General features: G+C 37.5%; 12 protein-coding genes, 1 long non-coding RNA gene, 3 other non-coding genes and 9 pseudogenes across 22 annotated transcripts in view; 17 read left to right on the plus strand and 8 right to left on the minus strand.

Moving 5' to 3' along the window:
* The window catches only part of LOC104724434 (cystinosin homolog), a 2,386-nt gene extending 1,931 nt beyond the window's left edge, over positions 1-455 (plus strand). Inside the window, 3 exon segments of the mRNA XM_087475892.1 lie at positions 1-44; positions 135-245; positions 247-455. The exon segment at positions 1-44 is cut by the window's left edge and continues 6 nt beyond it. Coding sequence (XP_087332018.1) covers positions 1-44; positions 135-245; positions 247-321 — 230 coding nt within the window. The 3' untranslated portion in view covers positions 322-455.
* Positions 456-2,493: 2,038 nt separating this feature from the next.
* LOC104728412 (F-box/kelch-repeat protein At3g27150 pseudogene) lies at positions 2,494-4,170 on the plus strand (annotated as a pseudogene). Of its 2 annotated transcripts, none has more exons than XR_015572800.1 (2): positions 2,494-2,627; positions 2,817-4,170. The product of XR_015572800.1 is annotated as an F-box/kelch-repeat protein At3g27150 pseudogene, transcript variant X1 (transcript). The 2 variants fall into 2 exon arrangements; XR_015572801.1 differs by having other exon boundaries at positions 2,550-2,627; positions 2,824-4,170.
* Positions 4,171-4,984: 814 nt separating this feature from the next.
* On the plus strand, positions 4,985-6,197 carry LOC104724435 (uncharacterized). The gene has a single exon (XM_010442925.3). The coding sequence runs from the start codon at positions 5,353-5,355 to the stop codon at positions 6,001-6,003; it is 651 nt and encodes a 216-aa protein (XP_010441227.1). The 5' UTR covers positions 4,985-5,352; the 3' UTR covers positions 6,004-6,197.
* A 198-nt stretch (positions 6,198-6,395) lies between these two features.
* On the minus strand, positions 6,396-8,761 carry LOC104724436 (uncharacterized; annotated as a pseudogene). The gene is made up of 5 exons (XR_015572802.1): positions 8,141-8,761; positions 7,146-7,798; positions 6,997-7,068; positions 6,861-6,909; positions 6,396-6,764 (listed from the first exon to the last, which is right to left on the minus strand). The product of XR_015572802.1 is annotated as an uncharacterized LOC104724436 (transcript).
* Positions 8,762-27,164: 18,403 nt separating this feature from the next.
* LOC147934611 (uncharacterized) lies at positions 27,165-27,665 on the minus strand. The gene is made up of 2 exons (XM_087472700.1): positions 27,581-27,665; positions 27,165-27,508 (listed from the first exon to the last, which is right to left on the minus strand). Exons 1-2 carry the CDS (start codon positions 27,663-27,665, stop codon positions 27,165-27,167), a joined length of 429 nt encoding a protein of 142 aa, XP_087328826.1.
* Positions 27,666-39,922: 12,257 nt separating this feature from the next.
* On the plus strand, positions 39,923-41,453 carry LOC104728413 (GDSL esterase/lipase At2g40250-like; annotated as a pseudogene). The gene is made up of 3 exons (XR_015572884.1): positions 39,923-40,589; positions 40,771-41,041; positions 41,137-41,453. The product of XR_015572884.1 is annotated as a GDSL esterase/lipase At2g40250-like (transcript).
* A 1,179-nt stretch (positions 41,454-42,632) lies between these two features.
* LOC104728414 (uncharacterized) lies at positions 42,633-43,450 on the minus strand (the record flags this gene model as incomplete). The annotated part of the gene is made up of 1 exon (XM_010447392.2): positions 42,633-43,450. A coding segment is annotated over one exon (669 nt), but the record flags the coding sequence as incomplete, so codon positions are not given.
* An 848-nt stretch (positions 43,451-44,298) lies between these two features.
* LOC104724438 (uncharacterized) lies at positions 44,299-46,380 on the plus strand (annotated as a pseudogene). Its single transcript, XR_015570562.1, has 9 exons — positions 44,299-44,537; positions 44,711-44,736; positions 44,838-44,910; positions 44,999-45,208; positions 45,328-45,450; positions 45,683-45,740; positions 45,864-45,937; positions 46,037-46,122; positions 46,220-46,380. The product of XR_015570562.1 is annotated as an uncharacterized LOC104724438 (transcript).
* A 284-nt stretch (positions 46,381-46,664) lies between these two features.
* Positions 46,665-47,171, plus strand: LOC147934612 (uncharacterized). The gene has a single exon (XM_087472701.1). The coding sequence runs from the start codon at positions 46,665-46,667 to the stop codon at positions 47,169-47,171; it is 507 nt and encodes a 168-aa protein (XP_087328827.1).
* Positions 47,172-50,211: 3,040 nt separating this feature from the next.
* Positions 50,212-50,952, plus strand: LOC147934613 (uncharacterized). Its single transcript, XR_015573145.1, has 2 exons — positions 50,212-50,620; positions 50,725-50,952. It is a non-coding gene; the product is annotated as an uncharacterized LOC147934613 (long non-coding RNA).
* A 3,196-nt stretch (positions 50,953-54,148) lies between these two features.
* Positions 54,149-56,323, plus strand: LOC104724439 (glycosyltransferase family 92 protein RCOM_0530710 pseudogene; annotated as a pseudogene). The gene has a single exon (XR_015572803.1). The product of XR_015572803.1 is annotated as a glycosyltransferase family 92 protein RCOM_0530710 pseudogene (transcript).
* A 1,131-nt stretch (positions 56,324-57,454) lies between these two features.
* Positions 57,455-57,918, plus strand: LOC109127523 (arabinogalactan protein 24). The gene has a single exon (XM_019232438.2). The coding sequence runs from the start codon at positions 57,545-57,547 to the stop codon at positions 57,749-57,751; it is 207 nt and encodes a 68-aa protein (XP_019087983.1). The 5' UTR covers positions 57,455-57,544; the 3' UTR covers positions 57,752-57,918.
* Positions 57,919-58,196: 278 nt separating this feature from the next.
* On the minus strand, positions 58,197-62,952 carry LOC104724440 (AUGMIN subunit 6). The gene is made up of 13 exons (XM_087475893.1): positions 62,520-62,952; positions 62,314-62,370; positions 62,097-62,191; positions 61,715-61,865; positions 61,474-61,599; positions 61,226-61,382; positions 61,043-61,103; positions 60,641-60,962; positions 60,345-60,470; positions 59,782-59,943; positions 59,449-59,698; positions 58,734-59,198; positions 58,197-58,621 (listed from the first exon to the last, which is right to left on the minus strand). The coding sequence occupies exons 1-13, from the start codon at positions 62,733-62,735 to the stop codon at positions 58,581-58,583; spliced, it is 2,229 nt and encodes a 742-aa protein (XP_087332019.1). The 5' UTR covers positions 62,736-62,952; the 3' UTR covers positions 58,197-58,580.
* A 4,961-nt stretch (positions 62,953-67,913) lies between these two features.
* Positions 67,914-68,856, minus strand: LOC147934614 (uncharacterized; annotated as a pseudogene).
* Positions 68,857-86,845: 17,989 nt separating this feature from the next.
* On the plus strand, positions 86,846-88,192 carry LOC104728415 (putative F-box/FBD/LRR-repeat protein At1g22000). Its single transcript, XM_087472702.1, has 4 exons — positions 86,846-86,873; positions 86,974-87,095; positions 87,201-87,612; positions 87,900-88,192. The coding sequence occupies exons 1-4, from the start codon at positions 86,846-86,848 to the stop codon at positions 88,190-88,192; spliced, it is 855 nt and encodes a 284-aa protein (XP_087328828.1).
* A 1,015-nt stretch (positions 88,193-89,207) lies between these two features.
* Positions 89,208-90,122, plus strand: LOC147934615 (uncharacterized). Its single transcript, XM_087472703.1, has 2 exons — positions 89,208-89,352; positions 89,449-90,122. Exons 1-2 carry the CDS (start codon positions 89,208-89,210, stop codon positions 90,120-90,122), a joined length of 819 nt encoding a protein of 272 aa, XP_087328829.1.
* Positions 90,123-100,845: 10,723 nt separating this feature from the next.
* On the minus strand, positions 100,846-103,963 carry LOC147934616 (uncharacterized; annotated as a pseudogene).
* LOC147934617 (small nucleolar RNA R71) lies at positions 103,308-103,414 on the plus strand. Its single transcript, XR_015573346.1, has one exon. It is a non-coding gene; the product is annotated as a small nucleolar RNA R71 (small nucleolar RNA).
* Positions 103,964-104,128: 165 nt separating the features above from the next.
* Positions 104,129-104,200, plus strand: TRNAD-AUC (transfer RNA aspartic acid (anticodon AUC)). Its single transcript has one exon. It is a non-coding gene; the product is annotated as a tRNA-Asp (tRNA).
* A 5,866-nt stretch (positions 104,201-110,066) lies between these two features.
* On the plus strand, positions 110,067-110,750 carry LOC147934618 (uncharacterized). The gene has a single exon (XM_087472704.1). It carries the CDS (start codon positions 110,067-110,069, stop codon positions 110,748-110,750), a length of 684 nt encoding a protein of 227 aa, XP_087328830.1.
* A 400-nt stretch (positions 110,751-111,150) lies between these two features.
* On the minus strand, positions 111,151-112,159 carry LOC147934619 (uncharacterized). Its single transcript, XM_087472705.1, has 3 exons — positions 111,512-112,159; positions 111,262-111,418; positions 111,151-111,179 (listed from the first exon to the last, which is right to left on the minus strand). Exons 1-3 carry the CDS (start codon positions 112,157-112,159, stop codon positions 111,151-111,153), a joined length of 834 nt encoding a protein of 277 aa, XP_087328831.1.
* Positions 112,160-116,630: 4,471 nt separating this feature from the next.
* Positions 116,631-117,852, plus strand: LOC147934620 (putative FBD-associated F-box protein At1g05080 pseudogene; annotated as a pseudogene).
* Positions 117,853-119,868: 2,016 nt separating this feature from the next.
* LOC109127363 (putative F-box/FBD/LRR-repeat protein At1g22000 pseudogene) lies at positions 119,869-121,436 on the plus strand (annotated as a pseudogene).
* Positions 121,437-129,548: 8,112 nt separating this feature from the next.
* LOC147934621 (small nucleolar RNA R71) lies at positions 129,549-129,655 on the minus strand. Its single transcript, XR_015573444.1, has one exon. It is a non-coding gene; the product is annotated as a small nucleolar RNA R71 (small nucleolar RNA).
* A 7,227-nt stretch (positions 129,656-136,882) lies between these two features.
* Positions 136,883-141,338, plus strand: LOC104724441 (glucose-6-phosphate 1-dehydrogenase 6, cytoplasmic). The gene is made up of 16 exons (XM_010442932.3): positions 136,883-137,306; positions 137,724-137,899; positions 138,005-138,090; positions 138,161-138,221; positions 138,317-138,503; positions 138,638-138,795; positions 138,884-138,952; positions 139,037-139,095; positions 139,195-139,231; positions 139,361-139,432; positions 139,637-139,784; positions 140,162-140,257; positions 140,355-140,425; positions 140,519-140,634; positions 140,750-140,795; positions 140,974-141,338. The coding sequence occupies exons 2-16, from the start codon at positions 137,726-137,728 to the stop codon at positions 141,139-141,141; spliced, it is 1,548 nt and encodes a 515-aa protein (XP_010441234.2). The 5' UTR covers positions 136,883-137,306; positions 137,724-137,725; the 3' UTR covers positions 141,142-141,338.
* The last annotated feature ends 1,026 nt before the right edge of the window (positions 141,339-142,364 follow it).

The raw sequence follows: 142,364 nt of genomic DNA on the forward strand, positions 1-142,364 counted from the left end.
GGGTGAATTTTTATGGGAACCTTGGAAAGACTCTTCTATCACTTGTATGAACAATGTTTTGGTTTTCTTTTTGCAATTCTATTTCTGAATGTATACTCTGTTTCTAATATTCTCAATATTTTTTTTTTCTGCAGATCACAATATTTTTTGATCTCATCTTCATGCTTCAACACTATGTGTTATACCCAGAGAAGGAAGCCTCAAAATCTCTGGAAAGTGGTCAGGAATCAAACGAACCTCTCATTTGACTCTTCTCATGAACATTTAAAAGATCAGAGAATCGAAGTCATTAGTTTCAGCCTTCCCTCTGTATATGTTTAATTCACAAGGAAGAACACCTGAAACTCGTAGTCTATTTATCCCATGTATTTGTCTTAGTATCATTTTCATGTATCATTATCATATAAACAAGGAATGTAAACAATACGACAATGGTAAATCTTGGTTTTTCTTTATGGACGAGCCAATCTGGCACCCAGTTGCTTAGAGCACAAATGTACAATTCATAACCCATAACAGTGTATCTAGTATCTACTAATAGTTTTAGGCATGGTATACAGGAGTTATCTATCTATGCAAGATCTAACTTAAGCCTCTACTGTTCCGAGAGGTAACAACGTAAAGTTCATTGATAATGATTGGTTATTACCTGATACACTTAACGCAGGACAGTATATATGAGGTGGAATGCACAAGGGTACATTAAAGATCTGAGAGACTTGTAAATAGCTAAAGCATACGAATATTTGTTGGTTTTCAGGATTTTAAATAAGAATGCAAAGAAAACAAACTATTAAACTTATAGAGTAAGATCAAAACATTGAGACATAGGGTATTTAAGAGATCAATGACTAATGAAAAAACGAAATTTGGAATTCACTAATTAAAGACCGTTCTAGAACATGAACAGAAGAATATACTAGTCCTCTTTCAAGGTATTAGAAACTAAACTTGACTATAGTTTGCTAAACTTTCATTTGTAACCTCCTAGCCAAATTTGTATTACAATCAAGTTCATTATGTTCACAATGCGTCCCAACATTAACTTTCGGAGGCTAGAAATACATTGCTCAATTCACAATCATTCAGGCATTCTATCAAACACTTTTGAGTTTTGATTCATAGAAAAACCTAAAATCTAGAACAAGGTGATCAGTCCTATTCTAGCATTAAGATCATGAGAATCAAAGACCCCAAAGATTAAGAATTCCAAACAACAATTAAAATATCAATTCATTAAATCTCCTAATTAGAATCCTAAAATCCAGTAAAGAGACTAGTGACACATATTGAATTGAACAACACAAAGAGATGAAGAAGACAAAATGATTAATGAAATAAAAAGCAAAAAGGATCAATCTCCAAATACCCCAAATGTGGCTTACAAAAGATCTCAAGAAACTCCAAAAACTAAGAAAAAAAATAGAATGTGTCCTGCTAAATAGGTTTTTGGAGAATTTGTACTTTTATTAAAATAAAATAAATAAAATAAAAATAAAAATAGAAAATTTAAGGAAAAAAAAAGGTGTTTGGATCGTAGGCAAAAGGACATTAGATTTCACCAGACTTCTCCAAACTTCAGCAGATTTGTCTATAGACTTCACCAGATTCACCAGAGTTCAACAGACTTGTCTACAACCTTCACCATACTTCAGCAGACTTGTCTACAAACTTTAATAGACTTGTCTACAAACTTCACCAGACTTCAGTAGACTTTTCCACATACTTCACCAGACTTTTCCACAATTTTCCAGACTTTAGGAGACTTGTCTACATACTTCACCAGATTTCTCCAAACTTCATGATTTAGTTCAACTGTGGAGATGTCTAAAAGTCACTTCTTGTTTCTTTACTCCGGTTAAGCTCGAATCCAACCAAAAGACTCCAAATCCAGCACATCGTATCCACACCTAATCACAACTCAAGAAAAAACCGAAAAGACACAAAAAACAAACAAAAATGCGAAAAATGACTCAAAATGAATACTAGACGAAGGACAAAAGACACCAAAAACACAATATATCATATAGAACATGGAAATATTTTAAAAGTAAGCAACTTAGGTGAAATTGAAAATAAAAACATAGTATAACTTTTTTAAAGCTTATGTCAACTCAATAACTTGACAAAAAAATACCAGTCAATACTGTAAATTTGACTATGGTAGAGAGTTTAATAAAAATGTATCAAAGCAGACTAAGCAGTTAAAGTTATAAAAGTATTTATCAATTGTGTTGTATGGAAGATGGTTAATTAGATCATTTGACTAAAAATAACAATTCACTAAAAATTACCAAAAAAAAAAATGAAAAGTAATTCTTCATTACAAATTACCAAAAAATATCAGTCAAACTGTAAATTGACTAATATTTTATGGTAGAAATTAATTTAAATAAAAACCTAACAAAATAGTCAAAGTTATATAAAGTATCTACCAATATTGTTTTATAGAAGATGGTTAATTAGATCATTGACTACATTGTAGATTACAAGCAGGATTATACTATATATATCTTAGTAACTTTCTAGTAATTGTATTACTGCTCTGCCGCATCTTTCTAAATAACTTAGTCAAACCAAGATTTGAGTGATAGACCCAATAGAAGTCTTCTCTTTTAACTTTCAAGGTATAATTAACGTAGTAACTACTTATGTGAAACATACTCTAAATACTTAATCATCAATATCTATCTTCGCCATTGGTGCTTTCCTATTAGAATACTAATAAAATATCTTATATAATAATGCATTCATTTTCATATTATTAATTGACAATTTTATTTATGTATATGTTTTTTTCTTTTTGTGACTTGGAGTCTACAGCACAAGATGTCAAAAGACGAAGCTAAAATCCCTGAGCCGAGGAGGAGTCTGATCGTTAGCATTGAGTCCAAAATCCCTGACCTGAATATAAATTCTTGCTGTGATCTGGAAGACGAAGAAAAAGGAGAAATTCTAAATACAGTGGAGAATCAAACAAGTCTCAACGCTCAAGATGCATGCTACGGTCTTTCTAAGCTTTTGTTCGAGCTTGAGGTCGAGATCTTTGCCCGTATTTCATGTTTTCAATATTGGAAACTAAATTTTCTCAACAAGCAGTTTTCACAATTGCTACAAAGTCGTGAGATTTTTAGAGTGAGGCGAGAACGCCGATTTGTGCAACCGTGCGTGTTCATGCTTTCGAGCGGTGAAACTTGTTGGACAATGTTTGATAAAGATTTCAAAAATTTCCGACAGCTTCCAGAAGTTCCTTCTGACGATTGCTTCTTGTATGGAGATAAGGAAACCATCAGTGCAGGTACGCATTTGATAGTCACCGGAAGGGAGGTGGAGCATATTGTGGTGTGGCGATACGAGTTAGAGATAAACAAGTGGATCAAAGATACTGAAATGATCACACCGCGTGTGATGTATGCTTCTGCGAGACATGGGACCGATGCTTTTTTTGCTGGAGGGATTAAGGCAAGCGACAAGGGGAATTCTGAAGTTCTCAACGTTGCCGAAAGATACAATTCTGACACAAAAACGTGGAAAGCTATGCATATAATGAATAAGCGAAGAAAAGTCAGCTCTGGATGTTTCTTGCGTGGTAAGTTTTACGTTCTTGGTGGTCGGGACGAAAATGATGTACATCTAACTTGTGGAGAAAGTTACGATGAGATGACGGATTCATGGAAGTTGATTCCAGACATGCTCAAAGGCATGGCGTTCATGACTCCCCAATCTCCACCCCTTATTGCGGTGGCTAACGACAACCTCTACTTGCTGGAAACATGGTTGAACGAGCTATGGGTTTATGATATAGACGCAAATGCTTGGCAATATCTTGGAGTTGTGCCTGTGAAAGCAAATGCCGCTTTAGGTTGGGGAGTGGCATTTAAGTCACTTGACGATATGCTTTTGGTGATTGGAGGTTCATCTGCTCAACCGTGGAACAATACAATGTCGGTTTACACATGTCGTCCATCTCCAAAGATGGGAAAGATGGTTTGGGAGGAAAATAAACATTGTTGTGATGGTGTTCAGCTTAATCATTTTATCCGTAACTGTTGTGTGATGATTGCTTAGCAACATCTTTTGTTTCTATTCGCTTTTTTTATGTTTATGTTTTAATATTAAGTTTTGGCGATCATGACGCCAAAACATATATAAAATGATTGTTTTTTTTTTTTCTTGTTTTTTTTTTTTTTTTTTAATTTAAACATTTATGTTTATGTGGAAAAAATATATATTATTTTTTGGTTTTATAAGGTTCTTTGCATCTTATAGATTTGTTGTTCTCCTATTTGACCATAAATTGAAGTTGTTAATTTGTTAAGGAATAGTCAGTGCCAGGCTAAAGGTTAGAAGGCTCCTTAGCTTGTATATTTGGAACATTTACTTCATGCAAAACAGAGATGTTATATTGAACAACCTATTCCTGGTTTATTGTGGGAACTTAAAGGCTCGAAATAGTTTTGCTTACCAAGTAAAATTCGAAAAAAATTAACCTTCATATAATTTTTATAAAAGGCATCATTTTGAAGATCTTCAAGTATGAAAAGGAGAACACTGACATAGCCATTGTGTTATCAACTATATATCCCACAGAAGGCCGCAAGTAGAATGGAGTGTTATAGACATTAATTCTTTGATGGCTTTTTGTTTTGTAGTTTTTTTTTCTGCTCATGTCGATCTTTGTAACCTTATGTTAAAAAAAAATACGGTATGAACTTACCATTGATACAAGGAGAAAAAGAAGAACAAGAAACTCTTAAAATTTATTTTCATCCTCTTTTAAAGTATCCACACTATTTCACCGCTATTCTAGACATTTTACATTTTTACAGATTTTTTCCTAAAAATTTATATCGAAACATTAAAAACAACTGTTATTGTGTTTAATTATTTTAATTAATAAACTTAAAATCCACTAACCACTATTATAATTTGTTAACAGTTTTGAGTGGCCTAATTAAGTTTTATTTAATAGTGTCGGTTAGACAAAGAAGTATCAAATTATTTTAAAGAAGGTTTACTAAAATAAAAGATGAAACATATAAAAAGAATTTGCGTGTGGTTTGGTTCTTTCCTAATTTCTTTTTCTGCAAGAATAAGAAGATAGAAAATTTCCAATAATTGAACAGTTGAAGTTATCTCTACACAACTCATTTTGATGTGGTCCACAGCTTAATTCACTTTTAGGGATTTTGTCTTGACTTTTGACTATTCCTTGTCCCGCAAGTATATTCCTCTTCTTGTTATATCCTTCAAGCAACCTTTTTTTTTTTTTTTTTATCATTTCACATTTTCACATCTTTCCTTCTTCTTCTTCTCTTTTGTTGTAAAAGGTTTCATCAATCAACGGCAGAGATGAAGCGAGAAGGCAAGCAGCACGGCATGGTGAGGACTTACAGGGTTCTTCCTCCGTCGCTGAATCCTAGACCCGAATCGAAGCTGGTCAACCCTTTGACTTCACGCCCAACCGCTGGATTGTTTACCAAAGTGTCATCAAAGCCGACCAATCACTCCAAATTCACCGGAAAATGTGGTCAAGCAAGGTGCCTTGAGTGCCATATGCATCCCATCACCAAATCCAAAGCCAAGACTAAAGGCTCTTCTAAGGTGAGATCAAATGATGTCACCTACAAGATGCTGACTTGGCAGGTCGCTGCGGGCCGGGAGGCCAGATCCGGTTTGAAGCTTTCCGGTTTCTCGGCGACCGGAATCCTTGATCTTATGTCTGATGATTACGGTTATGATCATGATTATGACTATGATGAAGAAGATGAAGAAGATGAAGAAGAAGATGATGAAAACAGAGGAGGTGTTGTAGAAGAAATTGTGAAAATACAGAGTGATGATAATGATGATGATGGTGAAACAGAAGAAGATGGATCACATGATGATGATGAAGAAGGAAGGATGAGTTTTTGTGATGTGGGGATGATGATGATGATGATGGAACATGTGGAAGAATTTGATGACGAAGGATGGTGTTTGGTTGAAGAAATGATGACTTGACTGATGATCTCTTTGATTGATTATCCCCCAATGATTGTCTTTGCTTTTGCTTTTGTAAATTTTATCATTTTTAATAACTTTGGGGATGAATGATTGATGATTCTATCTATGTAAATGTGATTTGGTTTCTTTAAATCAAAAACTTTGATTTATAATTGTAATTTATGTAAAGTTGAAACCTTTTTTCTCAACAACTCATTTCCACTCCAAATCAGACCAAAGGCTCCAGCAACTATAATTTCTTTATCATAATTTTATAACCATAATTTATGTAAAGTTCATACCTTTGCTGAAGAACTCATCCCATTGTAAATCAGAATTAAGGTTCCTGCAGTCACATCTCATTGAACAGCAATATAAACTAAACATATCGAATCAATTAGCATATAAGATAATGAAAGGAGAAAGTTTTGTCATTGAAGATGAAGACATACATACATACAACAAAAGGTTCAAAAAGATACAATAATAGAAAAAAAAAATAATAAAAAAAAACAAACCTTCTTCAGCTATTCGGTTTTATTTGCTACTGTGCACTCAAAGATTCTTTTCTTTTTTCTTACCATACACGAATCCGAGGACAGATCTTTCTAAAAGATTTGAAAGCCAACAGAGAAGGTTCAATCTTTCTATTTGCAAAGTGTTCTCAGATGTTCCTCTTCTTTGTTTTTGGTGTTTTTACCTTTTTCTTGCTACTTCTGTTTCCTCACCATCTCAGGTTTAAAGCAAAGCCATAGAAACGGTTTCTTACCTGTCTTTCTCTGAAAAAAAATAACGCAGCTAATGTTAGTCTTTACATGAGTAATAGAAATGAGAAATGTCTTCTTCTCACAACTTGTTGAAATCGAAGTCTTTACCTTCTTCTTAGTCGGGGTTTGATCTTCAGTTTTAGCTCCCATCAAACAGCTACATCATGACAACAGTATACATTAGGACAAGAACATCAAACCAAATGCACATTGATTCAAGAAGAAAAAAACAAATCAGTCTTACCTCAAGAAACCAAATCTGGGACTAACTGGTTTTTCGTTTTTCTTTGGCGAACTACGAGTTATCGGTTTTTCACTGCGAAATTACACAATATAAAGCAATCAGATGGATGACAAGTTTCTAAAGAAAACAATCAAAGCTCCTTTTGTTACCTTATTTCCTGTGAGAAAACAATCTCCATTGCTTTATCCGTAGTTTCTGATGTCTCCATAGAAAATCTAAACACCGATGAGTTCTTGGTTACGGATCTTCTCTCTTCTGCTTTCTCTCCAACCAAACTGCTATTTTTCAACAACTCTGCATCATTCTCTTTCTCTTTATCATCATGAACAACTTGCAAACCATCTGCAACCACTGGTTTAACTAACAAGTTATCCATTTCAGCGTCTTCTTGTTCTAAAACCGCAACACTTTTTCTTTCGGGCTCGTCATCTTTCTCAACACTCAACACCAACTCTTCTTCACTAATCATGACTAACTCAGTTGCATCACTCTCTTCTCCCTTAACCTCATCCTTAGTCAAAGTCTCCAAAGTGTTAAGCAACACCACAACACTTTCTGGTTCTTGTTTAGGGTCAGATTCAAATGATTCATCCGCAGCTTTTGCTTTCTTTGCTTCGGCTATTCTCTTGTAATGAGCTTCAAAGAAAGCTTTCTTCTGAGCAACAGATCCAGGCTGAGAGAACTTCTCGGCTTCATCAACATACTTCTTATGCGAAAAACTTGACCATCTCCCCCATTCAAGATTCTCAGTCACAAACCTTCCAAATGAAACTGATTGACTAAGCGCATGAATTGGATTATCCTGCAAAATCCAACAAAAACAAAAGTCAGAATCTTAACAAACTCAAACCAAAGTTATAAACTTTCTGGTAAAATCCAACTGTTCCTAATCAAATCATTAGCTCAAAACTCAAACCAAAGTTAGAAACTTTCTGGTGAATCCAACTGTTTCTAATCAAAATCATTAGCTCAAAACTCAAACCCAATTCAGATGCTTTTAACAAAATCAACCCCAAGATTCATATCCATCATTCCAACCTTAAAGTTTAAAACTTTACAATCTGGATCGCCCAATAGAAACCATGAAACATTCGAAATTGGGAGGAATCAAATTGATGATAGAAACAAATGGGAAACTACAAACCTCATGAGATTCATGACGAGAAGGAGGAGCAGCGAACGAGTAGGAATGTTGAAATAGAACAGCAGATTCACCCATTATTGCCCCCACAAACCTCAATATCGAAACTTTCTTCTTTGGAAAGAAAAAAAAAAAAAAATCTCTCTCAAGTCTCAACCAAAGGAAGAAATAAATAAAAATTGAAGCTTTGTTTTTTGTTTTGGGGTTTCTCACCTAAACGGCTATACAAAGAATTTTTCGAAATTTAAAAACAAAATTTTTGTTTTTATTTGTCAGCCTTTGTAAACAACACAACACATGTTTTAGGGGAATTTTGTTGAGATCTGGGTCCCACAAAATTATAAAAGTTTGAAACACAAAAATTATAAAAGTTTGAAACGTTAGTACTCAGAATTTTTTTTAAATTTATTTGGAAACTTTGATAGAAAATTTTGAGAAAATTGAGGATAAATTATATGTAACAAAGGAGTCTAACAAGAATGAATTATTTTTTCTGTTTTAGTTGTTGATATGAAGTGGCTGAGAATTGAAACGAAAAAAAAAAAAAACGAAATTTTTGTGGTGATAAATTATTAAATTGCGAAATGTGTTTTGGAGAAAAGAAAAAGAAAAACTCTGTAATCTAAACTGAAGTCTGAGTAGTTTTTAGATATATCTACGCGTTTTACAACTAATTTAGTTTTCTTTACTAAAAAAATATGTGATGTTCTAGAAATATATATATATTTTTTAATTCTTAGATGCTTAGATTTGATTTTTCTTCAAAATAATTTAAATCTGATTTTTTTTTTTTTTTTTCATTTGACAACCATGATATGTCATGATATGTAATTTACACTTTAGGGTGAGAATCAAATAAAGTTAAAAGAAATAGTTATAAAATAAAAATAAAAAAAAGAGACAAAAGATGATTGATTAGTAACTGAGTAGTAGTAAGTGAATGTGATTAACGTTGGTGTGCTTTTGTAACTCCAAATAAAACAGCTTTGAATTACACAAACAAGTGAAGTTGTTAGAACACATTATTACACTTTCTCAACCATCACACAGAAAGCAACTACTTTTCTTCCTTTGCATCCGACAGTAATTAAACATATAGATAAAATTTCCAGATTGAAAACTTGGAATTAAGTTATATATACATTATAGAGCTTCTGCAATGTTTCTACTTACATTGTTAAAACGAAGAGACCAAAGGTAATAAAATAATTTGTTCTATACCATGAAACCATTTATATATAGAGAATTTATGGAAAGCCTTTCACCGAGGTCGCACAACATCTAACACTTTCCCTCATAATTCAGAGAATTTATGGGTCGCGGTTATCATTCATACATATAGCATAAAAAGAAGACCAATTGACTTTGGCTCATCTTTCTTCCCTTCCAAGACGTTTTCTCCTTAGAGATTCATCATTCTTGGTTCATATATGTATCCATTACTTGTTAGAATGAACCCTAATGGGTCGATGATTACAGGGCCGGCTCAAAAATTTATTGGGTCTGGTGCTAAAATAATTTTTTTAAAAAAATTTGTAGGCTAAATATGTAACATTTTAAAGATTTGGACCCTTTTTGATAATTATTCGATACTTTAGGACCTTCAAATGCAAAGAAAAAATTGTTAAAAAGTTGGGACCCGGTGCGGTTGCACACCCCGCACACCTCAAGAGTCGGGCCTGGATGATTATGAAACTATGGGAAGATGCATGAGCTTATGTGAAGTCATTCTTATTATATACTAGCTTAGATCTTCAAGTTTTTCCGATGTGGGATTCGTTAAAGTTAACTAGTGACAGACCCGCACGTACATTATTTTGAATTTTTTTCATATTTGTTTTTCTTAAACTATTACTTGTTTAATTTTATATTTTTGTAATTGTATGATTATTACAGGTTTTTATTAAGTTTAGTAGTAATTTTTATAAAAAAATGGTTTTAGTGATATTAGTGGATTAGTTGGTAACGAATACCCACAAAATGGTAATCGGTCTTTATGATTTCAATTTTAGGTGGCAGTAATTTCGTTGAAAATGTTCCATTTCTGATTTGTGAATATTTTTTTTTTTCAAAAAAGGAAACAGAAAGGAAACGGAAAAATTGGGTCTTCTTCTCCACTCCTCTTCGAATCATATTCTCAACATAACAAATACGATTACAACTGAATCTAAATCGATATTCTTTTTTTTTCTTATATCCAAATACTTCATCAATCTATTTTCGTGGTTAAAAAATTGATTGTCTGAACGAGTAAGTTAACAGTTGGAACACTCGTTTTCAATTTCGTTTAACAATTGAATTTGTTGTTGAAAGTTGGATAAACTCCCCTGAGTGATTCATTGATAGACATGGCTTAATATAGCCGAATAGGTTACAGAGATCTCCCAATATACATGGGATACATATAACAAAACATATACAATCTTAGCTAAGTTGTTTAGAGAATATTCCTATATTCTATCACCCTCCCGCAGTTGAAGCATCGGGTTTTCTAATGGTTAAACTGGTTCGAAACTCATTGAAGAGGCATGATGGGAGTCCCTTCGTGAAGATATCAGCATATTGAAGGGAGCATGGAACATGAATCACCCTGACTTCACCTATTGCTATCTTCTCGCGAACAAAGTGGATATCCAGTTCAATATGTTTGGTGCGTTGATGTTGCACCGGATTTTTTGCTAAGTAGACAGAGCCTATGTTATGCAAAGTAGACAAGAGAAGCTTTATAAATAGGGAGATGAAGTTACCGCATTAAATTACACAGCCAAGTGAGCTCAGCTACAACGTTGGCTACACCTTTGTACTCAGCTTCAGAACTTGAACATGACACTGTCGGTTGTCGCTTTGCTGACCAAGACACCAGATTCGAACCAAGGAACACGCAATAGCCTGATGTCGATCGACGTGGATCAGGACAGCCAGCCAGTCTGCATCGGTATATGCAGTTAGTGTTGTTATGTGTCCTCTTACTAGTTGCAGGCCTAGCGTGGTTGTTCCTTTTAAGTAGCGTATGATGCGTTTGATAGCTGTCATATGTGGTAGTCGTGGGTCATGCATGTAGAGACATATTTGGTGAACATCATAAGCTATATCCGGTCGAGTGAAGGTTAGGTATTGCAATGCTCCAGCTAGACTTCTGTAAGTTTTGGGATCTGGAACCGGATTACCTTCTATAGCTGAAACTTTGGACTGTAAATCAACGGGTGTTGCACACGGCTTGCATTCCTCCATGCCTGCTCGCTTGATGATGTCTTGAGCATATGTAGGCTGACTCAAGAAAAAACCTTGTGATAACATGATTTTCACCCAGGGTATCAATTCCCTATGCAGTTGTAGTACAAATGGTTATCAATCCAAATGGTTGTGATGTTAGCAGATACGATATGATCAGAACAATGCAAGTCAAGCCAAACAATAATATGGGTGTTTCTTTTGACTATCAACCTAGAGTAAATAAAAAGGGAATGAAACAAGAGCCACACGATGCAAGCATTCAAGTATAGGATCGAGTAGGTAGTCGGATAACAGAAAAATCAAGAGCATAAAGATGAACAACTTGAGGGTATACAAGAGACTGGTGATCGAGTAACAGTTAGGGTAATGGGTCGAGTTATGGATAAAAGCTTAAACAATCAAATACGAAAGCTCCTAGGGATAGGGTAATCGACTCATAAGTGCTCCTGATCAATTTGGGATGTCTCACATGCCTCAAACAAAATATTCCCTAGACAATGAATCTCTAAACCTTGCAGATCCACTCTCGTGGTAGAAACAATCAGCCTTAATCACTCTCTTACCCAACTCTCATTGGAGAAATATGACTAAGCAGGCATTAAGATCCGATTCATTATTGTCAATGAACTCCTTACACATCTAATCTCTTAGGCTAAGTGAGTAAATCTCTAGCATTAGTTGGTTCAAGCATTTCAACTAACATCTCTCGATGGTGAAACACCCTAGATCTAATCTCAAACTCTCGGTCTGAAGCTAGCATTAAGCGTACTAATCTAGAAAGAAATTTTCATAAAAACAATCAAGCTAAGGCTCAAGAGCACATACTCGCCTATCCCATCCCTAGAAAATTTGATTCACTACTCAGATCTCATGGCAAACAATATGAAAACACAAACGAATGAGAATTGCATTGAATTAAAAAGGGAAACTGAAGTAATAAAAATACAGAATTACAAGTGAAAGAGTAGTTAAAAGAAGTGAAAATTGAATCCTAACAAAACTTGAAAAGTTTAAATCGCTCTCTCTCTCTCTCTCTCTCTCTCTCTCTCTCAGTAGCTCTCGCTTGCTGGTTCGTGAGTGCCTGCGGCTTCCTCTGGCGAGAAAATAAGGAGGGGGTTTATATATGGAAACCCCTTTGACCTAGCTGCCCAGCTATGCCTGAAGGTCTACACGAGGTTCTGGTTGGGTAGACCCTCGGGTAGAGCTTCGGGTTGTTCTTCCTGCACTCAGATCCTCTTTGAACGGGTTACGGTTCGAACTGTTCTTCCCGCACGATCACTCCATCGGGTACATGTTCGGGTTTCACCTCATTCTTGCCCTTTTTAGGCTCCGAAGCACATGTTTTCATCCAAATGCACAAATGCAACAATGCAGCACCGTAAACGGCCTGAATGCAAATTCCTAAGGTTAGGGTATTTATAATGCAAAAAATGGATGAAAAGGGTGCCTAAAACATGTAAATTAGAGATTTATCACCTTGATTGTTGTAGTCAACTTTTATGCCCAAAAAGTGGCGGAGCTTGCCTTCATCGGACATTGGAAACTCACTCTTGAGCTTCTCGATGATCCTCTACAGGAGATCATTTGAAGATGCAGTCAATAGAATATCATCAACATAAAGCAAGAGATAGGCCGATTGGGAACCCTTCTTAAAGATAAAGAGTAAGTTGTCAGCTTTGCTCATGACGAAACCAATGTGAGACAGAAACTCGTCAACCATAAATTTCAAGCACGAGGAGCTTGCTTTAAACCATAAATGGCTTTATTGAGCTTGCAAACATGGTTTGGGAAGTCTTTGCTTACAAATCCTTGTGGCTGATGCATATAGACTGTTTGTTTCAATTCACCTTGTAGGAAAGCATTTTTAACATCCAACTGATGCATTGGCCAGTTTAGAGCTAAACCAACATCACGGATAGTAGCAGGTTTTACCACTGGACAAAAAGTTTCTGTGAAGTCTACCCCCTGTTCTTGTGACTTTCTATTTGCAATGAGTATTGCTTTGTGGTGAGTAAGAACTTCATCTGCATCATATTTGTGCCTGAAAAGCCACATAGATTTCACAATATTGACATTAGGTGGCCTAGGACCCAAATTCCAACTCTTAGTCTTAATCATAGCACCATGCTCATTAGTCATAGCTGGATTCCAATTAGGATCCAATAAGGCTTGATTGTGACCTTTGGGTAGAGGTGATTGGTTTGTGGTGAGAAGGGAAATCACTTTTTTGGTTTAGTGATCCATGCTTTTTAACGAGTGGTCATGGTGTGATTAGGGACAGGAGGCACATTCGATGTGGTGGTTGTTTCAGGTGGAATGGGTGCAATAGGGACAAGCACAGGTTGTTGACTAGCTGGTGTTTGCAGGATGCCTCTGAATACCGGAGAAGGATCATCATTAACATCAAGAAAGGTGTATTTGGAGTGATGATGAAGCATCAGATATGCTGCTGGGAACTTATCCTCCACAAAATTGACATGTCGTGAGATGATTATTTTGTTGGTCTTTAAGTCCAAGCAGCGATATCCTATATGTTGTGTGGGATAACCAAAAAACAAGCAAGGAGTTTTTCTAGGCAAGAGATTTAAAAGATTCAAATGGTTCAAGCTGGGAAAGCATAAGCACCCAAATACTCTACGGTGATTATATGATGGACTTTTGTTGAATAGGAGAGTGAATGAGATTTTATTTTGAATAGCTGTAGAAGGAAGGATGTTTAAGATATGAACAACTACATTTAAAGCTTCTACCCAATATGAAAGAGAAAGATGAGCCTGAAAAAGCAAAGCTCTAATGGCATTGTTTGTAGTTCTGATCATACGTTCAGATTTGCCATTTTGCTGGGAGGTATGTAACACCCCAATTTCATTATTGGGCCAGTTTTGTATTAAGTTGCAGTCCATTATGGGCCGAACAAAGAGAAGTCACAAATCGACAAAAGGGTTTTCTCTTTGTTGGTTAATGCTCGTGTAAACATATCGCCGCTTTAATGTTTACGACAAAGGAGAGAATTTGTGAACCCTAGTCATACGCCTCTCTCTACGTCGGAACTCACCGTTATCATTGTCGCTGGCAAGTTGTTGTCACCACTGTGTTGTTCCTCCGTCGTGGTGTTGTAGTTGTCGTCTCATGCCGGAGCCGTCGTCGAGTCCACCATTATTGATTTTGGAGCACACCACTTTGATCACCTTTGTTGCCGTCAACGCCAGCCGTTCACCGACAACGGTCATCACCGTTGGTCAGACCACCGTGTGTCACCGGAGATGTCCCCCGCTGTCACCGGAACAGCCGTAGCCATTGTCAAGGCCATTAAGGATTGTGGAGCCATAAGGACGTAACAACCGCTGGATTAAACCGTCTTAGTTCCACATCGTTAAGACGTCATGAATCACCAAGAGTAAACACCAAGGAAGGTAAACGGCAAAGCATTCTCTCGTGTTTGTTGTTGTAATGTTGCTGTGTTGTTTTGATTATTGAACCAAGTGACTAAACTGATCTAAACCACTGTAACCAAGGGATCCTACGTATGTTTATGTCCTTCAATCTAAAGCTTAGTGGTTGAGAATGTGGTTTGAATTGTGACGTATGCAAGTGGTCACGTGTGGGGAGTGTGTTGTGTTGGTCGTAGAATTATTAAGTTATTGGATTCTCATCTAATTAATTTAATTGGGAAGCACCAAGTAACAATTAAATGGAGATTTTGGGTTGGATTGGATTGGTCTAATAGATTATTGTCATCTAAACCGTTGCACATTGAAGATTGTTGCTAGAGCAGGGTTCTGTTGTTGCTATTTCTGAACCAAGGATTAAATCAAATGGCTAAGGTGAGGGTGGTATTTGCGGATAACAGTAACCTGTTTCCTTATGTACTCTTCGATAGTTGTTGAGTATAGACTCAAGAATTGTTTGTTGATTGAAAGTGTTTGTGTGGATTTGTCTGCATGGTAAAATAAGTTGTTAGTAACATGATATATGTGAAGCACATTAGCTACATAATTTGATGTTATGAATTAACTTATATATTATTATTATAAATATAACTATGAACATACATGAGAATGAGATGAGATGAGAAAGGAAAATATACTTGAGGATGTTGGACTGTAATTGACCGACGGGTTCATTGCAGGTCATAAACCGCTGACGAGCAGGGAAGAATCGAGCTATTGGCCGTGGTCTTCTAAGAAAGGGGGTTTGGGAGCCAGAAAAAGTGTTAATGGCCAAACCTATAAGAAACGTAAAACTTCTAAAATAATATAAAGAAAACAGAAATGTTTTAGTGTAGTAGTTGCCACAAAAGTATATAAAATAAAATCGAAGTTATTGATGAAAAATAAGATGTTCGCTTGTTTGTTTGATTGATAAACATTTTGAATCTATGCTAAGTAATAATTGTTGATTATATTTGGAATGTTATAACTGTATGTCCAGTGGGCATAGTTTGATCTCCTCACTGAGTAAATTTGTTTACTCACCCCACTCCCCCTTTTTCCCTTTTTCCCAGGTTAGTAAGTCTCAAGATTTGCATCTTGAAGTTTGTTCGTTGGTGAATTTTAAAGAAAGAAACGTTTTTGGCCAGACGGATGGATTACATGTTGTTCCGTCTTTTAAGACGGTACGGGTGTGACAAGGTATGTGGACAGGAGAATCGTACATTTATCCCATTCTTAGCAAAGAATTCATGGAATTGATGATTATTGTACTCTCCTCCATTGTCACATTGAAAGGCTTGAATATGTACATTAAACTACGTTTTTATCATATTTTTGAAGCAAATGAATTTTCAAAACACATCACTTTTACGACGTAGAGGGTTTACCCAAAGATAATGTGCATTAGCATCTAGAAAATCATAGTATTTGATTCTGCTGATACTTGGAACCGGTGAGGTCCAAACATCAGAGTGGATAAGCGCAAAAGCTTTGGAAACAGAAGAAGGAGCTTTATTGAAAGGAAGTTTTATTTGTTTGCCCAAATAACATGGTTCGCAAGACTTAGAAAGCTTGTCTTTATTACAAATGCCTAAAGACTTATGAAAAAAAGATAGTCGAGATTAGCATCATGAGTGTGAGCTAGTCGCTTATGCCAAAGTGAAGGAGTGGAAGCAAGAAGAGATGTTGAAGGAGGTTATGGTTTATTGAACGAAGCAGGAAGAGTGTAAAGGTCCCACAAACTATCACATCGGAGCAGGATTGTCCGTGTTGGAAGGTCCTACACAGAAAAGCAAAAGGATTAAATTCAACGGTACACCAATTGTCCGTCGTAAATTATGAACAGAGATCAAAATTTTTACTATTTGTGGTGTAACAAGGACATTTTGAAGATTAAGAGGACGAGAGAGACTTTTTATGGAGGAGGATCCAACACAAGTCACTAGGATTTTGGAACCATTACCAACTATGACCGATTGATTGACACTACGACTAAGCTTAGAGTGGAGGTTTCCTGCATTGGATGACAAGTGAGCTGTTTATCCGGAGTCCATTATCAAAGGATACGCATTGGGATCTGTCAGTGATTCTGTCATGGGACTCACAGGTTGAAGCTCCATCAGATGAGCTTGTTGGTATGTGGGAGATTGCTGGTACGTCAGAGAGTTGTGGTAAGCCAGACCTTGAGTCGAATAAGTGGGGCGAAATTGCGGTTGTTGCCATTGACCAAAGCAGTTGGGCAAGGACGGGAACGAGCCTTGCCAGAACGGAGGCGAGGCCCAATTAGGATAATTAGATCTGTACTGATTATTGCCTCGACCTCCTCCTCTTGAATGGTTGTTGTTGCAGCGATTGCCTCGATTGTTGTTGTTGAACTGTTGTGTTCAAGGATGTTGGCGAGTTGCAGGGCTTCCAGGAGGGGTCCCTGTGTGTGGCAGGTTAGGGTACTGATACCGTAGGCGCTGATGGATTCGGTATGGGCGGTGTCGATGCCGGTTTGGCCGGTGATGCTAGGGTTCTAGGTGTGGGAGTCCCAGCAGATGGAGCCCCTGGAGGAGGTGTTAATCTTGCAGGCTTGTTGATACAGCTGTTGTAGCGGTTATCGGGAGTGGTACTGGCTTAAGCACATGTAGTACCACCAGTTGCAGCAGAGGTGCAGCAGCGAGTGGCTGCGGATGTAGGAGCTCATTCTCGTTATGTTAGTATGCTGGGAGAGATGAGCAACATTGGTACTAAGCGGTTTTTGGGTGGTTCAGACCCTACCGCTGCAGATGCGTGGTGGACGAGAGTGGATCGTAACTTCCAGTCTCTCAGATGTTCTTAGGAGTTTTGGGTGGACATAGGGGTCCACAACTTGATTGGTAATGCTTATTTGTGGTGGAGATCAGTGGGTGCTAGGAGGGTGAAGAGGGAGATGACTTGGGCTGACTTCGTAGAGGAGTTCAACCGCAAGTACTTTCCTAGAGAGGCATTAGACGAGTTGGAGGTGCAGTTCCTTCAGTTATCTCAGGGGACCCGGTCAGTGCGAGAGTTGGACATGGAGTTCAGTCGACTTCTGATGTATGGGGGTCGGGCTATGGAGTCTGAGGCAGCTCATATCAGGAGGTTTACGCGGGCCCTTCGTGAGGACTTGAGGATTCATTGTAGGGGGCGAAGCTATGCTACACGTGCAAAGCTGGTGGAGACTGCAGCTAAGATTGAGGAGGACATTTGGGCATAGTCAGTGACGGTTAGCTAAGCAGTTCAGCCTAGGAAGGCTCAACATTCTGGAGGTTCTGGCAAGGGCGGCAAACCTGCGTAGGGAACCAAGAGGAAGTGGGAGGTTACACAGAGACCGAGTGGTGCAGGGTGCTTCGGGTGTGGGAGCATGAATCACAAGGTGGCTAGCTATCCCCAGAGGGGTGATCCGACGGCAGCGGTTCGTGTATACTATCATTGTAGGGAGCCTGGGCACATCAAGCCCAAGTGTCCCAAGTTGCAGCATATGTCTATGGTAGCAGTGCAGCATGTAGTGCAGCAGGTGGCACAGATTGAGCAGGCGCCACGTGTGTGCACGACTGTAGAGACTGGTGGAACCAGTGCCGGGGCGATCACATGTATAATTTTTGGTACGCTGTCGTAGTGATTTTCAGTAGGTTCAGATTTTATGTTTTGCCTGTGATAAAGTGTTAGGTTTCTCAAGACATGGAGTTTGTGTAGGGACCTTGTTGGTGGGCAAGCTTAGGTCCCACGTTATGTTCGATTCTGGAGCTACTCATAGCTTCATTACTCCAGAGTGTTTAGATAGTGCAGATTCATAGGCGATCCCGGAGAGCGAGCGGGAGTTGTGGGAGGTAAGTTTCTGAGAGTCATTGGACGGGCGAGGGGAGTTGAAATTTAGATCGTAGAGGAGTCGTGGCAAGCGGATTTGCTTATGAGCCCAGTGGAGTTGTATGATGTTATCCTAGGGATGGATTGGTTGCATTGTCATATGGTTCATCTTGATTGTCATCGGGGTAGAGTGGAGTTTGAGCGTCCAGGAGGGAAGTTGGTTTCTGAGGGAGTTAGACCGACTTCGGGGAGTCTTGTGATCTCGTCCATGCACGTTAGGAAGATGATCGAGAAGGGACGAGAGGCTTATATGGTTACTATATCGATTCCAGAATCAGTGGGGCAGTCTACGGTTAGTTGTATTCAGGTTGTTGAGGAGTTTGAGGATGTGTTCCAGTTGTTGCAGGGGTTAAATCCATCTCGGTCTGATCCTTTCACGATTGAACTGGAACCAGGTACGACGCCGTTATCCAAGGCTCCTTACAGGATGGCTCCAGCAGAGATGGCACAACTGAGCTGAAGAAGCAGTTAGAGGATCTGTTGAACAGGGGATTCATTCGTCATAGTGTATCACCGTGGGAGCGCCGGTGTTATTCGTTAAGAAGAAGGACGGGAGTTTTCGCTTGTGCATTGGTTATAGGGGTCTGAACTGGGTCATTGTGAAGAACAAGTACCCTCTTCCCAGGATCGATGAGTTGTTCGATCAGTTGAGAGGTGCTACTTGGTTCTCCAAAATAGATATGGCGTCGGGTTATCATCATATTCTGGTAGATGAGGCAGATGTGAGGAAGACTGCAATTAGGATGAGGTATGGGCATTATGAGTTTGTGGTGATGCCGTTTGGGTTGACTAACGTACCATCAACGTTTATGAGATTGATGAACAACGTGTTCCGGGAGTTTCTGGACGTGTCTGTCATCATTTTTATCGACGATATCCTTGTTTATTCTAAGAGTTCTGAGGAGCATACAATGTATTTGAGAGCAGTTCTGGAGAAGCTGCGGGAACAGAGGTTGTTTCTGGCAATGTGAGATGGGTTTTCTGTTAGTGTGAGATGGTTTTTTTTGGGTCACATTGTGTCTGCAGAGAGGGTTTCTATAGATCCGGAGAAAATTCAGGCCATTAGGGATTGGCCTAGACCGCAAAATACCACAAAGATCAAGATTTTCCTTCGATTGGCAGGTTATTACAAGAGATTTGTGCAGGGCTTTGCAAGCAAGGCACGTCCGATGACTAAGTTGACAGGGAATGATGTTCCTTTTGTTTGGCCACATGAGTGCGAGAAGGGCTTTGCAAGCCAGAAGGAGATGCTGACTACTACGCCAGTGTTGGCATTACCACAGCAGGGAGAACCCTATGTGGTTTATACAGATGCATCCAGAGTTACTTTGGATGTGTGTTGATGCAGCATGGGAAGGTGATTGCCTACGCTTTGTGGCAGTTGCGGAAGCATGAGGACAACTATCCTACTTATGATTTGGAGATGGTGGCTGTAGTTTTTGCCCTGAAGATTTGGAGACCTTATCTTTATGGTGCAAAAGTGCTAGTGTTTACAGATCATAAAAGCCTGAAGTATATATTCACTTAGCCTGAGCTGAATTTGAGACAAAAGCGGTGGATGAAGCTGGTGGCAGATTATGATCTGGAGATAGCCTACCACCTTAGTACGGCTAACTTGGTTGCAGATGCTCTAAGTCGGAAGTGGGCGCCTTCGGCTCAAGAGCAGGATATGGAGTCTTTGGTAGGAGAGATCAGTGTATTGAGTTTATGTGCGGTTTCACAGGAGTCGTTGGGTTTGGAGGCGGCTGATAGAGCAGATCTTCTGAGTAGGGTGCGGTTGGCATGGGAGAAGGATTTGGGGCTGGTGAATGCCTCTAGGGATGTTGATTCATAGTATCAGATCTCAGCTAATGGTACCATATTGGTGCATGGGCAGATTTGCGTGCCCAAGGATGAGGAGTTGAGGCAGGAGATCTTGAGGGAGGCTCATGCGAGTATGTTCTGTATTCACCCATGAGCGACTAAGATGTACCATGACCTCAAGAAGTACTATCATTGGGTCGGAATGAAGAAGGATGTAGCTAGTTGGATTGCGAGATGCAATGTTTGCCAGCTACTGAAGGTTATGCATCAGGTTCCAGGCGGTTTGCTGAAGAGCCTTCCCATTCTAGAGTGGAAGTGGGACATGATCATGATGGACTTCGTGGTAGGGTTGCCGGTGTCTCGGAATTTTGATTCCATTGGGGTCATTGTGGACCGGTTGACTAAGTCGACACATTTTCTAGCCATTAAGAAGAATGATGGTACCATTATGTGAAAGAGATAGTAAGATTGCATAGGGTGTCAGCGTGTATTGTGTCTGATATGGATTCCAAGTTCGCATCTGTGTTCTGGAGGGCGATTTAGCCAGAGATGGGCACTAAGGTGCATATGAGAACAACTTATCATCTCCAGACAGATGGGCAGTCAGAGAGGACGATCCAGACGCTAGAAGATTTGCTGAGGATGTGTGTGTTGGATTGGGGTGGCCATTGGGCAGATCACCTGAGCTTGATAGAGTTTGCTTACAACAACTATTACCAGGTGAGTATTGGGATGGCTCCTTATGAGGCATTGTATGGGACGTCATCTCATACACTCTTATGATGGACTCAGGTGGGGGAGAGGAACATGTACGGGGAGAGTTTTGTTCAGGAGACATCGCAGAAGATTCAAGTTCTAATGCTGAACATAAAGGAAGCTCAGGATCGGCAGAGGAGTTATATTGAAAAGAGGAGGTGAGATCTTAAGTTTCAGGTGGGAGACAGAGTGTACCTCAAGATGGCCATGTTGCGGAGTCCAAACAGGTCATTGACAAACACTAAGTTGAGTCTGAGGTATATGGGTCCATTCAGGGTTATTGAGCGGGTGGGACCGGTAGCATATAGGCTGGAGTTGCATGAGGTTATACGTACATTCCACGAGGTTTTTCATGTGTCGATGTTGCGGAAGTGTCCCTGCGAGGATGATCAGTTGTTGGCTAAGATTCCTGAGGATCTTCAGCCTAACATGACTTTAGAGGCGAGACTAGTGAGGGTTCTCGAGAGAAGGATCAAGAAACTTCGGAAGAAAAAGATTCCTTTGATTAGAGTCCTTTGGGATTGTGATGGTATTGAGGAGCAGACTTGAGAAGCAGGTCGCGACTTGAGCTTGTCTAGCCTGGTCCCAGCTGTAGCCCGTGGCTTGAGCGGGAATGGACTATTCCAGCCCATCTCTCTTGTTACTTGGTCGCTTAGGAGTGGTTGGTTGTGCCACTAAGTAACAAGATGAGGTGATAATTGGAATATGAAATTCTGCGAGGCTGTTGTGAAAAGGGAAAGTTTCATGAATTGGAAGTTGCTAAAAGAGGAAAGTTTCCAAAAGTGGAAAGTTCTAAAAATGGAAGTTTTTATGGGAGTTAGAATTGTCTATTTTTAGTGGTTGTGAGCCTTGGAGGGTATTGTGTGGCCTTCATGGCGGACTATGGAGTCATTGTGTGTTCTGTGTGGCGGTCTTTCAAGATATAGTGTGGCCTTTGTGGCGGGCTGTTTAGCCATTGTGTGGCATTTATGGCGGGCTGTTTAGCCATTGTGTGGCCTTTGTGGCGGGTTGTTTAGCCAATGTTGTCTGTTTAGGCGGTCCTTCGGGACGTGTGGTCTTTGTGACGGTCCTTCGGGACGTGTGGTCTTTGTGACGGTCCTTCGGGACATTTGGCATGTTTAGGCGATCTTTCAGGATGTGTGGTCTTTGTGACGGTCCTTCGAGATGTATGGTCTTTGTGACTGCCCTTCAGGACAAGTGGTTTATGTGACGGTCCTTCGGGACGAGTGGTATTCGTGACGGTCCTTCGGGACAAGTGGTCTTTCTCACAGTTCTGTTTATGAAATTGTTTGGCTTTGGTGGCGTTCATGTTTAGGACATTTGTTTGGCCTTTGTGGCGGTCCTGTTTAGGACATTTGTTGGGCTTTGTGGCATTAGATGATCCTTGTGTGGTCATGAGGTATTCCAGTGAGGCGATATATGGTTGGTAAGACATTGTGTTGTCTTACGCGTACAACGGGAAGGAAACCTGGATAGGGATAAGACTCAGACGTGCTCAAAATTGTTTGTTGTAAGGACAATTGGTCCTAAACGACTCTTGGGGGACTTTAGTTCTCCTTGTACCGCCATATTCTGAGACTTTGTGGTTTGAGAGTACAGTTGGTATATCGACTTTGGATGACGATCTGGGGGTGCGCTGTAGGGTGGCAACCCGAGTGACGAATATTGGACTTCCTTTTATATTATGTCATGCAGGCTTAGTCCCGATGAAGAGCCAATATTGTGGCATGCAGGTTTCGGGCGGATGAGGAGCCCAAAGTCGAGAGCAAATAATGCCTGAAACATGAGTTTATCGCCTAGACGTGACCTTCATAAATCAGTGGAGGAGTGAGGGCCATGGAGACGGTTGCACGTGAGTCCTTGGCTGATGGTAGTTTGAGAATCGAGGACGAATCCCAAATCTACATTGGTGAGGGAGAATTGTAACATCCGTAAACCATAATCCCGGTTTAGGGGATGCATCGGACGATGCAAGGTTGGTTCTCGTGAGCGAGTTTAAGTGAAACGTTGCATTTTGGGGTTAGGAGAAAACCCTGGAATTGCTTAAAAAAGTAGAAACTCGAGGGATTGGTCGAGTTTGGCCATTTCTAGTAAAAAGAAAGAGAGAAAGAGGTTTGTCAGTGTACTTGAGAGTTCTTGGCAATTTGGGGCTGTTCCTCTGGAGATCTGTAGCTGAGTTCGTTGTAGGAACGTGTTAAGAGCGTAGATCTATTGTTTTAGGGTCAGAATCTTCTTGGCAAAGGTGAGTGGATGACCATGGCTTATCTAAGCTTGAGATTTTCTCTGATCTGCTTGTTTATGTGTTTATCTGGCTTGTTAAAATGTTGTTGAGTTGCAAGAGGCTTCAGGAAGCTTTTTTGTGGCATTGGTTTTGTGTTCTTGGTGGTTTAGAAACGGAGATCCGGCGAGAAGTTTCAGGGAAAAATGATTCTCGGCATATACATCGGTCGATGCACTTGTTGTGTTGGCCGATGCAATGCGAGGACGTTGGGTTTGACCTAGGAGCATCGGTCGATGCATTGTGAGTGTCGGTCGATGCAAGTCAACCTTGTGTCGTTCGATGCAAGCTTGTGTCGGTAGATGCGACCTCAGTTGGTGTCGGTCGATGCAAGGGTTGGTGTCGGTCTATGCAGTTGTCTGGTTTGTTGATTGGTTATTGGTTATTTAATTATTGGTATTGGATTAATGGTATTGTTTTGGTTTTTTTCCGCTGTTGGTAGTTCGTCGTTAGGTGGCTAGTAGGTATGAAATCACTAGTTAATTAGTTATTTATTATTATTAAAAAAATACGATCTTTCATAGTTTGTTGGGGGAGCAGTCATTGAAAACAATCAAAGAGAATATATATGAAAAGAAGGAAGAATAAAGAAAGAAAAAAGAAACGGAAGACTAAAAATATCAAGAACGATATAGGTGGCTCTGATACCATGAAAGTTAGATAAACTCCCCTGAGTGATTCACTGATAAACATGGCTTAATATAGTCGAATAAGTTACAGAGATCTCCCTATATACATGGGATACATATAACAAAACATATACAATCTTAGCTAAGTTGTTTAGAGAATATTCCTATATTCTATCAGTTCTTTTCCTTGGAACCTTATATTTTGTCAATCGTTTAAATTGATTTACGGTGTTGGATTTGTATTTTTACAGATTGTTTTATACCTGGATTTTGTTGTTTATGAAGATATTAATTTTCTTTTTTTTTTCTTCTACAAAAGTAGCTTTCTAAACAGTGTTCTTGATATTTCATCAATCATGTCAAACGATTTCCCTAGGACAAACTCAGATCCACCGTTACAATAACTGCTTTTTGATGTTCTTGGAAATCGATTGAACTGATAAGTTAATGGTTTGCTCTATTTCTTAATTTAAACCAAAACTTTAATTTGTTATTTGATTTGTAAACTAATTGATATATTTTGTTTGAATATAGCCTTAATGTGGAATTTGTCCAATATAAATCAGGTATAAGTGTGACACCCCGGTTTCAGAGACTTGCGGAGAGGTTTAACAGAATTGATTTGGCCACCTATGTCAAAAAAGTGCATTTATCTTTTCGGTCAAGAGTGCTGAGAGAACTCCACAGTTACGCGTGCTTATGCTGGACTAGTTTCAGGATGGGTGACCTTCCGGGAAGTGACTATCGGAACTGTGCGAGTGAGGACAAAACACAGAGAAAGATCATGTGGTGATTTGTAGGCATGGTAACAAGTCTTTAAATCCTCCCGGTCGTAGCAAACCGACCGTCGAATATGGATGGGCTCACGGGCCTAGAGAGAGGACGTGAGGCCCATTAAGGAAAGTGGGCCCATGGACTGGGAGTAGACATGGGGCCCACTAAAAGGTGGCGGTCAGGGCATTACAATGAGACTTTTTTATCCTTTAGAAATTAGTTTGCTTCATATTATGTTACAAAAGTCTTATGAAATTACATTGTTTACTTGTCAATTCTTCTTTTAAAATCTGTGTTTTATTGATCTTCTCGGGATATGAAACAGTTGAGTACTACGATTAAACGAAAGATAAGTATTGAAATCAATGTTAATTTTAAACAATAGGGTTTTTAAGTTTACAAAACACTAATACGAATTTGTTTTTTTTTAAGGCTGATTCTTTTTTTAGATAATGATGAGTACACTTACAAACGGGCAGCTGTGTAAAGAATACATCATCACTTGATACTTGTAATTTTTTCAAGTTCCATATTCATCTCAATTTTTTGATTGTTTACGATTAACAAAGAATAATTAAAAAAATTAATTTTAATTTGAGATTTTTAAAAATCAAACAAAGGAAACAAATATTTATTTATAAAAAACAAAAGTTTGTAATAGTATGGAAAAAAAATTGAAATAAACCACACGGTAGATACAGTAGGTATACTTCAAACAGAAAAAACCACACTAACTTATTACAACATAATCTTAACAATAAAGATAAATCATCTGTCGGTAAAACATAATTACTTTCAAAGACATTCCTTCAAAAGAAACATTTCTTTGTAACAGAAACCATACTCCTCTACACCATCGTCGACAGTCTTTCCATCCATTGTAATAATCCTTTTCAAATATCAAAAGTGTTGATAGGTTATATATTAAAAAATACGTAGAAATGTAAATCTTTAAAATAATTAAATCAAAAAATACTAAAGAAATATTCTTACCTTGATGAACGCTTTCTAAGCAAGTTATTTCAAATACTTAGGTTCTGAACCTTTGTATTCACTCCCTTCTCTCTCAAACAATAAGAATGTTCTATCTAATATTTTATTTAAAAAATAAATCAAAATTAAATTAAAAAGCAAAACTAATTAAGGAAACAAATTCTGTATGTTTTTATTAAAGAAAGTTAAATATTAGTTTGGTTTAGATTTTACAATTAAACGAGGTTATATATTGGTTTGAGTTTATAAATAAGAATTAAGGTTTAGATTTTATAATTAAAACGAAATTATATGTTGGTTTGGGTTTACAAATGAAGTGATTAGGGTTTAGAGTTTACAATTAGAACAAAATTATATATCGGTTTGGGTTTACAAATTAGATAGTTAGGGTTTAGATTTTACAATTAGAACGAAATTATATGTCGGTTTGGGTTTACAAATGAGATGGTTAGGGTTTAGATTTTACAATTAGAACGAAATTATATGTCGGTTTGGGTTTACAAATAAGATGGTTAGAGTTTAGATTTTACAATTAAAACGAAATTATATATCAGCTTGGGTTCACCCCTTCATTCACCCCTTTTTAAAATAAGGAAATAAAATCTGTATATATTATTATAAACTTAAAAACTTAAACTGTTCTTTTATAAACCCAAACCGATATAAAATTTCATTCTAATTATAAAATCTAAACCCTAACCACCTCATTTGTAAACCCAAACTGACATATAATTTTGTTCTAATTGTAAAATCTAAACCCTAACTACCTTATTCGTAAACCCAAATCGACATATAGTTTCGTTTTAATTGTAAAATCTCAACCTTAATTCTCATTTATAAACTCAAACCAATATATAACTTCGTTTAATTGTAAAATCTAAAACAATTCAATATTTAATTTTCCTTAAATAAAAGTATACATAATTTGTTTCCTTAATTTGTTTTGCTTTTTAATTTATTTTTTAAATGAAATATTAGATAAAACATTCTGATTGGTTGAGAGGGAAGGGGGTGAATACAAAGGTTCACCCCTAGGGGTGAACCTAAGTATTTTCCGAATTTGAATACAACATTCATAGTTTCCTTCTGAGGGTTTTCGTCTTTATCCACAATCAAAATCTTCAGTCCCTTTTTAGAAATCACTCTTGACACTGCAACATAGATCTGGCCATGTGAAAAACATGGTCTAGGCAAATAGACTCCAACAAAATCCAAAAACTGTCTCTGACTTTTATTAATAGTCATTGCGAAAGCAACAACTAAGGTAACTGTCTTTGACGCATTTTGAATGGTAGTTTAGTATCAGAAGGAGTGAGCAATATCCTTGAAATTAAAACTTTGGCACCGACTCTAATCACAATAGCTTCCAAAACAAACTCAACCATTTGTGTTATCTGCAACCTCTTACCATTCATCAACCTTCCTCTTGGATCTATATTCCTTAACAACATTACTGGACAACCAACCTTCAATCTTATTCGATGATTAGGGACTCCAGATACATTAAAACTATTTAAGAAATCAGTTGTAAGCACTGAATTGTTTTCATACCATTTGTCACCTGGATCTATAGAATATGAACTTAAGTATGTTCTTTCCTCACCTACAGACATGTAAAAACGGGTCATCATTGCAAGTATAGTAGATATTGTAAAAGCCTAAACCGTATTTAAACCTTCTAGCTGATCAAGCATATACTCATTGATAATACCAACATCCTCGTTGGTCGGACATAAGATTGCTCTTTCTTGAAAGAACATAGGATCTTTTTATCTTTCAAACACGTAGGATCTCCATAAATCTCTCTGCTTATTACTTCAATAGGGTTGTCTGCGGATGTGATTAAAAACTGTCTGCTAGCTCATCAAGATTTTCGGCAACTACTAATCCTAAACCCTACAATCTATACCAATATAAATAGGACTCTTACTTGCACAATCTACTTTCACCAAATATGAAATCCACTTCCTCTCTACCAAAAAGCTAGCAAAGTTTAATTGCTATTATGGCTGCCCCATTTACCTTCCCAGGAGATGGTCGTCATATAAAACCTACAAAGGTATTATTTTATTCCTTTCCTCATGCATTATTTAATAAAAAAATACGAATATGGGTAAGGTTATTTTAAAAAAGTCAACTTTCTCAGGGATACAATGTTTGCTAAACTCATTTGATGCTTTTTCTCAAAGCATAAGTTTTCGAAATACTTTTTGGGAATTTAGTGAAAAATACCACTTTTGAAACTAAAGTTATGAAGAATGCCATTTTTAGTTTTTCCTTTTTAGAATTGCCACTTTCTAATTTTATGCCATATGATAAAAAGACGTTTATACCCTTGAACTAAAGAATGAGATGATTTAAGAAGAAAAAATTGGAGGAGTGGTGAATTTTGCGGCACAAAAAGTCACATATGCTGAACTTATGGTGGACTAGATCCAATTCTCAATCATGTTTAGTCCATCTCCAATTTGTCCTTCGACCTCTAAAGTGGAACATATCTGCTTGGTTTGACTCTACTTGTCCATCACCAGGTCTGATTACGCATGTACCAATCTTATTCTGCCTCTAGTGGACCAGATTTAATGCCCGAAAAGTTTTTGTCCACCACATTTATGTCCTTCGTTCTTCTAGTAGACAATATATGCTTGGTTGACAACACTTGTTTATCCCATTTATGAAATTTGCTCTCATAATTGACCATACCTGCTTGGTTGACGACACTTGTCCATCAGTAACATGAAACCATTTTCTCCACCCTGCAGGCTTTCTGCCGCAAACCAATCTTATTGTGCCTCCGGTGGACCAGATTAAATGTCTGAACAGGTTAGTGGACCACATTATATCCTTCGGTCTCCTTAGTGGATCAGATCTGCTTGGTTGACAATATTTGTCCGTCAATAACTTTAACTTGGTCCACCTCTGCAGGTGAGGCACAAACAGAATCTTACGACCAACCAGCAGATAAACAAGTTATTCACCAATGCAAGCTGTCATCCTCAACCAAGTGAGGTGAATATCATAGAACACTGAGGAGGTTCACAACACCGCCGTACAGAGCGACTGAGATGGAAGAAGATGAGTATAGAGGTTCATAGCACCAACATAGAGAGCGACTAAGATGGAAGAAGATGAGAATGGAGGATCTCAACACAGTTGTGTATGGCAACTGAGATGGAAGAAGATGAGAAGTCTTGAGCTAGAATAAGAGATCTGGGACTTGACAAAAAACTGAAAAATAAAAGTTTGCGTTTCAACTCTCAGAAAAAAAACTAAAATAAATTAATTAGTTTTAGGTTAAAAGAGATAAGGTTATAATAGTCTTTTAGATGTAGGCTTGTGGCAGGCGGGAAAAGGCTTTAGGAGAAATGGCATTGGGAAAAACCTTTGGTACTGTGTATGGTAGAACTAATAATTGCTTAGAACTATTTTGAGATGAAGGTTTATTCTGTTTTACAGACTTCCAAAGGATGGTCTTACTTTCACACTCCGTGAGAATATCCTAGAAAAACCATTGTTGAACTTCTGGACTCTATAGAAGTGGGTATATTCTTAATTTTTACTTATTAATACTATGTACATATATATTACTCAACCATTATTTGTTTATTTAGATTGGTAAAGCTAGATTGATGTGCACCATCTATGCTATTGATACATATTGGACATGGAACTACTTTAGATGTCAGAATTGTAATTTAAAGGTGACACATATCTATTCTTGAGTTAATGGTATGAGCTCAGATGAAAAAAAAAAAAAAAAAAAAAAAAAGATGAAGAAAAATATAATGTATATAAGCTGGATTTCAAATTTTTTTGCAAGTTCCATTCATATTGACCTAGAGTCAAGAGACTGATGAGTCAACTACCCTATCATCTAAGCGAGTCTATGCATCTGAACAGTCATCCACACCCAAGAAGTTGTCTATGCAAACAATAGATTTGGAGAAATGTGAAGAAGAAAATGGTGAGCATACAGATGATGTGGATTTGACTGACAAGAAGATCGAGACACTAAAGCTGAAGGTTGAGACGAAGAAGTGATTTGTTGCCTTTTTCTAGCAGTTTTGATTTTTGTATAAACCTATTTTTCCAGCTATAAACATTTCTATGAAGAAAATAGAGAAATGCGATGAATTTCTAGGACGAACAGAAATGTTTCTTGGATTAACTAACCTTTAGAATCTTTCTAAGTTGTATTCACCATACTTAGCTCCTTTATATTGAAAAAAAATATTCATCATGTGTACTGCATATAAAAAAGATGGTGAATTGCACTCCCATTGACTTAATGTAAAGAAGATATAACAACACTTAAAGCTGGTTTTAAAATAAATACTTCAAATATGCAACAAGGTTTGAAAGTATATAAAAACGTACCAGGATCTGTATGAGGATATAGTAGATGAAAACATGAAAGAAAGTCCAGTAAATCTGTGCAATCAAGAAAATATAAATATATAGACCACGAGAATTCATATTCAAGATATAAATATGTAGACCACGAGAATTCATACACTCAGATATAACTTTGATATAGCCAGAGCATATCTTTATTTCGGTTAACTGAAAAGGCCTGGAATCAAATACATATTATGATCCTCAATGGTAAATAACGTCAAAACCCAATTGGGACTGCTGCTTATTCAAAAAAAAAACAACTTATTGTACCTAATTAATTAAGCTTTGTGCTTAGAGTGAGAGAGAGAGAGAGGGGATCGTAACTCCAAAATAAATACTAGTCGCATCAAAGCTGAAGCAAATTCAGCAAATTGAGACAAACTAATAAAAGAGCTTCAAGTCTTAAACTTAAATTGTACCAACAATAGCAAATTTGAGCATTTTATGAGTAATCCGGATCAGAAAACAGAAAGAAAAAAAATCGCAATATGAGTAATTCAAGACTCAAATCTAAAACGTACAGAATAATATGAACATGGAGCAAAGGAGAAAAAAAAAACCAATATGAAAGAGAGGTGATTAGATTTACCTATGATGGTCATAGGATTAAGCTCAGAAGATCTAGAGATTCATAAGAAATAGGGATAGATGGTAGAAATGAGAAGAATGAAGGAAAAGGAAAAAGTACCAAGGAAGAGATCCATTGGATAACAAGTACAGTAAAAAATTGTTTTCTCAGGCGGAACTGAAACCGGAGACGGCAAGGATGATATCAGAGACATCAAATTTGATGGAACTTTAATCGAGTGAATTATCAGACTTTGGTGGTGTCGATTTCCTTCGGTGAAGAGCTTTCAATTATCATTCTAAAGAGGATCAGATGCGTGAAAGGTTTTCTGTATATTCATTATCGAAGGATTGAGATTACATATATAGCACCTAGTGAACAAGAATCTGAAATCTAGGAGTATCTACATGTTGTTACAAAATACACTTGCGGAGTCTGTTATAGAATTACTCCCAATACCCCCTTAAGCTGGAGCATATAAATTGTGTATGTCCAGCTTGGATCTATACTTACAAAAACCATTTCTGCCTATGGGTTTTGTTAAAATATCAGTGAGTTGGGAATGTGTACCAACATGTTGCAGTTGAATGTTTCTCGTCACCACCTCATTGCATACGAAGTGACAATCGTTTTCTATGTGTTTGGTCCTCTCATGAAAGACCGGATTTGTAGAGATGTGTATAGCACTCTTACTATCACAGTGCACACCCATCGGTTGAACATGCATAACCCCCAAGGTTCCCAACATCCTCTTTAGCCATTTTAACTCTTGAACCAGATCTGCCATTGCTTTGTATTCGGATTCTGCAGATGACTGACTGACTGTCCGTTGCTTCTTAGCCTTCCATGATATTGGTGAGTCACCCAATTGGAAAAAGTACCCCGTGACCGACCTCCTTGACATTGGACACCTCGACCAATCCGCATCACACCAGCCCATGAGGTGAAAGGTTGTATCCGATCGAAGCAGAATACCTTGGCCTGGATCAAACTTCAAATATTTCACAACAGGAACAGCTGCATTCCAATGATCCTTTCTTGGTTCTTTCATACATTTAACTAGCACATGAACTGAGTAAGCAAAGTCCGGACGCGTTACCCCCAAGTAAATCAATCTTCCTAGCAATCTGCGGTACGGTTTTGGGTCAGACAAGAAGGGTGACTCTGAGAAAGCTAACTTGTGGTGTTCTTCCAAGGGAAACTCTACTGGTTTGGCTCCTAACAACCCCGTCTCCGTTATGATGTTTAGAGCATATGTCCTCTGGCATAGATAGATACCATAATTGTTCCGAGCTACCTCTATACCTAAGAAGTTTTTCAATGCTCCCAAATCCTTCATCTTAAAACACAAAGCTAAATAGGCTTTGAACTCACTTGTAGCCGAAACACAACTCCCCGCTATAATCAAATCATCAACATATATGAGAATGTGAATTCGAGTAGTACCTTTCTCATAAGTAAACAAACAATAATCACCCAGAGCTTGTTCAAACCCATATGACAACAGCTCCGATGTAAGTTTAGCAAACCAACACCTTGGAGCTTGTTTCAGCCCATAAAGTGACTTCTTTAACCGATAGACCTTGTTCTTATCTTGTAACTAGTAACCTGGAGGTAACCGCATATACACTTCTTCTTCTAAGTCTCCATGGAGGAAAGCGTTGTGTACATCCATTTGATGCACCATCCAACCATACTTCAATGTTGTATCAAGAAATAACCGCACCGTGCCTATTTTAGCTACAAGAGAAAATGTTTCGATTGTGGATATAACAGCAACCACATAAGCAATATGCTCTGCCGAAAATCGATGGACATCATCATGTTGGTGAATTGGATAGACACTGTTACACGTCTCTCGTGAGCTTGATACAACTGGAGTGACGACGTAATCTTTCAGCCTGACGGAAGTCATTTTCTGGCGTTGTCCCTTTCCTAATCTTGGTTCTGCAATTTCAGTCTCGATTTGGGGTGATGTGGACGAAGAAGCAGGAACGTCAGAACGATGTAGTTCTGCTTCTTGAGTTTCAGTGTTGGGTCTGTCATCATCAACCGTTAAGTGGGCCGAATCGGGTTCCAATACATTATTCTTTGTTGACTGTTGGATCGTCGACCCTGCAGTATGACCAGATCGATTGCAGGGTTTGCATAACATCCCCTTTATGTCATCAAGTTTGAATCACGGTTTGGTATTCACTGCAAAGGATACCATTTCAGCTCGCTCCTCACCGCTCACACGAAGATCCTCTTCTTGTCTCACGATGTTGTACACTTCCTCCAAAGGTTGCACCGGTACTCTTGCTACAAGGCTTGAGCGAACAACTTGAAACTGATCATCAAGACCACATAAGAATTGATGCACGTTGTCCCCTTCTCGATCTGTTTCTTGTGCCATCCCAAGATCGCACGTACATAACCCACACTGACATCTTCTTACAGGGCGATAAGCAACAAGGCTATCCCAGATCCTATTCAGTTTACCGTAGTAAGCCTCAATGGCAAGACCCCTTTGCTTGCAACAAGCCAATTCAGCTTTTATTTTCTGAATGCGAGATCCGTTCATCACAGCAAATCATTTCTTCAGATAATCTCACAGATCTTTAGCCACTTCTCTGTGTGATATTGTTGACCGCAACACCGGATCAATAGTCATCCTGATCCAAGAGACCAACAAATCTTGGATCTTCCACCAATCCTCCCAATATGGAGATCCTTCTTGCGGTTTGGCAATTGTTCCTTCCAAGAAACCAAAATTTTTGTGTGACGTTAACGTCGTCTTCATGCTACATGCCCACTCATCATAATTGGTTCCCTTGAGAAGCAGATGCGAAATCACAGCACCGAGATTGTCCGCCGAGGTTAGGTCGTAAGGTGAGATAGTTCTTCTCACCTCCACAGTCGTCATCGTTGTGGGTGCTGCAGTTTTAGCATTCGGGTTCGGGGTCGGGTTCGTTGACTTATCGTTTTCGAAAAAAAATTTAGAGAATGAATAATCCAGGCTCTGATACCATAAAAAGGATCAGATGCGTGAAAGGTTTTATGTATATTCATTATCGAAGGATTGAGATTACATATATAGCACCTAGTGAACAAGAATCTGAAATCTAGGAGTATTTACATGTTGTTACAAAACTGTATACTACACTTGCGGAGTATGTTATAGAATATACTCCCAATACATTCTCTAATAAAATTAGAAACCACAAAATAAAAGACTTTAGCATTCGGGTTTAGAAAAATAGAATCTATACAATTTTATGATATATGGGTTTCGTTTGGTTCATATACTATCAGATTCGGGTTAGTTTGGATTACAAATTTCAGAATCCAATTAGTATCCGAACTACCGGGTACAAAAAAAAACTTAAAAAACTCGCACGTATGTGCAGGTCGATCACTAGGATTGTGCTCGGCGCGTGTAGGGCGGGGAAAGTTGAAGCGGAAATTGCGATATTGAGGAGGATGGAGGAGAAAGTTGTGACTGTGTTGTACTCGACGCATGCGCACATTATAGCGGGGTTGGTAGAGGGAGGCAAATATGCGCTTGGTTTGGAGTTTGTGATAGCGTACGCCAGGAAATATGTGAGGTTGGATGCTAAGAATTTTGGGTGTTTAGCTGGTAAGCTTGTGAAGAGGAAGAGGTTTGAAGAAGCGAAGGTTGTTTTGTAAGAGATGGTTTTGGAGGATTGAGAATGGGTGATGAATTGAGACAATTATATGAAAGACATGTGAGAATCTATGATGATGATGATTGAGTTGGAAAGAATTTTTTTGAGCAGAAGCTTAAGATTATAAACAAAGATGAATGAGAGAATACAGATTGAAGTATTGGATCCATCAGCTTTGATAGGGTTATGCCATTGAAACGAAGAGGATGTGGAATGTGAAGATATAGCAAATTCGTATATGCTCTGTTTGTGACATTGATGTCTTTAATTTGAAGCATTTTCACTGCAAATACTGAAATGAACCATGAGTTTAAGGTTGTTGAATTCAACCCCGAGTGTTGTAAACCCATATGCTCTGTAGTGTTGCAAACCCAAGAGACTCGTCCAAAGATAACGGAATTAGAATGACTAAAAGTGATACATTTTTGGACAAAACACACACACACTTTTATTATATGTTACTAGTTTAATTCCTTTCTCAAAGTCTAACTTTGCTTTGAAGTTATAATTATAAAGTGTTGAGAATCGCAGACCCCAATTCACCTCTGTAGTGAACTGCATACCGCGACTCTGCCCCTACTCCTCGTCTACTTCACAGATCAGTTTTCATAACATAAACATAACACAGAGATTTAACGAGTTCCCCTCATGCATAGGGTACATCTCGTGTGAGAACCTTGTCCCACAAAAATCCACTATCAATCAACCAAAGTTTTCACACAGTGTTACATATACAAAGCTTAAAGAGTAACTACAAAGAAACCTGAAGAAGAAAACACATAGTAGATGCTTTTCTTCTTCCACTCTCTCTGTCTTTGGTTCAGCTCTCTGTTCCATGTATAACCCTGAAACACCTCCAGAACCCCAAAGAAGCAGCTCCACCTTTGTCTCTCATCAGAGTGTTATGAAGACACCTTAAACCTAGACATGGTTATGCCCGACTCTCATCCATTTGACCCCAGTCAAGCTTCTGCTCCTTTATTATGGTTTTGCGCACAGCTTCAAGCTCCATGTACGATGCCCTGCGAATGTTCTTTGCACTGCACCCTGCGTCTCTGCATCTGCCCTGCACAGCGCCCTACGCTGTGCCCTACAGCCGCCACCAATGTACCACCAGCTTCTTTAGTGCGTATTATTGCTTACTACGTTCTTCTTCAACCCTAGCTTCCCTTATATAGTGAAACCCTAGAGCTTATGTCGGTTTAGTCCTGCAGGCCACACAACCCGGATCTTGTATGGGCTTCACATCAATATAGGCCCAGTTCATGGTTTAGATCAAATAAGCCCATATGAAGCAAACATTTACAACAAAATCCACATTTTGCTTCATTTGGTCCAACTCACAAAATCCCCTTTGTGTTGATTCTTTCTTAAGAAGAATAAACAAAACTTTCCTTATCTGTAGAACCTGCAACTTCCAATGATCCCTATCTTCGTCAACCTTAGGAATTTTCAACTTCATCTTCAGAAACTTCAAGTGATTCGCGACTCTCCCTCAAGCTTCATTCTCCTGATGACTGTAATCCCCCTTGTAGACGAACTCTGACAACTGAATCCGACATCTCAGAAGAAACCCTTAACAACCTTGTTCCTTGATAATCAATACATAACACAACCAACATTGACTGTTCTTTTGTGTCATCCTCTGACATTGCTACTAAATTCCCATCACCTATCGAATCCTTAGACTATCTCATGACTGTCACTATATTTGAACTTTCTGAAATTTCAGTCGCTTACGATGCTCTTCAGCTGTCCCAACAAGTTTGTGTAACTCCTTACATGAATTATCTTCTTCAACCTTGTTTCTCCTGGTCTTAGAAACACTTATGAAGACCTTTACTTGATTCTCATGTTCCTCACAACAACTCCACCTAGAACCAGAACTTCTAATTCACCCATAGGTAACACCTCACTTGCTTGTGGAACTTTGATCTTGAAAACCTTTAGAACAAGTAAAGCCTGAGATATGAACCTCTCAGCACAAATCATCACAACCTTTTCCATGGCTTCTGATAAACGCCACAGACCTGTTATCATCATTGTATATCATTTGTACCCGTCTGCAACCTGATTCACTTGGTCGACCTTTGATTCCCCTCATGTGCACTGAGCTTGAACCAAACTCTCCTGAATCCTATGCAGAACACATGAATCATACATGCTTCAAACCTGAAACAATCCCTGATTCATCATGTAAACAATCTCAACTCAATGCATTACTCCTGAGATTGAGTTTACATCCCATCTGTTTAACCATCTGCTTATGAACCCAGCCTGTATGATCTGACAATACAAACTCTTGCTCAACCTCATGTTAAAACAGATGTCCGACCAACAGCTTTTGAACCTCTGCTAGTCTCCCTAGCCTTTAGTGCTTCAATCTAGAATCCTTGAAGCCACACCTGCTGTAACATAACCCTGCAATAGTTCTTCATAATTGCAGACCTTACCAAGAAGAAACTTGGTACCAGCATCATACCTTTTCTCACCATTCATCAATCAATTTGACATGTATTCACCATTGATGAATCCTCACTTAACCTCCATGTAAGTGACTTTTCTGAGAAACTTAATGATGCTACTAGACCCACTAGCCTTCTATTAGTCTTGTTTATCATAACATGCATCTTTAACCAATAGAGATCTACTTTAATCTTCCCCTTATACTCACATGCTTCCTTATCAAGTGTTATTTACAGAACACTTAAACTTCCTACAAGTGATACCTTCAGAAGATTCATCCACCAGATCATCTGTGTAGATGCAAACAGACGAACCAGAACTTTTTTGTTTCTAATTCTCTTCTCAATGCAAAACCTAACCCCAGTCATCTTGCGCCAGTCTTGTAAATTCTTGCACTTACTTGCAAACTCTTGCACAGTCCTGCAACGTCTACAACAGTCTTCTAAAGATTTTAAGTTACCTTGAAGAGAAAACTCCACCTTGACAAAGAAATTCTCATTGACTGCAACTTCGACTCTTGGTACTCTTCTGCATTCTCATTCACTGTAAACCTACCTAGATTATTGTCCTATCAAATCTCTGACAACCTGATCCATTCCTGAGACTTAATCATTCACCCAACACCTCCCAATTCTGACCACTTCAACATAAATTGCCTGGTCCATCTTCATACTCATCTGAATCTTCGACACAACTTGTTGACCTAACAACCATCTTACACACAGATTCACCTCTGAAGGCGTCCCTTTAGTAAATTCGTGACTCCTATAGTTGTACCTTCAACCAATTCCCGAACACCACTACACAGAATTTCAACAGCCGAAAACTGACTTTTCAATAGTTGAAGACGTCTACATCCTTGTGATCTTCTAGTGTCTATTCCCTAAACTGAAACAGTTTTGAGTATTCAGAAGCTTCAAAACAGAACATCACATTTACCTTGTGATCATAGCGGAAACTGAATTCTTGTTTTGACAAGTTTGAGCCTTTAGGATGATGATTTGATTCTCTCTTCACAGCCATGTGCAAATCACCTTCACACATCCATCCATTAACCTGAATCAAATACTGCAGATAACTCCACCTTAAACCAACCCCATAATTGATTCAACCTTCGAGTCTTCTACAACAGTCTCTCGATCCTTCTTGTATGTTTACACCGCCATGCCTGAGTTTGTGAATTCCTGAGCCCGAGCTCTGATACCACTTGTTAAGAATCATAGACCCCGATTCACCTCTGTAGTGAACCGCATACCGCGATTTTGCCCCTACTCCTCGTCTACTTCACAGATCAGTTTGCATAACATAAACATAACACAGAGATTTAACGAGTTCCCCTCATGCAGAGGGTACATCTCGTGTGGGAACCTTCTCCCACAAACATCCACTATCAATCAACCAAGGTTTACACACAGTGTTACATATACAAAGCTTAGAGAGTAACTACAAAGAAACCTGAAGAAGAAAACACATAGTAGATGATTTTCTTCTTCCACTCTCTCTGTCTCTGGTTTAGCTCTCCCTTCCATGTATAATCCTGAAACACCTCCAAAATCCCAAAGAAGCAGCTCCACCTTCGTCTCTCATCAGAGTGTCATGAAGACACCTTAAACCTAGACATGGTTATGCCCGGCTCTCAGCCCTTCGACTCTAGCCAAGCTTCTGCTCCTTTATCATGGCTCTGTGCACAGCTTCAAGCTCCATGTACGACGCCCTGCGCATGCTCTCTGCATTGTACCCTGCGTCTCTGCATCTGCCCTGCACAGCGCTCTGCGCTGTGACCTACAACCGCCACCAATGTACCACCAGCTTCTTTAATGCGTATTTTTGCGTACTACGTTCTTCTTCAACCCTAGCTTCTCTTATATAATGAAACCCTAGAGCTTATGTCGGTTTAGTCCTGCAGGCCATATAACCCGAATCTTGTATGGGTTTTACATCAATATAAGTGCAGTTCATGGTTATGACCAAATAAGCCCATATGAAACAAACATTTACAACAGAAAGTAGATGATTTTTTGTGATACAAACTTTTTGATTCGATCATATGATGCGTCAAACGTCAAGTCATAAAAGATCTTGTCTCGATTGACGAGAGAAGGAGCGGAAGATACCGAGAGCACACGTTTTCACGTACCTAGCCATGTTATGCCCACTAATGTTGGAATATCGGTTGGTTGACCAACTTATCCCACCACTTATTTCCACATAAATAAAATTTATCTCTTCCTTTGTTATAAAGGTTTTAAATTTGTAGCTGTAATCTAACATAAATCAATTCGTACTTGAAGTGTTTTGAGTTACAAATTGATATAACTAAACTATACTCCAAAGTAATTAGGACTCTAGTTTCCCACTGGCCATAGTTTACAATTACACATAGTTAATGTGCGCGCATTAAAGGCTTCATCGTGAGCTACATGCCAGCTCTTTGCACGCCTAGTCATTTTCAATAATTTTCTATTCTTTATTATAGATTTATAGAAACTTAAAAGTGATGATGGTCTTATACAGAGAGAGAGAGACGAGTAAACGCATTCAATTGTTTTTCTGCACATGTATTTATGATTTATGTATTTCAGATGCTCTCTCTAACTAACAAAAATGTACGTATGGCTTAATATATCCAACTAACATAGAGTTTCTTAATTTAGACAATCATTGCAAATAGAAATTATAAATATCTAATCTAAAATATATAAAAATTCTCAGATAACCCTAGCAGAAGCTTCTATGTTTTGCAGCCAAATAAGGAAATATAAAATTATTTTATAAATTATTTAACTCCTATTCCTATAATAAAAAATCTGCCACCTCAAGATGTATACAACTCCTATTCCTATTGTGAAAAATCTTTGGACCCCTCTCTCTATATATACACTTTGGCCATTCCGATCTAACCAAACAAAAAAAAAAATCGAAAATTCTCTATTGTAATCATTCCACAAAAACCAAATCATGAACTCTCATCATTACAAACCAATCCTTCTTACATTCCTCATCACTCTTTTTCCCCTCCTCCAACTTCTAAGCCCTACCAATGCGTTACCATCCCCACCAATAACAGCTCTTTACGCCTTCGGCGACTCTACGGTGGATCCAGGCAACAACAATTACATCCTTACTCTTTTCCGGAGCAACCATCCTCCCTACGGCAAATCTTTCCCGGCACAACGCTCCACCGGAAGATTCTCCGACGGAAAACTCGCCACCGACTTCTTAGTTTCCTCCTTCGGGATCAAACCCACTTTACCAGCTTACCTAAACCCTTCGGTCAAACCCTTTGAGCTTTTGACCGGAGTTAGTTTTGCCTCGGCTGGAAGTGGTTTAGATGATCGTACGGCGATGTTATCGTTGACTTTGAACATGGACAGGCAGTGGAGGTACTTCGAAGAGGCTGTGCGGAAGATGAAGAGTTTGGTTGGAGAATTGGAGACTGATCGGATGATTAGGAATGCTGTCTTCGTGATTAGTGCGGGCACTAATGATATGACTAATAATGTTACACTCGCGCTCCCGGGAGTTTCATCTCTGTTTCGAATTATCAGGATTTTCTACTTAGCAAAGTCGAAACTTTTGTCCAGGTACTTAGTTACATACTTATCTTTTAAATTTCATATATAGTTTAATAATATTTAACTTATTAGTATATAAATCTAATAAAAAATATATAGTTATATAATCTTATAAAAATATTTAACAAGATTACTTACATATATGAGAGAGATCCACTAACATATTTCTAACCTTACAAATGCTTTGCAGAGACTATACAACGCAGGAGCACGAAGGATTACAGTAGCTGGACTACCACCAATCGGATGCCTTCCAGTGCAAGTAACAGTTGCTAGCTTCACTTCTCACAACTTCCATCGTAGGACCTGTACGGAACACCAGAACGCTGATTCTAGGGTTTACAATCGAAAGCTACAGAGTCTAACCTTCCGTCTTAGTCAGAGGCTTAGAGGTTCCAAGGTTCTTTACCTCGATATCTACTCTCCGTTAATAGACATGATCAATTATCCTCGTAAATACGGTAAGTAACTGATTAAGTTTTTTTTCTTTTCTTTATCTTGCACATATTTAGTTAAATTGTGACGTAGTTTCTAATTTGAAGATTTATATATGCAGGAATAGAGGAAACACTGAGAGGATGCTGCGGGACGGGGTTTCTTGAGGCAGGACCTCTATGCCAGCCAACGTCTCGGACTTGTGACGATGTGTCCAAGTATTTGTTCTTTGATTCTGTGCATCCTTCACAGAAGGCTTACTCTGTCGTTGCTAGTTTCGCCTTACGAAATTTGCTTCCTCGCCTCTAATTCATTAGTATTTTTTATTTCAATTTTTTCTTCAAACATTATTGGTGTTCTAGCTATTGGTGTTTTGTACGTAACATTACATTTATTCCATCATTTTTGTGGAATAGTGAATAGATCAGATTTCTACCTTTTTTTTCACTGACTCTAAAAAGTTCATCTATAGAAGCTTTAAATAGAAAACTTAATTTTGCCACTCCAAAATAGTTTTGTAAGAATTATACGATGTCAAATATATGAAAAAGAAAATTGGATCTCTCACGTTACAAATATGTTTCGACTTAATTAACAATATGGAATATGTATATATATACTTGTTCAAATTATTAAGGACTGGGAAGAATGATACAACAAAGACACATGTTAGTAGTCACAAAACAACAAAATCCTACCATAGTTTTGATTCTCTGGAAATATGTAAATATTCTTAAATATATAAAACGATATATAGCCAAATCTTATTATATGCGATTATATGCGAATAACAAATAACTTGTTGTCTATCGAGGGGATCAAGACACATCTCTATGTCAAGTACATCTGTCTTTCTCTCCATTTTTCTCTTAACGAAAGTTTTTTTCCCTTAAACCTCACGACTACAACTAAAATAAACTTTGGTTGGCATCAGAATTGTTTTTTTAACAAAACATATTTTTTTTTCTATTATCCTCTTCTAGAAAATATATTCTACCCCAAAGCCAATGTAAGGTATCTTTCCACAAATCGTCAATTTGACATTTTATTTTTGTTTCTATAAATTTACCGCTTTGAAGCTATTGTTTAATTTTAATATTTTTATATTTTCCGATCTTTTGTATGGTTGATCGTTTAGTTTGGAAGGCTATATATAATTATATATATAGCAGAAGGTAGGACTCGGGAGTCTTTATCACTTTCGCGTACGTCAATTTTATGTTCGAAGCATCAGACTTCTATTTAATCTGAATATCTGATCTGGTTGAAAATAGTATATAAGAAGAAGCAACTTGGGTTCACTGACTCAACGTTAGTGTATAACTTTTCAGACAAGCTCTCCATGTTTGAAAACAAAATATTGGCTTAGGATACTTGTTGTGTGAGGGTGAGTGAAAACGGGAACTACACATAAATTTGCAATGTCTCACAAGAAGACACAAGTAAGACAACGTGCAATGTCTTGTAACTCTCAAAATCATATAGACTCACTAATGTATTGCTTGGTTATTATTCAGAAGAAAACAAGTCTCTGCTAGCTCCCAACTCGATCACAGTTCACATATATTTAAATTAACATCTCGACATAATTATGTTGAAAAATGACAAAAAAAAAAGTTTTTAAAAAATGTCTCTATTATTTCCTTAATTATGGGTCTTGTCACAAAGTATATGCAACGAATGATAAAAGTACAGAACCGTCTTCCATCAACAAGTACCTCAAGATCTCACTTAGAATATATGTATATATATGTTGTTTTATATATTCACAAAGTGAGATCAAGGGGACTTGCCAAGACCACAATCTTTCTCTCAGTTTGATCTTCTTTCCTAATGGTTCGACCAAGTTTTGATAAACCTGACGAAGATAATGAAAGAGACAAACCCTGCAGGCTATCTTGATGATCATCATGTTCTTTTTCTTCATCTTCTAACAAGCATTCTCCAAGGTTGTCGTGTGTCCGAGCTACCTTAAGGGACAAGCTTAAATCCAAATCTTGGTTCCTCTTCAAAACGTCCTCAGATCCTTCTGCCACTTGAGAATTCTCCCATTGATAAGAATTTAGTGTTGTAGAAATATGATGTTGTGGTCGTGTTGCGGTGGAAGGATTAGGATTGGATGAAAGGTTCTGTCCCCATGATTTGTTAAACGTTTTCATGCCTTCGACGAAGCTTCTATGAATTCTTGGAACAACTTCAGCTACTCCAGTGTTCTCAATAACCGCTTCATGAGAATTGATTCGAAACGAAATAGGTTTGTTCTTATCATTAAGAATACTATTGCTAACTCCGTGAACTCTCTCACCAGGTCGTGGACTTAACAGTGTTTGTCTTGTTCTTGAAGTGTCTCGTGCCGTTAAGCCTCTCCACGGGTTACGGTAGATCTGTCGTCTATGATCGGTCCAGGAACTGCTACCATATCTGTTGAATACATTTCAAGTTATAAACGAATAATTTTAACTTAAGTTTAAAGTCAATAATCCGACAGTATTTAAACATATAGATAAAATTTCCAGAATGAAAACTTGGAATTAAGTTATATATACATTATAGGCTTCTGCAATGTTTCTACTTACACTGTTCAAACGAAGAGACCAAAGGTAATAAAATAATTTGTTCTATACCATGAAAACGTTTATATATAGAGAATTTATGGAAAGCCTTTCACCGAGGTCGCAGAACATCTAACACTTTCCCTCATAATTCAGAGAATTTATTGGTGGCGGTTCATACATATAGCATAAAAAGAAGACCAATTGGCTTTGGCTCATGTTTCTTCCCTTCGAAGACGCTTTCTCTTTAGAGATTCATCATTCTTGGTCATATATGTATCCATTTTACTTATTAGAAAGAACCCTATTGAGTCGAGGATTATGAAACCATGGGAAGATGCATGAGCTCATTCCTCGAAGCCAATTGGTTAACCAATGGTAGAAGTCATTCTTATTATATACTAGCTTAGACCTTCAAGTTTTTCCGATGTGAGATTCCTTAAAGTTAATAATTCAATTTACCTTGAACCTCATATAATTTGACTTGATCCTCTGTAGATTTATTTAATGATAAGTGGGCTTTTGGGTCAAAATAACCAAAATTAATTAGCTCTTCAAGGATGCCTTAAATAAAAGTTTTGGAAAGAGTTAGTCAGTGGTTAATTCTGAAAAGAAAAAAAAGATTAAAAGCACTTAAAAAAATTTAGTGCAATGAAAGACACTTTTTGTTTGTTTTGTTTAAAAATCATTGGATTTTTTTACAAATACATCATCAAAATCCATTACAATTCAGTGTTAAATAAATACCACTTTACAACAATAACCCAACCCCTTTAAAACCTTCACTTTTCATCGATACACACAAAACAATTTTGAATTCTTCTTCTTTGATCGTTTCGTGTGTGTACAAACGAAGATGGAAAGATCGAATTGGAGATGCCCATCTCGTTTCATTCTCCTCTTCTTCTTTATCTCTTCTCAGTTTTGGGGATTCTCACTCCCCAGTTCTGGAATTCAACAGAACCTCGAGGTAAAAAGTTTAGGGCTTTCTTGTTAGGAATGCCTAAATCTCGTTAGGGTTTGTGCTCGATCTGACTCAGTTCTGAAATCTGGTTAGATATATACTTGGGATTTAACTTAGAATTCTCGAAAAATCATTACTTTGGTTCAAATTGGTAAAGCTTTGTGTTTTGTTTTCTACAGGGTTTTAAAGATCCTGGAGATGGAAGGTATTGTGAATTTAAAATTTCTTCTCAAATGTGATTGATTAAACTCGTTTAGGGGTTCGTTATAAACCAGTTCTGATGCTTGGATAGATTATATAATTCAGTATAGAAGACGGTTCTCATGAGGTTCATTGTTCAAGGGAACGTAGCAGAGTTGCTTGGAACATCATTCAAGAGGTATTGAATTTGTTGAAAGCTTTGGTTTTTATTTGGCAAAATCTGTTGAATTTTACATTGAATCTTTGTTGTTGTTGTTGTGAAGTAGTATCTCATGCCGTATGTGGAAAAGGAGCGGTATCAGTTGCCGAGTGGTTGTAGAGTTCATCGAGACAATGACATTTATAGAGAACAAGAAGAGCACAAATTGCATTCAGATATAAACGAGCGGCGTTGTGGATTCTGCAAAAAGTCTTTTTATGAAGAGAAGTACCTCGACAAGCATTTCGATTCACGCCATTACAATTTGCTTAATTTGGTATGCAGATCTGTATTTCTGTGAAAATGCATACTCTTTGGGGGGTCTATAACGATTCATATCTTATGGTCCTTCTTATGTATTTCATTTTTTGTGCGGTTTTAAATTTTGAAAACCAGAGTCATGGTAAATGTCTGGCGGATCTTTGTGGAGCATTGCATTGTGATTTTGTTGTAGGCACGCCTCGGCTTAAGTCTAAGTGTAATCCTGCAGCTGCTGCAAGAAACCGGCACTTATGCGAGGTAATGATTTTTTTATAGATATCAGTCTAATTTTGAAAAGGTTGTTCAGTCAGCATAGCGTATACTAAAGCAATCAAATACAGATTTTTCAGTTCATGGACTCTAAAGCTCATAGAAACTGTATAACTTCTGATAATTACAAAGAACATTTCATTAAAAGATTCTCATTTCTGATCATTTTCCCTATGTTTTGCTTCGTGTTTCGTGTTTGGTCCCTTTGGTGGCATTGCAGAGTTTGGCTAATAGTTGTTTTCCGGTAAATAAGGGTCCATCAGCCAACCGTCTTCACGGTATTATAAGTTTATAACCTTCACTGATACAAAACATTCGTATATTCTGTCAACATTTTTTACTTGTATTGATCCATAAAGATTCACCCACCTCTTATGGGATTTCTAACTTTAAAACTGTAGACTTCTTCTTGCGCCAGTTCTGTGATGCACATACATGTTCAGGAGGTTCAAGGCCTTTGTCTAAAAAACCAAAGGTAATAATTAAACACAATTTTATCTATTCTTTTTAGAGACATCATACCAAAACTCGTTTTACATCTTCTTGTACATTTAATCATAGTTATGTTATGCAGAAGAGGAATAAGATATACTTTATTTTCTCCATCATCACTTTGATATTGCTTCTTCTCTACTACAGCTTTGTTTATTTGTTCCAAAGGTAACAACATTAAATCTAGTACTGTTTTGTTTCTTATAAAAATCCGGAAGAAAAGCCTCACATAAACTCATTGTCCTTATGATTTACTGATTTGCAGAGGATTAAAGGGTGGATCTCAAGAACTGAAGCATACACATTGGTCTAAAGAAGAAACCCTCTTAAAAATTAAGTGAATTGGGCTTAATATGTATGTATTTTTCAACATTTGGTACAAGACCAAACCTTTTTTGATCAAACAAGATTAATCCTTTTTCTCTATTTGGACCGTTATTAAAAGCCTTTTGAGCCAAACCACAAAACAGATCTCACTTGAAAGAAATAAATAACAACGTTGGATAATTACAAACTAAACTAATCGAATCATAAATAAGTGATAAAAAAAATATGGATAAAAAAAATAAAGTGGATAAACTCGAAGCCCTAAATAATATATTCATGTGCATAACATATTTTTCATTTTAATACCCCACTCTATATATATACAGAATTCTCAAACCTTAAAAGACATCAAATCTTAAATTACATTTTCATTTCTTTTCTCGATGATAAACTTGTCGAGAGAAGCGAGAAGAAAACGGAGATTGATTCGTGAAGGAAAACGAAAAATTGAACATGACGTAAGTACAGAGCTAATCGTGCGGATCTCTCGAGTACTCACAAACGATGACAGAGACTTTTTGAAACTTTACAATGGTGCTAACAAATATATAGTTATGGCATGGACAGACGACACTCAAGAATACAGAACGAGTGTGGAAACGGGTTTCAAAAGTCAATATGTAATGTTTAATGATGAATTTGTGATTCATTTGGATTCTCATACACGGTATCTTTACATTGAATTGGCTAGAGGATATTCGTTTAGGGAATCTGGAACATCACAAGGAATTGTTGTAATGGGTCGTGCAAAGATTCGATTACCTCCTCCAACCAGTTGTGGTGCATTCTCCGGTGTCGTCGAACTCGTCGGCTTGAACAGTGATCGATGTATCGTAGGAAAGGGAGCCCTAGAATATTCTATGAAACTTCGTAGGTTTATGGTGTTATGAAAATTATCATCACTTTTTCTTCGGATTGGCGGAGTTGTGTTTTTCTTTTTTTAATTCTTTTCTGTTTTTTTAATAATATTTGGATATTATTTTTCAAATTATTGGTCTTAATAATTAAAAAGTTATTTCTTAATAAATTCCAGTTGATATAATATAATATCTTTTTTTTTTCTATAAGATGTATCCCTTCTACATTATCCCATCTTATTCGTTGTGTATATCCATAAACTCAAATATATTCGTTATATGCTGAGAAGTTTATGAAGCATAATATTTTGTTCTACTATTTGATGCAGAGAATCTAAAAGTAAAATATGTTCTATTATATTAAAGCAGAAGTAAAAGGTGTTCATGTTCACTCTCACGGATTACCGTTTTGCTATTAATGAAATATACTTTTGGCGTTGAAGTATTTTGCCCATGAATGTACATTTTCCTATTTCTCGCATTAAACATAATTCAAAAAAATCGGCAGAATTAATCTAATTGCATAAAAAGTTATTTACAAAACGAGAATTTGCTAGATATATCCCTAAAATTTTCGGAAAATACCCTTTTTACAACTATGGTTCAGTTTTATTCTACGAATTTGTGATAATTAATGGGCTTAGATTGTTTGTAGATCGATGTTAATCTAAAAATTAATGGGCTTCTGCAGAAAAAAAAAATCCGACGACAATACACTTCCTTACTGGAAACCCTAAAAAGATAGGTCATTTACAACTATAAATACAATGCTATCGTTTGCTTTCACCATAACTAAACAAAGAAAAAAAAACTATTTTCTCTTGAATTTATAGTTTTATAAATTTTAATAATTTTTTATCATGCTCTCTCAATTTCCAGGTATATTAAGAGTTCGTTTTTTAAAAACAAAAATTAATGTAAACAGTTTCTTATTTTGGTTTTAATATATGCAGGGGAAAGGAGACAATATTTGAGTTCAGATAGTATTGAAACTTTCCGATACAAGTGCTTACGACAAAATGATCTACACTCAGAAATTCTTAAACATTATTCACGTTTCTGGATTACCTAACCATGTTCTGACGTTGAAAACTGGAACACCTATCATGTTGTTTAGGAATATTGATCCTAGAGGAGGTTTATGCAACATTGCGAGATTGTTTGTCACTTAAATGACTAATCACATTATTGAAGCAAAGATTGTAACAGGTAAAAGAAACATTAATGATAAAGTTCTTATCCCTAGGATGTTTGTGTCTCCTCCAAATGCAAAGTTTTCCTTTCTTATGAGGCGTCGTCAGTTTTCTGTTGCTCTTGCATTTGCGATTACTATTAACAAAAGTCAAGGTCAGATGTTGGAAAATGTTGGATTGTTTTTACCTAAGCATGTATTTACACATGGACAACTATACGTTGCCTTCTCTAGGATGACAAGAAAAAAATGATTGAAGATTTTGATTATAGATGAAGAAGGGAAATGTCAAAAAAAAACCTTAATATGGTTTTCAAATAAGTCTTTGAAAAGATATGATTTTATTTTAAACATCTAATATCTACTATACCGTTTCATTTTATACATTTGTTATTCGATTTTCAGAGTTTTTTTTCCTTCGTAATATTATCCTTTTTCATATCCATATCTAAGTCTTGAGTTTAAAAAAATGAAAACGTGAAAACATCTTCAATATGTTAACACAAATTTAATATTGGACATGCAAGGGTGACAAAACTTACCTTAAAACTGTATTTATTTATATAATATTAAAAATAATTAATAGTCGGACCAAAGGTGAGACACTAAAACGATTAAGACGCAACTTTTGATCGTGACTCTTTGTATTCTTACAAATCTCAAATCCCCTTTTCGTTTTCGATAACAGAGAAGAAACCAAAAAAAACCTAATTTGAGAAAAAGATTCGATTATATTGATGATCTTCGTCTCGGAAGAACTAAATGGTGTATCCACGCCAAGGTCTTACATTCTTGGAGTATCAGCGAGTTTTTCACGAAACGAGTTCTGCTTCTTGTGGATGTAAAGATTAGTGTCGTTAATTGAACAACATTTTTACTTAAATTTGAAATTTTAACAGTTTGTATATAAGACTTTTTACACAGCTGTTATTAAACTGTGAAGGGTGACACAATCGAAGCTGCTTATTTACCAAATAAACTCCAGAAATAATCGACAATGGTGAGTGGTATGAGATTAGAAGTTTCAAAGTAATCAATCCAACCCTGAAGGAGAGGAATACTCATCATCCTTATCAAATTAAATTTACGGATGATACCACAATGACGCTGCTCCAACCATTGAGTCCAAAGAATTACATTCGATTTTCGATTCGAGAATTTGGATGATATATATCGTGGAAGAATAAATCATCCCATCTCTTTCGTAAGTGTTTCTTTAATTAATTTTATATTGTTATGGTACAATCCGTGAATACAGTTAAATGTATCTTTGTGTTCGGAAATCTATAACCTTTTTAGGAATTTTGTAACTTTGTGTATTCACTACAAAAAAATGTGTAAGTTGTATTACTTAAATTGTATCACAAAACTAAATGATATAATATTAAATTATTTATTGATAAGTGAAGCAAATATATATGACTTAGCATCAATTATTACAACTGATATTATAATTAACTATTTTGGCATCAATTAATTAAAATTGATTCAATTTCTATTATATTGTGTCACTTTTATAAAATTGATGTAAAATAGAAATTTACATCATTTAGATAGTTGATGTATCTATTCATTTTTAGTAAAATCATTTTTTTAAACGATACAAAATTTACATCAATCAAAACTGTTGCTAAAATAAATTACATTAATAGCATTAATAAATTAAATATTTTTTTGACAACAAATTAACGAATTTTTAGAAGATAAATATATAAAAAATTGAATCCTAATTATTATATACGAAAATTACATATCTAAGAAACCTAAAAAATATTTTTCTTTTTGTTTTGTATGTATTTTTTCTTTTTTTTGACAACTTTGTTTTGTATGTATTGTTTCTTTATCTTCAGATTATTACAAATCTTAGCTAACCTAATAATTGGGTTTCTCATTTACAAACGTAGATTGTTTTAGATACTGATTTTGAAAAAATAAATTTTTTTTAACTGTCAACACTAATTAAATGAATTTTCCTTTTTAAAATATCAAAATATATAAGATCTGATTTTGTTTCTTTCCTCACCCACGATCTTTCTTATCTCCAAAAATATTTCTTGTATCAAATCTCTCTCAGTTCTCTCTGGCCTCTTCTTTATTTTATTGTTCTTTAGTTTCCGTTTCATAACTATGGCTAACTGTTCAGTATTTTGTCATTTTTGTTCATTACTCAGGCGGCAAATCCATCATGAACGTTGTTATTGTTACAAACAACCGAAACAGTTTTGCAGCATATAGGCAAGAAAGAAAATTGGGAATTGTGTATTTGTCTTCACGGTTTGGGAAAACAAAAGTAAGATATTCTAAAATTTTCTACATACAATTATTGTTTTAATTGAGTTAAAGTATTCTACAATTTAGATTTTTTTTTCTTTTTACTGTAATCTAAATTTGCAGATAAATGTCCTCAACTAAAATGATAATTCAAAGGTTCATAATCATGATCATGACTACAAGTAGAAGACAAGAACCAGAAGAAAAGAATGAAAGTTTTCAAGATTGATGAAAAAAGATGTGATGCTAAATCATGTTTGTGATTGTTTATTTCTATTATTTTTAGTGATGTATTGCAAAAATCTTTCAAAGATTTTATTTCAATTGAAAAGGAGTGATTTTAGGAGAAAATTTTGACATAGCAATTAATGGATGAACAGAAATTTCGGAAAATATTTAAACTAATATTTTTTTTGTTTTTAAAATAATATATTACGTTCATTTTAGGTTATTTCCAACTGATACAAATATTACTATCACTTATGATAAGTGATACAATTATTATAAGTATTTATGAAATTAAAACTAATTTTTTGAACGATTATTTATAAATGATATAAATATTTTACATCACTTTTTATAATTGAAACAAAAATATTAACATCATTTCTATTAACCGATGTGAAATTTAAATCACTTTTTGCAACCGATGCATATTAACATCGATTACAAAAATCGATACAAATATTTTGAATATTAACATCAGTTTAAAATAAATTGATACAAATTATTTGCATCAACAAAATATAAATCATTCATTAAAGTGATGCAAATTATTTTTACATCATTTAAAGGTGATGCAGATATTTAAAATAAATGATGTAAAATAACCTTTTTGTAGTGATTGGTCCCTCCCATAGAAAAATACAAATTAAACTTTTACCATAAATAGATTTGCAACACTTTGGAAAGCTAAATTCTGTCTTTTTTTCGAATTAGATGTTTGTGGGATAATAGATGTGGAAGACAAAAGAAGACATGAGAGTGCCAATAATAGTAATGAAGTTGTCATCACGCTGTTGAATTACATGTAAAAGACATTTACTCTACCTTTAGGACACTTACATTTAAAGTTGTCTCTGTTAAGATTTTTATTAATTTTATAAACATTTAGGAATGAAACTGTGAAGTGTCGTGCCAAAGATAACTACACTTCTCAATTCATGTATTCATGGGAATCAAACGGGTGCCATCTAATATAAATCCGAACCTTTGTGTAATGCGGTTTTGGAAGGTCGGAGAATATGAAGGTATGTAACATAAAATAGTTCTGATATAATCATCAAAAAGTAACCAATATATTCACTTTAAATTGTAAATGTCTATAAGTTCACCATGTATTGAAAACACATTGGCCTCTTTGAAGATCTTTGTAAAACCAGAGTTCAAGGGACTGGAGCATCACAAGACTATGTAAGATATTATTATGTATATAAAGATCAAGTTTTGTATGAAATTAAAGTAAACTTGTTTAATACACTTTATATATTTACAGGTCTGAATTTGTTGGACGTTATTATTAAGGATGTCAAAATGATTAACTCAACTCAATTCAACTCATTGCCTAATAAGTTTAGATAAAATGAGTTCATGGATTAACCCAAATCATTTAAACAAATGAGTTGAGTTAACGCGTGAACTCATTTAATTTGATGAGCTAAATAGTTAAATGGGTTAACCAAGTGTTTGAATTCAAAAGATAAAACATTATATTTTAAGATGTCAGTTATTGAATATTAAATAAAAAAATCAGCTTATCCTATAATATCAAAACTGTTTTTCTTTAAGTTCTAATTACCACGCATGCGCGCGCGTACTATCCTAATTAAAAATTATAGACTTATCAATTGTTAGAATTAAATTCCTTAATTAACCATGCACGGTTTTCTCGATCATATTTTTCTATTGAGCTGTTTGTTTAAAAACCTTTTTTAATTAGGAAAAAAACCCTTGTTCTAAAGTCCCCATTTAGCATATGGGGGACACTGCGGTATGTTCGGTGTGCAATGGGGCTGAGGAGTCAATCACGCATGTTCTGTCCGGCGATGGAAGGTATTTGGCGAAGGTTGGTCCCTCCACAACGCCAACAAATTTTTTTTGCTCAGTCCTTATTTGAGTGGTTGTTTGATAATCTAAACCCGAGTTGGGCCAATTGGCCAACCTTGTTTAGTATGGCATGTTGGTGGGCGTGGAAGTGGAGGTGATGTATTTGGTGAGCGGGGAATTTGCAGAGATAGGTTGAAGTGGATAAGGGATAAAGCTGCAGAGGTGTGTAGAGCGGTTTTGGTTGCTCGGTCTGGGAGTGTCACAGGGGTGCGGGTGGAACGGTTAATCAAATGGGAACCACCGAGAGAGGGATGGGTAAAACTTATGACATACATAATTGGACAGACATAAACAGAATTAACTCCATTCTCTCTGCTTCGATTAATGACTAATCCCCGCCTAGCATCATTTATTCAATATAGTTAATTGGACAAAATAATCGATTATCTAGTTAATTCACGTTTAATTTTGTATATACCGATTATTTTTGTAGCCAAATATAAGTCACATATATATATATATATATATTTGTTATTTAGATATTTTAAATTAAGAGTTTATGATGTCTTACAATAACTAATGTACAAACTTTTTAATGGAAATCATAAAATTTTCTTTTAAAATTAGGTTTTTATGTCTTTACCGTGATTTAAAGACAATACTATATAAAAATTGATATTTTTTCTTTTAACATAACTAGAATTATACATATATTTAATATTATATATTTTTTATTTTATTTTATTATTAATTTAATAAAATAATCTTAAAACTAGTTCCCAATTAATTCTCGTTTAATTTCTGATTTTTTTTCTAAACGCTAGGTCTACCCTGACCGCCTAAGTAACGCCTAACGATTTCTAAAACATTGGCCAAAACAATAGTAATTTCCAGGTAATTTCAGAAACCAAGTCTCACTTGAAAGAGTTAAAAGAACGACGTGGGACATACGTTAGAGATGACGTAAAGAAAAAAACGGAGATAAGTGGATCCTACTTTTTCCCAGCCTAAGTCCAATATGAGTATATGACTCAAAGTCAAGACACTAATCGAATCATAGTCTTGTCTCTTTCAAGCTCAACTTAGACGATCCACAAAATTAAACCAAAAAAAAAATATAAATATAAAGTGGATAATTTCAAAGCACTAAAGATAGGTAAATAAATAATGAAGTGGAATATAACAAGCAAGGTATCCGAATTTTCTATGTGCTTTTTTTTCGTCTGGCAAATCTTTATATATTTCTGCATAGTATAAAGTATAAACACTCTTCGAATATAAATTACTACGAGATGAAGGTGTATAACGCGGATAGTTATATAGGATTGTATTACCTAAGAGTTTGTAAAGTATCTGTGACAATAAAACCCATAGAGTTTAAGATATTTTTTATGAGTGGGTTTCTAAAAGGAAAGAGACATTGGATAAACCGGTCGAACCGGTTGGTTTAGCGCAATAAAGTGGTCTTTATCCTAAACCTTCAACATCAAAGTTCGTAAATTTCCATAATCATCTTTGAGCACCAAAGAAGAAAGTTGAAAATTCTCAAAAAAAAAAAAAAAAAAAAGGCGGAACATAAAACCCATATTTATCTGTCTTTTGTCTTTATCAGAGAATTAAAATAAGGAATAAAGCTAAACAAAAAATAGATTATTCTATATTTCTATTCTTCTTCACCCCAAATTCATCGACCTAAAAATCTTCGTAGCTTGCGACATAATTAAAGAGTAAGAAAGAGCTTAAATATGAAGAACCGTAGGAAACGCGGGGGTTTAAACGGTGGCGACGTCGTCCTTGTTTCGTGGAGAAGATTTTTCCGATTCGTAGCTTTGTTTGTCTTCTCCTTCGTTCTCTTCTCTGCATTATTCATCTTCTTAGGTAATAAAACGATCAACCACAAGGCAGTTCTCGGTGGTTCTGTACCGAGGGTTAAGGTGGTAACGATCCATGAAACGGTTGAGTTTCCCGACCAAACATTGATCTTCCTAAACTACCCTCCAGCTTCTCGTTTATTAACTAAAGAGGACCTCTTTTGCGTTTTCTCCGACGTAAACGATTCATCTAAGCTGTTTAAAGAGCTTCCGTTCGCCGTGGAAACCGACGACAATGGTCGTCAGATCGTACGGTGTTCAGCCGTGCCACGTGATAATACCGTATCCCTCGCTGTCTCGAGATGGACGGTTGGTAATAATAAGGACCTCCTGGTAGAAACCACACACCGGTGGGATTGGCTAGTCTACGACGCTGTTATAGACGACGACAATTCCACGGTGGTCTTTGTCAAGGGACTTAATCTACGGCCAGGAAAGGTTGCTGACGTGTCGAGGTATGAGTGCGTCTACGGTTGGGATTTCACGAAGCCTAAACTTTTACTTCGAGCACAAGTTATCTCTGCGGCCCAAGAGATCGTGAGATGTAAAACCCCACTAACAGTATTAGACGGTCCAAGAACGGCCCAATCTCAACCGGTTAAAGTATCCGTGAGAATCAAAGGAAGTGAGATGCTTCCATCTGTTGCCCAACCAATCAAACGTCCGGGTCGGGTCACAGACTCGAAACCGTTTGAAACGTGCGTTTGCACCATGACGCGAAACGCAGCAAACGTTTTGAGAGAATGGGTGATGTACCACGGAAAAATCGGCGTTCAACGGTGGTTCATCTACGACAACAACAGCGACGATGACATTGTTTCCGAGATCAAGAATCTAGAAAATCACGGTTACAACGTTTCGAGACATTTTTGGCCGTGGATCAAAACTCAAGAAGCCGGATTCGCCAATTGTGCGATTCGAGCAAAAAGGGATTGCGATTGGGTAGCTTTTATCGACGTCGATGAGTTCTTCTACATCCCATCCGGTCAAACCTTAACAGACGTAATCAGAAACCATACAATAGCACCATCGTTATCGATTGGCGAAATCGGTGAAATTCGAACACCGTGTCACAGTTTCGGACCGTCGGGACTTAGAGATCGACCTCGAGAAGGAGTCACGACGGCGTATACATGTCGTATGACGTTACCGGAGAGACACAAGAGCATAATTAGACCGGAATCACTAAACGCGACGCTGATAAATGTCGTGCATCATTTTCACTTGAGAGATGGATTCACGTTTGCCGACGTGGATAAGGGTACAATGGTCATTAACCATTATAAGTATCAGGTTTGGGATGTGTTTAAGGAGAAGTTTAAAAGGAGAGTGGCTACTTACGTGGCGGATTGGCAAAACGAAGAGAACGTCGGGTCGAAAGATCGGGCACCCGGTTTAGGGACCCGACCTGTTGAACCGTCTGATTGGGCTGAGAGGTTTTGTGAGGTGAGAGATACTGGACTCCAGAGTTGGGTGTTGGAGAATTTCAGGGACCGTAAAACGCACCGTTTAGTATGGGAGAGAGAAAGGAGGAGAGTGGAAGATGAAGTTATAGTTCAAATGGGCTCGTGGGCTGATAAAAGGGTTGGTCGGAAGAGGAAAAAACAATTGAAGGCCCAATAGTTTTTTTATTTTTGAAATTTCCATGGTGAAAACTAAAAATAATGTGTAGATAGTCCGATTTTGTAAATACTGATTGCTTCCCGTGGAATAAAGAAAAAGAAACAAATGTTATACTTTTTTTGTTTACTCTTTACTTAATAAATAAGTTAATGTAAATATTTTCAATACAGATTTATTTTAAATTTTTAGTCTTATCAAAAGAAAAGCATGATTGCATGATGATGATGATGATGATTAAAAAAGATTATATTTGATGGTGATTATGTTATAAACTTATCATTGTCATAATATGTGTACACCCATCATCACTATAATGTTATCAGTCGGCGTTTTGTTTCCCACATGGCTTAGCAGCTATAATGCAGGTTTCATATTCTTGCAAAAACAAAAACACCTTTTTCTAATTCTTGATTCTATTAAAAAGAAAAATTTTATGCATAATTTAATAAAATCATCTTCTTCTTTTTTTTTAACTTAGTGAAAATCCGCAATGAACGTGCTTATCTTCACTTAACGTTATTATTTTACTAACTTTTCTGATTAATTTTCTTCTGACTAATAAAACTTTCTTCTAAAAAAAGAAAAAAGAAAAGTGAGTAATTATGATAATATCATTCGTTTATATAACCCAAAATCCCGAGAGCGAAATATGTGCTAATCATATTTATTCATGTACACGTATATACAAGAATTTTATTCTAGAATTTTCCTAACCAAAAATGAATTGGCTCCACGTCTTTTTTATTTATTTTTGCTAAACACAATTATTTAGGAATAATCTATATAATCCATAATTTATTAAATTATTTAGGAATAAGAAATGCCATAACAAATGCTATGAGCCCCATAATTAAAGGTTAACTTATTTTTATGAGGCTAATGTTACCTTCATTGCCTACCCCATAACTCATAAGAAGCCATAAACTATAATTTCACATTTCAAACAGTTTAAACAATATATCAATTACAAAGATATAGAATAAAAAATCTATAAATCCAATATAAAATTTTCTGATTCTGCAAAAGTATTTACACTTCTTTTTTTTATTTAAAGAAAAAAATCATATTATTGGCCAATTATAGGAACGTGATAGACAGAATCACAGAATCAAAATATAATCTTAAACAGCTGTCTTGATCAATGCATCAAAAGCCGGGGCCAATTCAACCCAATAAGATTTAAAAAAAATAGAAAACAAATCTTATTTTTAGACCCAAAAAGAAAAGAATAACTTAATTTGAGATATTGCAATCAATTTTAATAAATCACAAAATAGATAATTTTTTTTTCTCTATATATAAACAAATCACACAATCCTATTTATACAACAAACAACACAAATCTTTATCTCATTCATCAAAACCAAACCAAAACTCACTCATAACGTTTTTGTGAGACGATAATGATGATGATGAAGAAGATGTTTGTTCAGATCGCTGTGGTTTGTCTATTGGCGACGATGGCTGTCGTCTCAGCCCACGAAGGTCACCACCATGCACCAGCTCCTGCACCAGGACCCTCATCTAGCTCAACCGTTGTTTCGGCCACCAATATGTTCACCGTCTTGGCTGTTGCCGCCGTGGCTCTCTTCGTTGGTTCCAACCACTAAGTTGTTTCCATTACATTACATTCGTCTTTTTCTTTTTTCGTTTCTGTTTCTATGAATTTGTTCTCTTTTTGACTTTTAATATTTTTTTTGATGAAAATTTCCCATTTGTTATAACTCTTTCGATCGATGTTTATCTTATGATTTCATGAATAAATAACTCTTTTGGACGTGTGTGTGTTTGGATTCCAAATCCGACCCTTAGATTTAACCATCGTTTTCTTTAGCTATGAGATCTTCAAAACCAATTGAATCTTGTATGACAAAAAAACTTTCATAAAAAGTTTCTCTATAGATTATACAAGAAGCCAAAAAATATTACGAAAAGGTCGTCAACGGTTTTGATTCTTTTTTGTTCTCCTTCCGGTTAGGAATATCTTGTTTTTTTTTCTCTTTAATGTTAAACAATAAGACAATATTATTATTAGTAGATAGAAACACGAGTAAATAATACAAAACAAATATTGTGATAAACTGAAGGAGTTAAGGAAAAAACAATTCTTCTCTATTTTCTTTACATCTAAAAAACATAAAACAAAATAATCAAATTTGTATTTTGTTGGGAAGCCAAATATTAGAGAGCAATGCTTCTAACCTGAGCTAGAGGTTATTTTACAGACTTGACACACAAACAAATAGCCACCATCATTCATTCATCAAGCGTCCCATTACCAACAAGTCCAAGATAAATTAAGAAGAAAGCCTTGTTAAATTGGTAAATAATTGAAACTCCTCTCTGCTGTGAGACCAAGACACAGGCTTCAAATTCCCCAAGAACAGAGTTGTTGAAGAAACACAAGTGTCATAGTTTTGTCTGATTCATGGCTGCTTCCTAATGCTCCATTAAAGCCGCTTCGGTTTCTGACAGAGGAGCTACAAAAGGAAAGTCAAATGGGTAATAAACTTCATGAACTCTGTGAATCACACCAATGTCTGATCCTAGACAATCATTAAATATATGTGACTATGAGAATAATCAACGTACCTAATAAGTCTTCATAGGCATCTGATAATAGGGACGAGTCCATTAGTAAAGGTGGGGAAAATACTTGATCATCAACGTCGTAAAATGACTGTTGTGCATCAGAAGCTACACTGTTTGATCCCACAACCGAGAGAAACCCGTTACCGTTATCGTAATCTTTGAATGAATCTAGATCATCATACGTGTCAGGTATATCGCTGTACTTGCTTGGCGCGAAGCTATCAGGAACATTGTGTTCCAAAAACGAAGGCTCGCTCAGAGAGGTAATTGCCCTCGACCCTCTGAGAGGCAGGCCTTTGGTTTCTGCTGGAAAACGGGAAAAGCCAGTTGCTGAAAGAGGTACAAAATAATGCTCAGAGCCCTCATCGGATTGACTGTCCCGTGATGATCCTGCTGAAGAAGGAATCAATAAAGCCGCTTCCCTCACAGATTTCTTCAGGTTCTGGACAAATGAACTGCTAGTATCTGTAACCAAAATTAGAGTTTAAATTTGAATTAGAAGAAAACACATACTGTGATCAACTAACTAAACAACATTCTCTTACAAACCGATTTGAAGAAAATGAGGCAGTCATAGATTAGTTAGAACTGGAATAGGCCTAGAATGGATGATTGGCATCAAAACTAAAAGCTTGAAAACTCACATCGGCAAAATTTTCTTTTGATATACCATATACTGTTTCGTTTTAATAGAGAAGGTAATTATGTAACAAACCTGTCGGCAAGTTTTCTGGTCGAGCATTTGATAGTGCTTGCTCTGTAGAGTTCTTTTCAGACAAGCTTTCCATTTTATTGACCTGAAAAGCCATTGTCTGTCGCTTTTGTGCATTTCCACCTTTACCAGAAGAAGTAGGAGTGGAGCTAAATAACTGTGGAAGCTTTAATGTAGGACTGGCTGAGACCTTATCCAGCTGAACATTAGACATTGTCGAGGTCAGCTCAGTAACATCATTGGATACACCTTCCTGTATCACAAGGAAAAAAGGTGCATGAGCGTCTCAATAGCTTATGCATCGGAAGAGAATGAAAATTAAGCCATCAACTGTACCATAATTCTCCCACTGCCCTGAGATTGTAGAAGTGAAGATGCTTGCCCATTACTTCTCGTGACTGGAGGTAAAGTCGGGAGAAGACTATTAACCTTCTCAGTACATTCTGATATGGACTTTTGTATGGCTGGAGAAACCTCCTTTAATTGGTTGATAAGTACCTGCATATAATGTTCCATCAACAGTAAGAACATAGTAGATATTCAACCAGTAACTAAGGTTTTGAGCATGCTCCAAGAGATCCAACAAACAGTGTGGTAATATAAATGATCTCGCAACTTTTGATACTCTCGCAAGACAAGCTGAATCATTATGACTAATGACCAAGATTATAATGTAACTTCAGGGATCTCCAATTATACAAAATGTCTCGTTGGAAAACCAGATTTTTAAGAATTTTTTTGATACTGATGTAGGGTTTATCTATCAGCTTTGAGTCTTTGACATTTTTCATCAATGTCCTTAAAGAAAAGCAGCTTTCTTTTCTATATGTTGAGCATTTGACTTCCAGTTAGCCAATAGCAATTTCTAAAAAAGGGAACAAACAAGCTAACACATTCACCTGAAAGCTAGCTAAATGTTGTTGATGTTCAGTCAAAGTTGCGGCCAATGATTCAACATGCCCACTTGTACCACCATCATTCGCAGTCCGTAAAATATCTGGACCATCCCCATCATTCGCTTTAGCCTAGAAGCATAGACAGATGGAAAATAAGTATAAATCAATGGAACTGAATTCCTCAGAGAAAAACAGAATGTGGAGCATTAAAGCATTGAAGGCCACCGTATAAATAGTGAGAATGGTAAAACATACTACAGGGAAAAAAAATATCCATAACAAGACAAGAGATGACATACCAGAAGAAGAGACTGTTTATGAATACGCTGTAATGCATGTGTCCAGCGCCTTATGACTTCCGCTACATCGACTGTCTGGTTGACCTTTCCACCTCTATCATCTACTCGAGAAAGTGTTTCATCACTTGCTTGTGAGCTGGCTGATTCGAAACTGTCTACTAAAGAGTGGTCATGCATGTTTGCATACGATCCATCACTTAGTTCGTTTTCATCCGCAAGTGACAAGGCTGGATCATCTAAATGGGCAGAGAGTAATTCTGCACGAGGAACTTGAGAACTCTGATCCATCGCTGCAAGTAGGGCCGATCCTGAAATTCGGTACCTACAGATCAAAAAAGAAACCCAGATGTCAGTAATTGGGTAAGTGGAATTCAGGCCGTGTTTCTTACAAGAGGCAGTTACCTATGCTCCCTGTGAGCTATCAAATCCTCAATGGGACCTGACGCAAGAACTTCATGCTGACCTGAAGATAGTGACAAAAAACATAACTATAAACTACAGTATATAACTCCTGCACAATTCATATTATAAGTACCTATCTCTGTATTAACTCTTCCGAACAAATAGAACAGCATAAAACCTTACCTTTACGAGCCATGATAGAATCCCATAACCGAGTTCCCTTTGAAACTAGATGAGAATTCTGACTGGAGCTAGACACAAGGTCATCCCACACTTCTCCTTCCTGCTTCACTTTGTTTCTCAAATCGTTAAGTTTCTCTAGTTCCTGTTGCAGGTAAGCCTGATGCAAACGAAACAGAAAATGAAATGCATTAATCTAAGCCAATATGACAACAAAATTGAGTACATCTCACCAAAAAATAACGTCATACCTCTTCAGCACAGAGACCACGGAACTCTGCAGTCATCTCATGGGCTAAATTAGACCACATGGCCTGTCTTTGTACCGCAGTCTCTGCATTTTTCAGAAACCGGCGACGCTCAAGCACCATCCGGGCCTGAAAATCCATTTACACGCACATTTATAAGTTATCCCGTGCACTCGTCAGCAAGGTTTACATAGACAGGTGAAACTATAAAACACAATCTTCAAAGTAACATTTTTGGTACTACCTTGGTCACAGGAAGCAAAGTAGCAGCATGTGAGAAGGATACATCTGTCAGAGAAGAAGGCAGAGGATTGGAAGCAATATCAGCAGGAAATGTCCGCCTATGAACTTCTCTTAATGCATGCAGTGAAAGTTGCCATAAGAGCTCCACAAATCTGCAATCAAAAACAAGAGGTACCACATATACATATCAGATCACATAATGCTGGTCAATTACCTCGAACAACAGATAAAAACCCAGGAGCAGAAATGACTAACTAAGTAGAGATAGCTAAGCCTCAAATGCGTAACGAATACAAAGCAGAAAAGACTAACTAGTTTGCTCATTATCAAGCACTAGAAAGAAACGCTAATGGAACATAAACATAAGAATCACATCAACCAACCTTGGACCACAGCAAGTGGCTAGTGATGAAACCCTCGAATTACTCCTTGGTAATGCCCCTTGTGATTCAAGCTCGCTTATAATGGCTTGAACAACCTTCAGATGCATAATTTCTAGTGTTAAAGTAAACTAAGAATTCAAAAAAGAAAACAAATTTGCTCACAAACAAACACCAAAGAAACTTCATTTTCTCAAGCCCCCTTTTTTTTTTTTGTTACCTTACGAAAATCGCGAGATTGAGCCGAATCGAAAATTGGCCAAACCTTATCAAAATCCTGAGAGATCAAGAAAATACCCAAAATCAAACGACTGATTCCAGAATTCCAAAACCAATTTCGTAACGAGTGAGCCAAGAGAGAGAGAGAGATGGAGAGATTGAGAGATGGAGAGAGAGAGAGAGAGTGAAGATAGATAGAAATCGAACCTTTGCAGACTGAGCAGGGCCACGAAGAGAGGAGAGGATGAAGTAGAGAAGCTGTTCTCCGAGCTTTGGATTGGAATGGCGAAATAACCCGACCCGAGGCGTGCCATTGGAGGCTCCGAGTCCGATCACGTTCGGATCCAAACCCAAAAGCAAACAGTTTGTGTACATTGCACTCTCGAGCTCAAGTTCTCTCTCCTTCTCTCTGTCCATCGTCATCACCGTCGTCGCCTCCGATCTTCTTCTCTCCCCCTCTTCAATGGGTTCTTTTCTTTTTCCCCTTTTAGTTGAATCTCGATCGAAATGTGTTGTTTCCGGCGACTTTTTAAATTTTAATCCCTCAACATTAATAATTTTACATAAATCGCCCCTAAGTTTTTTTTAATCAAAGATCCAAAATTATATGCGAAATCAAATAGATGGAACAAGTGTTAACAAACAAAAGAAATGTAGTAATCGAATCTCTATTAACATTGTCGCAGCAGTTTACGCAAAGAAAGCTTGTAGTTGAAAAAAATTTACATCCATTGTAATTATAATTAAGATATTTTTTAAAAAAAATAAAGAACAAAATCGAAATAAGCAATTTCAAAATCGATTTATGGATCGTAGTATTCTAAAGCCTAACAAAATAATCTAAACTGTGGAAAGTTGGAAACAAAAATTCTTTCGGAAATCTTTAATTGAATACAGTCTTACTAAATTATCTTGGGATCCTAGCCTAATTTCATACAAAAATAGAATATAATATCTTCAACTCCCTAAATTATTGTCATCATCGTTTAAATATTAAACATACAACCAGATTTATGAACCGTAGTATTCTCAATCCTAAACAAAAAAATCAAAACTTCCCAAACAACTCTATTTCAGATGTTTCAATGGGAACCCACTTTCCCTTTCTTATTTATGTAATCGATTTTTTTAATATAACTATTTCCATATGTTTATATATCTCTCTTTTATGTTAAAAAAATGTACATATCAAAATATTTTAGTTCTTGCAAAATAATCTTGAATGTGTACCACGTGATAAATATATTATTAGAATATACATGTAGCACGAGTTAAACTTTGAACACACTAAAAAAAAGTCCTATAATTTGAATACTAAAATTAAAAATCTACAAAATCTTATAAAATTAAATATAATACTTATACAAATTATTCTGGGGATTAATTTATAGAATTAAAGCCTTCCAAGATAAATGAATAAATTAATTATTAACTCATTTCATAATTTATAGAATTGGCATTTTTTTTTTTGGCAAACTTTTTATAGAATTGGCATATGAGTTTGGAATATATTCAATCAACATTTATATGTGCACTAGTGTTATACATAGTAACATGATCTGTTTACTTTTACACCAATTAATTTTAGTTTATCAAATTCCAAATGAATATAATTAATTTGTATATACATCAACCCAATAAAGTTACTTTTATTTCCCACATATCTCTATACTATTCTATATAAAAAAACACACTAATATGGTGTACCGCGGGATAAAACCTAAATAATATTGTAACATCTATATTAAAAGGAATCAAAGAACTTTATCATTTTAAAAATTATAAAAATTACTTATAATTTTTTTTTTGTTTCATGGTAAACTACGGAATAAATTCAATAACTATTTACAACTATACAAGGTAAAAATTTATAAAAACCCACAAAATAACAAACAATTATAACATATTTTTTAATATAATTTTTAAAAAAAAAATATATTCTGGTGATGTATGGCGGGTTAAAAGCTAGTTATAAGTATCAGAAAAATTTTAATAATTTTTTTCTCATATTCAAAACTGAGTTACACAAAATTTTAAATATTGGATGGTAAAATACTTTTTTAAATATATACTTTTATTGTTTTCTGGTGTGGTTAGATGTAAGAAATATGATTACAGACAGCCATACAAAAAATAATTATTTTTTTATCAGAAAATATTACTAAAAAAATACACAATAATCTAAAATTTTGACCAATGACAATATAAAAAATATAATCACGATAACTTATATATAAAATATATTATTACTTATTGTCACTCATAAACTAAATAGTATTTTTGATACGACGGTTTCAAAAAAATAATACGATATTTGGATTCTCAACCATGCACTATCTGGAAAATAAACTTATAAAATGTCCATATGAATATGGATTGTAATGTCATAATCAGGAATAGTAGGGGGTATAACTGGATCTTTAAAAAGTATAACACCAATTTTGTAAAATACTTTGGACGTTATCCCGACGACACGTCAGTTTACCCCACAGGCATTTTCAAACGAAGACGCGAGGCTAAAGCTAATGTGCGCCTAAGGCATTGTCAACAAATCACAACAAGCCACGCGATAAATGTTTCCCCATATCTGGGTGGAGTATTTTCTTTTAAAATTTTAAAGTAAAAAAAAAAAACTCAAAGGTTGGATTATAAATAGAAAGCCGTGGAAGCAAATTTGTCCCTGTTAACAATTTAGAATAATATTATTTAAGTACATTTTGTGTTATGACCTTTAAGTTTTGTTTATTTAAAAATTTATTTACAACATTAATTTCTAAAAAGTTTCCAAAAATAACATTATTTCAGATTTTGTTTCTTAAATATTTTATATATTATTCCAACTAAAAAAATACAACATAATAAATATGGAAATAGAAACTATGATATATTTAACCACATTTTCTATTGTGTATTAAAGATATTCTATCTATAAATCCTTTGCAAACAAATAAAACAACAATTTGATTCCTATTTTGTTTTTAAAACCTGTGAGTTTTGATTCTTAACGTAAGAAAAACTTTAATTCACATTTATTTAAATATTATAATTAATATATATAAACTTAATAAAATTTTAAAATATTACAAATATGTAAAAAAAAAATTAAAATACTATATAATATGGTTATATAGTATATGGGTTATGTTGGAAATAATAAAACAGCATTAAATTTGTGCTAACACATGTTAAATCCTCATTTTATTATTTGTCAACATTATTAATATTAGAATATTTGACACATAAAAATTAAGTTGATTTAACTAAGAATGTGTAAAATAATTCAATCATTAGGAAAAATGTGTTTTAATCATAGCTTATAAATGGCTTAATATGTATTTAGATCTTTTATTTTTTGTTATAATAATTAACATTCAAAATAGAATCTCAAACACTAAACAAAACAAATTAAATATAACAAACAAATGATAATAAAGTATATTGCGGATTAAAAAATTAATATAAATATTTTGCCAGAGTCTTCTCTGAAAGTATTAAAGCCAAAAACCCATTTTTTTGGTGGGGCCAATTATACATTAATATTTTTTTAAAAAAACTTGAAAAACACAAAGAAGATTAGAAAAGATTTGAATCATTGACATTTGGTGCTAATATCCTACCTTTATACCAGTATAACTAATGAAGTATTTAGAAAAAAATGGCCGAATATTCACTATCTTATTTAGAGGCCACAAATATGTGCTTTATCTATCTGTGTCAAGGGCCGGCTCTGCATTTAGACGCACAAATGATCAGAAAATTTAGTTATTTCTTTATATAGAAAACATCCAATATTTAACAAACAAATACAATAAAAATATAAATAGTAATAAAAATTATATATACGCAGTGTACCGCGGCTTAAAATCTAGTATAATACATTATTTCAAACAGTTTTTGTAGATTCGTAAAAAGACACCAAAAAAATGTATAACAATTAGGTTATTTGAAATATTGCGATTTTGAGGCAGCGTGCTTGAGCATATTATTTGATTATTCATGTGAGATGATGATGCTATTGGATTTACTAATACTGCCAATTGTGTAAGATGGAGATACTATAATTTTGTATTGGTACAACGGAACCCTGGTTGGGTTTTTTAATAGGATACTGTAGTAGTGTACGCGTTTTTTGTTGTTATTAAATTTGCATTATCAGTCCAACGGTCGGCTTTTATAATCTTGCGTAGTATTATATTTTTATATGATAATCTTATCCATGATCCTTGAATTTGAACCAAAGCAAACAAACTCATTTGTATAGGACGATTCCTTAAATTTAAAATCTCGTGCATCTTCTCTTTTTATACATGCCAAACCATCTATAGGATTCTAATTATACTAGAATAAAAAAAATCGTATTTAATATTTTTTAGGTTTCTTATAAATACTTTTATAAGTACATTGTTTAAAATCATAGATTCTTTCTGAATGGTAAGTATATTAGCAGTATTCAAAATCTCAGGTTTTGAATATATTATCTATTTTTCTTGCTTTGTTTTGTAACTTTGTAGTTGTCAAATTTACTATATACCCAAAAAAAAATTACTATTAAATTAATAGTAGATAACAAAAAAAAACATCAATTATGTGCATAATATTTCATATATAAAATATAAACCGGCCATGTACAGTATATATCTTTACATCTTCTTTGTGATAAGACAAAGAACTTGGCATATAATCCTTTTCAGTTTCCACAGGTTTTCTTTTAGGTATTTTAAGCACTATAGTTGATTGGTAGATCCCTTATTAATATTACACAGTGTAGCTTAGAAGCAAATCAAGAAAATGTCAATTTAATGAAATATATCATATAGTTTGTTGACCTAAAAAAATATGTATACCACATAGACCACATGCAATAAAAATTGGAGAATCAGAACTAATTAATCAGTTATGAAACGCATTCAAGGTTCCGAAAGCAGTAGTAGTTTTTTTTTCCTTTTCTAAGCAGAAGTAGTTATTCTTGCACTGTTGCTTAAAGCTCGTGAAACCGTTTCTCTATAGTCAATTATCACCTCTTACTAGATTTTAGACTAAAAATTCAAACTCGGGGTATACCGCTAGAACAATTTATTTTTTACATAATCGTAATTTAATCAATTCAATTAGATATGTCTGATATTCTATTACTGATGATGTTAACAAATTCATGAAACGATGAATTATCTATTGTAACACTGAAGTAATGATATTTCAAATTATTAATAGTGATCTGAACTTGTTTCATCATCTATCCCGTCTTGTAATATTTTAAAAATTTAATATGTTTAAGTTTCATAACATTTTAAAGTTTAAATTTTTCTTATATCTCGTATAGTTATATAGTTCCTCTAAAGAACCAAAATAAACTGGATACAAACTTTTAAATCACTATTTAATCATTAGTTTTTCTTGATTAATGTAATATTAAGGCAAAGTTTAGAATTCTATATTTTATTTTGTCTTTTTTTGGTGTTGATTGGTAATAGACTTAACACTTTAAAAATGTTTAAAGCTTTCACAGCTACTTTATGTTATATATAAAGCAAGTGGAGAAGTGGATATGTTTGAAGACAAAACATCAACTCTCTTATATCTTCCTTGTCGTCTTCTACTTCTTTACTTCGTCTTCGTTTTGTGGTAATATTGCGCCTGCTCATGGAAAAAGATAAAAAAACATTAGGATCAAGAAATAAATTCAAATGTCTGTCATTGGCTAGGAAGGATGCTTACATTATGTAAATGTTCTCCACTCTTGAGGTGGGTGGTGAAATTTTCAATGCCTTGGAGAGTAACACTGCATTGCTCACAACGCAAGGCAGATTCACCCGTTTCACTACTCTTGTCTTCTAGTGCCCCTGATGATTCCATAGCATCATCTTTAAAAGAAATAGTTCAGAAACATGTAATTATATCTAAAGACGGTACTGTTGTGAGAGAGAGGACAAATACCTACCTGCCAGTAAACTTGCCAGTAAGCATTCCCAGATGGAAGTGGAAGTGGAAGCGGAGGGGACTTCTGGAGATATTGACCGAACAATGTTGTATTCATACCTATATAGCACGTCAAGAGTACCGGAAAACATTGCCCTAGTAGATATGAGCATTACATTAGCCGGGGGTGGATTCGCCCATATCCAATAAAGCATAGTTGCCGTAATGTCAACGATATCTGTTTCAGAAACTTAAAAAAACTTCAAAAAAAAAAAAAAAAAAAATAGAAACACTATGTAACCAATTCAATTTGGATGTTGAAAGACATAATTGGGTAAAGGATTACTAACCACGGGGGACGTGATAAATACCGATTCCAGAGGGAATAGACTTCTTTCAAGAAGTTGGGAGGGACGTCTGTTAGTATGCCAATGGCAGTGATGGTGAGAGGACCAGAGTAGCCTAATTTCTCCAACGCCCGTTTTATACACGGACGGACCCGACCTACATCAACGTCATCGGGAACCGGACACCTGTTTATGTCCCACCAGACCTGAGTTGGTGCAACACCCTCCACCCCTGCCTCTGCCTCCGCTTCTGCCTTCGGCGCTGCCTTCATGCAGGACATTAAAATCTTAAAAAAGAAAATCAAACTCAAACTCAGAATTTGGAAAACTTGGGTCTTTTAACAAAAAAAGAAAAAAACAACTTAGGTCTTAAATCAAGATGAACACGGAAGGTTAAATGACCCACCTCTCTCGCTTCTTATCGAATCTGAGACGCCAGAGAGAAGAAAAACAATAAAACCTATCCGAGGAACAAAATCCGCAATCGGCAATCGTTTAGATCAAATCTTTTTACTCGGGAAAATATATACAACTAGTATTTGGCCCGTGCATACGCACGAAATTATTATTTGTGATCAAATAATATGTAACTAATTATACATTGTTTGCACTATAATCAGTTTAATTTGACAAAAGTTTTCCGAATCCAATTTTGCTGTAAATGGTTTTTGAAGAGTTATTATTTTTCAATAGGTTACGTGTTATGTCTTGTCTTCATCTATTAATTTTTTTTTGTAAATTGGTGTTTTTTTCTTGGTTGTCTCTTTGTTCCAAAGGAAAAATAAAAATCATTTAATTAACATATTTAAGAGCAATCCATACATCCAGATTTTTAAAAACGAATATAAATGATATATACAGGAAGTAAGCTATGTATTTATATTTTGTTAGTGCCTAATATTTCGTTTTTATTTCAACTAATTTGTCAAACTTGTTATGCTTTTTTTTCTTTTTTTAATCTATTGTTCCAGCATAACAAACCTACATACAAATATAAAGACCATTTTTAGTATAAATTAAATTCCAACAATCACACATCAACTTTAGAAAAAAACATATGGAAGTAGCATCGAATATATATTAAGATGGTTACGAACAAAACTTGGCCTGAGACCAATTTGATAGAGGGTAAGAGAAACAAAAAGAAGAATTATTATGAAGAAGAATTCAAGTACAGAAAGACAAATCATACTTATAATTTGATGAAGAGCAACATTTTTATCAAATTGTTTCTGCAATAGGTTGATTTCATTTTGACACGTTGAGTTTTGATTCCAGGGCTAATTTCCTATCTCTCTCTTGCTGCAACTGTACTTGTAGTCTTCCCACCTAGAGGAAGGTAAAACACACTTTCAAATAACTAAATTTAGACATTCAAAGATATGAATGATGTAGGAAAAAAGTTCATATTACGAATAAAAAATAAAGGCATATAAAATATGTCTTAGAGAGAAGAATTGAATTTGACTGTGTGAAATAGAAGACTAATCTTGTGGTTGTTGTTGTTCCATTTGGTCTTGTTCATCTCATGCATAACAAAAGACGAAATTAAAGTCCTACCCGTGCTGCAAAATCCCATAAAACAAACAAAGATTTGAGGATGAATTACTCACTATACCTAAATCATTTCATATGCATGAACCCAAAAGTGGTACAGCGAAATAGATATCATATGACCACTCAATTGTTCCTAGAATCTATAAGAAAATGGATTGGTATGTTAGTAAGGAAAAACTGACAGAGAAGTGAGCCACAAAAACTGAATTGTAAAGGTTTCTCTTTGGCATGATTAGCAAAACTAACAATGACATGGATTCGTAACTAAAGATGATAAAACTTTTGATATTGAGATCGACTAAAGAGTTAGATCTCACCGATTGAATGTGCAAGAATCCTTGATTGGAGAAATTGTTTTTGTTTCATGGGCCTCCCATCCATCTTCCTATGTTACCATATCAAAACGAAAACATAAATGAGATTAAAGTATAAAATAAACAGATTAAAAAAAAGAATACTCATTGATGATGAATTATCCTTTTGGCCGAAAGTTTTTCAAGTTCATTGATGAAAAACATAGATATTTTTTTATCGATGATGTAGTATAATATCCCTCAAGCTAGTGGTGGAGAAGCAATGCGTCTTCAGATCATATTAAGAAGAAAGAGAGAAAGTTGTAAGAAATTTGGGGATAATAGAAACAAATGCAGATAAATTTGAGAAAGAAAAGTGGCTTTCATAGTTGTATAAAAGAATTGCAAAAAGAAAGACATGAGATTAATGAAACCCTAAAATCTGATCAGAGTTTAGGTTCCTCCATGGTGACAATCATACCTTTTTGTCAACAGTTTCTTATCCTTCCTTTTCTTTTGACTCAATGTCGTCTCCTTCGCTTTCTCCCTTTTCCATTGATCTAGATTTTGGAATAGACCAATGGAGGACGAAGCAATTAGAGGAAAGTATGAATATGATTTTTTAATTAAGTGAGAATTATATTAGTGACACTTTATTAAAACTCAGAGATCGTGGAGAAAAAATAGAGATAATGGGGAGCAGCAGTTGAAGAGAGATTTTATTTTCTGTCGTGTTAGTAAAGTTCAATTGTTTAAAATGTTTAGGGAGTAAAATTTGTTAAATGGAAAAGATTTAGTTTCTCTTTTTCTTTTGGATTTTTTTTTTTCACACGATTTGATGTAACTATTTTTATTTGATTTTTATAAAAATAGAAAATAAATCTGATGTGGTTTAATTTGGTGGGACAGATGACTTGTGTTTTATATAATAAAGTGTTGATGTCTAAATCGGTCACAATTAGAATGTTTAAGTTCGGTAAAAGGATGGTCGAAGTTTTCTTCTATTAATTGGTGTCGAAACACAAAAGACGGGTTACAATACAACTTAGACGAGTTAGCAAGTAATGAACGAGTTTAGAACGCGGACGAGTTAAAGTGGACGAGTCTTCGAATCCTTTGCTTTTAACCTTCAACGGGTAAAAAAAAGCCCCTCTTTGGCGAACGTCGTGTGCCCACTTTTATAGGGAACTGTGTCGGTTCGTCCATTACAAAGACCAAAATACCCCTTCCCTTCCTGAAGGTTTATTTGGGCCTTCTTATGGGCTGGGCCTTTTGTTAGGTTACAGGCCTACCCCTAACAGTAGCCCCCCCTTCACCCCTAGTTCGTAGTTTTTAAGCGAAGAACTATGTCGGGGGTCGAACCTACGACCTTTCTTTTCCGTTGGAGTCCGTCGCGAAAACCCAACTTACCTGAACGGGCGTGGGCCTTCACTCTTGGTCGTTGGGATGATGATCTTTAGACAAGGTTCGAGGAAGCGAAAAGTTGCGCGTGTGATTACGCGGTTTTCGATGTTTTGGGGTCGAATCATCGTGTGCGGTTCTTGACGCGCGTGAGATCCGGAAACTGTACCGTCGCCGAACGCGTACTGCAATGATTGCGTCTCTAGAATTTTCCTTCCTTCCCTATAAATACCGCTTCTTCACCCTTCTTATTTCATCTTCTCGAGCTCTGCTTCCCTTACGCAGGTATTCTTCCTTTCTATTATCTCGTCTCTTTTTGTCAGTTCGTTCATACTTTGTATTTTTCACTATGACATCCTCCCAATCCGTATCCTCCGATCCTTTCGCTGCTAGTCACCTTCGACGAGCTACCTCCTCCTAATCTAGTGGTTCGGCCAGATCTATTCGTCGCAGGGTTTGGTCTCCGGTTTCTTCCGATTCATCGTCGACGGATTCAGATGTCGCTTGGCTTGCAACGATTCAACACCGCCTTTCTTCCGACCCAGCCGTTTCAAGCTCGTCGGGACTTCCTTGCAGGATCCCTTCCTTAGTTGACGAGCAGTTAACCGATGACCCGTTCTTTCCCGAGGAGATTGATTTCCCTCCGCCGGTTGAAGGCGCTTTTGCACATATTGGTAGATCGACGCTGAAGATTGATTCGGCGATTGACGCGGTTCGCATAGGGAAGTTAGGCACTAGGCCAAACATTCTAATTCCGTCTCCGGCTCAACGCCCCTGGGATGCTCATGCCGGCTTCATATGTCTCTCGGAGAAATTCTTTACCGAGTGTGGGCTCACTTTTCCTCTTCCCTCTTTCTTGATGACGTACTTTGCTCGGCGTAAGGCGACCATTTCTCAATTTACCCAAGCAACTTTTCGGAACGCCGTGGGTCTCTCGATTTTGGCCGAGGCTGCAGGAGTCAAGCTGACTTGCGACAATTTGGAAGAGTTGACGATTCTGAATCCGTCGAATCGGACTAAATCTCCTGGAATTTATTACCTGGGTACGGCAAAGAATACGACCCTCGTCGAAGGAGCCAAGGGAAAAACGTATAATTGGAAAGGCTCGTATTTTTTTCTGGAAGTTACTCCTGGGGTTCTAGAGGACCCGTCCATTCCTTGGTTTTCTGGGTGGAACCCTTCACCCGGTAGCCGACCGTTCTTGTTTAACTATCTTTCTGTTCTTGGCCGGGCTTTGGTTTTACCTAACCCCCCTTGGTTCATCATCTTTTTGTAGTTGTCGTCTCAAGGTGTCTTCTTCCATATCCTCCTACTCTTCAAGTTGAGGTTAACGCGATCAAGCTCCTTTGTCCCTACGTCTGGCCGGGTACCGAGTTGAAGAAAATACCAGCTTCGTCGAGGAAGAAAGGTAACTCGATGTGTTGTTGTTTTTTTTTTTTTTTTTTTAAATCAGTTTTTTGGTTCTGGTGCCCTTGCTTAAAACCGTTTGTTGTCCACGATTTTAGCCGGAACAATGGGGAGACTGAACACAAATGTTCCCGACGTATCTACTCGCTACCGTCGGGTTCCAGAGTTTTCTTCCTTGCCTCGTTCGACTCCTCGCTCGGAGTCTCGTCCCGAGACTTACCCTGCCGACATTGGTTCAACCTAGGGAGTTCCTTCCCAGTCTCATCGGTCGGTCGAGACTTCTTCGAGACAGTCTTCCAAGATTCTTCCTCCAAACCGTCACATCGGGCCTGCCGAGATGCTCCCGAGAAGGAAGACATGCAAGGCTCCTCCTCGTCCCGCTGAGGTTTCTAAAAGTCCTCAGAAGAGGAAAAAGGGATCAGGCCAAGAGCGACCGGATCCTTTGAAGAAGCAAAAGACGTCTGATTATGGCTGGAGCTTCGCTTACTCCTCCTCAGCTCGTCCTTTCCCGGACAACCCTCAATCCTGCGCCGAGCTTTTTCGAAATATTCATTTTGGTGCGGGTCGCATACTTCCTGCTAAGAGGATGAAGGAAGAGGATGCGGTTACTGACGTTGCCGAAGCCGCTTTTGAGGTTTGTCAGATTTACCGATTCCGTATGAAGTCCTCTCGTCTGTTTTTTTTTTTTTTTTTTTTTTTTTTTTTTTTACACTCGTTCTCTTTTTTTTTTTGCAGCTTATTGCACGAACTAATCGTTTGGCTTCGCGCTACGATCGTCGCGTTCGTGATCTGGATGGCGATCATCCGGGAGCGTCGAGTTTGGCTGAGAGGGTTCAACGTCTCGAGACCCAGCTTGGGGAGGCGGTTCAATCTAATCAAAGGTTGAGCAATGAGGTTGCGAAGCTTGAAGATCATCGACGCAGATTAGTCTCAGAGAGGGATGGTCTTATGCAAAAGCTCGAGGCGTCAGACACCTCTTGTAGCAGGCTGCAGCTTACCCTCAGCTCGGAGACGAAGAGGCTCAGAGATCGGCGTGAGGAGTTCGGGTACTTTGAGAGGATTAGCGTCTTTACTAATTTGAGCGCTCGTGTGCAAAAGCTGCTAGCCAAATACAAGAGGTATGCTGACGCGGTCATGGCGTCCAGGGAAAAGTTCCTGGAATATAATGAAGCTGTTGGAAACGTACAGATGCTCGAGACGCTCGTCGCCGATTGTCAAATTTCGCTAACCGCCGATGGGGTCAAGGAGGGGATTGTCGCCGTGATGTCTCAGCTGAGGGATGAGGTGGAAAGCATTGAGCTTCCGGACATTGCCGATGCTGATTTCGACGTTGCTTCGGTCTTTGTTGAGCCTCTCCCCTCTGTCCCAGAATGGGTCGCTTCTTTTGAGAGCGGGGGTGACGAGGATCGTGACGAGGAGGTTGAGGGCGAAGTGTCTGATAGTGGGGAGGCTGAGGCTGATGGGACCGAGCAACAGGTTGAAAAAGACGCGAGCGCTCCGAATGAAGAACGTCCTGCTGATGGACGTCCTCTGACTCCTGGCCGGGAGTCTCCAGTCGATGGTCTTGTGTCATAAATTTGTTTTAATCGTTATCGTTCCTGCCGTGTTTAGGGTCGGCTCCTGTGTATGCTTACTTTTGCGCCGTGTTCTGGGGTCGGCTCCTGTATGTTAAACTGTCGTTGCCGAGTGCTGGCTCCTTTTGAATTTTATTACCGTTTTGCGTATTAATTACTTGTCATTTAATGGTTGTGATTTCCGAGGCGTCTGTTACTGGTCGCCTATCTTTGGAAATTGTGCCTCATACCGTATAAATAATCCTTCAATCTTTGCCAAATTCATTTCGTGTTTTGCTTTGGCGATTTGCTGTGTCTTTTGTGTCTAGGGAAAGGTTGTTCTGATGCTGGTAACGACGAGGTCGGCGTGGTTGCGTAGAGAGCTTGATTACTATCATGCTCGCATTCAGCGGTTGAGGGCTTACATCATTGCTACGCGTCGTTCATTCGAGCGTTACTTTGGTTTTTGTCGTGTAGACTGGATCGTAGAATGTATTGAAGTGTTGATCGACGAGGGGTTCTTTGTTCCGACGTGGCAATGGCAACGACTACAGGACGAGCGTTCTCGTCGTGAGGCATTAGTTGCGGAAGTTGTGATACCTGACCTTGAACAAGGCGACCTTGAGTCTATTGGTCGAAGGCCGTTTGAAGAACGTGTTGAGGTCGTTGCTTGTCGGACTCGTATTGACGTGTTGTGTCGTTATATTAGTCAACTGGAAGGCACGAGGCACTACTTTGATGAGAGCAATCGCACCGAGGGGATTTGTGCGTATCTGGAGGAGATGGTCGCTAATGGTGCTAACGTCCCAATGGTCGTGTTGAAAGATGTGAAGGAGTCATGCCGTTACTGGCAGACGACGATCGGCGGGTTAGAGTTTGTCACTCCGTCGGACGCCGATCATGGAATTGAATGATTGTTTTTCTGTTCCCCCCTTTTTTATGTCCAAAGGCGGGGTCGTTTGTTTTAACACTATTGTCGTCGTTCGAATAAAGTCTTTATATTATCTTTATATCGCTGTTTTATTCTTGCTTCGAGTAGCGTCGTGTTGTGAGTCGCAGCTCGGCTTGGATTTGTAGGATTAGGCGCGACTCGTGATTGTCGGCTTACCCCTTTTTTGCGAGTTGTGACTCGGCTTTTATTTTGTTAGGTGCGACTCATGAATGTCGGCTTACCCCTTTTTTGCGAGTTACGACTCGGCTTTTATAGAGTTAGGTGCGACTCATGAATGCCGGCTTACCCCTTTTTTGCGAGTTGCGACTCAGATTTTATAGAGTTAGGTGCGACTCGTGAATGCCGATTACCCCTTTTTTACGAGTTGCGACTCGACTTTTATAGAGTTAGGTGCGACTCGTGAATGCCGGCTTACCCCTTTTTTGCGAGTTGCGACTCGACTTTTATAGAGTTAGGTGTGACTCATGAATGCCGACTTACCCTTTTTTGCGAGTTGCGACTCGGCTTTTATAGAGTTAGGTGCGACTCATGAATGCCGACTTACCCCTTTTTTGCGAGTTGCAACTCGACTTTTATAGAGTATGTTAGAACGTTGATTCAAATATAAAAGGAAAATATATTACTGGTAGTTGGGTCCCGTAAGACGGGACTGCCTACGTACCCCCCGATCAGGACGGATCAAGCCGCTCGTAGTTCCCATTACATGATTGTTCAAAATAGAAAGAGCAAGCTGATCATAGCCGAGCTTCTTTTTTTTTTTTTTTTTTTTTTTTTTAGTAGTAGTAATGCTTTAGATGCATGGAGTTCCAAGACCTTGGTACAGGTTCGCCGCTCATTGTTAAAAGTTCGTAAACGCCAGGGTGAACGACCTTGGATATTTGGTATGGGCCTTCCCAGTTGGCTCCCATCTTGCCGGCGTTAGGCTCGGCGGTGTTCTCGAAGACCTTTCTGAGGACGAGGTCTCCTTCGTCGAAGTGTCGGTTATGGACCTTCTTGTTGTAGAATTTCGCTGCGGCGAGTTGATAGTTCTGAATTCGTAGCATCGCTTTGTCGCGTTCTTCTTCCAACTCGTCGAGTCGATCGAGGAGCATTTGACTGTTGAGTGCGGTATCTTGGACGCGCATTGTTCGTCGAAGGCTCGTACTGCCGACTTCAGCAGGTGCCATTGCTTCCATCCCATAAGCCAGAGAAAACGAAGTTTGGTTGGTAGCTTGTCGTGGGGTTGTTCGGTAAGACCAAAGTACACCATCGAGTTTGTCGGCCCAAGCGCCCTTCTTGGCGTCCAACCTCTTCTTCAAGCCGTCAAGTATAGTTTTATTTGTTGCTTCGGCTTGTCCATTTCCTTGTGGGTATCTTGGTGTCGACTTTCGCAATTTGATTCGCCATCTTGCACAAAAATCTTCGAATTGCAGAGAAATGAACTGCGAACCGTTGTCGGTGACTATCTCGTAAAGAAGACCATGACGACAGATGATATACTTCCACCCGAAGAGTTGGACGTCCTTGGCCTTGATATTGGCGTAGGACTCGGCCTCAACCCATTTGGTGAAATAGTCGGTGAGGACGAGGATATAGCGTTTCTGCCTGGAAGCGGGTAGTGGGCCAATAATGTCCATCGCCCAGCACATGAATGGGTATGGGGCTACGCCGGCTCGCAAGAGTTCAGTCGGCTAGTGCATTATGGAGGCGTGTCGCTGGCACTTTTCGCATCTGGCGACGAACTTTTTGCATTGTGGGCCAGTTATGGCTGTGATTTTTGATTCGTAGTGCCAGGGCTCGTCCACCCGAGTGGTTTCCGCCGGCTCCCTCGTGGGCTTCTATCATGACACATTATGTGTCGTCGCCGTGTATACATAAGAGAAGGGCTCCGGATGCGGTCCATCGAAGTAAGTGGTCTTTCATTAGGGTATAATGAGCAGCTTTTGCTTTGAGCCATCTCTTGGCCCATTTGTCTGTGGACACGTCACCATCGGCGAGATATGACCAGATTTCAACTCGCCAGTCCGTTGGGTCGTTTTCTGAGGGAGGTTCGCATTGCCGACGTGATGTCGCCGTTTGATAGGTGGTTCAAATTTCGTTAGGCTGGTGAAGGGCGAGGCATGTCTCGGCTCGTGTTCCCTCTATGCTTGGCGTATCGATGCTCTCAACTGGGATGATACGTCGTAGGTCCGGGTTGGATGTTGAAGCGAGTGCTGCTAAGGCGTCGGCCTGGGCGTTGTCCCCTCTGGGGATTTTGACGAGCTCGAATTTGTCGAATCGTTTGGACAGGATTTTGACGACGTCAAGGTACGCTGCCATCAGTTCACTTTTTGTGTCGTATTCGCCGCTAAATTGATTAGCAACAAGCTGTGAATCACAGAAAGCGCAAATTCGTCTGATTTGCATCCCGCTGGGGAGCTTAAGTCCGACGAAAAGTGCTTCATACTCGGCGACATTGTTGGTTGCTTGAAACCGAAGACGAAAAGATTGTTCTAAGATTTTGCCGGTTGGAGAAGTAAGGCGGATTCCCACACCGGATCTAAGGTGCGAAGATGCTCCATCCACATGCAATGTCCACCGGTCGTCTTTCGGGTCGGGGGAGGTTGGCCCGGATACGTCTAGTGGTAGCTCGATTAAGAAGTCAGCCAACACTTGGGATTTAGCAGCTGGGCGTGTGCGGTACTCGATGTCGTACTCGCTGAGTTCGATCGCCCACTTTGTCATCCAGCCAGATTGATTTGGACGGTGTAATACAGATCGTAAGGGCTGGTTGGATATGACGACAATGGTATGTAACTGAAAATATGGTCGGAGCTTCCTTGCCAATGTGGCGACTGCCAGGGCGACCTTTTCGACTATCGGGTAACGCGTTTCTGCATCGTCAAGGGATTTACTTATATAGAAAATAGGTAGTTGTTCTCCTCGGTCGTCCTTGACGAGTACGCCGCTGACGGCAGATTCGGAGACTACGATGTAGAGTAACAGGACTTCTCCAAACTTTAACTTGCTGAATGCATCGTGGCAGGCTTCGTTCCATTCGAACTTCCTTTTGGTCTTGAGGAGTTGGTAGAAAGGTAGGCACTTGTCAGTTGACCTGGATATGAAACGATTTAGGGCCGCAATTCATCCAGTTAGTCACTGCACTTCCCTAGCATTTTTTGGTGATGGTAGGTCGAGTATTGCCTTAATTTGCTTGGGGTTTGCTTCAATGCCTCGCCGAGTCACCAAGTAGCCGAGGAATTCTCTCGATTTGACTGCGAAAGTGCACTTGGCTGGGTTTAGCTTCATTCCGTACTTGTTTAAGACGTCGAAACATTGTCTTAAATGGGTGATATGATTGTTTGCCCGCCGTGACTTGACAAGCATGTCGTATATATAAACTTCCATTGTCCTGCCGAGTTGTTCAACGAACATTTTATTGACCAGTTGTTGGTAAGTTGCCCCCGCGTTTTTTAAGCCGAAAGGCATGACCTTGTAGCAGTATGTCCTCCTGTCTGTGATAAACGACGTTTTTTCCCGGTCGTCTTTGTACATTAATATCTGATTATAGTCAGAAAAGACGTCCATGAAGGTCAGCAGCTCGTTTCCCACGGTCGCTTCGACGAGTTGATCGATTCGTCGTAAGGGGAAACTATCCTTTGGACAAGCTTTGTTTAGGTTGGTAAAATCCACGCAGACTCGCCATTTCCCATTCTTCTTTTTGACGACTACTGGATTGGCCAACCAGTCAAGATATTTTACTTCGACGATGGATCCAGCGCTAAGGAGTTTGTCCACTTCGTCGTTTACAGCTTGCGATCTTTCGGGTCCCAACTTGCGTCGTTTTTGCTTGACTGGTTTGTGTGTTGGATTGGCATTGAGTTCGTGAGTTGTGATGGTTGGGTCGATTCCTTTCATGTCAGTTACATTCCATGCGAATGTCGATATATTTGTTTTGAGAAAAAGGATTAGCTTGCATCGCATGACCTGGGTTATCTCTGTTACGATGTTCACACACCATTTCTTGTCAGTGTCGTCCAAACATATTTCTTATGTCGCAGCGATGCCCTGCTGAATTGGGGTCGGCTTTCCGTCGGTTGGTGACGAGCTGTCGTCGCCGACCCGCTGCTTTGATTGCTATAACTTCTTTCCTGTGCGAATCCTGTGTTCGATCAGGAAGCAAGCTCTTGCACTTTGTTCTTTTCGGGGTTGGGAATTTGACGCACTGATGATACGTCGATGGTACTGCTTTCATCTTATGGATCCACGGGGTCCCAAGGATTACGTTGTAGATAGTAGGCTTGTCGATGACGGCGAACCTGAAATACCTGATCATGCTTCCCAAGAAAATTGGCAGATCGATGGTGCCGACTGACATGATATGATCCCCGTCGAAACCGGTCAAAGAATGGCATTCTGGTTTGACGTCACTCTCTCCGATCTCCATTTGTGCCAGGACATTCCTGAAGATCACGTTTACCGAACTTCCGGTGTCGATCAAAATTTTTGTGACCTCGCTTTCGCCGATCAGTAGTTCGACGACCAGGGGATCGTTCTGCGGCAGAGCCAAACTTTCTAGGTCGTTATTGTCGAAGGAAATCGTTGCGTTTTCGGAGCTGATTTTTGAAGGCCACAACTTCCTTGTTTCGGCCTGCTTAGTATAGTCTCTTATTGACCTGACCGAGTCATTGCATCCTGTTAATCCACCCATGATCATGTTTATCCGTCTTATGGTTGGGGGGCGCTGGTCAGCTTGTCGGTCTGGTCGTTGCCGTTTTTCATGAATGATGGCGCCTGGAGTTTCCATTTCGTCTTCGCTTTGATTAGTGAGGGTTTTGGAATCCTTGACAAATTTTCGAGCGATATTCTCAGCTTGCTTGATGTCGCTGTTACCGGGCCGGGTCGTCTTGCTTCTGTCAGATTTGATGACTATCGTCCCTTTTTTGTATCGTTCCATCAGGATTGTTTGGAGGTAACGACATTCCTCAGTCGCGTGGGTGGCACTTTGGTGATAATCACAATACTGGGTCGCGCTGCTCTCACCTCCTTCCTTCCGGATATATTTATTTTCACCGATCGCAAAAGTTCGACGAGTTCGATCTTGATTTCTGGTAAAGTGTTGTCGTGGCTCGACATATTCGACTTTCGGAGCTGTGATTACTGGCTGCTTGGTCGCGACGCTTGTTTCGCCGGAGTGTTTCTTGGCATTGACCACTTTCTCTTCTTCAAGCTCGATATGTTTTGCGGCTCGTCCCAGGGCGTCAGCTATGGTTTCCACATGAGTTAAAGATAGCTCTTCTTTAAATCAAGACTCATACCAAAGTGCGTTCTTGAGTGCAATGATAGCAGCCGCGTCTGGGATCGAGACGTTGACGACGACCTCTCTAAAGTGTCCAATAAAAGACCGGAGTGATTCATTTCGTTGTTGAGTCAGTGTGTATAGGTTGGCATGAGAGTTCTTGTTTTCCATTAGAACAGAGAATTGCTTTAAGAATGCAGTTATCAGGTCCTTGATACTATCGATTGACCCAGGTGGGAGTCTTGAGAACCAGCTTAAAGCGGTTCCTGTCAAATGCTCGGCAAAGACCTGGCAGGCTCCAGCATCGTATTCCGTCGGGCTGAACTGTAAAGGGCCAAGGGATACGCCAAAGGTAAGAAAGAAGTCTCGCGGATCAACCATGCCGTCATAATAGCCCATCCTTGGCTTGACTGCACGTTTTACCGCCGTAGTAGCGAGTCTTTTAGAGAACGGGGTTCGTTGCGTTGCTTCGAGCATGAGATCCACTTCAGGTGCTTTACTTGTTGCTCTATGGAAGACTGCTACCATTTCTTGCATCTTCTCTCGAATTTCTTTCAGCTCGGCGTCCTTTGTCCCATTGTCTCGCTCGTCGATGCGTGGGGCGGGATTGCGCTCTGGTTGACCTCCTTGTACACCTGTTTCTAGCGTCGTCCTGGCTGGGATGAAACTTGCCAAATTTTGCCTGGTGGAGTGGAGATGGTTGATCTCGTCCTGAGAGTTGATCTGTGCTGTAGTCAGCGCGTCTAATCGAGTGTTAGTTCGCTCTTCTTGTTGGTGAAGACGCATCAGTATCCCGCGAAAGAGCTCGTCTATGCTGGAAATGGGTTGGCTACTGAGCAATGCAAGCTGCGCTGGACTCGGTGCTGGCTCTTCGGTCGTCGGGCTGGTTAAGTTTGTCGCAATGACGAATGTCCCTGGGCTCTCTGTCGCCGCAGCCTTTCTTGGGGCGTCCGGAGTTGGGAGTGTGGTTTGTTCCCCTTGATCCGCCGCTAGAGTGGTCGTTCCACCTGACGAACCAGCTTCTTTACTTCCTTCTTTGGTAACAATGGTCATCTCGTCTAGTTGTTGTAGGTCCGTTCTTCAAACTTTCAAAGAAGATTTCGACTTGGCTCCCCCTACCTAGCGCGCCAAATTGTTGATGTCCAAATCGGTCACAATTAGAATGTTTAAGTTCGGTAAAAGGATGGTCGAAGTTTTCTTCTATTAATTTGTGTCGAAGCACAAAAGACGGGTTACAATACAACTTAGACGAGTTAGCAAGTAATGAACGAGTTTAGAACGGACGAGTTAAAGTGGACGAATCTTCGAATTCTTTGCTTTTAACCTTCAACGGTAAAAAAAAGCCCCTCTTTGGCGAATGCCGTGTGCCCACTTTTATAAGGAACTGTGTCGGTTCGTCCATTACAAAGACCAAAATACCCCTTTCCTTCCTGAAAGTTTATTTGGGCCTTCTTATGGGCTGAACCTTTTGTTAGGTTACAGGCCTACCCTAATATAAAGGATTCCGATGTAACCGACGATGATACTTTATTGTTGGTTTTACATGGCCCGATAACGTGGCCTATTAGTTGTAATGACTCTTTTGTAATTGCACATCCTCTGTATCCGATGGCCCATTAATTACTCTTTTGTATGATAAAAGTTAAACAAATAAAATTTAAACCATGGCAATTGTTTTTTTTTTGCTAGATTAACATCTTTATCATAAAAGATTAATCAAATTGCTGTTGACCAAAAAAAAAAAGATTAACATCTTTATCATAAAAGCAAAATGTTGAGGATGACCAACCCGAATAGGACTTGGTTCAAATGATCAAACCTGTATAAAAACAAAAAAATGATTTAAACTAAAATCCTTATATCTTCATGTGTATCAAAACCTAGAACACATAATAAGAACCATGGAGAGAGACAAGATGTACACGGACGACTGTGTAGGCCGAATACATTGATCTATTGACAAACTAATTTATATAGTAGTGGATGTTAAATTTGGTCGAAAGCTAGAAAATCTTGCTGAGCAAGTTTGAGATATGAATTTGGACCAAACTTGGACATTTGCAAATATGAATTTAATAGGCCGAAATTTATGCATTTGATTATTGGAATAATTTTTTATGTAGAGATTGTGTATTATTTTGTTTTGGAAAATCCTTTGTATCATTAAGAGTTGGAGAGATTATAATAAATTTATAGATATGTTGTTGATCTAATGGCAATAAAATATTACGTTTTTGGTCGATTTCTTTGATTTTGCTAATTGAGCTTTTTAAATTGTTTAATTGTTTAAGGATCAACATTACAAAATAACAATTAAAATAAGTACAATAAAAGGGTAAAACTCAAAATATACTTTAAAAATGTATAAACCCAAAATTGTTTAATTGTTCGAAAACCTGGTTCAATTCTCAGCATGCAAACCAGGTTCCTCCTTCACACATATCTTTAAGTTTCCGTAATTGAATGGATCAGATTCTGCATACTCTTTAATCACACAAGCAATATCATCACAAAGGGTAACCGAGTTTGCAGCAGTTTTGTTACCTCGTCTTTCTCTCGAACATTATTGATCGCCGGGAAAAGAAAATCAAAATAATAGTTCGCATATATCAATCACACCATATCATGAAATTGCCAAAAAAGAAAAGAAAAGAGCGCTTCAATCTGCATAACAAGTAGCAACTATCAAAGTAAGTAACAGGCAGAACTCCTTCAACAAAGCTATATTGGAAGTTTGGAACTATACATTGAGTAATGTGGTGAGAACTGAAGTGAGCTCTATGAATATGTAGGACGTTGTATTGAATATAGCTCTTTTGGAGATAGTATCTACGAACCCTTATCTTTATTCTTACATTGATGATGATGGGGATTGAAACTTAAAAGGTGTCACTGGTTTAGCCAATCATATTCTTACTTTTGCATATCCTAATCCATGAGATTTGTTTGGCTTGGTGATGCAGCGCATCTTATGCTTTCTTCTTTTATTTCCTTTTCTCGTTGGGCTTTATTTACGTTTATGATTCTTGGGCTTTACGTTTTGCTTTGAACTACTTCTTAGTCGGTTTACAACCTAGGGTTCCTCTGCTTTCGATGTATAAGTACCCTCTTAGCTTCATTGGAGAGGGCAGACTTTTATTGAATAATATTTTAAAGCTTTGAGCTTTTCTTTTATCTCTTGTTAATCGGCTATTCTTTGAATCAACGATTCACGAGATTGTCTTTTGTTCGGTTATTCTTTGAATCAACGAACAACAAGACCCTCCCTTCTGTTCGGCTATTCAGAGGAATCAACGAGCACAAGGTTTCTAACAATTACGCTGCGCCAGTTTTGGTATCAGAGCCAAAGACGGTCTTCATCCGGTTGTTTAGTTTCTCAAAACATGGCACCGACACGTAACTCTAAGAAAAACGAAGGACGAGAAGAAGAGTCCTTTAACGAGTGGACAGAGCTTCGACACACCCTGTTGTCGATGCAAGAAAACATTCAGGCAACGATTGCAGAATCTTTCCAAGCCCTAGCAGAAACGGTTTTGCACAACCAATTCCCACATCAAGGTGGTGACTATGAAAGCTCGGAGGATAGTCGTGACAACCCGTTTGCTCGTGACCGTAAACCAATGCAAAGACACCACAAGGGAGCGGGAGAGCGAGAGCAAGACCGGAAAGATAATAGGTGGGAGTCGGGTTTTAAACTCGATTTACCGGAGTTCCATGGTGGTATTCGCGGGGATCAGCTGTTAGATTGGCTCACCGCTGTGGATGAAGTGATGGAATTCAAACATGTTCCAGAGGATAGGAAGGTTGCTTTGGTGGCGACAAAATTCCGGGGACGTGCGGCGTAAGGATAGAACTAGAGATCCGTTGATTCCTCGGAAAACTGGATAACTAGGTTTTGAGAGTCCTCCTCTCAGGGCTTTCGCAAAAGCTCTTGGATTTGTGAATACTCTTCACAGTGGTTTATCAAAACCTCTTTAAATCTTTCGATTAATCAATTCATCAATAACTGAATATAATAGGAGGCCTAAGAAGGCTATATATAATAAAGCATAAAAACCCTAAAACAGAGAATATTCTAGAATAATTATAAGTATAAATTGAAAGATAATAATATTAGATATTTGGAAATATTCCAAATATCTCGCTGCATCAGCTCCCTCCGGCCAAGAAAGATTCGGCCTCGAATCTTCAGCAGGGTTTTTAACATAGGAGATTTTCGCAAATCCATCTTCAGCTCCATCTTTTGGTGTTGCCCAATTTTTGCACGGACAGTCTGACCCGAACTTTGCACGAACTCGGTATGACCCGAAATTTGTACCGACCCGGTCTGACTCAAAATTTGCACGGACCGTATCTTGCCCAAAGTTCGCAAAGATCTCTTCTTCAGCAGAAAACCCTAATTTTGCACGGATCTGCCTCTTCCAGGGTTTTGCAGACTGAAACTTTAACGACTTCTGTAGAAGAACCGAAATTTGCACAAATCGAATCTTCTGCATAATTATCACGAACCGGAACTTGCACAGATATGGCAGAAATCGTGTTCTGCACGGATTTCGCACAGATCTGAAAACGCCCGGATTTTGCACGAACGAAATCCTCATCATAAACATCGTAGCTGGGAGGACCATAGAAATCCTTGTATTGCCCGTACAAGTCTTCTGAAAAAACAAACGGACATAAATTCGTAGGATAGAGACACCCAAACATCATAGTAATCAAAGAACCAATTCGGCTCTGATACCAACTGATATAGCGGAAGCTAATAGGGATAAAACTAGAGATCCGTTGATTCCTCAGAATACCATATAACTAGGTTTTGAGAGTCCTCCTCTCAGGGCTTTCGCAAAAGCTCTTGGATTTGTGAATACTCTTCATAGTGGTTTATCAAAACCTCTTTAAATATTTCGATTAATCAATTTATCAATAACTGAATACAATAAGAGACCTAAAAAGACTATATATAATAAAGCATAAAAACCCTAAAATAGAGAATATTCTAGAATAATTATAAGTATAAATTAAAAGATAATAATATTAGATATTTGGAAATATTCCAAATATCTCGCTGCATCACTTGGTAATGTTGACGATATTATTCAAGTTCCAAAAACCGCAAGAGAAAGATCCACGAGCTTTACCATGAATTTTTAAAGAAGTAGAGCTAGCCTTAAAATCATGAAGAAAGAAAAAAGAGAGAGAACAAAGATGACAGGAAGTACCTTGGTTGAGGATAGCGAAATTTGATCCTCGATCGGTCAGATCAGACACAAGCTGAGATGGAGACAGAGTTACAGATTTTTTAGATTATGTGTAACACATTGATGGGGGATCATCATAGATTGGTAATCCTTTACAAAAAGCAAAAGATTTGAGATGTTGGGGTTTCTGAAGATGGAGCGAGAAGAGAGATATATCTAGAACGCTAATATTTAAATTTAGAAAGCCTACATATTGTAAGATTAATCTCCTCTACAAGGATTATCAACGCATTTAATAAATTAAAATGGAAATATTAAAACAAGAAAGGTAAATAAAATGAAACAGAGAAAGAGAATCATACCAACCGTCTAATACAAGCAAACAATAATAAAACCCTATAGTGTTGGTGTAGTTTTCATTGAGGCAAAAGATGTTAGGACGGGTTTTGATTATACTCGGCACAATGTGGTTGGGACAAAAATCAATATCTAGTTCCCAACAATTTGTGAAGAAAAGAACCATACGTTATCGGAGAAACGACGGAGGAGGTGGTGAAGATAGGATCAGTGGATTGCCTGACGATTTGCTCGTGCGGATATTGTTATTGGTTCCAACAAAGGATGCGGTGGCTACCATGATTTTGTCAAAACGATGGCAGTCTATCTGGACGATGGTGCCACGACTCAACTACGTAGAGAACAATAATGTTACTCACAAAAAAAGATTTCTTTGGATACTTGGTGAAAGTGAGCGACGACCACAATCTATTTGGTGGTTTCTTAACGAGTCATTGAAACTACACAAAGCACCTAGACTAGAAACTTTGGATATAGCACTCGGTCCATATTGTCCTACTGATGCTAATGTGGTAAACTGGTTAGAAAATGCGGTTGAACGTAGGGTTCGTGAACTATTCTTCCATCTTATGTGGTCCACAGAGCCTATTAGCTTGCCTAAAAGCCTTTATACATGTGATACGCTTGTGTATCTCCGTCTTTCCAACAAGGTTTTTGTAGATGTTCATTCTCCCGTATGCCTCCCATCCCTCAAAGATGAAGATTCTCTAGTTGGGCTCTTATCGAGTTGTCCTATTCTCAATTATTTGCATGTGGAGCGACATGACCCAGACAATGTGACAAAGTTTAGTGTTAAAGTGCCATCTTTAGTGACTTTAACGTATCTGAACCAAACAGAACTCGGTGAAGAAGATGTAGAGGATATTGGAGGGTCTTTGGTCATAGATTCAGCTATTTTAAAGAAATTCGCCAACATAGATTGTTCCACAAACTCATGCTCGATTGAGAACAAGCCTCACCTTGATAATGCAGTTATCTACGTTAATAGTAACCTTGATGACAAATTTATTAGATGTCTTTCCTCAATTAGGTTGTTCGAGATAAGTCTAAGCGTTTGCAACGGTACTTTCAATCTCATTTATTTGTTTATTTTTTACTATTGTGTTCTTGTGCTCACTTCAGGTTCCGTGTTGTCACTAGTGTGTAAAATACGTCCTATATTAAATTGGTTTGAGCCATTAGTGTCTTTGCTTCAAAATTCTCCAGAACTGAAGGTTCTTCTCATCGACCAGGTTTGTTCCTGCACCATGCATTAACAAAAAGGCCGCAAAACATCAAAATTAGCAAACATGTTATCATGTTAATTACATTACTTGATGTTGTTTGCTTCCCAGGGTTTTCTCAAGAAGATTTTCCACTTTCGTTCAAGCAACCGAATGATGTACCTATATGCTTGTCAACCAAACTCGAGATCTTTGGGTGGAAAAAATATGGAGGAACAAGGGAAGAGAAACAAGTATTAAGATACATTCTTGCCAACTCCAAGTGTTTGAAGAGAGTTGGAATCTCTCTGAAACCAAGATGGATGTGGAATGAAAAGAAGATAATGAAGGAGTTAAAATCCATGTATAGGGTTTCAACAACATCTCAGCTTCTCTTCTCTACTCAATTGGAGTTTGTGGCCGACGTTGAGAATAACTGACTAATTAATCTTTTATATATCAAAGATCATATGTGCCATTAGCTAGTCAAGCTATTTTTTCTGGTTATTCAAGGTATCTGAACACTAAGATGATCTTAAGTTCATTGTTTCTTATATCAAGAGATAAAACTCCAATGTCTTTGTTATTTTTTGGGTAAATCTTTTAGTTCTTCAATTTTTTTTTACTACTTTCCTCTTTGGATAAGTTTATTATGGGCTCCTTTTAATTCTAGTCATAAACTTTGAATTGGCTTTGGTATATGATACACATGCATGCATTGTTCTCATGATAATCTGTGCTTAGTTGCATTCTTGGGCTGTTCCCTGAAGCTATTGAAACAGCTTCAACCAAAGACCTATCTATATAATCAGTCATCTTTTCTTCTTCATGATCAAAAACTCGATCCTATCAAAATTAGGAGGATATATGCAAAATAACCTATATTATATTAGTTATCTTCCTATACTTGTGCACTTACTCGGTTACCCCTGAAAGCATGAAGACTTCTGGTGCTACAAGTTTGGTCTGTAGGACTCTGAAAGATTGGTTCGCGCGTTTAAACAACAACGGACATTGGGTGACGTGGCTATACTCTTGGAGATTCTTTGATTGGAGCACAAGATATATGCATATCTACAAAGAAGATTTAGACTTATCCTTATTAGGAAAGTAGGTCATAGGATGGATCCTATATATTGTTTATCGAGGCCAACATGTTTGCTTAGCTGTTTTGAGAATTATCTTAGAGTCTTGAGCGAAAATAAGCTTTTAGGTTCTTTTGGGTTTTTGGGTAGATTAAGAATTGGTCAGTGACAAGCTAATTTAGCTATGTGTAAAACTGATTAAACACTCCTTGTAAGGTTATTTAAGTGATTCTTAATAAAAGAAGAAGTTCTTTTCATTACTGTCTACATCTTGTTTTTACAATTGGTAGCAGAGCGATCAACCAACGAGAGCTTGATACTCGACACAGATTGAGATCTTGAGACAGAGATGGATTGAGTTAATGAATTGATGATGCTTCAGAAGCCTATGATGTTAGATGATAGAGGTTATGGTTGCTGGAAGGTCCGAATGATTCAGTTAATCCGGAATCTAGGAGAGGATACTTGGACAGCTGTTGAGGAAGGCTGGGAACCTCCTTGTGAGAAAACTGAAGGTGGTGACAAGATCACTAAGCCCAAGGCTCGCTAGACGACAGAAGAGAAGAGCTTGTCAAAGTATAATGCTAGAGCGCTTAATGCTATATTTGGAGCCGTAAACGATGATGAGTTTAATCTTGTTCAAGGGTGTGAGTCAGCTAAAGATGCTTGGGATATTCTGGAGAAGTCACATGAAGGTAACTCAAGTGTCAAACCAACAAGGTTGGATCAGCTTGCTTCTCAATTCGAAGTTTTAAGGATGGATCCAGAAGAAAGTATCTCACAGTTCACTGCTAAGATGAGTGTTATTGCAAATGAGGCGAAGAATCTTGGTAAAACCGACAAGAATACGAAGATGGTGAAAAAATTAATTAGGTGCTTGCCTTCTAAATATGCAGCTCACAAAGCAGTCATGAGTGTCTCTGGAAACACGAATACCATGAAGTTTGCTGATTTAGTTGGTATGCTGAAGTCTGAAGAGATGGAAGTTGCTGAAGAACTGAGAATTCACGGCAAAGGAATTGCTTTCAAGGCAGGCGACACAAGTGATCAGTTGAAAGAAATAAAGGAGATTATGTCCTTGATGGCAAGGAACTTTGGAAAGGCTTTGAAGCGTGTTGAGAAAGGTCAAGGAAGAGAGTCCTCTCGCTGGAACAGAATCGATGTTGATAGACCTAACAATCATTTCAACATGACTGAAAAAGAGAAGGTTGATCATAGAAAAGATGTACAATGTCACGAGTGCAGTGGTTTTGGACACTACAAACCTGAATGTCCATTGACATAGAGGAAGGAGATGAAATGCTTTGAGTGTAAAGGAATTGGTCATTTGAAAACAGAATGTCCAAATTTGCAAAAAGGAAAGAACAAGTCATTTCTGAGCTGTAGCGATTCAGAGTCAGAAAGTGATGAAGAAGAAGGAATGCTTAATCTCTTTGCTTTCAGTGTCAAGAGTGATGATGTATCAGTTGAAAGCTCAGATGATGATGAGGAAGAGTCAATTACAAAAGAAAGCTATTGTGTTCTGTATGACAATTGGGTTCAGTTGTGTAATGAAAATCTGTTTCTTGTCAAGAGAAAACTGAAATTGGAAGCTAAAATCAATATGCTAGAAGAAAAGAAGTCTGAAGTATTGATGGGTGAGGAACTTCCTCCTACTGAAAAGGAGCTGTTTGAGAAGAAACTGCAAAATTTACAAGAAAAGTATGGTTTGGAGAAAGAAAGATCCACAAGGTTAGAAAGGGAGTTGAATGAGAATCACAAAAAAATCAGGATGTTAAACAATGGAGGTCAAAAGCTGGATGAGATTTTATCAATGGGAATTGTAGGATCTCAGCATCGAGGTCTGGGCTACCACAAGGAGGAGACCGTTGAGCTGTTGTCCCGTGATAAATTTGTGAGTTTTGTTAAAAGCAATGCAAATCATGAAATGGAGCAAAACATTCTGGAAAAAGTGGTAAAACAGAAGGTCCCTGTAACACCAACCAGGAACACACAACTTCAATCTAAGCAAAGAGGTTTGACCAAATCACAGCGTGGACGTAGGATCTATGAGTGTTTTCACTGTGGCAAAACAGGGCATATCAGATCTTTCTGTTTCAAGTTTAAGAACAAAATCAAGGAGCTTTGGATGGCTAGAAAATGTTTCATCGATCCTCTTCATTTTTGCCAAGTCTGGGTAGCTAAAAAAGATCTTTACAGTAAGGATTCAGAGAACAATGAAAGAATGTATAATCTAGCAATTCAAGAGACTGAGGAAATCAACCTCTGCTGTAATTTCTCTAGAATAACCTTTGTGGAAAAGACTCTAGAGCACAAGTGGCCTTTACATCAACAAGCAATGAAGGTGGTGATCCTTGGTATTTTGATAGTCGTTGTTCGCGTCACATGACTGGAAATCCAAACATCCTATCAGCTTATGAATAAGTCCTAGGTGGAAAAGTAACCTTCGGTGATGGTGGAAAAGGCTCCATTAGAGGTAGAGGACAACTTGAGGATAATAATCAGCCATCATTGATCAACGTGTACTTTGTTGAGGGGCTTAAAGCAAATTTGATCAGCATAAGTCAATTATGTGATGAAAGTCTGAGAGTGATTTTCACAAAAATCGATTGTCAAGCAGTAGATGAAAACAACAATATTGTGTTGTTTGGGATTAGATCTGGCAACAACTGCTACATGTGGAAACCTTCATCAACATGCTTAGCTGTATCTGTGTTTGAAGTTGAACTCTGGCACAAGAGATTGGGACATATGAATGTGCAGAGTCTGGTTAAGATTGTTAATGGAGGATTGGTCCGAGGGGTTCCTAAACTTTGTGATAAGCTTGATTCAGTGTGTGAAGCATGTAACAAAGGAAAACAAATAAAGGTGAATCATACAAGAGTTCCAGACATAGCTTCAAAAAGGGTGCTTGAATTAATCCATATGGATCTCATGGGGCCAGTACAGGTAGAAAGCATAAATGGGAAGAAGTAATCTTTGTCTTGGGAGATGACTTCTCAAGATATACATGGTAGTAGAAAGCATAACTGGGAAGAAGTAATCTTTGTCTTTGTCCTTGTCTTTGTACAAGTAGAAACGTACGTTTCTTAAGGGAGAAGTCAGAAGCAGTAGAAAGTTTTAAAATACTTGCATTACAACTTCAAGCTGAGAAAGGAAGCATTGTTCAGATCAGAAGTGATCATGGAGGTGAATTTCAGAATGAAGAGTTTGAGAGATTCTGTCACAGACAAGGAATTCGACACCAGTATGCAGCACCCAGAACACCACAACATAATGGGGTTGTAGAACAGAAGAACATGACTCTACAGGAAATGGCTCGAGCTATGCTTCTTGGCAATAATGTTCCTCAAAAATTTTGGGCAGAGGCAGTGAGTACTGCTTGCTATGTCATCAATAGAGTCTATGTTAAACCTGGTACTAAGACCACTCCCTATGAGATTTGGAAAGGAAAAACACCAAACTTAGCCTACTTTCATATTTTTGGCTGTGTGTGTTATATCCTAAATGACAAGGATCATTTGAGGAAGTTTGATTCCAGAAGCGATGAAGGATTGTTCTTGGGTTATGCCACTAACAGTACAACTTATAGAGTCTTTAACAAGAGAACAAGTGATGTAGTATTTTTCTATCAATTAAATTATCAATCCATAATTTACATTAATCAACTCACTAAGAATACACAAAGATACTTAATCTATTCTTAAACAGGAAAATGTTCTTTTGTCACAATCTTAACTAACAAACTGATTCAAAGAAATAAAACAAGACAATTCAAAACAAGCAAAATCAAAGAAACAGAACACAACTAGCAACAAGCTTTAAAAATCAAGATTAAACAAGTGAACCTTGGGCAAGGTTATTGACTTGGGAGATAGCTAACCAATCCTAGATGTCTAAGAAACAAGCAAGAACAATCCTATGGCTAAGAACACTTATGCAAATCAATCCATTTCCATGATAGAGATTCCTATGCTAATCAAGTGATAATCAACAATTTCCAAAAGCAATCACAAGGCAATCATGCATTATAAACAAGTCTAAATACCACTAAGCACCCTAATCATCATTTTCCATTGGCTAGGAATGCAAAGCTCTTGATTAATTTGGTTCAGGAATTTCATCAAACACTTTATGGGCATGGAAATCCTAATATTTAGAATCAAGCTTGATCAAGGCTATCTAGCATTATTAACACTAATCAAGATAGGAAATACATAAATAAAGCCTTAGACATCAAAGATCAATCATCTATCTCCCTAATCTACCTAGCCCAAAGTTCTAAAAGGTCTACTCACTCATGGTTATGATCACACAAAGGTAGAGGTTTGATCTTTGTGAAATCATAATTAGAGATTATAGAATAGGAGATTTGAATAGAAATTGCTATTAAAAACTTAGAAGTATTCAATCATTCAACAAACCAAGAGTAAACAAGCTTAAGAACCCTAAGTGGCTGCTAAACAAGAGATAAATCTCCCCTTAATAGGGTTAGAGTATTTATAGCAAAATAAAAGGGAGCCGGGTCAACCTAGTTCAAACCGGCCCGGATCAAAACTAAAACAAGTGTGGTGATAGTCTCACACGACCATGCTTTGGCTGCTGGTCCTGACCGCTGGTCTCACACGGCCATACTTTGGCCGCTGGTCTTGGCTGCTTGTCTCACACGGCCATACTTTGGCCGCTGGTCTTGGCCGCTGGTCCAAACAATCAGTGCACGTCTACTCTTCACTGGGCCACTGTTTGGCCGCTGCTCCAAACGATCTTCCTCTTACTGAACTCTATCAGCCTGCTCTTGACCGATTGGGATGGCCACTGGTCTTCACTCGACCACCGTTTGGCCGCTGCTCCTGGTTGCTGGTGGTTCTGGTCATGTGCCTCTTCTCCACTTCATTCTTCGATGCTTCTTTGCATCAAAACAAGCCCAAATGCTCTAAATGTGTTGAGATTACTCCAAGAACCTGAAAGATAACACACTAGATGCAAATGCTCCTAAAACAACCTAGGATGACAAGATTATGCAACAAAACTATGCAAAAAAAAGGCTTCAAACCCAACATAAACACAAGATATCAACTCCCCCAAACTTATCTCTTGCTGGTCCTCAAGCAAGAACCAAACAAAAACTGAGAGAGAGAGGTTTGAAAAAGGGATTCAGAACCAAAAAGCATCAACAAAGGATTCAAACCACAGTCCTTAAATGTAATTCAGTGGTGCTAAGATCAATCAAAGTCCTTACAAATATTTTTCTATGCTTTTCACAATACACCACTCTAGTTCACTTTCTATCTATTGGTAAAGACTTGCAATCCTATTGAGCACCTCTTTCACATCCATTAAAGTGTTTGGTGTGATCTTGCAAATGGAAAATGAATCAAGCTCAATTGGTTTAAGGGAAAGGCTTTTTATAAAGTGGTTGGTAATGGTGGTTTTTGGGTGGTTTACTCTCAAACAAAGAGGAATGCTAGATAGTTGTGAAACCAATCTAAGACTGAGAATAATTTAGCCATACAAAGCTTAGCTCTTGATATTCTACCCACCTAGAAGCTTTTCTATCCTTTTTTTCATCTTTCTTATCTTTCTTTCAAACCCAAAAACACAGCCTTATTCAACTTAAACCCTTTTTCTTCTTTACTTATGGTCTTAAACTTTTGAATATCTTTAAGGCTTCACTTTAAACACAAGCTCTCATCATTTTTTCTTTTTTTCTTTTTTAAAACTTCCTTGAACTTCTTTTGATGAACTCCGATTCTCATTAGACTATGCCTTAGCATTCTTTTTTTTATGAAACTTTTCTAGGAGACAACATCTTGACTTTTCTTTCTCTTTTTCTTCTTAAGAGACTTAGAGCTTTTAACCAAACTTAACCTTAGAGATAAATCTTTTCTTTTCTTTTGACCAAATAATTCTTTCCCCTTTTTTTTATTCTCTCTTATTTCCAAACCTTTACCCAAATCAAAATTCTAACCACCTATTTCTTTCAAAACCAGTCCTATTAGCTAGCTCTAAAAGTTCCAAACCTAGCTAAAACAAGAGCCAGTTCTTTGTCATTCTCAATAATCTCAAGATTTCACAACCTATAGCATTATCAACAAAGAGGCCTCACTCAACAAATTATCACAAGGCTTGAAAGAAAAGGTTGGGGTTCAAAGGTATGACAAGAGATTGGGTTAAACAAAATAGAGTGGCAATTAGAGATAGTTAACCCAAATGAAAAATTCCATGAGCTAGCATTCATAGTCCATAAGCAAGATATTTTAAAGATCAAATTAAAGTCCAAATAATATAGAGATGCAGCAATGATCAAGTAAGCTTTACACTAGAAGAAAATGCTTTCAAGTGATACAATGCTTTAAGCTTAGACTCTTCATTTTTTCCCAAAGATTAAACAAGCACCAATGAACTATAAATGAGGGTTGTGGATTCAATCCTAAGACTCTACTTTTACAAGGCAAATTCATCATTATCCCCAATGCAAATGCATACTAAATGCTTCTAGACTCAATCCTAAACACAAGAATGAATATGCAAAGCTAAATGCATTTTTTGGTTTTAAACTTTTTCAATTTTTTTTTTTTATTTTTCTCAAACATAGCTATTAACAAATGCATGACACTAAAAAATAAAAATCAAAACAAAACACAATGTTAGATGGTTAGTCCCTCCCCCAAACTTAATTCACACAGTCTCTGTGTGAGAAAAGCTGGGAAAGAGACGAACAAGACAAAAAATAAAACTCTATGTACAAGGACTTGGAGTGTACCTCTAGTTCATGGAGAAGTTAAGAGAGTAGGAGGAGTTACTAGTGCATGGTGTTGGAGACCTCTCTGCTCTTCTCTTCCTCCTTTGTCTCCTCTCATATGATGAAGCTCTTTGTAGGTCATAGAAACCAATTGCAGTACTAGCTTCACCATGGACTGAGTGTCTCTCCATCTCATCCTCAACCTCATCTGCTTGTTCCTATCTTGAGTCCACAACAACTTCAGGGTTTGGATTTGAGATACTTGCAATGTCAAGTTTTGCCTCCACATGCTTCAATCTCTTTTGAAGACCTTTCATTCCCTTGACTAACTTCTTGATGTTCTTCCCTTGCCATTTAGCCAAACGCTGGAGAAGATGGATGTGGGTGTGTGCTTCTCTAAGAGACTTGTTTGTAGTGGCTTCTTCAAATGGCTGGAAATCATACCTAGCACTACCATAAACTGGGCTGGGAGGAGCTGCTTGAGAAGTGTCCTCTGCTTGTTTTCTCCCCTTCTTTGAAGTTGTTATTGGAATCACTGACCCATCATCCTTAGAGGAGTACAGGAAGTCATCTTTAATCTGGCCGTATATTCCATACCTCATATAAAGGGTTGTGACATCCTTTTGAGGGAGCAGGAGCCTCTTCTTTTGCATGCTTTAGAAAATGTAGCCATAGCAGACATAGAAACCTCTCTCAGTTTGGCCATCCAAATAAGTAGTCTTCTTGAGGTAAACTGGGTCAAGCCTTGCAATGTCATGGTCAAACTCACCAAGCTCAACTCCTTTTGCTTGCAAAATGGGGGTGACAAGTCCACCCATACTTAGAACAGGGATTTTATCTTTTGTTGTCCAAACCCAATCTTGGTAGTGAAGCATTTGATGAAGAAAAACAGCAGCAACACAAGTATTTTCAGCATTGGAGAATGAAGGATTCCTTTCTTCATAGGTTCTTAAGAAAGGTTGCAGCCCTGCTAGAAGACATCCAAGTTCATTGGCTAGAACTCCTCCAGCTTCTCTTCTTGCAAAAGAGTGTGAGAGAGGACCTTGTGAGCATATCTCACTGTAGGATGTTGGATGCCTGAGTTCTTAACTTGACCAGCTATGTATCTTCCCACACCAATATCTTTCCAAAAAGAATCATACTCCTTAGGGTTAGTGTTGTATTCTAGCCTTGTTCCTGGTTGAAAACCATAGATAGCTTCCAACTCTCCAAAAGTCATCTTGTAGTGCTTCCTTTGAACTTTAAACTCAAAATGCCCAAGATCATTATTCTCCTCCACCATCTTATCTTCATAATAAGTCACTGACAAGGATGCAAGGAACTCTCTTGTTGGCTCAACATAGGTGGGAAAAGCCATATTGAAGAACTGTCCTAATCCCAAAGTTGTGAAGATAGTTTGCATGTCTTCAAGGAGGCCAACATTGTGAAGGAATTCATGATCTGGATATCTAGTTAGAGCAAACTTGACCTTCTTAAGGTGCTTCATCAGTTGGGAATAGGTAGGCTTCTTCTTGATTGGTTTAATCTGCTTTTCCTTGGCAGCTGGAGGTGGTGGACTCACTCTCACTCATATCCCTTTCCTCTGAATCATATTCCTCAATCACAAGCTCCTTACTCTTCTTGCTTGCTAGAGATTTTTGTTTACCAAGTGAAGACTTATACTGAGTTGCTTTCTTCTTCTTCTTCTCAACAACCCTTTCTACAACCTCCTTTGCCTTGGTTTGTTTTTCTCCAGGTTTCAAGTTGGTTCTACCCATTGTTCCTATCAAAAATACAAAAACACTTGAAAAATATTAGTAAGGCTCACTAGGAGCCACAACTTGAATCCACAACAAACAAGTGCTAAGAAGTATTTAAGAGATAAATCAAGTGTTAAGAAGTATTTAAGAGACAAATGTGAACCAACTAAGATACAAACTTTACAATCAAACTCAAAATTACTTCTTAAAAATTTAAGAACTCAATAAACCATCAAACATGATCAATTGGTCTCCAAAACTGCTAGTCTCTTCCAGGATGTTTAATTGAACAATAGACAAGGTAAAGAAACAATAAAACTTAAATTTCCTCAAATTTTTTGATTTTAAGTACTCTCAAGAACCCTAAATGCTCATAAATCAAAAATTTCAAGAATAAACACCAAACATAGCAATTCAAGCGAAATTGGAACCAACTAACATCAATATAAAGCTAAACAACCTAAAATCAATGCATAAATAACTGGCTGGTCGATTCTAGCACATATGGGGTTCAAACTTGAATGAGAGAAAAGGAGAGATAGAATGTCTTACCTTGTTGTCGATGAGTAGTGAAACAGAACTAGCAGGTGGGGTTAGAAGTAATTAAAAGAGCTTGCAAAACCGAAACCAACACACCAAAAATCTTTGAAATCGATTGAGAGATGGGAGAGATACAAAGATTTTAGTGTTCTAAGGGTTTTAGGAGCTTGAAATCGACAAAGAGAGGAGAGATAAGAGAGTTTCGGGTTTTAGGAGGCTGAGAGAAGGAATAAACCGGCCAAAATTGATTTGAAAAGTTGAAAATCAAACCGGTTTACTAGGGGTGGACCGAATTAAACCGAGAAGGAGAAGGAGACTTACCTGGATGGACTCCAACGACCGGCCTTTGCCCGATGGTCACAGCCGATGGCCTCACTCAGCGACGGTTTACCCGATGGCCTGGACCGCTGATACACTCGATCAAAATCCCTCAACGCTTCACGCGGCCAATGCTTTACCGATGGTCTTGAACTGATGGCTTCACACGGGCACGGTTTGGACAATGGCCTGGACCGCTGATACACTCGATCAAAATCCCTCAACGCTTCACGCGGCCAATGCTTGACCGATGGTCTTGAATCGATGGCTTCACGCAGGCACGGTTTGGCCGATGGCCTGGACCGCTGATACACTCGATCAAAATCCCTTGTTTCACTCATCACCCTCCAACGGCCACGGTTTGGCCGCGTCTCTTGCCCGCTCATGGTTGCGATCGAAGACCTGCTTAGCACCCATGAGTCTCAATCAGCCAGGCTTCATATGTTCAACACCAAGTTCACACAAGTCTCCCAAGCTTCCTATTGCTCAAAACTCAAAAACACAAAACCTAAAACACACATACTAACAGAAAAGTAGAAGATATTTACATAAGGATACCATGAGAATGCCTCCCAAGTGCGCTTGGTTTACGTCTCTAAGCTTGACGTTACCGCACCGCTTAGGTGTCTTGAGGTTCTGAGAGAGAAACAGTTGTTCCCTCCTCAATGAAGTCATTGGCTAAGTAGTGCTTCAACCTCTGTCCATTAACCACAAACTCTTTTCCAGCCTTGTTCAGCAACACCAAGGCTCCATAAGGTCTAACCTCCTTGATCTTGAATGGTCCTGACCAGCGGGACTTGAGCTTTCCGGGGAATAGCTTCAAGCGGGAATTGAACAGCAACACCAAATCTCCTTCTTTGAAAACCCTTGGAAGAATTCTCTTGTCATGGAATGCTTTTGTCCTCTCCTTGTAGATCTTTGAACTCTCATAAGCTTCAAGGCGGATTTCCTGTAACTCATTCAATTGTACCAAGCGTTTCTCATGAGCATTCTTGATATCAAAGTTAAGAAGCTTGACTGCCCACATTGCCTTATACTCTAACTCAACTGGCAAATGACAAGATTTTCCATAGAGAAGGTTGAATGGAGTGGTTCCAATTGGTATCTTGTAGGCAGTTCTATATGCCCATAGAGCATCATCCAACTTCTTTGCCCAATCTTTCCTTGTGATACCAACTGTTTTCTCAAGAATTGACTTGATTTCCCTGTTTGAAATCTCAACCTGACCACTAGTTTGGGGATGGTAAGGTGTAGCAACTTTATGCTTCACTCCATGTTTCTTAAGAAGACTCTCAAAGACCTTGTTAACAAAGTGTTTTCCTCATTCACGAATGACCACTCTTGGAATACCAAACCTTGGAAAAATGATTGTCTTGAACAACTTCAACACTACCTTTGCATCATTGGTAGGACTAGCTATAGCTTCCACCCATTTAGAGACATAATCAACAGCCACAAGAAGGAAATGGTCTCATGAAGAAGGAAATGGTCTCATGAAGTCAATACCCCATACATCAAACACTTCAACTTCTAAAGTAGGAGTTTGTGGCATTTCATTTCTCCTGCTGATGTTGCCTTTTCTCTGACATGAATCACACTTGGAGATGATCTCTTGAGTGTCCTTGAACATAGTTGGCCACCACAAACCAGCTTGAAGAATCTTTGTGACTGTCTTGAATGTAGCAAAATGACCTCCATAGGCTGCTCCATGACAAATTTCTACTAAACCTTCTATCTCTTCTTTGGAAACACATCTTCTATAAATCTTGTCCTTACAAAGAGTATAGAGGTAAGGTGCATCCCAATAGTAGTTGTTGATGTCCCTGAAGAACTTTTTCCTATCATAACCAACCAGATTTGGTGGCTCTATTCCACAAGCAAGATAGTTAACAAAATCAGCATACCAAGGACCATTCTCTTCCAAACTCATGACCTCTCCAAGCTTTTTCCAAGTCTCATTGGTCTTTTCAAGGAGTTGAATTGCCATTATCTGCTCTTCAGGAAGTGCATCATTGATTGGAATCTCATTCTCAATCCTTAATCTTGATAGATGATCAGCTACTCCATTCTCAATACCCTTCTTGTCTTTAATCTCCAAATCAAACTATTGAAGTAGCAATATCCATCTCAACAGCCTTGGTTTAGCATCCTTCTTTGCTAAAAGATGTCTCAATGATGCATGATCAGTATGAACAACCACTTTTGAACCCACCAAATATGACCTGAACTTTTCAAATGCAAAGACAATAGCAAGGAGCTATTTTTCTGTTGTAGCATACTTGACTTGAGCTTCATCCAAGGTTCTACTTGCATAGTATATAACATGAAGCTTCTTGTCTTTCCTTTGACCAAGCACTGCTCCAATTGCATAGTCACTAGCATCACACATGATTTCAAATGGCAAATTCCAATCTGGAGCTTGAACTATTGGAGCACTAACCAACTCTTCCTTTATCTTCTTGAAAGCTTGAAGACACTCCTCATTAAACTCAAATTCAACTTCCTTACACAACAATCTTATAAGAGGTCTAGCAATCTTTAAGAAGTCTTTAATGAACCTTCTATAGAATCCAGCATGGCCTAAAAAGCTTCTTATCCCCTTGACTGAATTTGGTGGTGCTAGATTGGTCATCACATCAATCTTAGCTCTATCAACTTCAATGCCTTTCTCAGACAACTTCAATGCCTACCAACACAATTCCTTCTTTCACCATGAAGTGACACTTTTCCCAATTCAAGACCAGATTTGTTTCCTCACACCTCTTAAAGACCCTGCACAAATTAGAAAGACAACCAGAAAAAGAGTCTCCATAGACAGAGAAGTCATCCATGAAAACCTCCACAACATCCTCAATTAGATCAGAAAAAATTGACATCATGCATCTTTGGAAAGTAGCTGGAGCATTACACAATCCAAATGACATCCTTCTATAAGCAAAAGTACCATAAGGACATGTGAAAGTAGTTTTTTCCTGATCATTGGGATGTATGGGGATTTGAAAGAAACCAGAATAACCATCAAGAAAGTAATAATGAGTATGACTAGCAAGCCTCTATAAAATTTGATCAATAAATGGTAAAGGAAAGTGATATTTTCTAGATGCAGCATTAAGTCTCCTATAATCAATACACATGCGATGTCCAATTATTGTTCTAGTAGGAATCAACTCATTTTTATCATTCTTAATAACTGTAACTCCTCCTTTATTTGGCACCACATGTACAGGTGAAACCCATGTACTATCTGATATAGGATATATGATGCCAGCATCAAAGAGTTTAAGAATCTCTTTCCTCACCACATCTCTTAAGTTAGGGTTTAACCTTCTTTGTGGTTCAATGGAAGTCATTGATTCATCATCTAAATGAATCCTATGAATGCAAAGAGTTTCATAAATGCCTTTAATATCATCAATTGAATAACCAATAGCTCTCCTATACTTTTTTAATTCACCTAGAAGAGTAACAGTTTCTTGTTCACTAAGTTCTTCATTGATAATGACAGGATAAGTAGAGTTTTTACCTAGAAAAGCATACCTTAGCCCCTTAGGGAGTGGTTTAAGTTCAATCTTGGGTGCTTTAAGCTCACTCCAATCTTCATTTGAGTCTACTTCAACTGAACACACCATTTGCTCTTTCAACTCAAGGAAGCTTCCATCATCACTAGCAGGCTTGTGAGAGTCAAGAATCTTTTCATACCCTTCACTATCTTTCTTTAGTAAACCAAACTCTCCTTGTTTAACTGTCAAGGTGTTTTGGAGCTCATCTTTTATTGCCAATTCCTCCAAAAGCTCATCACCTAAAGCTTCCATCTTCTCAATGTAGAAAATTTGACCATCAATTGTAGGCTTCCTCATCACTTTGTTGATGTCAAAAGTCAGGGCTTCCTTGCCCAAATTCAATTGAATCTTCCCACCTTTCACATCAATCATTGTTCCTGAAGTTCTTAGAAATGGTCTCCCCAAGATGAGTGGATCTTTTGGTTCTTCATCCATTTCAAGCACAACAAAGTCAGTTGGGATCTCAAAATGGCCAATCATCACTGGTAGATCTTCAAGCACTCCAACTGGTGTTCTAACTGACCTATCAACAAGAACAAGGGTGATCATACACTTCTTGTAGTGAGTGAAACCTAGTGATGCTTTGGCAACTGAGAGAGGCATCAAGCTCACACTAGACCCCAGATCACATAAACAATGGCTAAAAGATAGAGGTCCCAATGTGCAAGAGTGAGTGAAGCTACCAGGATCTTCAAGATTCTTTGCTACTACCTTGTTTTGAATAATAGCACTGCACTCATGAGTTAAGATAATCATTCCTTGTAGAGCTTTCTTCTTCTCCAAAACTGCATCCTTGAGGAACTTGTTGTATGATGGGTTAACCAAGAATGCATCTATGATAGGCATTGTAATAGTAACATCTTTCATTTGTGCATCAAACATAGCTCTATACTTGTCCACCTGTTGCTTCTTAAACCTACCAGGAAATGGCAATCTCGGTTCATATGGTGGAGGCACAAATAGAGTTTCTTTGGCAACAGGAGAGATAAGGATGTGGTACATTCATTTGTTGTTGAGGTTGGGAATAGCTTTGAGGTTTGGCTTGGTAATTCCCTTGAGGTTTTGGCTGATAGTTGGGTTGGGAAGGAAAACCAGGTGGTTTTTATGGTGGATAACTCTGATCTTGTGGGTTCTCCACATTGGTGCTGCGGTAAGAGAGGTTAGGGTGGTTACGGTAATTGGGATTGAACTTATTATACCCTTGGCCACCTACATAGTTGACCTCTTCCTGTCCTTCAACACAAGCATCCATACCTTCTTGATACCCTTGATAGACATCACTCTCTATAACAAAGTGGACTGGCTTTTGATTGGCAAGAATCATCTTATCCATCTTGTCATTCAATGCTTTGATCTCCTTGCGGTGTTGCTCATTCATATCAGTATAATCCCTTGGAGTTCTATCATAATCCTCCCCATAGTTTCCATCACTTTGAGCAAGATTCTCAACCAGCAACATTCCTTGTGCAGCATTTTGACCCAAGAAGTTCCCATTGCTTGTTGTATCAAGTAGCATTCTATACTAAGGCATAACTCCTATATAGAGTGTACTCAACTGTGACTCCATGGAGAAACCATGATATGGACATTGAGAGATGTACCCCTTGAATCTTTCCCATGCTTCACAAAAACTCTCAATTCCCTTTTGAGCAAAGCTTGATATCTCATTTTTTAACCTTGTTGTTCTCGTAGTGGAGAAGAATTTGAAGAGGAAAGCCTTCTTACATTGATCCCAAGAGGTGATGGTGTTATGAGGTAGATTCTTCTCCCAAATGTGAGCCTTATCACCAAGAGAGAATGGGAAGAGGCGAAGCTTGAAGGCATCTTCAGAGATACCATTGATCTTAACAGTCCCACAAAACCTATCAAATTGGTCCAAGTGATCAAGAGGGTCTTCCATTGCCAAACCATGAAATTTTGATCCTTGCACCATGTTGATAAGACTGGCCTTTATCTCAAAGTGATTGTTCTCAACTGGTGGAGCTCTAATACCAGTTCTATGTCCATTGACATTTGGTGCATCATAGGCTCCAATGAGAGGGGCTTGTCTTGGTATATGGTTTGGAACTCTGTCATCATTGGGCTGGCCATTTCCATTATGACCAGCAGCAGGAGGAGGGTTGTTCTCCATAGCTTGGCGGGCTAATCGGCAGTTCTCTCTTTCAAAACGGTGAATGTCTTCAACAGGTTCAAATAAATTGGCTTGGCCTTGACTTCTCAAGTTCATACACCTTGCAAAAGAGAATTCAAAACACCAAAGCAAACCAAGTAAGTAACAATGTAAAGTAAGTGAATAGGCTCAAGCAAAGTTGAAATCCTAATGGTCAAATTGAATGCAAATGGGCAACACCGCCAAATTGATGTAATAATACATCAAGTTGAAATCCTAATGGTCGTTGTAGTATAGTGGTAAGTATTCCCGCCTATCACGCGGGTGACCCGGGTTCGATCCCCGGCAACAGCGCCAAATTGATGTAGTATTTTTCTATCAATTAAATTATCAATCCACAATTTGCATTAATCAACTCACTAAGAATACACAAAGATGCTTAATCTATTCTTAAACAGGAAAATGTTCTTTTGTCACAATCTTAACTAACAAACTGATTCAAATAAATAAAACAAGACAATTCAAAACAAGCAAAATCAAAGAAACAGAACACAACTAGCAACAAGCTTTAAAAATCAAGATTAAACAAGTGAACCTTGGGCAAGGTTATTGACTTGGGAGATAGCTAACCAATCCTAGATGTCTAAGCAACAAGCAAGAACAATCATATGGCTAAGAACACTTATGCAAATCAATCCATTTCCATGATAGAGATTCCTATGCTAATCAAGTGATAATCAACAATTTCCAAAGGCAATCACAAGGCAAGCATGCATTATAAACAAGTCTAAATACCACTAAGCACCCTAATCATCAATTTCCATTGGCTAGGAATGCAAAGCTCTTGATTAATTTGGTTCAGGAATTTCATCAAACACCTTATGGGCATGGAAATCCTAATATCTAGAATCAAGCTTGATCAAGGCTATCTAGCATTATTAACACTAATCAAGATAGGAAATACATAAATAAAGCCTTAGACATCAAAGATCAATCATCTATCTCCCTAATCTACCTAGCCCAAAGTTCTAAAAGGTCTACTCACTCATGGTTATGATCACACAAAGGTAGAGGTTTGATCTATGTGAAATCATAATTAGAGATTATAGAATAGGAGATTTGAATAGAAATTGCTATTAAAAACTTAGAAGTACTCAATCATTCAACAAACCAAGAGTAAATAAGCTTAAGAAACCTAAGTGGCTGCTAAACAAGAGATAAATCTCCCCTTAATAGGGTTAGAGTATTTATAGCAAAATAAAAGGGAGCCGGGTCAACCTAGTTCAAACCGGGTCAAACTCGGATCAAAACTAAAACAAGTGTGGTGATAGTCTCACACGGCCATGCTTTGGGCGCTGGTCCTGACCTCTGGTCTCACACGGCCATACTTTGGCCGCTGGTCTCGGCCGCTGGTCTCGGCCGCTGGTCTCGGCCGCTGGTCCAAACAATCAGTGCACGTCTACTCTTCACGCCCAAAGCATGGCTGCTCTTGGCCGCTGCTCCAAACGATCTTCCTCTTACTGAACTCCATCGGCCAGCTCTTGACCGATCTGGATGGTCGATGGTCTTCACTCGGCCACCGTTTGGCCGCTGCTCATGGTCGCTGGTGGTTCTGGTCATGTGCCTCTTCTCCACTTCATTCTTCTATGCTTCTTTGCATCAAAACAAGCCCAAATGCTCCAAATGTGTTGAGATTACTCCAAGAACCTGAAAGATAACACACTAGATGCAAATGCTCCTAAAACAACCTAGGATGACAAGATTATGCAACAAAAATATGCAAAAACAAGGCTTAAAACCCAACAAAAACACAAGATATCAAAAAGAATGGTGGTGGATTTTGTTAATGTGGTATTCGATGATAGGAGTAGACCTGTGCTGGTTCGTATCGAAGATGAAGAACATGAGATCCAACATATGCCAGTTGTAGAACCACATGTTCAGAAGAACACAAAAGAAACTGCATCATGTGACAAAAATGGAAAGGATGAGCAAATTAGAAGTATTAGTTGTTCCAAATCAACTACAAGTGCATAAGAACCACTCCGCAGCTGATGTAATTGGGAACATGGATGAAAGAACTACTCGACATTTTAAACTGAACTTTCAGGAAATGCTTCAACAATCCTGCTTTGTAGCACAAATTGATTTGTTTCAATACTCTTGCTTTGTATCTCAAATTGAGCCAAAGAATATCTTAGCAGCTCTTGATGATGAGTTCTGGTACAATGCATGTCATGAGGAGTTAGAGCAGTTTACAAGACTTGATGTGTGGGATTTAGTTCCAAAGCCTGATCATGTGAATGTTGTTGGCACAAAATGGATCTTTAAGAACAAGATTGACAATGAAGGATATATTGTCCGAAACAAAGCAAGACTCGTTGCTCAGGGATACTCGCAAGTTGAAGGTGTAGACTTAGATGAGACATTTGATCTAGTTGCACGCCTATAGTCCATCCAATTGTTACATGGTATGGCTTGTCTGCTCGACATTCGGCTCTATCAAATGGATGTTAAGAGTGCTTTTCTAAATGGGTTGCTTCAAGAAGAGGTGTATGTTTCACAGCCAAAAGGATTTGAAGATCCACACCATCCTGACTATGTTTACAAACTTAAGAAGGCCCTCTATGGACTCAACCAGGCCCCTTGGGCATGGTATGAGCGCTTGACCCAGTTTCTACTATAGAAAGGCTTTGTAAGAGGGAGTGTTTATAAAACCCTTTTCATCTATCAAACTTCCTCTACAATATTGATTGTGCAAATCTATGTTGATGATATAGTTTTTGGGAGCACTCAAAAGGAGCTGGTTGATATGTTTGTCAAGAAAATGACTAAGGAGTTTGAAATGAGTATGTGTGGAGAGCTGAGTTACTTTTTAGGACTACAGATTACACAGTCTAATGAAGGCATTTTTATCTCACAGAGTACATATGCCAAACAGCTTGTGAAACGGTTTGAAATGCAGACAAGCAAGCCCAAAACAACTCCTATGAGCACATCGTGTATCTTCACTAGAGATGAAGCCGGTCCAAAAGTGGATGAGATATTATACCGTGGGATGATCGGTAGCTTACTGTATCTTACAACAAGTAAGCCTGATTTGTGCTACAATGTTGGAGTTTATGCTCGATATCAATACAGTCCTCGTCTGTCACACTTAACAATTGTCAAACGAATCATCAAATCTGTTAAAGGTACACTAGATCATGGTTTGTATTACTGATATAATCGTGGCCAGAAAGGAGACAGAAGCTGCAGAGAAACCGGATATCGTGGGAAGGATCACTCGTTCAAGAGCTAAGGAGATGACCAAGGAATCTCATTCACTCATAGCTGACGACTTCATGGTTGTCTTTTTTTGTGCGAGTTTACATCAACCGGACAATGGGGTTTGATGGTGAAGAGTGGTCTTCATCAACTTGACATTGGGAGTGGAATCTCTTACTTGAAAAGGTATGCTCCTTCTTTGTCACTGTATTTTTGTTCTTAGGTTAGGCTTGGCTATGTTTTTGGGTTAACCGTTTGTTGATGTGTTTTTTCTAACAATTGTTTGAAAATTTTCATAAACCGTAACTTGTTCCTTTTATGTCACTGTAAATTTTCATAAACCGTATGAAATTTTTCATAAACCGTTTGTTTGTTTTTTTATCAAAAGAAAGCGATATTAGATTTAAATCTTAATTAAAAAAATAATTTACTGGTTTATTCTCAAAATGATTAAAAATGAAATTAGTCTTGACTTTAAACACACCTTTGATGTGCTTTTGAACACAAAGATTTTCTGAAAAAGTTTTCAGTTGTCTATTCAAAGTGATATACTGAAAAGTATATCTCCTTTGTACAAACCAGTCATTAACTTTAAACAAACCTTCACCTCAATATAAACCTTCAATGTTAACTTTAAACAAACACTAACCTAATCCATTAACCTTTTCTCTACAACACAATCAATGGATTCTCATAAACCTTTTGATAGTGAATCGCAAAATTTCATGGATCTTTTGAATTCTCAAAAAAATTCCAACGCTTCTGCTAATTCCGAACAAACCTCTCACCCTGTCCAATTTAGCTCTCCTTTCTCTACTCAGCCTACTCAATTTTGACCTCCCTTCTCTTCTCAGTCTATCCAATTTAGCCCTCCTTTCTCTTCTCAGTCTATCCACACTAGTCATCTATTCTCTTCTCAACCGGTTAATCTTAGCACCCAATCAGATTCTCAAGACTGTATAGAGGTTACGCAAGATGACCATGAAGAAGATGGAGGTAGAGTAAGTAGGAAGAGGTGGACTACAGAAGAGGATATCCACCTCATAAGCGCTTGGTTAAACACAAGAAAAGATCCTATAGTGAGTAATGAGCAGCGGTTTGGTAGCTTCTGGAAGAGGGTCGCAAACTACCACAAATCAAATGGTGGAGCATCCGGTTCAAACTGTCGAGGGGATAGTCAATGTAAGGCCAGGTGGAACAAAATAAATCATCAAGTTAACAAGTTTGTTGGATGTTACACACAAGCTAGTACTAGAAAGAAGAGTGGAGAATCAGAAGACGATGTGATGACTATGGCGCATGAGATTTATAAGAACGACATTAATAAGCCATTTATTTTAGAGCATTGCTGGAGGGATTTGAAGCATGATCAGAAATGGATGACTGAGGAATGTAGTAACAAGAGGACCAAGCTTGCTTCAGACGGAACATACTCATCGAGTTCAACCAATGATGGAGCTGATGTGAGGCCTCTGGGGGTTAAAGCTGCTAAGAAAAAAGGGAAGAAACCGGAAGTGATTACTGATGTGGAGGATGGTTCGGTAAAAAGGTTAGACCGGATCATAGCAATGAAGGATCAAGAACAAGCAGCTAAAGAGAGACATGCCAAAATGAGATTGCTAGACAGCCTGATTAACACCCGCTGAAGTTATACTTAGGGACAAGCTCCTTGACCAAATGTGTACACACATCTAGGTTTAACTCTTGTTGTGTTGCAACATAATTTTTGAAAATTAAACTTGTTGTGTTTTAGACTTGTGAAACTTGTTTCTTAGATTCACTTGTTGTGTTTTAACTCTTGTGTTACTCACTTTTGTTGTCTTTTTCTTTTTTTTCAGGTTTCGGGTCATCATATGTAGTTGTGTTGGTGTCACAAGAAGGGAAACAACTCTTGATGTGAAGTGAATGGAAGATGTTTGAATGTTAACAAGTTTGAATGTTTTGTTTGTATTTGTGTCGGCTTTTGAATGTTTTGTTTGGTTGTGTGTCGGCTTTTGCCCTTTTGTAACTCTTGTATGTCTTTTGCCCTTTTGTAAGGGTTGTATGGCTTTTGCCCTTTGTAAGGGTTGTATGGCTTTTGCCCTTTGCAAGGACAGTCATGACTTCTCCAGCCCGTGAATGTTTTGTTTGGTTAACCCGTGAATGTTTTGTTTGGTTGTGTGTCTTTTGTAAGTCTATATATTGGACAAAGTTTTCACAACTGCATTTGCTTCTCATCCGTTTCTTCTCTTCTGATTCTTCTCATCTATTTTCTCTTATTTTCATATCGTGTTTTGTTACAAAAAAACATCTTCATTACAAACTCATTTCCATTACAAAATAAACCTTAGTACAAAAATGTCTAATTGGAGTTCTGATGAAAAAATTGATGAAGAAATTGATGAAATGGTAGAGGAGGAAGTTGATGAAATGGTAGAGGAGATCCAATACAACTACTCTCATCCAGAAGTACCAACAGCTCCTATAGTCCGAAGGGTGCACATTAATAGAAACCGCGAAGAAGGCCACACTCGATTATGGAATGATTATTTTAGTGAGAATCCGACTTACATTCAAGATATGTTCCGCCGTCGCAATAGAATGAACAAACCATTGTTCATTCATATTGTTAGTACTATTGAGAATGGAGTCTCATACTTCAGACAAAGACGAGATGCTACTGGACGGCTCGGTCTTTCAGCACTTCAAAAATGCACAGCAGCTATCCGTATGATGGCATACGGATGTGCGGCAGATGCGGTGGATGAATATTTACGACTAGCTGAAACAACCGCTTACAAATGCCTTGAAAATTTGTAGAGGGGGTTATAAATCTTTTTGGAGACGAGTATCTCAGACGACCGACAGCGGAAGACCTCCAACGATTACTGAATATTGGAGAACATCGCGGTTTCCCTGAAATAGTAGGGAGCATAGATTGTATGCATTGGGAGTGGAAGAATTGTCCAACTGCATGGAAAGGACAATATTCACGTGGATCTGGAAAACTGGCAATCATACTAGAGGTTGTGGCATCACAAGATTTATGGATTTGGCACGCATTTTTGGACCACCAGGTACGTTAAATGATATAAATGTTTTGGACCGCTCACCGGTGTTTGATGATATCCTAGAGGGCCGAGCTCTGAGAGTTACATATGTTGTCAATGGACGGCAATACAAAATGGTGTACTACCTCACTGACGGTATCTATCCCAAATCGGCAACTTTCATCCAATCAATTACACTTCCACATGGCCATAAAGCAAAACACTTTGCTCAATGTCAAGAAGCATGCCGGAAAGATGTAGAGCATGCATTTGGAGTCTTGCAAGCTCGTTTTGCAATCGTGAAGAATCTCGCGCTTTTTTGGGATAAAGGAAAAATAGGGAAAATAATAAGAGCATGTATCATTTTGCATAACATGATAGTCCAAGACGAAAGACATGACTACAATTTCTACTATCCATCAGAGTTCCATCACGGAGAAGGAAGCGGAACTTCTCATGTCGATTTAGCATTTTCTACAAATATGTCAACAAATCTAAACAATTTGATGGGCAATCGAAATGACGTTCATGATCCCCAAATGCATGATCGTTTGAAGAAAGACTTGATTGAGCATATATGGCAAAAATTTGGTGCAACCCAACAATAAATCTTGTTCCGAATTTTATATAATATGTTTAATATTTTAATTTTGTAAGATATGTTTACTATTCCGAATTTTGTAAAATATGTTTAATATTCCAAAGTTTGTAAAATATGTTTAATATTCAAAAGTTTTATGTAATATAAAAATTTTAATAATTGTTTTGTCATTTTTGATTATTAAAGTTTGATAATTTATAAACACAAATTAAAAAATTATTATTTTAAAAACTGAGCAACCTTTTATAGGTTCTCTAGTGGAGGGATAATTTTGTTAAAATTCTCTTAGGGTTGCTTTAGTTAATTTAGTATTAATTATATAATTAATTAAGTCAAGAGTAACTTATGATGGGTTCTCCACTAATGATGCTCTAAGCTCCCCTACAAACTAACAACCCCTTCATTCATCAGACTCCGAGTCCACCATCTCCCCTTGCTTGTTTGGCAAAAATGAGTCAAAACACACAATTGAGATAATAAACAAAGAGCTGAGTCCGAAAGAAGAAAGATAAACTTACCTGCTGCGAGAGCATCCTGCAAGATCTTGATAGCCAGACGCATGGCTTTACGATCAGCCCCTGAATCAGCCTTAGGAGCATGGTGAACCAGTTCAGGCAGTGTTGTCTTTGCAGCAGTTTTGCGCGGAGGCGGTTGGCGATCAAGTACCACCGGATGCTAAGTTTGGAGTAGTTGATAGATCAGACTGGGAAACGGAAACCAAAACATGGACTGAGCTTGCAAACCAAGTTGGAGAATCTGGTCATAGACCATCCTGCCAAAATCGAACGGTATTTGATGCATGATCATATATATGACCATAGCTCGACCGGTTGAGATGTACCCGTTGTTGGCAGTCGGGGACCAGTTGCTGCAACACAGCTTGTGCAGCTCCTTGATGACTGGATTCCGAACCACTGCAGGGATCCACTGTTTCCATTGCTTGACCTTACCATCAGACATGAACAGAGCTAAATCCTCCTCCAATATTGCAGCAGTGCGTTGGCGTTGCTCACGAAGATTCACCGATCTGAGACCAAACAGTTCATTGATTCGTGCAGGCGAGAAGTCATACACCCAGTCACGCACGAGTACATCAACCGACTCAGTGTCCACCTTAAAAGTTGGGAGATTGGCCCAAAATTCGTAAACCACATCAGCAACATAGGGTCCTACTCCTGTCACGATCTTAAGCAACCCAGACCTCCTAATCAGGGACTTGAATGTCCCATCATCACCAAAGACAGCACTCGTTTCTGGGGCCAGGGTGCGAGCAGAAAAGGAAACATACCTACGTGCTGCCTCAGTAGAGATAAACCACTTTCGGTCAAACAGGGTAAGGACTGGACCACCAACTCGAGACTTGTTTGAATCCCTGGCAGTACACGATCGCTTGGCAAGGGCTCCCGAGGCAACCATTTCCGATTGTCGCTTGTGAAGGCGAGAGGACATGCTTGGTCCTGGGATCTCAACCGATGGATCAGAGTCGGAGACCTCAACCACGGAAGAACTGATTATGCCCTGCTTCTATTGTGGAGAGGCAGAGGAGGAGTCGCATGCAGCAGGGGACTGAGGCGGATCGGACACCGGGACAATTGGACCGACACGTGAGGATGCAGTGGTAAAGTGCTCAGGAATCTCCTCAGTTTCCAACCCATCGGGGTTGTAGAGAACCATGGTAGTACACGAAGGAGTCGTCGAAGTTATATCTGAAGAGGTTGATCCACCACCAGACAATTGATGTTCCACTGGAGTGATGTCTTACCGTGGTTGCACGAGTCGCTGTAGTCCACTCAGAATAGATTTCATCTCTACAACACGGTTAGCACATATTGACAGTGAAATAAAAAAAAATAAGATCAAGAAGGGGAAAACGATGACCGTTCAATGGACTGTTCGAATTTTTAGATGATGTGATAGGCCTCGATCCTCTTATATATTCCGTGTAACGGGCCAGGATGGGCCTGAGATACACCACGAAGAGAAGCCCATATTGACCTACAGCCACTTGCAAACAGCTTAGTGCAACAATGCTTAATCACGAGCTCGAGTAGAGCAATCACTTAAATTATTCCAGCTCATTGATTAGATGATTCAGACAACACAGAGAATTTCGTTTAGGGACCCAAAAGGAGATTGACACATGAATCATATTGTTGATGGAATTGAATACCTGGAAATTCCTCTTTTGTAAGAAGTGCCAACTTTCTCTTCAGGACTCACACCAAACACTACCACAACTGTCTGAATTGTCAAAAAAAATAGCAGTCGACAATGGTGGTTAGACCTTCACACTGTCATGCTTTCAATCCTTTTATGCCATCCAAACATGCATAGGCAGCTGGAAAATCCTTTGAGGAGGTCGAGAACCATTTTTTTTTTTTTTGATTTTTTTTTTGTATACACACATCTCTCATGTTCCACATGACTTTGTTTTCTCAAGCGCCACTTTGAGGTCCATATATCTTTGTGATTCAGTGATATCATTGACTTCTCAATCACTGAATCTTGTTTAATCTTTTGATGGAGTTGTGAGTCCCTGTCTCTCCTCGGCTCTTTGACCTCCTAATGACATGACAACATTTTACAAGAGGCATGGATCGGCATGATATGCAGCTATTTACCACACAGTCTTTAAGCACAAAGCAACATACTGATCTTTTATGTATCCTAGGATTTCCATGGTCTGATCTGGTGTGTGTCCCTATCATCCAATCAGCACCACTAAAACAAAGGATTAGATTTCACAGATCCCAATGGACTTTCTCAGATTTGTAAATCTGTTAAAGTCCAATAGCTTGGTAAATAAATCAGCTAGCTAAAATTCAGTGCTTACATGATCAATCTCAATCAGTTTCGCCTCAACTAATTCACGAATGAAATGATGTCTAATATCTATGTGTTTGGTTCGTGAGTGTTGAACATGATTCTTTAAAATGTTAATTGCACTTTGATTATCACAATGAAGAAAGATAGAGTCAGAAGCAATACCATAATCAACAGCCATCTGTTTCATCCTCATTAGTTGAGTGCAGCAGCTTCCTATAGCAATGTACTCCGCCTCAGCAGTTGACAGGGATACACTGTTCTACTTCTTATTGTGCCATGATATCAGATTATTTCCCATGAAGAAACATCCACCACTAGTGCTCCTGCAATTGTCTACAGAACCCGCTCAGTCTGCATCACAGTAGCCTGTTAAACTGATGGTTGTATCCTTGGTATAATAGATGCCAAGTTCTATTGTGCCTTTGATGTACTTGATGGTTTTCTTCACAGCCAGGAGATGAGATTTTTTAGGCCTTACTTGATATTTGCACACACACCAACAGCCAAACAGATGTCTGGTCGGCTTGCTGTCAAGTACTGGAGGTTGTCAATCATCCCTCGATACATCTTCTCATCAACATCCTCTCCAGTTTCATCCTCTGAGAGCTTGTCATTTCCACCCATAGATATTTTAGCCTTCTTACTGGTTGTGAGACCGAATCTTGTCACCAAAATTCTTGCATATGTACTTTAAGAAACAAAAATCCCATCAGCTGATTGTTGTACCTGCAAGCCCAAGAAGTAGGTTAGTTCACCACACATGCTCATTTCAAACTCATCGGTCATATTCCTCACAAACTGATCCAAAAGTTGCTGACGATTTGATCCAAAGAGAATGTCATCCACGTATATTTGCACAAACATCATGTCTTTGTTGAGACTGAGAACAAATAGAGTCTTGTCCACACCTCTACGAACATATCCTTGATATATAAGAAACGTCGTCAGTCTTTCATACCAAGCTCTAGGTGCTTGCTTGAGTCCATACAGGGCTTTCTTTAGTTTGTATACATGATGTGGATACTAGGGGTCCTCGAAACCCTTGGGTTGCTCCACATAAACTTCTTTATGAAGAATTCCATTGAGAAATGCACTCTTGACATCCATCTCATCCAATGTGAACTTCAAATCGCATGCCATCCCAAACAAGAAGTGAATAGACTCCAACCTTACAACTGGTGTAAAAGTCTCATCAAAGTCAACCCCTTCTACTTGTGAATATCCTTGAGCAACTAGACGAGCTTTATTTCTCACAATGCACCCATTTCCATCGCTCTTGTTTTTAAACATCCACTTAGTCCCTACAACATTAACATCATTCGGTCTCCTTGTTAGTTCCCATACATCACTGCGAGCAAACTGTTCAAGCTCTTCCTGCATTGCAGCTATCCATAACTCATCTACCAAAACTTCTTTGTGATTCTTTGACTCAATGGAAGAAACAAAACACCCAAACTACACAACTTCAGAGTCCTAAGACATTGGTTGAATGACAGATTTCTGCTTTTTCCCAGCGAGATGCAGAAAATCAATGTAATCGTTTCTCTGTATCAATTATCACCTCTTATTCACGATCAGAAACCTGGTTCTCAACATGCAAACCAGGTTCCTCCGTCACACATATCTTTAAGTTCCCTACTTGAATGGATCCGATTCTACATACTCTTTAATCACACAAGCAATATCGTCACAAAGGGTAACCAAGTTTGCAGCAGTTTTGTTACCGCGTCTTTCTCTCGAATATTATTAATCGCCGGGGGAAAAAAATCAAAATAATAGTTCGCATATATCAATCACACCATATCTAGATTAAATTTCCAAAAAAAAAAAAAAAAAAAAAAGCTTCAGTCTGCATATCAAGTACTTTACAGCAACTATCAAAGTAATTAACAGGCAAAACTCCTTCAACAGAGCTATATTGGAACTATACATTAAGTAATGTGGTGATAATTGAAGTGAGCTCTATGAATAGGACGTTGTATTGAATATTAGCTCTTTTGGAGATAGTATCATACAGTAGCTAATTCACCATAGCGTTTACCCTCCCTCATATTTCTTAGAGCCAATAACATCATGGCGCAGCTCTAGCTTCGCTTAGATCAGCAAAAGTTTCTTCGCAATTATTGGTATATATGGATGCCTCTTCGGTGTATATTAAACATAAAAGTGAAAGTGCAAAACCACATATAGTCTGCTTACAATATTGTAAGCTCTCACAAGTTCTGACGTGGTGACGTCAGTGTTAAGCATCTCAGATTAAAAAATGAAGGAAAAAAATGAGGACAAGAAAAGTACGAACCCTTATCTTTGTTCTTATATTGGTGATGGGGGGATTGAGACTTAGAAAGGTGTCACTGGTTTAGCCAATCATATTCTTACTTTTGCAGATCCTAATCCATGAGATTTGTTTGGCTTGGTAATGTTGATGATATATAGACATATTCCAAGTTCCGTAAACCCCAAGAGAAAGATTCACGAGCTTTACCATGCATTTTTATGGTAGTAGAGCTAGCCTTAAAATCATGAAGAAAAGAAAAAGAGAGAGACAAAGATGACAGGAAGTACCTTGGTCGAGGATAGCGAAATTTGATCCTCGATCGGTCAGATCAGAGACAAGCTGAGATGGAGACAGAGTTACAGATTTTTTAGATTATGTGCAACACATTATTGGGGTCCATCATAGATTGGTAATCCTTTACTAAGAACAAAAGATTTGAGATGTTGGGGGTTTTGGAAGATGGAGCGCTAATATTTAAGTTTAGAAAGCCCACATATGTACAATTAATCTCGTCTACAAGGATTATTAACGCATTTAATAACTTAAAATGGAAAAATAAAAACAAGAAAGGTAAATTAAATGAAACAGAGAGAAAGAGAATCATACCAACCGTCTAAGTTAGACGGTCTAACACACGCAAAAAAAATAATAAAACTCTAAAGTATTGGAGTAACTTTCATTGGGACAAAAGATGTTAGGACGGGTTTTGATTATACTCGGCTCGATATGGTTGGGACAAAAATCAGTATCTAGTGCCCGACAATTTGTAAAGAAAAGAGCCATATGCTATGGAGAAACTACGGAGGAGGTGGTGAAGATAGGATCAGTGGATTGCCTGACGATTTGCTCGTGCGGATTTCGTTACTGGTTCCAACAAAGGATGCGGTGGCTACCATGATTTTGTCAAAACGATGGCAATCTATCTGGACGATGGTGCCACGACTCAAGTAGGTAGAGAGCAATAATGTTACTCACAAAAAAAGATTTCTTTGCCGTTTACTTGGTGAAAGTGAGCGACGACCACAGTCTATTTGGTGGTTTCTTAACGAGTCATTGAAACTACACAAAGCACGATTAGAAACTTTGGATATAGCACTCGGTCGACGGTCCATATTGTCCTACTGATGCTAATGTGGTAAACTGGTTAGAAAATGCGGTTAAACGTAGGGTTCGTGAACTATTTTTGCATCTTATGTGGTCCGCAGAGCCTATTAGCTTGCCTAAAAGCCTATATACATGTGATACGCTTGTGTATCTCCGTCTTTCCAACAAGGTTTTTGTAGATGTTCATTCTCCCGTATGCCTCCCATCCCTCAAAGATGAAGATTCTCTTGTTGGGCTCTTATCGAGTTGTCCTATTCTCAATTATTTGCATGTGGAGCGACATGACCCAGACAATGTGACAAAGTTTAGTGTTAAAGTGCCATCTTTAGTGACTTTAACGTATCTGAACCATTGTGTTCATTGCAGGTTCCGTGTTGTCACACGGTTAACTTCTCCCAACTTATAGCTAGAGTGTAAAATACCTCCTATATTAAATTGGTTTGAGCCATTAGTGTCTTTGCTTCAAAAGTCTCCAAAACTGAAGGTTCTTCTCATCGACCAGGTTTGTGCCTGCACCATGCATTAACAAAAAGGCAGCAAAACTTCAAAATTAGCAAACATGTTATTATGTTAATTACATTACTTGATGTTGTTTGCTTCACAGGGTTTTCTTAAAAGTGAAGATTTTCCACATTCGTTCAAGCAACCAGATGATGTACCTCTATGCTTGTCAACCAAACTCGAGATCTTTGAGTGGAAAGAATATGGAGGAACAAAGGAAGAGAAACAAATATTAAGATACATTCTTGCCAACTCCAAGTGTTTAACTCTGAAACCAACATGGAATTGGATTAAAAATAAGATAATGAAGGAGTTAAAATCCATGTATAGGGTTTCATCAACATCTCATCTTCTCTTCTCTACTCAATTGGAGTTTGTGGCCAACGTTGAGAAGAACTGACTAATTAATCTTATATATATATATATCAAAGATCATATATGCCATTAGTTAGTCAATCTATTATTTCTGGTTATTCAAGGTATCTGAACACTAAGATGATCATAAGTTCATTGTTTCTGGTTAGTCAATCTACTCCAATGTCTTTGTTATTTTTTGGGTAAATGTTTTAGTTCTTCATTTTTTTTTTACTACTTTGCTCTTTGGATAAGTTTATTATGGGATCCTTTTAATTCTAGTCATAAAATTTGAATTGGCTTTGGTATATGATACACATGCATGCATTGTTCTCCTAATAATTTGTGCTAGTTGCATTCTTGGACTGTTCCCTGAAGCTCTTGACACAGCTTCAACCAAAGACCTTTCTATATAATCAGTCATCTTTTCTTCTTCATGATCAGAATTCTCGATCCTATCAAAATTAGGAGGATGTATGCAAAATGACCTCTATTATATTAGTCATCTTCCTATACTTGCGCACTTACTCGGTTACTACCCCCCTTGTATACTTTTAGAGCCAGGTAACTATGAGTCCAGATAGGATATGAAAATTGTATATATATGGTATAAAAAATGTGTATTTGATAAAGAAGAATCCGCTACACTACACAAGGTACAACCAATCCTATATCCTCACATTTTGCAGAGATATTGATATATCATATTATTTATGTTTTTGAGTCTTAATAGGTTTTATAGGATTTTGGTACGGATGGAGCAGAATGAAGCAATTTGGATCGTTTTGGAGCATTTAACCGGATGAAATCAATTCGAAGTCAAATCAGAAGTAGTGGTGTCGATCGACACCACCTTTGGTGTCGGTCGACACCCCAGTACCCCGACACGAGAAGACTCAAGTTTTGGAAATTTTACAAATCTGCCCCAAGGTTTTCCATATTTGCATCATTAGTTCCTGGACGTGTTTTAGGACATATATATATAGTGTTTTTGGGTTTTAGTAATCTTGGAAGTTTTACTTTAGCAAGTTTTATTTTCTGCAACCCTGAGAGATATTGAGAGATATTGAGAGCTTCTGGGAGAGAGATCTGAACTCCTTTGAGAGAAGAATTCATGAACTCCTTTTACTTTTTAATATCTATTGGTTATTATTCAGAAAGATGATTTGTGTTTCATTGAATATGTCTGAGTAGTTTGCTTGTTAGGTTCAGGGTTTTTTACAGGGATTTTATGATTTAGATCTGTTTATTTAGGATTCATTATCTTTTTAGATCTTCATCATATGTTGTTCCTCATATTAATTCTTGATTGATCACCTAGAGTTAATACCTTAGGAAAATAAATTGATATGAGAATATAATTGATTTTCCTGATAAAACCTTTTGATGAGCAAAATTACTTCTTGCAAAGAGATTTGATTTAGTAATTTTGTAACAATCTAAACCTGTTTTTAAAGCTGATTTTTAACCTAGAATTTTACAAAGAGATTTGAATTTTCTGGTTTTAAATTTAGATAATATTTGCACTAAGAACTGATTTATTTTATAAAAGAGTTTAGAGTTCTAGATCTTATTTTTAATTGCTTGAATCCTAATTAATTTATTGATTTGATATTCCATAATTTCCTGAGAAATTCTCTAGACCTAGCTTTTTGATCCTTGAATTTTCACAGCTTTTATTTAATATTTTGCATTGCTTTTCTTTATTTAAATCAACTTGTTTAGCGTAATATGAAAACTCTATAATTTATTGAGTAGTCTAGAGTACTTGTGGAATTCGACCCCTAAGTACTGCAGTGATCTCTTAATTTGAAAGAGTACCTCTAAGGTTTAATTTGAGCATATCATATATTACTATTAACAAAATATTGTGTAAATGGAAAATTGGAACCAAGAATAATGGAAGCACAATAATCAAACATATTTTATTTATTAAGAAAGGTAAATACAATGAAACATAGAAATAGAGAATCATAAAAGGATCATACGAACCGTCTAATATGTATACATAAGAAAAGAGAAGAATAATAAAAAAAAAACACTCATGTGCATTGAGAAAAAGATGCTACGAAACTCAAAAAACAGTCCGGAACAATTTGTGAAGCAAAGAACCATAAGCTGTCCGAGAAATGGAGTTGAAGATAGGATCAGTGCATTGCCAGACGATTTGCTTGTGAGGATCTTGTCATTGGTTCCAACAAAGGATGCAGTGGCCACGATGATTTTATCGAAATGATGGCGAACTATATGGACGATGGTGCCACTAAAACAAAATCTCTTGGCGGTTTACTTGGCCGTTTATTTCGGAAAAGTAAGCGACCACGGTCTATCTGCTGGTTTCTTAACGAGTCATTACGACTCCACAAGGCACATCGATTAGAACGTTTAGATATAGAACTCGGTCCACATTGTCCTATTGATGCTAACGTGGGAAAGTGGATTGCAAGTGCGGTTGATCGCAGGGTTCGTAAATTAGGGTTCGATCTCATGTGGTCCGCCAAACCTACTAGCTTGCCTAAAAGCCTTTATACATGTGATACGCTTGTGGCTCTCCGTCTTTCCAACAAGGTTTATGTAGACGTTTCATCTCCGGTATGCCTCCCATCCCTCAAACGCTTTATCTTGTCTCTGTGGTATACAAAGATGAAGATTCTGTTGTTAGGCTCTTATCGAGTTGTCCTATTCTCATATATTTGTATGTGGTGCGACATAGCCAAGACAACGTGACAAAGTTTAGTGTAAAAGTGCCATCTTTAGTGACCTTTGATTATTATAATTCGGAACGAAAAGTACTTGGTGAAGAAGATGTAGTGAAGGATCTTTGGTCATAGATTCAACAATTTTAAAGGAATTCACCATCGCAGATATTTCGACAAACTCATGCTCGATTGAGAACAACCCTCGCCTTGATAAAACACGTATCTACTTTTGTAGTTATCCCGATGACAAATTTATGAAATCTCTTTCCTCGGTCAGATATCTCGATATATCTCTAAGCGTTGAGACGGTACTTTTCACCTCAGTTTTATTTAAATTATGATCACATTTCCACCAGCTTTTGACTTATGTATACATGTTGTGTGTGTTCATTGCAGGTTGCGTGTTGTCACGCAATTAACTTCTCACAGCTTATAGAGTGTAAAATATGTTCTTTTAATTTAGATTGGTTCGAGCCATTAGTGTCTTTGCTTCAAAATTCTCCTGAACTAAAAGTTCTCGTCATTGACCAGGTTTGTGACTGCACATGCATTAACAAAAAGGGCAGTACAAACGTACTTCAAAATTAGCAAACCATGTTAATTACATTACTTGATCATGTTGTTTGCTTCACAGGGATTTCTCAAGAGTGAATATTTTCAACTTTCGTACAAGCAACCGGATGATGTACCTCTATGCTTGTCAACAAAACTCGAGATCTTTGAGTGGAAAGAGTATGGAGGAACAAGGGAAGAGAAACAAATAATAAGATACATCCTTGCCAACTCCAAGTGTTTGAAGAGAGTTGGAATCTCCTTGAAATCAACATGGAAATGGAATAAAAAGATGATCATGAAGGAGTTAAAATTCATGTATAGGATTTCAACAACATCTCAGCTTCTCTTCTATACTCAATTGGACTTTAGAGTTTGAGGGCTCTTGATATTTAAAGTTGGAGATAATGAACCTCATTGTTTGAGGCGTCTGGGGTGTAAAATCTATATTAAGTTGTTGGGATTTTTATTTCTGTACTAATAATTCATGTTGCTTTCATTCTAAGTTTAATAGAGGATTATAGATTGGTAATCCCTTGTATATCTCCTGTATATTAATAAAGAAGCATTCTCACATAAAAAGCTGACGTGTCGCACGACTTTTTAATAATATAGTCTTATTTCTTATTATTATTTACATCAATATGCCAATGAAATATACGATAATATTTATTTCTATTAGTTTTTAAAAATGAAAGACTTAAAGACCAACTATTAAAATCCGAAAAATATTTAATTACTATTTTTATAACATATTTTCTTATTAAAAGTAAATAATATTTCAAAAACAATTAAAACTTAATTATTTATTTAAATTTTTTAAATGCAAAACTTATTCTCTTATTTTAAAAAATCTGATAACTATACATATATATTTAAAATTTTTAATAAAATTAATTATCACAATAATCATAGAAGTAAAAAAGATCTGATGACTATTCATATATATTTAAAAATTGTAAGAAAAAATAATTATCACAATAATCATAGAAGTAAAAAAACACAGAGAGCCAAATTTATGTTATTCTGATAGAAATGAACCATATATATGTTCGAGATGACATAAGAAATGAAAATACTAATTTATGCAAAAAAACTAGAGCCAACATAAATATGGGAAAAAAAATTAGAGCCAGAAAAGGTTATATTATTGAAAGTAATATTTCACAAATAATTCAAACTTATTTATTTATTTAACTTTTTGCTCAAAGTATGTTTATGGAAACATTTACCATTGAATGTCATTTAATACTTATATTCATATCCAAATAAGTTTATTTAATTCTCTCTAATTAATAATTGCCACCAGATTTTACTTTTTTTTTAATAAACCCTATCGGCCGACCCGATCAGCCCCAATAGAAACGCACCAAAGTGCTTCATAGTGGACTTCTCTCTGAAGGGGCACCCATTATCTGTCCCGAATTTGGAATACTTTCCGACTAATATCATAGGGTAGTCAAACCGCCTGCATTTCTGACTAATAGATAAATCAATTGGGCCAAGACCCAACTGACAGACGTAACATGGGTTAGTTCCTTCCAACATTTACCCAGTTCTCCCTTACCACTGGACCACAGCTGTGCAGACCAGATTTTACTTATGTATTGTGTTCATTGCAGGTTGCCTTGTGTCACACGATCAACTTCTCACAGTTGACATATCGTAAATATGCCCGTTCAGTTCAAATTGTGAAAAGACCCGTCCCGTTTTTTTTTTAAATAATAAATAATAATAATAATAATAATAATAATAATAATAATAATAATATTAATAATATTAATAATAATAATAATAATAATAAACTAAACTAGTTGACCCATACCCACTATCCACCTAACCAAAAACACACAACAGCGGATAACATAACCAATACCATTAAACCAATAAATCCAATAACCATTATTAATTCATTATAATTAAACCAATAATCCAAACAACATGAATCAAAGAACCAGCAACCTAAACCACATTCTAATGACTCATCTCTAGCAACCTAGCAAAGCCAGACAACAACCAATCGAGACATTAGAACATCCTCCTCTTCATCGCCTTGATTCCACGATCACACATTGCCTTTACCTGCACCGCAAACACAAATTGAGATGCATGAGTATTTGATAGACACTCAATGAGGCAATCCTCCCATCAATTGGGCTATACACACAAGCAATTGAGATACTCTAATCATCAAACAACAATCAACAAACAAACTAGGAACTGCATCGACCGACACCAACCATGCATTGACCGACACCAACAGGGGTTGCATCGACCGACACAAGCTTGCATCGACCGATGCAAGACTAGCCTGCATCGACTGACGCATGCTCGACATTGCACGAAATCCCTAATTGCATCGACTGACGCCTCCACATGGCATCGACTGATGCTCCTTGGTCAAAATGCGCTGTCCTCGCAATGCATCGACCGACACACAAAGTACATCAACCGATGCACGTGCCGAGCATCGTTTCTCCTCGAAGCTTCTCGCTGGATCACCGTTCCTACACCAACAACTCGATCCCAAGCCACAAGAAAGCTTCACAAAGCCCCAAATAACATTCTAACAAGCTAAACAACACATAAACAAGCAGATCAGAGAAATCTCCAGCTTAGATAAGCCATGGTCATGCACTCACCTTTGCCAAGAAGATTCTGAACCTCAAACAGGAAGATCTACGCTTCTAGGAAGCTCCTACCACGATCCCAACTACAGATCTCTACAGGAACAGCCTCAAATCTCCCAAAAAAACTCAAGAACACTCAAGAACTTTTTCCTCTCTTTATTTTTCTCCCAAAAACGGCCAAACTCGTCTAATGACGACAAAACTCGACTTAGAGTTTTCCCTAACCCAAAACGCAGCGTTTTACTTAAGCCGAACTGCAAAGAACCAACCTTGCATCGACCGATGCATCCCCTAAACCGGGATTCTGGTTCGCGGATGTTACAAATTGTCTTGAGACATTAATGTCTTTGCTACAAAGTTCTCATGAACTAAAAGTTCTTCTCATCGACCAGGTTTGTGCCTGCGCATGCATTAACTAATTAACAAAAGGGAATTTCAAAATTAATTAGGAAACATGCATGTTAATAACTACATTATATTCCTTGATGTTGTTTGCTTTGCTTCACAGAGACTTATCAAGAGAATGAAAGCCCTTATACTTTCATTTAATGAACCGGATGATGTACCTCTATGGAGGAACAAGCCAAGAGAAACAAGTATTAAGATACATATTTGCCAACTCCAAGTGTTTGAAGAGAGTTGGAATCTCCTTGAAATCAACATGAAACGGAATGAAAAGAAGAAGATAATGGAGGAGCTAAAATCCATGTATAGGAATTCAACTATGATGTGTCTGCATTTTATAGGATTTTAACCTTAGTTTTTACACTTGTTTTGAGTCTTATATTAGGTCCAAGTGTGCTTTAGAGTCTTTTTAGTCTTTTGTGAGTCTGTAAAGGTTCTAGGTCACTTGGGAAGGAAACTGAGCGTTTTGGGGATGAAAACAAGCATCTGGAAATAAAATGGTTGAAGAACGATCGGACTAGCAAGCAGATGGAGCAAACGCAGAAAAGCATCCGAGATCGGCTGAACCTCATTCGAGATCGACCAGTCCCGTACCCGAAGCAACTTTTCCTTTTATGTTTTAAATCGACTTTTAGGGTTTTATTTTACTATTTAAGCACGAGGTTCGACCTCTAGAAAGACAACTTTTATTCTACGCAGCTTTTGAGCACTTGTAAGCTTTGGGAGAAGATCTCTTATCCTTTCTAACCCTTTGGAGAAGAATTCTGAACCCTTTTATTTCTCTTTGCAATTCAATTATGTTTTCTTCATCTTTGATTTGCAGTTCTTTTACTTCAATGTCTGAGTAGTTTTACTATTGGGTTTCGGGTTTCAAAAAGGGGTTTATGATTCTCTAAACTTAGGTTGTTAGATTTGGGGTTGATCTTATTGTTCTTCATCTATTGTTGTTCTTAATGCTTAAGCTAGACTGATCACCTAGATTAAGATCTTAGGTTCAATTCATCGTGGCACCGAAAGTGTTGTTGAGTTACTTTAAAGAAACATAGGTGAGCAAGGTGGACCTTAGCCAACGGAAGTTGAAGTTGAGGCACCTTGTGAACAAATCAAACTTGAACTTAATGCTTGCTTGTTTAGCTGGATTCAAACGGAAGTTTAGGTTCTAGCTATTTCTTTGCATAGTTAGCTAACACTGCGGAAGTAGATTACCTTTATAATTGAGATTTGAGTTCAAGAACGGTATATAATGCTTTCCCAATCTATCATCCAAATTTGTGGTTGTATCTCCTAACTGATTCCCTACGCCCAATATCTTTTCTTGATTTCAAAACCCTTATTTATTTTCTGTTTTTAATCGGTTACTTAAAACACAAACTTTCTCTTTGCCTTAGCTATATTCGGTCTATATAATTTCATAGTGCATCGCCTGGTCTCTGAGGATTCGACCTTGAAGTGTTACGACGACACCACTGGATCGTGGTTGAGTGCACATTAGGTTCTAATTGACCTTTGATCAAACTACATCTCAACTTCTCTTATCCACTCAGTTTGGAGTTTAAGAGCCCTTTGACACTTTCATAGATTACATATTTACATGTATAGAGTCATGAATTAATTGTGCTACCAATTCATATTGCTTTCTAACTACTATATTAATTGGGAAGTACAAAAACTAACCTTAAAATGTGTAAAAATTACATTCAATTGCCATTAGAAAAACTTTATTAAGATTAATTAATTAAATAAATAAATATAATTAATTAAAAAACGAAAATTGGGGACACATAAAATAAAATAAATTGAAGAAAAGTAAAAAAAATCTATTAGAATCAAAACTAATTGGTACTTTAAAAAAAATAACAGCTAAGATTTTAAAAATCTAATCGAATAAAATCTAAAGTTCATTACATTCAAATGTTTTATTAACAGGTTTTCAATAAACATTTTTAAAATACAAAAATTTTATATAAGCAAACCAAATTTTTAATCACAAATCTTTATAAATAAAATAATAACAAAATAAATTATTAAAAAATTTATCAAACAAAAAGTTCAGCCCGTGGTTTTCCCCGGGTTAATACCTAATTCTACATTAATTTGGAGTAAAATCGTCACAAACTCTGAATTGGCCTTTTGGTACATCATCAAATTTACACTGATTGTTTTTTCTAAATATCTATTGTTTGTCTTTTCTCTATATATGTTTTAATGAAGCAAACAACATATTTGCTTTCTAATAATCCGTACGTATTCATACAAAAAATCTGAAAAAATAGATATAAAAAAAGGTGGAGAAAATGGCGGAAGCCTAAAACCACACGGACCTCTTCCTTCTCGAATATAATTTCTAGTAGTTGAAGCTTCCGTCGTTATCTCTACTATTAGAATTGCCAAACATCAACAGATTAGTGCACGTTTTTATATTATATAAATCAGAAGATTCGTTATGTTCCTATATATATTCGGTTACTCCCCCTTTTATCCTTTTATTTTTAGAGCTGATAACTAGAGAGTAGATAGGATATATGTAACATCTAGGGTTTTCGTGCTATGTCGAGCATGCGTTGGTCGATGTAATGGGAGTATCGGTCGATGCAAGTGAACCTTGCATCGGTCGATGCATATCATGTGTCGGTCGACGCAACCCCAACTGATGTCGATTGATGCATGCTTGGTGTCGGTCGACGCAGAGTCCTGGTTTGTTATTGTTGATTGTTGATTGTTGGTTGATGGTTAGAGATGTCTCTATTGCTTGTGTGTATAGCCCAGTATATGGGAGGATTGCCTTATTGAGTGTTTATAAAATACTCATGCATTGCAATTTGTGTTTGTGGTGCAGGTAAAGGCAAAGTGTGATCGTGGAATCAAGGCATTTAATAGGAGGATGTTCTAGGGACTCGATTGGTTGTTGTCTGGCATTGCTAGGTTGCTAGAGTTGGGTCATTAGAAACATTACTAGGTTTCTGGTTCTATGATTCATGTTGGTTGATTTTTTGCATATTGTTTATGTTATAATTATTAGATTATTATTGGATATTGGTATTGGTTATTTCTGTTGTTGAATATGTTTGTGGTTAGATGGCTACTGGGTATGGGACCACTAGTTGTAGTCTACTTATTATTACTATTACTATTATTTATTATTTATAAAAAAACGGGTCGGCTCGTTTCAATATGAAAATTGTATCTATTTAGTATACAAATGTGCGTATATGATAAAGAAGAATCCACTACTATGTAATGTACTACACAAGTTTCCAGCATCTCTTGTTCAGTCAATCCTATATTCTTACATTTTGCAGACTTCAATCAAACCATCCTCATGATCATAGACATATACAAACAGAGCCGGCCCACCCATAAAGCAGGAAAAATAGCTGCTTTAGGCCACAGATATAATAAATGTTGTAGGTACATATATACAAGAGATTAGGCAGGTTTGTGGGCTCTGTATCATGCAATTAAGTAGCAAGTCCTTGTAGAAGTCCTTGGAAAGAGCCTTCAACACAGCTGGCTTTTTCACAGTTTTTTTTTTAAATTTTATTTACAGGTTTTTGTTTTCCTCTTTTTTGGTTTTCCTTTTTTTTTGGTTGGAAAAGTCGTACATTTTTTAAATAAATTTATTACTTTAAATTAATACAAATGAAAATCTTATTATATAAAGTTGAGTTTTGAATGTTAGTCATTACCATGATTTTGACACGTGTCAAGTTATTAACCTGAGATTTTGACATTGTAAAAGTTAATATTTAATAGAGAATTTAAGATTACGACAAAAACAAAAAATTTTGTTTAAAATAATATTAATAATGTAAAATAATAATTATCAAAAAATTACAAAAACTAAGCAGTTTTTTAAATAATTATAAGGAGATTATATATATATATATAATTCATAAAATTTGAAATTATAACATTAGTTACTTATTTTAATTTTAAGTTATTAATTCTACAAAAAAAAATAGTAAAGGGATTAAGGAAAATATACAGTAAATTACTAATTCTAAAAAATGTAAATACACACTTCTATATAAACATAGATCGTCTCATATTTTTTCATCTAACAAAATAATTTATTCAAAAATATTGCTTTCAACTTTGTTCTATTGGTGGAACTTTTTTAATTGGAAGACAAATTTTCCTTTTTTTTAAAAAACCAAAATATACTTCTACTTTCTCTTTTTTCAGTTTGGAATAGGTAATATTTGCATCTTCTTTTTCTAATACTGTATTTTAAAATTTATTGTAGTAGTTTTAAATTGTTTTCTTTAATTTTTATTTTTATCTTTGAATTATTTGAGATTCATATATTACAGTGCTTATAATTTTTTATTATTTCTTTAATTATGTCAAATTAATTTTCTTCTAATTTCTCAACTTTGATTGGTTGGTCATAGAACTTTTTTTGTACAAACATAATTGTTACCATCCATTCAATCCCAAAAAGAGATAAAGAGGAGAAAGTCATTAACCTAATGGCTGAATAAAATAGGCTAATCAATCACAAGCTTACAACAAACATAGATAGATTAAAAAAAATCGTTGTTGATAGATCCATAGGAGCTCGGAGACAAAGGCTACATCATGGTATGTCAAAGAAACTTTCAAGGATACATTGGAAAATTTAACATTAGTTACTATCATTTTGAGGTAGCTAAAAGACGTGAACATGTTCTTTCCACACAAAAGGAGAGCAGAGCCGAGGTTCTCTTTATGGTGGAGGAGGGTGGACACAAGGTTATCTCTCCAAGGAAGGAAGGTGGGGGAGGTTGGACGCAAGGTTAGTTCTCTACATAAGGGAGGAGGCAAAACTGAGGTTCTCTCCATGGTTAGTCATACACTATTTTGATGTAATTTATTTTTTATTTGAATTACTTTTTGAGCTAACAACTTTAATGATTAATAAAACTATGCAAAATGGTGTGGTTCCAATCGGGTGGCTGAACTATTGGAGCTGATATCAGAGCCTGCTTGATTGTGAGGAAAGCCTCCAAGCAAACATCAGTAAACTCAAAAAGGATGTCCTTGCATAACAGTTGGGTGAGTGGTCTAGCTATTTTAGAGAAATCCTTTATGAATCGTCGATAAAATCCAGCATGACCAAGGAAGCTGCGTATATCTTTCACTATTTTAGGCGGTTGTAGATTGGTGTAGAAGTCTCATTTGCGAGGCAAGACTATGAGATTAAGCATAGTCTAATCAATTTGGTTCAGAATTGTGTGTTTCACGGGTTGCCATCGGAGAGTCCTCTAGATCACATCGAGGCTTTTGAAAGACTGACTAGTACGACGAGGTCTAATGGTGTCCCCTACGACTACCTCATGCTGACTTTGTTCCAGTTCTCTTTGGCGGATAAGGCGCTGAGATGGCTGAATCTTCTGGATCCTGGATCGCTCACCACTTGGGCACAATGTAGAGCAGCTTTCCTAAATCACTTCTACACCAAATCGCGCTCAGCTAAATTTCGAAGCAAAATCACTACATTTTCTCAAGGAGGCATGGAGACATTTTGCGAAGCATGGGAGAGGTTCAAGGAATATCTGAGAGACTGTCCTCACCACGGTTACACCCAAGAGAACCTGATGAACATCTTCTATGGGGGTATCGAACAAAAGTACCAGATGGCGTTAGACACAGCTAGCAAAGGAGACTTCTCCACAACCACCGCAAATGAGGCCAATGCACTAATAGAAAACTTGCGGCAAGCAATAGCAATCACGGCACAGACTATGATCGTATGGTGCGGGTCAATGCTGTCGAGACTGATGCTATTAAGGATCTCACAGCCAAGGTGAATCTCCTACTGAAAAGGGATCACCAAAACGTTAACTTGTGCGAGGAACAGGCTGGGGGATATGCAGATTTCGGAGCTGAGACATACCTTGAGGGTACGGAGGAGATGAACTACATAGGAGGACAAAGAAATTTTCAGAATCGAGGCTTTAACCAGAATTTTAGGAATCATCCTAACCTGTCCTATAGGAGCAACAATGTCGAGAATCCTCATGATCAGATCTATCCACCACGACCTCAGCAGAGCAATTTCGCACAGGGCTTCCCGAACAAGGGGACAGGCTTTCGAGGATCGAATTTTCAACAGAAACCTCAAGTCAATAACTTCTCACAAGGTTATCAAGCGACTCCACCACAGGCCGCAGCCTCGCAAGAGAGAAAATTCGAACAGATGATGCATGCTTTAATGGAAAATCAAAAGAAAAACGCCACTAAGGTGAATGTCAAGATCGACAGCATGTATTCTGAGCTGAATGGGAGGATAGAATCATTAAACACTCACATGAGAGTGTTGGAGAACCAAGTGGCACAGTCTGCACCGAGAGTCAAGGCACCTCCAGGAACACTTCCAGGGAAAAACGAGGCTAATCCAAAAGAATTTGTAAATGTCATCATCCTTCGAAGCGGTAGGGAACTTAAAGAACCACAGCAAAGAGAAGGGACTGACCGATCCAATAACAAGACTGGCCAATCCAAAACACAAAATCAGGAAAGCACCTCTGACGAGGTTCCTAACAAAGCTACTGATGGCATTAAAATCTCTGGTACAGCTACTGCTGGGGGGAGGGCAACCTTGCAGACCCCAATCGCCTTATGTACCCAAACTCCCTTGCCCTACTCGTCGTAAGTCCAAGATATAGGAGCGAGAATATGAAAAGCTGAAATCAGTGGTAGGAGCTTCAGGTCAGACTCCCTTTCATCGAAGCAGTAAGGATGGTTCCATCTCTCAAGAAATACATGAAGGAGATCCTCACTGATAAGCTCAGTTTGGAGAAAGTAGTAATGTATATCACGCAAGAATGCAGTTCAATGCTCCAAAATCAAATGCCAGAAAAATGTGGAGATCCAGGACCGTTTACTTTTCCTTGCACAATAGGAGATCTCAAGTTCAATAAATGCCTCTGCGATTTAGGAGCAAGTGTGAGCCTGATGCCACTCAGCGTTGCAACGCGACTTGGTCTATACACTTTCAAGCCGACCCAAGTCACTTTAGTCCTAGCTGATCACTCTACCCGACATCCAGAAGGGGTATTGGAGAGCCTACCAGTGCAAATTGGGAACTTCTATATACCCACTGACTTCATTGTTTTGAAACTCGACGAGGAATCCCAAGAACCCATTCTACTTGGAAGACCTTTCTTGGCCACGGATGGTGCAATGATAAACGTCTGAGAGGGAAAAATTTATTTGCACATGGATGATTTGGTCTTGAGATTCAACCTGGAGAAAGTAGCTAAGAAACCCACAATCGATGGCCAAACCTTCTGGGTTGACACAATTTGAGAAATAGCTGACGAGATCTATGAAGAAGTGTGTACAAGTGATCACCTGGCCGTGGCATTGACAAAGAAGGAACCAGAGCTGGGATACCTGTCTGAGGAGACTGTGAAGATGGCAAAGACACTCGATGCTGCAACAGTTCTGGGAAATGAGGTCCTATTCGTCAATTTGCAAACTGGACTGACCGATCTGGAAACTGAATTGACCGATCCAGCTCCTCCTGTGGAAATAACCGATAAAAGCGATCGGTTGACCATTCTTGGCGATGGATCAACCAATCCCGAGATCTGCTCTGGGACCAAGGAGAACCAGGAGGACTGGAGCGAACTCAAAGCTCCAAATTTGGACTTGAAACCACTCCCTGAAGGGCTAAGGTACACTTATCTTGGACCTAACTCCACCTATCCTGTTATTATCAATTCTAACCTGAATAATATTGAGACCGCACTCTTGCTCTGCGAGTTAAGAAAATATAGGAAGACTTTGGGCTATTCCTTAGATGATATTTCAAGTATATCATTGGAGTTATGCTCACACCTTATTCACCTTGAAGACCCTTCTAAGTCGTCCATCGAACATCAAAGAAGGCTGAATCGAAACCTCAAGGAAGTGGTGAAGAAGGAGATCCTTAAACTATTGGGAGCCGGAGTTATTTTCCCAATCTCTGACAGCACTTGGGTGAGCCCAGTCCATGTATTGCCAAAGAAAGGAGGGGTGACAGTAGTTGCAAATGAAAAGAACGAGTTGATCCCCACCAAGAAGGTAACAGGATATCGGATGTGCATCGACTACCGCAAGCTCAATGCAGCCACCAGTAAGGACCACTTCCCCCTTCCATTCATTGACCAAATGCTTGAGCGCTTAGCAAACCACCCTTATTACTGCTTCCTTGATGGTTACTCCGGTTTCTTTCAGATTCCGATTCACCCGGATGATCAGGAGAAAACTACTTTCACTTGCTCTTATGGCACATTCGCTTACCGACGGATGCCTTTTGGGTTATGAAATGCCCCGACAACGAAGCCAAATTGATCAAAGGTCAATTAAAACCCAAGGTGCACTCAACCACGATCTAGTGGTGTCGTCATAGCACTTCAGGGTCGAATCCACAGAGACCAAACAATGCACTATAAAATTGTAAAGATCAAATCTAGCTAAGGAAAAAGGAAATTTTTGTGACAAGTAATTATCAAAACAGGAAAAATAAAAGAGTGCTTAAATTCAGAGAAAAGTATTGGGCATTGGGAGTCTATTAGGAATTATGATCACTAATTCAGATGATAGATTGGGAAAGCATTAGATACCGTTCTTGAACTCAAATCTCGAATGTAAAACTAACCTATTGTCGCAGTGTTAGTTATCTATGCAAGGAATTGATTAAACTCTAAACCGTCGTTTGAATCTAGCAATCCTAGCAAGCAATAAGTTCAAGTTTGATTTTGTTCACAAGGTGCCTTAACTTCAACTTTCGTTGGTTAAGGATCACCTTGCTCACCTATGTTCTTTTCAAGCAATTCAACAACACTTTTGATGTCTAGATGAATCAAACCTACAATCATAAACTAGGTAGCTAATCTAGTTTAAGCGTTAAGAATAACAATAGAGGAAGAACACAATAGATCAATCCCAAATCTAACAACCTAAGTTCAGAGAATCATAAAACCCCTTTTGAAACCCGAAACCCAACAGAGAGACTACTCAGACATAGAAATCAAAGAACAGCAAATCAAAGATGAAGAAAACATGTTTGAATTGCAAAGAGAAAACAAAAGGGTTCAGAATTCTTCTCCAAAAGGTTAAAAAGGATAAGAGATCTTCTCCCAAAGCTTACAAGTACTCAAAAGCTGCGTATAATAAAAAGGTGCCTCTCTAGAGGTCGAGCCTCGTGCTTAAATAGTAAAAATAAAACTCTAAAAGTCGGTTTGAAACATAAAAGGAAAAGTTGTTTCGGGGACAGGACTGGTCGATCTCGAGCGAGGATCAGTCGATCCGGAATGTTTTTCTGCTCTCACTCCATCTGCTTGCTAGCCCGATCAGTCTTCAACCAATTAAGCTCTAGATGCATATTTTCATCCCCAAAGCTCTCAGATTCCTTCCAAAGTCACCTAGAACCTGTAAAGACTCACACAAGACTAAAAAGACTCTAAAAGCACACTTGGACTTAACAAAAGACTCAAAACAAATACAAAAACTATTGTTAAAATCTTATAAAATGCAGACACATCAGTATTGTAGCAAAAAGAAAATTTATAGTACAATATATTTTATTAAATTTAATTTTATTTACAAAAATTTAAACCCGCACATTGGACGTATCCTTATCTAGTGGAATATATAATAAGAGGGGGTATTCAATTTGATATTTTAAGGATTTGGTAGGATTTTGATATTTTAGAATTTTGAAAGATTTAGGAGATTTATAGGAGATTCGATTGTGTTTTAGAGTTTTTCTATTTAAGAAAAAAGAAAATTCTCCAAGATTCTATGAGATTTTATATTAAACTTTGGATGATTTTAAAATATTTTACAACACAAAAAAAAAATCTATGTCAAAATATTTATTAAATTCTGAGGAAGACGATAACTTTATCGCCACCACCACACATTCTAGTAACATATTCACCAAGTAACATTTTCGATTGTTGAGATGTGAGTTCTTGATTAAAATTTGCAGGATGGGAAAGAATGGTTCTGCAAATCTTATATCTTGGTCCCTCGAATCTCTTGGAACCAAACGCAAGCTTCACAAAAATGTCGCAAAAGCTGATCGTTTCTCCCATTGTAAAGACTTTGGTCTTGAGCAAAGTCCCTGAGAAGGTTCCTTATCTATCTGTTTAAATCTTTTTTGGTCCAAAACGGGGTTTGTTTTGATGTGATCATCGCAAATGATTCAGGTAAGGGATTGGATCGATGAGATAGCCCGTGACTGGAGATTTAAAAGGATTATCCCAGCTCATTTCGAAGCTCCAATAAAAACGCAGGAAGATCAGAGTTTCTAGCTGCGTTTGGGTTCCTAGACGATCTTCTAGGGGAAAGATATGTAACTCGTCCTTCACTCTCTCTACTCTTCACTTCGCTAATGGGAAAAGCAGAGAGCTATTTTCGTTAGAGTTGTTGTCGGACTTGATTTTTTACGGATAATTTTTTTTTTGTGAAATCCTTTAAAATCATAACTTCAAAACATAGGATTTTGTTACTCATATTTGTCAACTAAAAAAACAAAAAAAGTCTTGTAGAATCGTTCAAAGTAGCATTTTTTAAAAAGTTGTGATATTTTGAATAACACTAGATTTCAAGTAAGTTTTATAAATCCATGATTGAATAACATGAAATTTTAAATTATTTTAGATGATTTTACATAAATTTTAAGTTGAATAACACTGGATTTTAAAAGATTTTTTAGAATCATCAATTGAATAACAATTGATTTTAAAAATACTTTAAAATCTTCTAAAATATAAGTTGAATACCTCCTGAACATCAGTAACAAAATATTGTGTAAATGGAAAACTGGAACCAAAAAAAATGGAAGCACAATAATCAAAAATATCTTATTCAAATAAAAAAGTAAATACAATGAAACAGGGAAAGAGAGAATCATAAAAGGATCATATGAACCGTGTAATATGTATACATGAGAAAAGAAAAGAAAATAATATAAAGAAAAAAAAAAACACTCTTTTTGACAAAAATAAAATAAAATAAAAAGAAAACACTCAAGTGCATTGAGAAAAAGATGCTACGAAACTAAAAAAAAACAGTGCCCATCGATTTCTGAAGCAAAGAACCATAAGCTGTCCGAGATATGGAGTTTGAAGATAGGATCAGTGCAGTGCCAGACGATTTGCTTTTGAGGATCTTGTTATTGGTTCCAACAAAGGATGCAGTGGCCACGATGATTTTATCGAAACGATGGCGATCTGTATGGACAATGTTGCCACAACTTGAGTACACAGAGATCGGAGATTTTGCTCACAGAACAAATTTTCTTGGCGGTTTTAGCCGTTTATTTGGAAAAAGTAAGCGGGCACACCAGAGTCTATTTGGCGGTTTGTTAACGAGTCACTTAAACTACACAAAGCACATCAATTAGAAAGTTTGAATATAGAACTCGGTCCACATTGTCCTATTGATGCTAATGTGGGAAAGTGGTTAGCATATGCGGTTGATCGCAGGGTTTGTAAACTATGTTTTCAGCTCATGTGGTCCGCAGAGCCTATTAGCTTGCCCAAAAGCCTTTATACATGTGATACGCTTGTAAATCTCCGTCTTTCCAACAAGGTTTATGTAGATGTTTCATCTTCTCCAGTATGCCTCCCATCCCTCAAACGTCTTGAGCTTGTCTCTGTGGTATACAAAGATGAAGATTCTCTTGTTAGGCTCTTATCTAGTTGTCCTATTCTCGAATATTTGTATGTGGAGCGACATAGCCAAGACAACGTGACAAAGTTTAGTGTAAAAGTGCCATCTTTGGTGACCTTAAAGTATGTTAATCTGAACCCAAAAGTAGAGGATATTAATCTGAACCCAAAAAGTAGAGGATATTGAAGGAACAACTTTGGTCATAGATTCAGAAAATTTAAAGGAATTAGCCATCGGAGATATTTCGACAAACTCATGCTCGATTGAGAACGAGCCTAGCCTTGATAAAGCAGGTTTATGCTATTTTCGTTATCCTGATGACAAATTTATGAAATCTCTTTCCTCGGTCAGATATCTCGATATATGTCTAAACGTTGAAACGGTACTAAGTTTAATTAACCTCATTTTTTTATATATATATTGTTATGATCACATTAATTGATTTCCACCAGATTATACAACTTACTTACTTATGTACGTGTTGTGTTCATATTGCAGGTTGCGTGGTGTCACGCCATCAACATCTCACAAGTTACAGATTGTAAAATATATCCTTTCAAGTTAGACTGGTGTGAGCCATTTGTGTCTTTGCTTCATAATTCTCCTGAACTGAAATTTCTTCTCATCGACCAGGTTTGTGCCTGCACCATGCATTTTACAGTAAAAGAAGTAGCAAACACATGTTTAATTGTTGTTTTTGCTTCACAGGGACTTCTCAAGAATTAAGACTTTCCACTTTCGTTCAAGCAACCAGATGGTGTACCTCTATGCTTGTCAACGAAACTCGAGATGTTTTTGAGTGGGAAGAATATAGAGGAACAAGGGAAGAGAAACAAGTATTGAGATACATACTTGCCAACTCCAAGTGTTTGAAGAGAGTTGGAATAACTCTGAAACCAACAACATGGAAGCGGAATGAAAAGAAGATGATCAAGGAGTTAAAATCCATGTATAGGAGGATTTCAACAACATCTCAGCTTCTTCTCTACACTTTATCTTGAGTTATTTTAAAGTTGGAGATACTGAGCTCTCGAGTAATTTAATAGATATATTAATATTATTGTAACTCGTGTTCTTGGAATTATTTGTTTAAAACTGTACTAGTAATTCATGTTGCTTTCAATCTAAGATTTGGAGTAGAGTAGTAGTACGCACAAACTCTGAATCTGGCTTTGGTACACACATTATTAATTTTTCCTAAATATTTTTGTTTGCATTTTGGTTAAAATTTGGTATGTGAACAATTTTTTTTGTTTTGTCTCTTTTTCTTTTTTAATATAGATTTTTCTCTTAAAAAAAAAAAAAAAAAAAAAACAGATGAAGAAAACAACAAATTCGCTTTCTAATAAGAGAGTCGATCCGTACGTATTCAACAAAAAAATCTAAAAAAATATAAAATTTCTAAAAAAGTTGGAGAAAATGACAAAAGCCTAAAACTACACACACCAACCCCTTCCTCCATTTTGTAGTAGTTGAAGCCTACAGGTTCCTTCTTCACCTAACTAAACCTTGCTTTCTGATTTCTCTCTCTCGCCGAAGAATCTGCATCATCGTCTTCTCAGGTTAGATTTCTCAATTCTTCTTATTTCAGATCTCTTTCTTTGCTTTTCTTTTTTTTTTTTTTTTGTTTCTCCACGATCGTTAATCGTGAAAGTAAAATGAGCCGAGGTTTATTCTACGATCCGTTTGATTTTGTTTTCTCTCTTTTTTTTGCTCTCTAAATAGATTTATATTTTGTTTGATTTCTCTGGTTTTTTCTTTCCGCTGATGAGATTTGATCTATGTGATGTAACCGAGGCTGTGAACATTTTTTTTTTTTTTTTTGGTTGAATTTCTCAGTTTTTTTTTTATATATAATGATTCAAATTATGATACAAAACCGTTAGTTCATAGAATTGTTCAGTGGTGCAATTTAGTTTGAGTGTTGTTGTTTGACTGTGAGAGACTTGACTCTCTTTTTTTGTGTGTGGAATTTTAAGAGATGGGATCTGGTCAATGGCACGTTGAGAAGAGGTCTACGTTTAGGAATGATTCGTTTGTTAGAGAGTACGGCACTGTTCCAGAAACTGGTTGTCTTTCAATCGTAGTGCTTGGTGCTTCTGGTGATCTTGCTAAGAAGAAGACTTTTCCTGCTCTTTTCAACTTATACCGTCAGGTTTGTTCCATATCACCAGCAACTAGTAGTGCATGTGTTGAATTGTCTATTAGTTTTGACTTTTTTTTTTGTTTTGTTTGATATGTATGTATGTATGATGAGCAGGGGTTTCTCAATCCAGATGAAGTTCATATATTTGGTTATGCTAGGACTAAGATTTCTGATGAAGAGCTGAGAGATCGGATTCGTGGGTGAGTTCAACAGTACTGATTTGGTTATTAGCTTGAGTCCAAAGTTGATACTGAATAGTTTTTTATGCAGATATCTTGTTGATAAGAATAATGCTGAGCAAGTTGAAGCTTTGTCAAAGTTCTTACAGCTGGTTAGTATCTATTCTTTTCAGGATGTTGATTTTATAAATAGAGTCATTTTTAGCGTTACTGGAATAAACGAGTTTCTGGTTCTATTGCTTTGTAGATTAAGTATGTGAGTGGCCCTTATGATTCTGAGGAGGGGTTCCAGAGATTAGACAATGCAATTTCGGAGCACGAAATCGCCAAAAACAGCTCTGAAGGGTCCTCTAGGAGACTGTTTTACCTTGCACTTCCACCGTCTGTTTATCCTTCTGTATGCAAGATGATCAAGACCTGCTGCATGAACAAATGTGAGTCCCTTTTCAGCTGTGGAATTTATTTCCTAGATACAAATGGTTAACCTGCTTGAACCTAAGGCATGTATTTCCATCTACTAGTCAGTCTCTTTACAATTCATGTATTTATATTGTCTCACGACTTCCAGCTGATCTTGGTGGATGGACACGGATTGTGGTTGAGAAACCATTTGGAAAGGATCTGGAATCTGCGGAACAACTGAGTTCTCAGATTGGAGGGTTGTTTGATGAATCTCAGATCTATCGTATAGATCATTATCTTGGAAAGGAATTGGTTCAAAATATGGTAACATGCTTGGCTATTAAGGTTTAGTCATCAAGCTATTTCCTTAGACAACTCAAATGATTATTTTTATCCCGTCCATCACTTGCAGCTGGTCCTCCGATTTGCCAATCGCTTTTTCTTGCCACTTTGGAATCGTGACAATATCGAGAACGTGCAGGTAAGAGCTGCTGAGCTAAGAAAGAAATTGTCAGACTGTTATTTAGTGTCGAATGCACATATATTTCAAATGCTTTTCTTGCAGATTGTTTTCAGGGAAGATTTTGGAACTGAAGGGCGTGGCGGATATTTTGATGAATACGGGTAATATTTTATTTTTTGTGTCTTCTAGTTCATTATATAGGGTGTTAATGAGATGACACCAGTGCGTTTCTGATGACATCTGCACTTCTTGCTTTACAGAATAATCCGTGATATCATTCAAAACCATCTGCTCCAAGTAAGTATACCTGAGATATTTTTCGTGATAACAAAACATAATTGTACATCTATGTGAATGTTTTTTCAGAGTGTCTCTGTTAATGAAAATGCTTTCATGTTTTAACTAACTGAGTTTCTAATACTGTAGGTTCTTTGCCTTGTTGCCATGGAGAAACCAATATCTCTTAAACCTGAGCACATCCGGGATGAGAAAGTGAAGGTGATCAATATTTTTTTACCACTTCTAGCCATTCTATCGGGCTTTCCTTGCCTCTTTTCTTTGTATTCATATGATTGGGAACATCACCGTTTGATCTAGTTATATTTTCCTTACAAAGTCACCTTAGAGAGTTTACATGGATTGGCTGATATTCTCATTGGCATTTTCAGAATTTACGTTACTGATTATTGTAGTGAACTTCAGGTGCTTCAATCGGTGGTTCCGATAAGCGATGACGAAGTGGTTCTAGGACAATACGAAGGATATAGGGATGATCCTACTGTTCCAAACGACTCGAACACTCCAACATTTGCCACAACGATCCTTCGCATACACAATGAAAGATGGGAAGGTATATGTCCCACTTCGCTCTTAATCTTTTCATCTATCAGTCAACTCGGGATAACCAGTAGAAAATTGACATAAAATATGAGGTTTGATGGGTCAATATGATCAAATATAGCGTCAATCTTTTGGTGGAAGCACTTGGATGAATCATAACGTTTTCGTTAACATTACTGAACATCTTGTTATTGAGTGCATATTAATCAGCACGGAGATGAGAAAAATTGTAGGTTTCACATGTTCTCATGATCACTCATGATAACATCTTAAAAACAAAAGACATCAGTTACTTCATATTCTGATTATCCCATCAACAGAATAAATTTTTTCTTCAGGAATAAAAGTCCATTTTTATTGACGTACTAATTGATATATATCTTCCAGGTGTCCCATTTATTCTAAAGGCCGGAAAGGCGCTGAATTCGAGGAAGGCAGAAATTAGAATTCAGTTCAAGGATGTTCCAGGAGACATATTCAGATGTATATTCTTACCATGACGCCTTCTTTTCAATGTAGCATAAGTGCTTCTACTAGCTTTTTGGTTAGAAATTTATGTACTAAGACTCTCTTGCAACAGGTCAGAAGCAAGGAAGGAACGAGTTTGTGATACGCTTGCAACCTTCAGAGGCAATGTATATGAAACTAACTGTAAGTATATGGTGAACAACGAAACTTTTTTACTAATTACTCTGACCTTGAACCATTACAGTTACAGTGAACCATGATGCTTTTGCCACACAGGTTAAGCAACCAGGTCTAGAGATGAATACTGTGCAAAGTGAACTAGACTTGTCGTATGGGCAACGGTACCAAGGTGTCGCGATCCCTGAGGCATACGAGCGCTTAATTCTTGACACGTAATAACGAACTTGTCTAAATTATATACTACCACAATAGTCTTTGTATATCTAGCTGGCTCCTTCTGTTCCTCCATGTTATCTTCAACCAAATCTGGTTCCCATCTATCTGCAGAATCAAAGGCGATCAACAACATTTCGTTCGTAGAGACGAATTAAAGGTAGAAACATTTTCTTTCACCGCCCTTGAACCATAGCAATCTCTGAGATCTCTTCTTTGTACGCTACAAGTGTCAGATTTTACTTCATCCCTAATGTATAGACACAATACAGACCTGTAAACTTTAGCATCATACATTTCAGGAGCTAATTTGGTATGCATTTTGATAATTATTACAGGTTGCGTGGGAGATCTTCACGCCGCTACTTCACAGGATCGACAGAGGAGAAGTGAAGTCAATTCCATACAAATCAGGAAGCCGAGGACCAAAAGAAGCTGATCAGCTGCTAGAAAAAGCTGGTTACCTTCAAACTCATGGCTATATCTGGATCCCTCCCACACTATAAATAGTTAAATACCCTACGTAATACACAATACATGTATCTCCGTATATGTATAAAATTATGCATCTCTTGCTGAATAGTTCCCACATTGAGTTTGGTGTTTGTACGTGAGACTTACTACTTCATCACATGACACATACTGCGTCTTGTGTTTGCGAAGCGGCTTTGTAGAAATAAAAATAAATAAAATCTTTTATCTATACCATAATTTAAATTTAACTTTTGTTAGAGCTCGTTTAACGAATGAAACTGATGACACACACAAGTTCCATGAGTTTGTCGACAGTTGAAACACAGAACAAGTTCCATCTAGAGTTTGTCGACAGTTGACACATGTATATAAAGAAGAGTTTGTTGAGGCACATAAGTTCAGTGCCATGTTACTGACCATGTTTTTTTTTTTTTTTTTTTTTAACAAACTCTCCATTCAGTTAAGTTACAAGGTTTTAGGTACTCCTTTCTAAAGGGAGTATAGTACAACCAACTAACTTACATAGGAGAATAGAAAACCACGATATGTTGCGTAAGAAAGCGAACAACATCCGGATCAAGCTACAACACAAGAGATAGCAAGCTTGAAAGCCTACGTACAAACAACTAAAATAGAGATAAAAAGGTACTAAAAACAGAAAGATAGTGAGATCCACCAAGTAGAAATGCCACATGAAGTGACGGAAGGCTGACCAAGACCAAATAACTGGCCGCAGAACGACAAATTGCCACACTGGAATACAAAGATTCCGACAGGTTTTTAAAAACCTAACTCGCACTAAAGATGATGAATCTTCAGCTCCCTGAAAAGGGAGGCAGCATGTAGGTTGGGAACAAATTCCCAAAAGTCGAGTGCCGGAAAAATGGTCTAAAATAAAACCACCTTGCCACACCAAGTTGAAAGATCTAAATCGAGTAGATAACGAGGAGCGGGAATCAAGAAGAAACCATGTAGACAAGAGAGTCGAGATAAGGGAAGAACAAGAGAGCCAACAACACCAACCAAAGCTTGAAAAATATCTCTCCTTATAGGAAGTATTTCTGAAATGACTCTCATTAGATGAGAAAATTAAAATATTTCCATTGGAACAAATAGCCTTTGGATCTTTCAAGATTAATGGACCAAAAATAGTCAATAAGTTGGAGTGAGCCATAGAGGCAAGTCTCTCCTTGTGAGAGGAGGAAGGCAAAATATGTCTCTCCCATGAGGATTGTACATTTAAATTGTGCCAAAT

This window comes from Camelina sativa, chromosome 11 (assembly GCF_030686135.1).
Source record: "Camelina sativa cultivar CO46 ecotype springtype chromosome 11, ASM3068613v1".
Lineage (NCBI taxonomy): Eukaryota > Viridiplantae > Streptophyta > Magnoliopsida > Brassicales > Brassicaceae > Camelina > Camelina sativa.

What these genes read in the sequence shown, in the direction of transcription:
- LOC147934615 (XM_087472703.1), top strand. Translation starts at nt 89,208, where the DNA reads ATGATGCTTCAGAAGCCTATGATGTTAGATGATAGAGGTTATGGTTGC. An exon ending in TCCTTGTGAGAAAACTGAAG is followed by an intron (nt 89,353 to 89,448) that starts GTGGTGACAAGA and finishes CTATATTTGGAG; the next exon opens with CCGTAAACGATGATGAGTTT.
- LOC147934612 (XM_087472701.1), top strand. Translation starts at nt 46,665, where the DNA reads ATGATAAACTTGTCGAGAGAAGCGAGAAGAAAACGGAGATTGATTCGT.
- LOC147934618 (XM_087472704.1), top strand. Translation starts at nt 110,067, where the DNA reads ATGGAAAGGACAATATTCACGTGGATCTGGAAAACTGGCAATCATACT.
- LOC147934619 (XM_087472705.1), bottom strand. Translation starts at nt 112,159, where the DNA reads ATGGTTGCCTCGGGAGCCCTTGCCAAGCGATCGTGTACTGCCAGGGAT. An exon ending in CGTTCGATTTTGGCAGGATG is followed by an intron (nt 111,419 to 111,511) that starts GTCTATGACCAG and finishes CTCCAAACTTAG; the next exon opens with CATCCGGTGGTACTTGATCG. An exon ending in GCAGGATGCTCTCGCAGCAG is followed by an intron (nt 111,180 to 111,261) that starts GTAAGTTTATCT and finishes TTGCCAAACAAG; the next exon opens with CAAGGGGAGATGGTGGACTC.
- LOC147934611 (XM_087472700.1), bottom strand. Translation starts at nt 27,665, where the DNA reads ATGTTCTTTCAAGAAAGAGCAATCTTATGTCCGACCAACGAGGATGTT. An exon ending in TATGCTTGATCAGCTAGAAG is followed by an intron (nt 27,509 to 27,580) that starts GTTTAAATACGG and finishes ACATGTCTGTAG; the next exon opens with GTGAGGAAAGAACATACTTA.
- LOC104724435 (XM_010442925.3), top strand. Translation starts at nt 5,353, where the DNA reads ATGAAGCGAGAAGGCAAGCAGCACGGCATGGTGAGGACTTACAGGGTT.
- LOC104724441 (XM_010442932.3), top strand. Translation starts at nt 137,726, where the DNA reads ATGGGATCTGGTCAATGGCACGTTGAGAAGAGGTCTACGTTTAGGAAT. An exon ending in CTGAGAGATCGGATTCGTGG is followed by an intron (nt 138,091 to 138,160) that starts GTGAGTTCAACA and finishes TTTTTTATGCAG; the next exon opens with ATATCTTGTTGATAAGAATA. An exon ending in GGATATTTTGATGAATACGG is followed by an intron (nt 139,096 to 139,194) that starts GTAATATTTTAT and finishes CTTGCTTTACAG; the next exon opens with AATAATCCGTGATATCATTC.
- LOC104724440 (XM_087475893.1), bottom strand. Translation starts at nt 62,735, where the DNA reads ATGACGATGGACAGAGAGAAGGAGAGAGAACTTGAGCTCGAGAGTGCA. An exon ending in GCCACTTGCTGTGGTCCAAG is followed by an intron (nt 61,866 to 62,096) that starts GTTGGTTGATGT and finishes TTTTGATTGCAG; the next exon opens with ATTTGTGGAGCTCTTATGGC. An exon ending in ATAAACAGTCTCTTCTTCTG is followed by an intron (nt 60,471 to 60,640) that starts GTATGTCATCTC and finishes CTATGCTTCTAG; the next exon opens with GCTAAAGCGAATGATGGGGA.
- LOC104728415 (XM_087472702.1), top strand. Translation starts at nt 86,846, where the DNA reads ATGGCAGTCTATCTGGACGATGGTGCCA. An exon ending in CTATCTGGACGATGGTGCCA is followed by an intron (nt 86,874 to 86,973) that starts CGACTCAACTAC and finishes TTTGGTGGTTTC; the next exon opens with TTAACGAGTCATTGAAACTA. An exon ending in AAAATGCGGTTGAACGTAGG is followed by an intron (nt 87,096 to 87,200) that starts GTTCGTGAACTA and finishes CTTTCCAACAAG; the next exon opens with GTTTTTGTAGATGTTCATTC.
- LOC109127523 (XM_019232438.2), top strand. Translation starts at nt 57,545, where the DNA reads ATGATGATGATGAAGAAGATGTTTGTTCAGATCGCTGTGGTTTGTCTA.